Source organism: Cricetulus griseus, chromosome 7, assembly GCF_003668045.3.
Source record: "Cricetulus griseus strain 17A/GY chromosome 7, alternate assembly CriGri-PICRH-1.0, whole genome shotgun sequence".
Classification (NCBI taxonomy): domain Eukaryota; kingdom Metazoa; phylum Chordata; class Mammalia; order Rodentia; family Cricetidae; genus Cricetulus; species Cricetulus griseus.
Window position 1 is genome coordinate 116,586,924 of NC_048600.1, and position 133,711 is coordinate 116,720,634.

The 133,711-nt window shown below is 43.5% G+C and overlaps 4 protein-coding genes across 4 annotated transcripts; 1 reads left to right on the forward strand and 3 right to left on the reverse strand.

The window, feature by feature from the left end:
• Positions 1–7,281: 7,281 nt before the first annotated feature.
• Positions 7,282–75,649, reverse strand: LOC107977695 (leucine-rich repeat-containing protein 37A3-like). The gene is made up of 15 exons (XM_035448157.1): positions 74,726–75,649; positions 71,924–74,290; positions 67,432–71,497; positions 66,486–67,149; positions 63,566–63,637; positions 62,613–62,684; positions 57,813–57,884; positions 56,400–56,480; positions 43,660–43,731; positions 42,293–42,367; positions 25,468–25,586; positions 21,899–23,601; positions 20,987–21,091; positions 16,438–16,484; positions 7,282–7,366 (listed from the first exon to the last, which is right to left on the reverse strand). The coding sequence occupies exons 1-15, from the start codon at positions 75,647–75,649 to the stop codon at positions 7,282–7,284; spliced, it is 10,524 nt and encodes a 3,507-aa protein (XP_035304048.1).
• A 1,836-nt stretch (positions 75,650–77,485) lies between these two features.
• LOC113836883 (translation machinery-associated protein 7) lies at positions 77,486–77,900 on the reverse strand. The gene has a single exon (XM_027427701.2). It carries the CDS (start codon positions 77,861–77,863, stop codon positions 77,669–77,671), a length of 195 nt encoding a protein of 64 aa, XP_027283502.1. The 5' UTR covers positions 77,864–77,900; the 3' UTR covers positions 77,486–77,668.
• An 11,944-nt stretch (positions 77,901–89,844) lies between these two features.
• Positions 89,845–95,862, reverse strand: Lyzl6 (lysozyme like 6). Its single transcript, XM_027427700.2, has 4 exons — positions 95,016–95,862; positions 93,216–93,374; positions 92,114–92,192; positions 89,845–90,169 (listed from the first exon to the last, which is right to left on the reverse strand). Exons 1-4 carry the CDS (start codon positions 95,218–95,220, stop codon positions 90,100–90,102), a joined length of 513 nt encoding a protein of 170 aa, XP_027283501.1. The 5' UTR covers positions 95,221–95,862; the 3' UTR covers positions 89,845–90,099.
• A 12,751-nt stretch (positions 95,863–108,613) lies between these two features.
• On the forward strand, positions 108,614–109,102 carry LOC113836905 (reprimo-like protein). Its single transcript, XM_027427920.2, has one exon. The coding sequence runs from the start codon at positions 108,614–108,616 to the stop codon at positions 108,965–108,967; it is 354 nt and encodes a 117-aa protein (XP_027283721.1). The 3' UTR covers positions 108,968–109,102.
• Positions 109,103–133,711: the final 24,609 nt, after the last annotated feature.

Below are 133,711 nucleotides of genomic sequence, written 5' to 3' on the forward strand. Positions count from 1 at the left end.
GTGAGGGACATTCCCAGATGAACCCACAGAGAGGTAGAAGAACTCCTCTTATTTACCTCCTTGCTGGTAGTAACTAGAAGGTCCCATAAATGTATTTCCCATGGGTGAGGCAAGTGAAAAACAGGCAAAAGCCCCTCTCTGGAAGCCCGTTGGCTTCATGATACCTGGGTGGAGTAGGTGCCTCGGATTGGAGTGATTCTGACTCTGAGGCATCCCAATGATCTTTAAGCCTAGTAATGATATCCTTATGAAAAGTTTCAATCTCCTTAATCATAAAAGATCCCAAGCATGTTAGTGAATCTGTAAATTGCTCTAACTGCTCCTTTACACATTTTTCTAGGTCTTTAATAAGATCATCCTTAGGCAGCATCTGGATGGTATGGAAACTGCCTTCTAGGTATTGGAGTCTAGAGATTCGAGGACATGATTTGCTGATTTTGAGTCCTCAGCAATCGACTGTTTGGACCTATGTAATCTGTCAGCCCTGTACTGTAAATTATCTTCCAAACATTCCAAATCTAGACTCAAATTTGTGATTTGCTACCTTAGATGCTTCAATAATTGATTGAATGGCATTGTCCAATTCTTCAACCCTATCCTGGGTATTTTGCACCTTTGCATCTAGTTTCTGGGTAACAGTGCCTATTTGAGTTTCTAGCTGGCTACAGATATTCTTTAGCTCATCACAGTCTTCTGACAGCCTAGCCTCTAAGGCCTCAGACATGGAGGATCTCTCTGTGTTTATCTTATCATAAATACACTGCATCTCATCTTGGGTAACAGACAGCTCTGTCTTTAGCATATTGGACACAGAGCCAAGCTTATCATTCAATTTCTGTTCCACTTGCTGCCCAATTGTGGTCTGACCTAATCTGTTCTCCAAAACCTCATTGCGTGAAGCTGTTATTTCCTGTAAGTAGGTGGTGAGGTTATCCTTATCCCTGTTCCTGAGTCCTCTGGCTAGTAATATGATTTGTACCATCAAGCTAACTGCCATTACAGCTTATAGGTCGGTAATTGGCAGATTAGCATCCTCCTCAAGCATGGAATTCACGTAATAAGCAAAAACATTACCAGTTTTAGCAAATGATAAATATTCCGCCATAATTTTACCTGATTTCTACTCCAGATGCAGTAACTATCTTTGACCAGTAGGTGGCGTGGGCATTCAGTTACTCGGTGCGGCGTTTGGCAGCGGTCAGTGGCAGCAGTGGAGAGAGGTCACAAAGTGGCTGCGCTTATCTTAGAGAGTATACGGCCTTGCCGTATACTAACATGTTTCAGTTACTGAAACAGCCATAGCTGTAAAGCTGCTGCAGCCAGGGGAAGCCACAGACCCTGTTGAAAGCCGAGACCTACTCCCAAGGCCTACTCGGCTCAAGGGCATATGGCCTCAGTGCTCGGGTAGGTTGCAGTCTGAGCCTGTCTGGTGCCTTCAGCTAGAAACTGCGACAGTAACCGTGGGGGAACGACAGTAACTGTGGGGAGTTCTGTGGAAATCTCCCAGCAGGGCGCTCAGTTCTGAGCAGCTCAGCGGAAGCTGGAATGCGCTTGTGTGGTGCAGCAGGTCAGCTGGGAGTCGGGAGCACCTGTGGAGAGAGGGCACTTTCCCGGTCTAGACCCGCCAACCTGGTGGAACCCACAGGGTGTCCCAAATGGAGCCTCGGTTTCCAGTATCTCATTCTGACACCAGATAAAGTGGGAAATTACCAATACGGAGTCAGATAGAAATTTAAGGGTATTTAATAGGGAAAAGCCTTACTTACAGAGGGACCTAGCCAGTCGGGGTGGCAGCAGTCTGTACAGCAAGCTGGAAGGAGAAACCGAAAATGAAACCCAGCCACCTGAACCTCTCACTCTATGTCACCCTGACCACACCCTTGCAGGAGTGGTCAGGCACACCTTTAGCCAGCCCCTAAGCAGGAGTGCTACAGGTTCCTCTACAAGTGGGTTCCAGAGATCCTTTGTTTGAAGAGAGGCTGCTGCAGGCAGGAGGAAAGGGGGGGGGACCTGGAGATGCAAAGTGGGTCGTCCGTTTGGGTTCTAGGATCTCTGAAAGTTCCCGTGCCCCTGGTGGGAGAGGTTACAGAGAAAGCCTATCCTGCCAGCGAGAGGTGAGAGAGCTTATGGAGAGAGCCTAAAATCAGGTTGGGCATCAAATGTTAGATTTTTGCTTAAATTAGAAAGAAGGAAGGGCACAAGATGAGACATAAGACTAAGAGATATATCAACGATAGTTTATTATATCACGGGAGAGCTAGCGAGAGAGAGATAGAACAGAGCAGGACAGAGAGTAAGAGACGAGACAGAAGGGAAGAGGCAGAGAGCCAAGTGGGAGAAAGTTAGAACTTTTAAAGGGAAGACCGCACATGTGCACTGAGGTTCCCCGCATGCGCAGGGTCCTCAGGCAGGTCTGTAATGTGTGAGGAGTGGTGATGGCGTAGCACATCCCTGTGCATGCCCTCACTGTTGTCAGGGGGTGGGGTCTGTCTCTTAAAGAGGTACGGGCAGGTTAGCATTAATGCCTGAACCTTCCAGTGTTAATGCTTCTATATATAGGAATGCTAAACATTGTAATTTAACAGTCACTCAGGTGATAATGGTTTTAAAGACATAAAGGGTATTTTACTTTTATATTACAGAAAGAAATTAAAGGATTTAAATTATCTTTTTAAGAACAGTTTTTAAAATGTTTAGATTTATAAGGTTATAAGATATTTGTGCTTTTAAAATATTTTTATTGTTAATGTTTGTATTTAAAGAGCTTTAATTGAAAATCATTATTTTTAAAGCTAAACCTGACAGTGTAAAGTTCTAGTTTTATAAGAGTTGCTAAGCTAATATAAGATATTAAGAATACAAGTTAATACAGTTTGTTTTCAGAAGTTAAGCTTGAGCAAGCTGAAAGGTTCAGGCAGATACCTAGGCAGCTTAAAGGGCCTGGTGTTGAGTGGCCACCTCATGGCTACCTCACTCATTATGGGGCTGAGTACGGACTCAGTGCGCATGCAGGAGCTCCCCCTTTTAAACCTGCAGCATTATTCTCTCTCTCTCTCTCTCTCTCTCTCTCTCTCTCTCTCTCTCTCTCTCTCTTTCTCCTCTTCTCTTTTCCTCTGTCCTGCCATGTTCTTCCATTTCTCTCTCTCCCCTCTCGCTCTTCCGCCCTATAATAAACTGGTTAATGTGCTCTCTATAGTCCATGTCCATCTCTTGACTTTCTAATTTAAGCAAAAGAGTAACACAAGCAACTAAAATGTGTACATGTAGCTACTGTTTAAAGAATATAAGGTAAATCTATATGCAATTTAAATTCAACTGTGCTAAGTCTAAAATATTTTACTAAGTTAAAATCAGTTACAGTCAGACTGAAAATTGCTTGTAGCAATACCTGGCCACCTATGTGCTTAAGGCAAGTAACTAAAGACAAATTTTGTTTTCTGAGCTATACTAAACTGACAAACCTCTAATGCTTCAGAAACCTGCAATATGTGTCATTTAAAATGTTAATTTAAAAGTTTATAATATCAGACAGACTTCCAGATCCTGACAGTGACCCAAAGTCTTCAAAGAAGATTACTAGGCACCCTGGTTCCTGCACCTGGATTGTGTCGACTCTGACCAATGAGCAAGATGCTCAGATGCAACACCTACTACCAGGACATGGCTCAGACTGGGGATAAACCTGCTGGACACTGGAAAATTGATTGCATCCCCTTTGCCTAGACAAAAAAAACAAGGTCAGTCTTTTCCATGTCCCTCTTCCACAGAGAGAAAGAAAACTCTCACCTTGTAGGCCTGGCAAAGATGGATGCTGTTCTTTGATACTTCTGCCCAATGCTGATGAAGACTTTGGCATGGCTAACTGTATATATAACTGTAAAAGTATTATAGGGGGAGGAGAGATTAGGAGGGAGGGATGCAGGCAGGTGGGGGAGAGGAAGAGGAGAGAGAACTGGGTATTGCCTGGGCTTTTGAACCCTCAATCCTACCCCCCCCCAGTGACATACTTCGTTCATTCAACGAGGCACCACCCACCTTAATCCTCCCCAAACAGTTCCACCAACTGGGGACCAATTCTACAAATAGCCATTTTCATTCAAATCTTCACATGTATCTTGTTGGGTTCTGGATCACACTCAGGTCACAAGGTTTGCATGGCCACTGCTTTCACACAATGAGCTGCTGGTGAGTGCAATTTTCCACTGATACCATGGATCAGCTCTGTCCTGCCAATTGCCCCCAAGTAACTATACTGAGCCTTAACATTAATTACAAATGCTCTGTCGATAGCTTAGACTTGTTCTTACCTAGCACTTACAACTTATATTAACCCATTTCTACTAATCTGTGTGCTGCCCTGAGGCTCATTTACCTCATATCCATACTTCCTATCCAGCTTGCTTTGCATCTCATGGCATCTTAAGACCCCTCCTGCTTCTTCTTCCCAGTGTTCTCTTAGTCTGGTTCTCCCACTACCCTTATCCTGCTGAACTATAGGCCAGTCAGTTTCTTTATCAAACCAATCACAATGATATATATTCACAGTGTAAAGGAATATTCTATATTTCCCCTTTTTTGTATAAGTAAAAAAGGGAGGTTTTAAATTTAACATAATAAAATTATATACAACAAAAAAGTTATCAAGAAAGAATCACAGTTACAATATCTAGTCCATTTCTATTTGGCAAATCTTGAGAAAATATTCCATAATCTGTCTTATCTTTGTGAGTCTAACGTTTTATTCCTAATTTAACTTTTTATCATAGCCAAGGAAAACTTTAAGTCTAATTATCCAGTCTTCAACTCCATCAAAAACCCCAGAAGGGTGCACTGTTACCTACTGACAGGGGCATATGGCTGCCTGGACAGTTACCCAAAGTACTTCTGTAACATTGGGGCATCCATCTTTGGCCTATGGGCCAAGCATATCTGACAGACATTTTTTGAGAAGTAGGGAATTTTGAAGGACTGTTATACCTTATCTCGGCAAAGTTTGGCAATAGCTTTTTTTTTTTTTTCTTTTTTGGCCTTCTGTTGGTCCAGTTTGGACAGTATACTGTCAGCAACTGAGGCAAGGACAGTTTCTTTGCCCAAATGGCTTTTGCCATAAAGAAAGTAAACTCCATATGCAGTTTCTTCGATGTCATCATCATCTTTGAAGTAGTAAATTGGTGCTACCAGGAGCAGAGGGGTCTATCATGAAAAGCCTTAGGTTATTAAACATATTAAATGGCATATTCTGTAGATCTCTGAAGTGTTTGAAGACCATCTATCTATCTAAATATATGTTTAACCTTGAAAACATACCTAATATGACTACAAGGTTGATTATTATAGATGATTACTAACCTGTATTTTTAATTATACATTACATTTTTAAATGAGTTATATAAGCACAATTTCCCAAACTAGAGAACATACACATAGTATAGCAATAACTTTAAATTTGTATCAATAAACCAAAATACATGCCAATGTAAATTATATTGAAATTAATAGTTGTTTTTGGATTAAAGTAGATTCAATAATCTCGTCATTTTTATATCATATCCCCTTTTCCTTTAGAAAGAGATCTTTAAATTTAAGTCTTTTGTTTAGTCTTATTTTTTTTTAATATGACCATTAACTTGTAACCAACCTTCCTTAAATGATAACCAACATTCATAACCCATCTTTTGGGAATGTGGGAGTCATTCTCTAGACTACTTCCTGTTGTTTGGGGACATTGGTATTTTGTGGGGGAACCTTGGGAAAATCAGTTCTTGGCTGGAGTAGTCTGTGAGGCTGGACCACCTCAGCCAGCAGCCTTGAAGTTGTTCTGGGTGTAGAATTCTGAGGAGACTAACAGAGGTATTTTGTGATGTTGATCATCTGGGCCATCTGTTTTCATTGCTGTCTGGTCTCCTTGTTCTGAAAATACATAAACTTTTAAAGGTAACATACATTTCTGTACTAATACAAATATAGACTGTGTGTTGTACACAAGTTAGCCAAAGATGAGTTTTTGTTTTGTTTGAGCAAGTAAAATATACATTAAGTGTCTTGTAGTTTTTCTAGGTTTATTTCTTTATGTCTGTAGTCAGGATTTTCAGGGGATCTTCCCCAATCAAACCTTATCTATGTCAACCTGGAATGAATCCACAGCCTCTCATTTCCTGTGAAAATAAAAGCATATCCTCTCCTCCCAAAGCAACATACCTTTTAACTTCCATTTTGAAGTTATTTTTTAAAATATATAGGTTGGTTTAATCTATCAGCTTTCATAATCAAATTCTCTTAGCAGCTGTCACTCAGTCACCAACAATCAAAAAATTCAAAGACAATACAGTAACATACAGTATCCAGACTCGCTGTGTATTTTCCATCTTTACATGGCTTTTTAAAAAATATTACTTTACTCCTTTTTAAGGACTTTACTATTTTATACTATATTTTTTCTATGAATGTCTATACCCTTTCAACTTTCTCTCTCAAGCCTTTGTACATTTTTAAACACTCTTGTAATCTGTTTAGAGGTTTCTTTCATCTGACTCGGTCTTCACTGCACATCTGTAACCTTTTGTCTGCACGAGCAAAACTTAACCCTGCCTTGCAGCTTAGCTCATGGCTGGCCTGCTGGTGGCTGGCATGTAGTGGTGGCTAAAGTCCACAGGCAGTGGTCAGGAATGTGACTCTCTACTATGGCCTGTAGGAGAGTAGGAAGCTGAGTTTGGCTCTGTTTTTGTGTTTATAACTTAAAAAAATATTTCTAAGGTCTTATGTAGACGTATGTGTTGGACATCTGGGCACCATTTGTAGGCAGACTTTTCTGTCCTGCCTGCCCACTCCCAAATAACCATACAGAGATTTATTATTAATTATACATGTTCAGCCGATAGCTTAGACTAGTCTTTAACTAGATCTGTAACTTAACCCATTTCTATTCAACTAAGTGCTGCCCCAAGGCTCATTTACCTCCTCTATGTCCTTCCAATCCTGATTGCTCTGTATCTCATGGTGGCTCTGGAGACCCCTCCTGCTGCTTCTTCCCAGCATTTTCAGTCTGGTTCTCCCACTTAAACCCTATCCTGCCTAGCTATAAGCTTATAAGCTTAGAGCTACAGCTTCTTTATTAAACCAATCACAGTGATATATATTCACATAGTGTGGAGGAATATTCCACTTTGAGCCATCTTTACTGGCCCATAATATCAACTGCTGTGCATTGACTTTCATTTATTCACAAAGGCCTTCGACACTCAGGAATCTACAAAAAATAATTTATTAATATATGACAGCAGATCATTCTGAGCCTTCGGCATCCTCAGCTGCTTCACTCTCTTCTGCTTCAGTGGCTGATGTTTTCATCGTTCCTTCCTTGTCCTCCCTGGAAGAAGAGCAATACCAAAGCTTTCAAATTTAGAAATGGGCAAGTTGCCCTTAGCACCTCATTTGAGTCAGACGTTTACCTTGATATATCCTGAATGGTAATTTCCACCTCTGCAGAGGACTCCTTGACATGTTTGTCTTCAGTGTATTCCTTTTTTGTGTCACGTTTGAATATTTTTGTAAGCCACTGTGGCCACCTCAGCCAGGCATATCTTTCCTAGGAAACAGAAAGGGAGACATTAGATATGCTAACCCCCGCCTTCTCCACCCACAACACTGAGTCTCAGGCTTACCTGACTCGGTCTATCCCTGTAGTGTGTTTCACCCCTTGGAAGAAAACACATGCAGAAGACAGTTAGTGACTGTGACATTTTTTTGTGTGTGTCTCTGGGGGACATCTTGGCTCTCCCCTAACAAAAAAATCACCCCAGCACCGGGACTTGAGAACAATTCCATGCATGTTTGGCTTCTGGGAACTTTCCAAGTCTGTTCTAAGGGCCCCCAATGCCTCTGGGGACATCTTTGTATGTGGCTTGTCCTAGAGAATAGCCAAAGTGCCAGCATGACAAGAACCCCACTTACTCCACTGAACAAACTTATCCCTTTGAAGAAGCCACCCTGGGCAGGAGCATTTTGCTCTCCTTCAGAACAACTCTCACATGGAGGCTTGCTGAGGTGAGGAGGGGCCTCTCCTTAAGGGAAGCTGTAGCCACACCTACTTAGGGCAGGCTACAGGTGTTTCTGACCACGCCTGCAAGGGCCCAGGTGGCTGGGCACTTTCGGTTTCATTTTTTGGCTTGCTGTACGCCAGCTGGCTAAGTCGCTCTGTAAGTAAGGCTTTTCCCTATTAAATACCCTTGTATTTCTACCTGACTCCGTATTGGTAATTTCCCACTATATCTGGTTGTCAAGAGTGGGATAATGGAAACCAAGGCTCCATTTGGGACAGCCTGTGGGTTCCACCGGGCTGGCGGCCTATGCCAGGAAAGCGCCCTCTCTCCACAGGTGCTCCCAGCTCCCAGCCGACCCACTGCCCCACACAAGCCCATTCCCGCTGCAGCTGAGCCTCTCTGAACTGTCTGCCTAGCTGGGAGACAGTTTCTAGCTGCGTCCATGGGACTGGCTTGGACTGCGGCCTACCATTGCCCAGAGGCCTCCTGCCTAGAGCTGAGTAGGCCTCGGCTAACAGCAGCAGCTTCCCCTGGCTGGTAAACCCACATCTCTTTCAGTGGTTGTGGCAGCAAGGCCTTATACTCTCTAAGTTAAGCGCAGCCACTTTGTGACCTCTCTCCACTGCTGCCACTGACCGCTGCCAAACGCCGCACCGAGTAACTGAATGCCCACGCCACCTACTGGTCAAAGATAGTTACTGCATCTGGAGTAGAAATCAGGTAAAATTATGGCGGAATATTTATCATTTGCTAAAACTGGTAATGTTTTTGCTTATTACGTGAATTCCATGCTTGAGGAGGATGCTAATCTGCCAATTACCGACCTATAAGCTGTAATGGCAGTTAGCTTGATGGTACAAATCATATTACTAGCCAGAGGACTCAGGAACAGGGATAAGGATAACCTCACCACCTACTTACAGGAAATAACAGCTTCACGCAATGAGGTTTTGGAGAACAGATTAGGTCAGACCACAATTGGGCAGCAAGTGGAACAGAAATTGAATGATAAGCTTGGCTCTGTGTCCAATATGCTAAAGACAGAGCTGTCTGTTACCCAAGATGAGATGCAGTGTATTTATGATAAGATAAACACAGAGAGATCCTCCATGTCTGAGGCCTTAGAGGCTAGGCTGTCAGAAGACTGTGATGAGCTAAAGAATATCTGTAGCCAGCTAGAAACTCAAATAGGCACTGTTACCCAGAAACTAGATGCAAAGGTGCAAAATACCCAGGATAGGGTTGAAGAATTGGACAATGCCATTCAATCAATTATTGAAGCATCTAAGGTAGCAAATCACAAATTTGAGTCTAGATTTGGAATGTTTGGAAGATAATTTACAGTACAGGGCTGACAGATTACATAGGTCCAAACAGTCGATTGCTGAGGACTCAAAATCAGCAAATCATGTCCTTGAATCTCTAGACTCCAATACCTAGAAGGCAGTTTCCATACCATCCAGATGCTGCCTAAGGATGATCTTATTAAAGACCTAGAAAAATGTGTAAAGGAGCAGTTAGAGCAATTTACAGATTCACTAACATGCTTGGGATCTTTTATGATTAAGGAGATTGAAACTTTTCATAAGGATATCATTACTAGGCTTAAAGATCATTGGGATGCCTCAGAGTCAGAATCACTCCAATCCGAGGCACCTACTCCACCCAGGTACCATGACTATTCCTCTAAGGTTGTTACTCGTACACCATTAGTCTACCCAGCTACCATGGTAGAAAAGCCAGCTTCTAAGAAACACCCTCATGGACAGATGGCTTATGAATGGCAACCTATACAGCTGAAGGATCTTAAGAATATTAAAGAATCAGTTGTCTCATATGGTCTCCATAGCCCATATGTAAAACAGCTATTACATTCATGGGCAACCTTTAACACGGTGACCACCCACAGATTGGGAACATTTGGTAGCAGCTATACTTGAGAATTCATGCTAAATCCAGTGGAGGGCATTGTTCAGGGAAGAGGTGAAGTTCCTTGAGCGTCAAGGCATAAAGGAAGATTTTGAAGCGCCCCCCCATAAGATTCTTGGTGAGGGTATTTATGCTAACCCACAGGTTCAGGCTGAATATGACAACCATATACTGTCTCTATGCAGGAAAGCAGCATTAAATGCCTGGGATAAGGTTCGTGAACCAGGAGAATGCCTAGAAGCTTATACCAGAATAGAACAGGGACCTACAAGAACAGTTCCAGGACTTCTTACAAAGGTTAACTAGGGCAGTAGAATTACAGGTAACAGATCCAGAAACAAGGCAATCAATTATATATACAATAGCTTATGAAAATGCAAACCCAATATGCAAAAGAGTACTTTTGCCTTTAAAGATCAGATCAGCTCCGCAGGAAGAATGGGTTTTGTATGCAGCCAACATTTGAGACCATCATGTGCAAGACACTGGAGCTTGGGTAGGAGAAGCCATTTCGAAAGGTTTAAAAAGGCAACAGAAAATTGAAAGTTCTAGAGGTGAGGATGCAAGGGCTTGGGAAGGAGAAGCACCTTACAGAGGTCAACATAGGTACCAAGAGGCTAGAGGTTACTACTACTATGAACCAGAACCTTGGGTAGGAAGAGCCTTTCCCCAGGAGACCACGAAGGCACCCGGAACCTACATGTTTCAGCTGTGGTAGAATGGGACATACTAAGAGAAAATGTAGACAAACGAATTCTAACAATGCCTCTATGGAAGGCCACTGCCTTCTGGATTGTGTAGAAGATGTGATAAGGGCAGGCACTGGACCAATGAATGTAGATCGACCAGGGACATGCAAGGAAACCCGTTAAGGTTGGGAAACCCTGAGGGGGGCCTCAAGAAGGCACCCACCTCGAGAAAGGTCCGGTCATTCCCAGTAGCAGTGGGAGACAATCTCTCACAGGATGAATCGATAGTTCTTTGCCTATTGTGAAAAATGATACTGCTCTAGATGGTAGTTTGAATAGTGATGAAGGATCAAATGTGACTGGACAAAATAAGAAACGCATATTTTGGCAAGCTTCTATTAATGATAAAATACCTCAGTTGAAAGTGAAAATTAATAATAAAGTTATTTATGGCTTACTAGACACTAGGGCAGATGTGACTATTATTACCCCTAAGTCTTGGCCTCAGAAATGGCCTCTTAAAGAGGCAAATGTACAATTTTTAGAAATTGGAACTCTACCTAGAGTTCGACAGAGTGTTAACTCGGTGGTCTGCATTGGACCGGAAGGACAGAAAGGAATACTGAAACCATATGTGGCAGATATAGCTATAAATCTCTGGGGTCATGATCTCTTACAGCAATGGAATACTCAGATTAATATTCCTCCAGTGTCAGATACAAATTATGTACAATCTTAGATAGTAGAAAAGATCTGGTAAGACGCTATGGAAAACGGTTACCAACCATCCATGCTGCACAGAAACTAGGTACAAATGATGGACCTTCAGAGGAGCCAAAGGCCCTGCCATTGAAGTGGCTTACAGATGAACCAGTTTGCGTAGGACAATGGCCTATGACCTCTGAGAAGCTAGAGGCTTTAGAAAAGTTAGTAAGACTCCCCTAGAAGCTGAACATATAGAGGAATCTACCAGCCCTTGGAATTCTCCTGTATTTGTTATCAAAAAAAAAAAGTCAGGTAAGTGGAGAATTGTGACAGACCTGAGAGCCATAATGTAATTCAACCAATTGTCTCTCTGCAACATGGAATGCCATTGCCTTCCTTAATACCTAAAGGATGGCCTTGATCTGAAAGACTGTTTGTTTCACAATACCGTTACAGGAAAATGATAGAGAAAAATTTGCATTTACTGTACCAACTCTTAATAATTCACAGCCAGTTGGGAGGTATCAGTGGAGGGGTTTGCCACAAGGAATGCCAAATAGTCCTACTTTGTGTCAGCACTTTGTACAGCAACCTTTGGAAATAATTTGTAAGAAGTTTTCACAATCTCTTGTTTATCATTACATGGACAACATTCTTTTATCAGATTCTAATAAGGAAACTTGGAACATATGTTTGAAATGGTGAAGGAAGTTCTGCCTCGTTGGGGGCTACAGATTGCCCCAGAAAAGATACAAAGAGGAGATTCTATTAACTATTTAGGTTACAAGATACTTACAAAGAATCAGACCTCAAAAGGTACACATTAGAAGGGATCGTTATCAAACTCTTAATTCTCTTCAGAAATTGTTAGGGCAAATTTCTCAATTACAGACGATTATTGGTGTAGAAGGGCATGACTTAAAGCATTTAAAAATGGCCCTTAAAGGTGATAAGAACCTAAACAGCCCTAAAATATTATCTGCTGAGGCAGAAAAAGAGTTACAATGGGTAGAAAACAGAATATTGGATGCACATGTAGATCGGATAAACCTTAATTTAAACTGTATTCTGGTTATCCTGCCATTCAGAGAATACCCTTCTGGGATTCTGAGGCAGAGGGAAGACACTATATTGGAGTGGATATTTCTGCCACATAAACAGCATAAAAAGTTAAAGACATATATAGAAAAGATTTATGATTTGAAAGGGAAAATTAAGACTTTGTCAACTGACTGGAAAAGATCCAGCAGAAATTATAGTACCTTTAACTAATGAGGAAATTTCCTCCTTGTGGAAGGATAATAAATATTGGCAAATAGCTCTTACTGACTTTAGGGAACAATTAGCAACAACTATCCCAAAACTGACAGAACTAATTTAATAAAAAAAAGACAGTCTAGATTCTTCCACATATTGTAAGACAAACTCCCATTTCTGGAGTTCTTACCTTCTACACTGATGCCAACAAATCAGGTAAGGCTGGTTATAAAGCAGGTGAGGTAAGTAAAGTAGTTCAAAGTCCATATACATCTGTACAGAAGGCAGAATTATGCAATTCTCATGGTACTTATGGATTTTACAGAACCTCTTAATATAGTTACTGATTCTCAATATGCAGAGAGAGTTGTGTTACACATTGAGACTGCAGAATTTGTTCCTGATAATACAGAATTAACCTCATTGCTTTTACAATTACAGGAAACAATCAGAAACAGAAGTAATCCTATATACATTACACAAACCAGATCCCATATGGGTCTGCCAGGCCCACTAGCACAAGGCAATGATGAGATTGATCGTTTATTAATTGGAAGTGTTCTGGAAGCCTCAGAATTTCATAAGAAACATCATGTAAACAGCAAAGGTTTGAAAAAGGACTTCTCCATCACTTGGCAACAAGCCAAGGAGATAGTGAAAAACTGTCCTACTTGTTGCTTTTATAATCAAACTCCATTGCTAGCAGTTTGTAATCCTAAGGGCATTCGGAGAAATGAGGTTTGGCAGATGGATGTCTTTCACTTTGCAGAGTTTGGACATTTGAAATATGTGCCTCATACCATAGACACATTCTCAGGGTTTCACTGGCCTACTGCTCTTAACTCCGAAAAAGCTCATTCTGTTATTACACACCTGCTAGAGGCGATGGCAGTTATGGTTATACCTGCACAAATAAAAACTGACAATGCTCCAGCATATGTCTCCAGAAAATTGGAACAGTTTTTCAAATATTATAACATAAAGCATGTTACTGGTATACCACACAATCCTACGGGACAAGCAGTAGTTGAGAGATCTAACAGGACACTAAAGGAGATGCTCCATAGACAGTCTTGGAAGACAAAACCCCCCAAACATAGGTTGCATAATGCTTTATTAACACTAAATTTTCTTAATGCCAATGAAAAAGGACAAACAGCTGCAGAAAGACACTGGACTACGGAAAAAAAACTGCTGAATTGAATCAGCCGGTATACTCCAAAGATGTACTAACCTCTGTATGGAACCCAGGTCATGTGTTACATTGGGGTAGGGGTTTTGCATTGGTTGCCACAGGAGAAGAAAAACTTTGGATACCATCAAAGTTGATCAAGATTCAATTTGAAAAGGAACAACCTCTCGATGAGGAGAAATGACAGGTATTCTACTAAGGTATATCTCATAAAATAAATAGAAACCTCCCAAAGGAAAGGGAAGTGTTTTGCTTTTATCTTCACAGGAAAACTCATCTCCAGAAGGCAAAGGACACTGCATGGGTAGATACTTAAGAAGAGAAGGTAGCTATAACCATCAAACAAAAGGAACATGCCATATGGTTAACTTTACAGCTGTCTCTCAGAGAACTCTATTTACCTTTTCTAGTCCCTATTCAATTAAACCAATGCTGGATTTAGAGGTGGATTTGGCTTTCCTCATCTAAATTCCAAGCACGTTATTTAACTAAACTTTAGAGTTTCTGTATTGTATTGAGAAGCCAATTGATGTAATACAGAATAAGAGAAGAATTTGGGGATTGCCTTTGTCTTTTCTTGGATCTTTCTTTCAAGGTGTACACCCTCTCATAATTGTTATTCTCCCATGGCTGCCTTTCCCAGCATGCATACATACACAAGCAAACATTTCTCTGCTAACTGTTTATGTTTGAGTCCCACACAGCCAATGAAGACCTGCCTGACGACAATCCCTGGATGCTCTGGAAAAGGAATTGGGCCATACCTCCTAGACTGCACTAGATTCAACTTACTCCGTTTGAACTGACACTCCTGCCAGAGCTTCAGGTACTGGCTTCAATCAAGTTGAGGATTTCAAGTGAGATCTTCAATCAAGCAAATCCCATCTAACATGGACTGGATACAATTCATTTAAGACTTTTACTATACTAACATTTTCTTCCTACAGGACCCCACAAGGATATCATCATCCCATTTCAGCAGGAAGTAACTTGGAGGATGCTACACCCCCTTTTCCCATTGTTGTCATTTAGGATAGTGTATATACCTAGTTAGGGATAGCTTCCTATTTTTATGGTTGGGATTGGAAGGAGGTGTTCAGGCTTGGACACCTCTTTCAGATGACTTCAGGGTTTAGTTAAAATAGACAGTTAGGATGTGACATAAGCAGATTGTTATGTCTTCTTTTATTTCACCTTTATGACTGTTAATTTTGGATAGTTTACACTGTTAAGTTTTAATCCTCTTTTAGACTTAGGGGCTAAGGGGCTGGCTAATGGTGTGCCTGCGAGGGCATGGTCAGGGTGACGTAGAGTGAGAGATTCAGGTGGCTGGGCACTTTCGGTTTCACGGATTTCACCCCGTAGACTGCCTCTGATGATTGAGTTAAAGGTCTCGACTGGCTGGGTATGGAGGATCATACCTATGATTCCTGTACTTGGGAGGCTGAAACAAGCATTTGAGGCCAGTTGGGTGGTGGTGCATACCTTTAATCCCAGCACCTGGGAGGCAGAGGCAGGCAGATCTCTGTGAGTTCAAAGCCAGATTCGGCTACAAAAAAGGCAGCAAAGTACATGACTAGCACCAATGCACACTGTTAGGAGCCGTTACAAGCTGGTGCGTATGTAAGGAGCCCTTACAAGCTGTGAGCATGCGCACTAGGTAACTTTGTAACTTTCCAGCCCTTAGTCTCCTCCCCTCCCGTGACGTCATATGGTCCGATCAGCTGACATCATATGGTCCGACGAGCTTCATCCAGTCAGAGAGTAACAGTCTGAGGCGACGGTTGCCAGCCTATATAAGGAGGGGTTTTTGGGAGTTCAGAGTCTCTGCTCTGTAAGCTGATGCTCTCTCTCTCAAGACGCATTAAAGCTTTACTGCAGAAGGATCCTGAGGAGTGTCCCGTGTCGTTTTTGCTGTCGAGACGGTTAGCGCGGGACATCACACACTGGCTATCTTTTCTGAATTCAAGGACAATTAGGAAACTCAAGAGTGCACTTTCCAGATATATATGCTGTGCAGAATGAAATGAAATATGACCAAAGCCTGAGAACAGTGGAATTAAAAACAAGGGCCCCACCAGGGAGAATGGTTCTCTTTCTGACAGGCCCTAGGCAGTTACCACAGGACCAGACATCTCTTCCATTCTCCTACATGTCCTCATTAGAATTAAGGTAGAGGTTGTCCATATTCTTTCCCAGCTACAGTTTTATGAGGTTTGTGTCACTCAAAGGATAGGCCCAGAAGGTAACCAAAGGGATGAGAAGATGGGTTTTCTTCCTCTATGTAGGAAAGGCTCATGTTCCACTCACAGCACTGCACTCTAACACTGTGGGCTCTCCTGCTTCATCCCCAAAGCATCCAATGCTGGAGTCTCTGGCTGGAGCAGATGGCACCAGCAAATGCTGGTACAGCCTAAACCTATGAATTTCCACCCGTTTTGTTTTAAGGCTTGGTGACACTGGAGGTATGCCTGCTAGTTCCAGGTGCCTCTTTTGGAGCCAGGAAAAACAACAGAGAGGATAATATTCCTTCTGGCAATTTTCTCCCTGTTAGATGAGGGAATTAGGTGAGTTTGAGTTCTCTGCTAACTCTCACATCTTTCTTGGAAGGTTGTCTCATATTTACCTTGAGCACTTTTCTTCATCTCCCTTCTTTGCTCTGTGGGAATAAACCTGTTTGGAGATAAAACATGATTCTGGTTATCACAGTGACCAATGTCTCTAAATCTACTCATTGTTTTTCAACCTAAAGTCTGACCTCGCTGAGCACAGGAACCCACTCTGCTATTCTTTGTCTCTTCACAATAGCGATTTTAAGGTTTCACTTACTACATGGTCCTCACTATTTTAGATAAAATTCAGCAAATAATTCCTAATAAAAATAATTTCTGTTAAAAGTGACACGTATGAATTTTTCTGAGACAAGGTTTCTCTGTTTCACAGTGTTGTCTCTCCTGGAACTAACTCTGTAGAGAAGGGTGGTTTGGAACTCACAGAGATCTGCCTGCCTCTGCTTCCTGAGTGCTGGGATTAATGCTGAGCACCACCATGCCCAGACAGCTAAAACATATATTTTTAACTTCATCAGATTATATACCAAAAGCCTAACCAATGGCATTGTTTGAGAAATCAAGAACAAGAGCAGACTGTCTCTTATACTGCTATAGGGTAACCCTGTCAAGAAAGTCTCAATGCAATAAGGAAAATAAATTGGTGGGGTAAAATATTATTTATGATTTATTAAAGCTTCAAGCTGAAGGTAAGAAAAGCAAAGCAGCCAAGCCACTAACTCTTACCTCTACCTCACGCTGAAAAGGGTTGATCCTGCCTCCACCAGCTCTTACCAAGCTTCAGACTGCTGCCTCTCCTCAATGTGGCTGGAGAATCAATGTCTGATAGTGACTAGTGAAGACCCTGCTCCTGTCTTTTATACCTCTCCAGTGCTGGGATTAAAGGCACGAGATCTGTTTCTGTTTTATACTTCTCCAGTGCTGGATTAAAGGCATGAGCTCTGTTTCTGTTTTGACTGATTCAATCTTGTATATCTTTGGGTGGCCTTGAACTCAGAAAGATTATCTGCCTTTAACTCCTGAGTCCTAGGATAAAAGGTGTGTGCCACAACTGCCTGGCTTCCATGGCTTACTAGTATGGCTGCTTTGCTATTTTGATCTCCAGTGGCTTTAATAAATCATAAACAATATAGCACTACAAATTGGGAAGACATGTTTGGAAGAAAGGGGAAAAACTAGTAATATTTATATTAGAAACAGCAGACAACCAAAAAGTGGAGGACATCAACTAAAATTGAATGAGAAGTAGTTATGAAAAGTCAGTAGGGTGGCAAGTCACAAAATGAAGATATCAGCACAAAAGTACTGTGCTGATCTCAGCACATCAACCCCAGTGGCTTCTCGTGTCCTCAACACAAACTCGAAACTATAAGCACAGCAGCAATGCAGATGTAGAAAGTACCCGAGAGCAGGCTTAGGATATGAGAGCTCTGTGTGACTAGAGTGCCACTACTCTTCTGGTGGAATTAGAAGAAATAACAGGCCAGCCTGTCCGTTTCAAAAACTACAAGAACGACACCAGAGACATGGCCCAGTTGCAACCAAACCTGACTATGTAAGTTCAATCCCTGGGATCCACATGGTAGGAAGGCAAGAACTGACTCCCTCTGACCTTCTCATGTGTGCCCACTACATATCAGATAAACTGTTTTGAGACAGGGTATTATTATGTAGGCCTGGCTGGCCTGGAACTCTCTATATAGATTAGACTAACCTTGCACTCAGAGAGATCTGTTTGTCTCTGCTTCTCAACTAATACTTTTTTTTTTAATTTAAAAAGCCAAGACTGGAGAGAGAGGTCAGCAGTTAAGAGCACAGGCTACTACTCTTCTAGAGAAATTGGGTTTGATTCTCTGCACCCAAAAGGGCATCTCACAACTGTCTCTACCTCCAGTTCAGGAATTCCACACTTCCGTGGGGCCACACATCATTTTGTACACAGACATACATGCAGGCAAAACACCCAAACACACATAAGCACATAGGCATGTACTCACACTTGCAGAATAAAAATAATAAACCTGCCAAAGAATATTGCAAAATTACTAATTTAGGAGGAAAGGGATCCCTGCCTCAACCCTACTTAAAAAAACAAACAAACAAACACATTTTAGAAGAATTAAAAAATAGAAAACTGCTGGGTATGATGGCTCATATGATCCTACCACTAGGGAGGTGAAGGCAGGACGATAAAAGTTGAAACCCAGTTATATATTGAGTTTCAGGCTAACCTGTACTACATGAGATTTTGACTCAAAGAAACAAACAAGAAAAAATATCAAGAGAGAAACATGTACAAATGACAACATAGTGTTAGGAAAGTATCATGATAGATTATTTATGGACTTATTAAAGATTTCCTGAGTATTCAGAAAGCAAAGTCAGCCATAAGCCATGGAATCCAGGTACACATCTTTAATTCCATCAGCCAGAAGCTAGGTGGTGGTGGTACACACCTTAATCCTAGGACTCAGGATTAAGAGGTAGATAGATCTCTGTGAGTCCAAGGACATCCACATCTATACAAGATTGATCCAGCCCTAAAGAGAAACAGCTCACACAAAGATGATCTCAGCACCTGGATCCCAGCATTAGGAAGGTATGTAAGACAGGAGCAATGTCTCAGTATCAGGGATTCATTCTCCAGGCACACTGAGGATAGGAATGCCCCAGCCCTTTTAGAGGTAAGAGCTCTCTGGTAGCTTGGCTGCTTTGCTTCGCTGATCTTCAGGTTGAACCCCAATACCTCCCACCGGGTCATTTATTTATCATGTTATAGGAAAGTGCTAGAAAGTAGTAGCAGCTGGATTCCTTAAGGTGGCAAAGCCTCTATAACAAGAGCATAACTCATACAGAAGGAGACACAGGCTGATAGATGAGTGGCTTTGGCTAGAGACACTTTCTTTTCCCCCTGGGTTGTTTTTACAGGAAATAGATGAACACTTTGGGTGGTTTGCAATGGTTTCCTTGTCCTCTCACATTGCCAATACTTCCTGTTTGTCTCTAAGGAGGTGAAACTGACCAGTGGTGTGAAGGGTCAGTGAAGGCTTCAGGATCAGGGGACCTGGAGCTTTACTCTTGGATTGACCACATAAGTGGCTCTTTCATCCTAGGAGAGGCTCGGGAAGATGTTCCCCGAAGGAGTCAGTGATTAGATCAGACAATGAATGGAGAACTCTGTCCTGTGCTCAGCAGGCACAAGTGCTAACATTCCCAAGGATGCCAAAGGCTTTGCCTATGGATCTGGGACTAGACAGCTCTTTCCCACCACACATCTCCTTGTAAAGCTGCTTCTGTCTTCTCTGTCACCATCTCTTTAAGGTAAAGAGTAGTAAGCTTTCATTACTCGGCCACAAAATAGTTAGGCAGATGTTCTAGTATCATTTATTCATTTCCACCACAGACTAAACTATTAAAGGTGACATCTCAAAGGTTTTAGTGTTAGGAATGGAGCTCATGCTTAGCACGCAGAGGCCATAGATAAGTCCTTGGACCCCAGTCCCTGCATTCAAATGACTGGAGCATTGGTTTGTCCATTGCTTTTCTGTCTGTCACTATTTATTCTGTATTTTTATTTAGATAGCATTTCTTATATTCCTGGCCCAAATTCCCTAAATTGCTAAGAATGACTGAACTCTGGATCACCGTGCTTTTGCTTCCCAAGAGTTCAGACTATGGAAGTGTGCCAAACATCTTTCTCTGCTGCTATTTTAAGTAAGTACTGGATTGTATCATTCCCCATAGTGGAACTAACGGAAAGCTTCACTTCTCTTCTTTGAACACCACTGCTATCTACTACAGGCCAAACACTGGGCATGCTTACTGTTCTTACAGAGCCCATCATCTAAATTGGCAGAAGAAATAATGAAAATGTGAATAAAGGCAAGCACAGGGTGAACTGTACACACAACTAAAGAACAATATAATTACAACCACAGTAGGTGTGCAGGTGCTGTCTATGCAGTGGCCAGAGGACATCTTCCCAGGGGGTTCGGGAACTGACCCCATGTTGATCTCTGCCTTCTAGGCTCAAAATTCCACCATCCTCATTGACAGAGAACTTTCCACTGCCCCCATAGCGTCTCACACCAACACCACCCGTCTGACACCAAATCAGAATGTTACACAATGGCCTGACATTGACGAGTCCTGAACACACGGGGACATTACTTGTAGGCAGAGAGGGTAATGACTCAGGTTTTTAGTTTATAGGTTCTAAATCTATAACATAGACAGGGTATATTATGGGCACATGAATGTGTGGCAGTATTCCTGATGGCCTTGTGCCAGAATGTTAGCCCTAATCCATCTTTTGTTTAGCAGATACCCTTTGTTCCTCTTGTTCCCTTATGGGAATCTTGTCTGAGACTTTCCCAAGGATGCAAAGCCTATGCAAAACTTGGTTTGGGGAAACCTGGAAAACTGTGGTACCTGATGTAACCCTGGGCCAGGGGAAAGTGCTTCAATCCATCAAAACCGGAGACCCCTGTAGCCTTGAAAGACTAAGTTCATTATTAAGGTGTCTCTGAGCCTTCTTTTGATGGACCCGCATGAACCCACACCCACCCCGCCACATCCTCGATATCAATGTACTGTTGTTCTTACCACAACGAGACAGAAAATGATAATCAAAACTGTTACTACTGCAGTTATAGATACTGCCAAGATGACTTTGTCATTGTAGCTGTATCCCGGAACTTCTTTTGCAAGCTGGAATATATAAAATAAACAAAGAGACATTTGTGTGGTTGTTAAATAATAATAAAGTAAAAAGAATGAAAGAAGGTGAAGGATAATTGTTCAAAATTCATTCTTGAGCTGTGCATGGTAACGTATGTATATAATCCAGCAATTGGGAAGTTAAGATAGGAGGACTGCCATGAGTTCAAGGACAACCTAGAATACCAGGTGAGTTCCAGGTTATCCTGGATTACACATTAAGAATTTGACTCGATTAAACTAAGAGATAGGCTTGGTGAGGAGGCACACACTTTTAATTCTAGCACTTTGGAGGCAGAAGCAGATGAATCTCTTTAAGTTCAAGGCCAGCCTGGTCTACACAGCAATTTCCAGGCTAGACATAACTACATAGTAAGACCTTGTCTCAAACAAAACAAAATTCCCCAACAAACCAGTAAACAAAATCAAAACTATGGGCTACAGTATATAGCTTAGTGGTCAAATTCTAGCATATTATATATACAAGGTCCATAATTTGATCCCCAACACTGTAAAACAAAATGACAATAAGAAAAAAAAGCTAATAAAAATTTTCTACTTCAGTAGCATGCAGATCCTAAAAGAACATACCAAATTGAATGTGCTACCTATCTAATGCAGTTATTTTATTTTGTGTTTTAGGTTGGCTTCTGTAAAAAATTTAGAAGCACAGTGGCAATCACTGTCTTGGCTGGGTTAGAGTTATGCAGCCAATACAAGATCTAGAGTGGGAGCCCCTGGTCTTTCTGCTTAAACGACTGAGAAGGCTAGCTCCGCATGTTCCAGCACTGTCCTCACCTCATTTGGTTCCAGGCTCTTGTGTTCACTGTGGGCTTCTGCGCTCTCATTGATGTAGTCCTCAGTTTTCCACTGGTCTGTATCCCAGTCAATCCCGGAAAACCTGAATTCTTGTTGCTCACTGAGAAGCTTCATCAGGAGGCCTGTTCTGGAGATGAGCTTGGCACAGGACAGTTGCACACTTGGGTCAGAGCAGTCCATCTTCAAAGTCTTGATAACGTGAGAAATAAGCTTTCTTACGTCATTGTTGGGGATGAGGGGCTGCAGCTGCTGGTCTAGCTCAAATTCAAAGCGTTCACCCGGCGATATCATCACTGGTTCATGAATTTCTTTGAAATGGACACGTGAGTCAGGCCCCAACACGATGTCTACATGTGGCCCTTTGATTTTCTGAACAGTTGTAATTACCTTGGATGGAGCCTCTACAGCAGGATTCTCAGAGGGTATATTCTCTGATGAAATTTCTCCAGGTGCAATGATGGCTGGTTCGAGGATGTTTTCGTCACTATTATCTGTTATATCCTGGATTTCTTCAAGGGGTTTTTCTGTAGGAGCTTCTAAAGCACTATATGGTTCTGAAAAAGGGTTTTCTATAAAACTTGGGTCTCCTGCAGATGAAAAGCCCCCTTGTGAAGTGGAATTTACCAGGCTCATCAATGCAGAGGACGCTGGACTCTTTGCAATCACCTGGAAATGAGATTTTTTCTTCCTAAGGTTTCCATATCTCTTTTCAGACTGTCTTTTCACATTGGCATTTGCCCTTTCTAAAACAAAAATGGTGTAAGACAAGTCTTTTCGTCTGTCTATAAACTCAGGTAGCGAATTTGTAGTGGGAGCTTTGTCCATCAGGGACCGTTCTGGGGAAGAAGACACTGCCTCCCTGGCTTCCTTTGGGAGCACCTGCTCTGAGTGGAAGGAATTTCCCACTAACTTCCTGGGCTTCTGCAGCAGACTGAGCTGCTGCAGCTCCTTTGTGGGTGGGCTCCCAAGCTGCCCGTCTTTGGCGATGTTCTCCACAGGTGTCTGGATGCTCTGCTTACTCCAGAGGTGCTTGTCACTCATTTCCTTGAAGTGCCTTTTCTGTATGCTTCCTGTCCCCTGGAGCACTCTGTCCATCCTGTGGAGCCCTGTCTCTGCCTTCTCAATCTCTGCAAGACTGTTTGCCTCTGCACGGGCAGGCTCCCATCTCTTTTCAAATATTTCTCGCTTAAATTTCTTACCTAAATTATTAGGCTTCGCTGTATGTACTACAGTTTTCCCTTCCTTTTTAACCTCATCAATTTCTGCATCTAATAAATTTTCTAGAAAATAAAGTTTATTCAATTTATTTTTGTAAGTGAAGTTACCGGACTGGGATTCATTTGTAAGTAAAAGACTTTCTGTATCATTGTGGAAGGAATCCAATGAATTATCTGAATCTTGATCATGAGCAAACAGCAGTTTAATATATGGTAACATTGTTGATATTACATCTTCTAGATTTCCCTCAGAAAAATATGGCAGTATGTAATTTAGTGCATTCATAACATCATTTTCATCACTAAAGTCTATCTCTTCCTCCATAGAGCTAGAGTAATTGTCATTTTCTTTCTCTGAATAGCCCCTCTCTGGTTCAATAATGAGCTCAGTGCTGGTGTTCTCCTTCCGGGTCTGCAACACCTTCATGAATGCTCCTTCTGGGTTCCCTATAGATGCTTCTTCAACTGTCAAAAAGGAAGAGATTGCTTTTAGTCAGAGAATATTTTTAGCCCTCTCTCAGTCCACAGCCATTGTAGTCAAATAAATTAGGGCCAGCAAATGCTGGTGTGCCGTGTGTGTGTGTGTGTGTGTGTGTGTGTGTGTGTGTGTGTGTGTGTGTGTGTGTGTGTGTGTGTGAAACAAACCTAAACCTAAACTTAACCCTGGGAAATGGCAGCAACAGAAAGAGATTGTCACTGGCAAAGTAGCCACCTTCTGGGAACATTGCACAGAGTGCACTCAGGAAGTCTATTCAAGATAGCCAATGGACCAGTAGAGACCTAGGGCCTGAAGACAATGCCAGCCTCTCTGCATGTCCTGACCCGCAGAGAACCTCCTCAGGCTCCTATATCCACACTATCTCGCCTCAGATGTGAAAGGCCCACTAGGCTTCCTCTCTCCATCTTTCCAATGTGCCCTGTGTTGATATGCCCACATCTGACCATGATGGTGGACATCCTTTGAGGGCAGAGATGCTAAGGCAGGTGCCTCTCATCCACCGAGCCACCCAATTTCTTCCAGTAGGCTCTGTTACCATGAATTCTAGCTCCTGCACCCTCTGTGCATTTTCCTGGTTCTTCCCTTATATTTGGGGGAAGGTATATGAGGTATGGTTGAAGACAGTTTAATGTCCTGGGCTTATTCCTATGTACAATTCATTTACAGAGCAATAGCAATTTTTCACTTCATGTCTCATTCTTCCAGCTCCATGTGGGAACACTGCAAAGCTTCTGGTAGTGTGACGGTCAAGTGGACCACTGTGTTTCTTTCCCAGGAGAATTAAGAGGATTGTGGGTGAAGGCCTAAGGGAGTGATGAAAGGAAAAATGTAGGCCTGTAGGCAGCCTAGAATTAGGGAGTGATAACTCAAGCATGAAATGGCAGCAGTTGACACTTCTAATGTGTAAAAGAAGGGAAATGATTACTTGCCATTTCTGGGGAAGAAGAGAATAAGGTAATTGGTTAAAACTTGTTTTAATTAAAAATAAGTGACATCTTATTTACAGAGACAGCCAAATGCTAATTCTATTTATCTTCCCCAGATCAAGGCTAAAGACTTGCATTCAATGTATTTAGATAAGACAACTGTCATATTTTGGAATGAAGTTATTGCTAGCAAACCCAATATATAGAAAAATATTTTAGGGCTAAGCACAAGCTATACCACAGGGTTGTACCCTTGTCTGCTTTTAAAATTAAGGAAAAAATGAGATAGGTTCTCACTAAATTGCCTAGACTAGCCTTGAACTTGGATCATCTTGTTTTAGCCTCCTGAGTAGCTGGGATTACTGCCATGGCCACTACCTACAGTTTAGAAAAACACTTAAAAATCACATGATCTGGTAACAGAAAAGCTTGAGGTTGACAGCAAGTAGAGAGTTGGTCAGTGTGGCATGGATGAGCACTCTGCTCCATTAGCAGAGTGAGGCAGCACTCACTGGTCATACAGAACAGAAGCTCTCAGATTCTAAATAAAAGGGATCCCTTGTAAAATCAGAAGAGAAAACTGAACAAAATCAATCTAGAGATGTCCAGAAGTCAGAGGTTATTTGAGACCTAATGTACATTAACCCAGCTTACACACTACAGTGCACTGTATGCATAACTAATGATTGGAAGCAAGGTGCCAGGCAGACAGCATAGTGCAGAGTGTGTTATCCCTTCCCCATTCACTTCTTTCTCTTGCTCTTTCTGCAAATGGAACAGTTCTATTTTTTCAGCAAAGCAGAAGTTATGGATGAATGAATAAAAATAAGCAATTATTTTTAGTTAATTTTTCATAACTAGTTAAAAATTACGACATAAAATTAAAACATTAGGCAAGAGACTCACGACAATGTGTGGTGTTTGACAGACATCCAGTATGACAATGCAGTTTGACTGACTTGCAGACAACCTCAATATCACTTTTATATTTGCAGAGGCAGCAGGCCATGTGTCTAGGTAAGATTCTATAAATGGAAAAATAGAGAATTGGTTTACTGGGAAAGCCTTACTGAGGTGCAGAAGAGGCAGGTCAAGGCCACCACAGGGTTGTAGAGGAAGGAGTTCTTGAGGCAGGTGACATGGTCAGTTGGGTGGGGACTCAATAATAAATTACTGCTCTCTGATATTGAAAGTAATGACGAAAGAGGACAAAGGTGCTCAAAGAAGGGTGTGTGTCAGGGTGGGTTTGTGACTAAAAAAAAAAAAAAGGTGACAGGAACAGAACTAGGTGACATGAACTGTAGAAGCCTCTCTCTTCAACTCAAGTCTCACTCTGGGTTGGCCATGCACAAGAAGGGCCTGAGCAAGCCTCCAACCTAGGGATAATTTTCTCTATTCTTGTTATTAGAATATAGAGATTATGTGAGGCCTAAAGTAGCCTACTTTCTGGTTAAATGGCAACATGGATCACATTGGCCAAATCTGGATTATTTTTGTGTTCCAATGAATAAGTGCTGTGGTGTAGCTCTTTGGAATGATGTTTGTGTAGCAGTAAAAGGCCCTGGATTTAATCTACACACACACACACACACACACACACACACACACACACACACACACACTCACTCACTCACTCACTCACTTTGGGAGACACAAAGAAAAGGCAAGAACAAAGGAGAGATAATAAATAATAAAATGAAATACAATATAATGTAAAGAGAATCTGAATTCCTAATGATACTTAAAAAGAAAAGCAGGGTAGGTCTTTGAGAAAACAATAGCTAACTGATGTGGAAGACAATTTTGCAACTACCAAGTACTAGTTAGCCCCAACAAGGTTATCAAAAACAGTCAGGTAAAAGATGTTTGAAAGTAGGATCTTTAAGGTCTCAACAGTTCCATTGGTTCATCCTTCTTTCTTCCTTCCCATCTCTTCTCCCTTCTCTTCCTGTGTTTGTTTTTTGAGACAAGATCTCTCCATGTAGCACTGGCTGCCCTGAAACTTGATATATAGATCCTGCTGGCTTCAAACTCATGGAGCTCCACTAGTTCCTGTCTATGAAATGCCACAGCCAGCCACTGGCTATTCTCAAATTACAACATATGAAAATAATTTGAAGACCTTCAACATCCCACTTTACATGTGATCAAACTCAGCAAGCATGACAGGTCACTTGAAGTCCCATCCAAGAAGGCAGTACAGATATTTGACCTGAATTACTCATGAGAAAACAAATCTAGACTGGAATGTTAATTCATGACTCATAAAAAATAGTGAAATATTTTGATTAAAACCCAAAAACATGACAGGCAATACCTGCCATATAGTTGATCTTGAATCAAAACAAAAAGATGTTGTATATTGCCTTTATCTTGTTTAGGTATGTTCCTGTTATCCCTGATCTCTCCAAGAACTTTATCATGAAGGGGTGTTATATTTTGTGGAAGGCTTTTCCAGCATCTAGTGAGAAAATGTGGTTTTTCTTTTTCAGTTTATGTGGTGGATTACATTGATTGATTTTCATAGGTTGAACCATCCCTGCATCTCTGGGATGAAGCCTACTTGATCATAGTGGATGATTTTTCTGATATGTCCTTGGATTCGATTTGCCAGTATTTTATTGAGTATTTTTATATTGATGTTCTTGAGGGAGATTGGTCTGTAGTTCTCTTTCTTAGTTGTGTCTTTGTGTGGTTTGGGTACCAAGGTAGTTGTTGCCTCGAAAAAGAGTTTGGTGATGACTTTTCTGCTTCTATTGTATGGAACAATTTGAGGAATATTGGTATCAGCTCTTCTTTGAATTTCTGGTAGAATTCTGCACTGAAACCATCTGATCCTGGGCTTCTTTTTGTTGGGAGACTTTTGATGATTGCTTCTATTTCATTAAGGGTTATAGGTCTATTTAAATTGCTTATCTGTTCTTGATTTAATTTTGGTAAGTGGTATCTATCCAGAAAATTGCCCATTTCCTTTACATTTTCAACTTTGTGGAGTACAGGTTTTCTTTTCTTTTTTTTTAATGTTTACTTATTTTTTAAAGAGTTTATTTATTATGTATACAGTCCTGGGCCTGCATGCCAGCAGAGGGCACCGGATCTCACTCAAGGTGGTTGTAAGCCACCATCTGGTTGTTGGGAATTGAACTCAGGACCTCTGGAAAAACAGTCAGTGCTCTTAACCGCTAAGCCATCTCTCCCGCCCTGAGTACAGGTTTTCAAAGTATGACTTGTTGATTCTCTGGATTCCTCAGTGTCTGTTGTTATGTCCCCCTTTTCATTTCTAATTTTGTTAATTTGCATGTTCTTTCTCTGCCTTTTGATTAGTTTGGATAAAGGCTTGTCTATCTTGTTGATTTTCTCAAAGAACCAACTGTTTGTTTCACTGATTCATTGTATTGTTTTCTTTGATTCTACTTTACCGATTTCAGCCCTCAGCAAGCCAACAGCCAACAAAAACATCAAAGTAAATGGAGAGAAACTCGATGCTATTCCTCTAAAATCAGGAATAAGACAAGGTTGTCCACTCTCTCCATAGCTTTTCAATATTGTACTTGAACTTCTAGCTAGATCAGTAAGACAACAAAAAAGAGATCAAGGGGATACAAATTGGAAAGGAAGAAATCAAACTTTCACTATTTGCAGATGATATGATAGTTTACATAAGTGACCGAAAAATTCTCCCAGGGAACTCCTACAGCTGATAAACACCTTCAACAAAATGGCAGGATATAAGATTAACTAAAAAAAAATCAGTAGCCCTGCTATATATAGACAATAAAGGCACTGAGTAAGAGATCAGAGAAACATCACCCTTTACAATAGCCACAAACAACATAAAATATCTTGGGGTAACTCTAACCAAACAGGTGAAAGACCTGTATGACAAGAACTTTTTAAAGAAAGAAATGAAAGAATATACCAGAAAATGGAAAGATCTCCCATGCTCTTGGATAGGTAGGATCAACATAGTAAAAATGGCAATCTTACCAAAAGCAATCTACAGATTCAATGCAATCCCCATCAAAATCCCAGAACAATTCTTCACAGACCCTGAAAGACAATACTCAACTTTATATGGAAAAACAAAAGACCCAGGATAGCCAAAACAACCCTGTACAATAAAGGAACTTCTGAAAACATCACCATTCCTGACTTCAAGCTCTTCTATAGAGCTATAGTAATGACAACAGCTTGGTATTGGCACAAAAACAGACAGGTACACCAATGGAATTGAATTGAAAACCCTGATACTAATCCACATACCTATGAACACCTGATTTTTTGACAAAGAAGCTAAAATTATACAATGGAAAAAAAGAAAGCATCTTCAACAACTGGTGCTGGCATAACTGGATGCTGACATCTACAAGATTGCAGATAGATCTAAATCTATTGCCATGCACAAAATTTAAGCCCAAATGGAACAAAGACCTCAACATAAATCCAGCCACACTGAACCTCTTAGAAGAGAAAGTGGGAGGCACCCTTGAGCAAATTGGTACAGGAGACTGCTTCCTGAACATAATGCCAGTTGCACAGACACTGAGATCAGCAACTAATAAATGGGGCCTCCTGAAACTGAGAAGCTTCTTCTGTTAGGCATAGAACACAGTCAATAAGACAAAACGGCAGCCCACAGAATGGGCAAAGATCTTCACCAACCCCACATCTGAAAAAGGGCTGATTTCCAAAATATATAAAGAACTCAAAGAAGTTAGTCACCAAAACACCAAGTAATCCAATAAAAAAAAGTGGGGTACAGAACTAAATTCAGAATTTTCAATAGAGGAATCTAAAATGGCTAAAAGACACTTAAGAAACTGCTTAGCATCAGGGAATGCAAATCAAAACAACTCTGAGATATCATCTTACACCCATCAGAATTGGCTAAAATAAAAAACACCAAAGACCGTTTATGCTGGAGAGGATGTGGAGAAAGGGGAACACTTCTCCATTGCTGGTGGGAGTGCAGACTTGTACAGTCACTTTGGAAATCAGTATGGCGGTTTCTCCAGAAAATGGGAATCAGTCTACCTCAAGATCCAGCAATTCCACTCTTGGGCAGATACCCAAAGGAAGCACATTCACACAACAGGGAAATTTGTTCAACTATGCTCATAGCAGCATTATTTGTAATAGCCAGAGCCTGGAAGCAGCCCAGACACCCCTCAACTGAAGAATGGATAGAGAAAATGTGGTACATTTACACAATGGAGTACTACTCAGTAGAAAAAAAAACATAATGAAATCTTGAAATTCACAGGCAAATGAATGGAACTAGAAGAAACAGTCCTGAGTGAGGTAACCCAGTCACAGAAAGACAAACATGGTATGTACTCACTCATATATGGATTTTAGACATAGGGCAAAGGATTACCAGCCTATAATCCACACCTTCAGAGAAGCTAGGAAGCAAGGAAGACCCTAAGAGAGACATACATGGTCCCTCAAAGAAGAGGAAAGGGACAAGATCTCCTGAGAAAATTGGGAGCATGGGGGGAGGAGGAGGGAGGTAGGAGAAAGAGGAGGGAAGAGGAGGAGGGAGGGAGAACATGAGGGAGCAGGAAGATTGAGCTGGGGGATGAACAGAAGAGAGCAAGAAGAGAGACACCTTAATAGAGGGAGCCACTATAGGTTTAAAGAGAAATCTGGCACTAGGGAAATGTCCAGAGATCCACAAGGATGATCCCAACTAAGAATCTAAGCTATAATGGAGAGCCTACCTTAAATGCCCTTCCATTATAAAGAGATTAATGACTACCTTAAATGCCATCCTAGACCCTTCATCCAGCAGCTGATGGAAACAGAAGCAGAGATCCACAGCTAAGCACTGAGCCAAACTCCTGGAATCCAGTTGCAGAGAGGGAGGAGGGATGAACAAAGGGGTCAAGACCATGCTGGGGAAGCCCACAGAAATAGCTGACCTGAACAAGTGGGAGCTCACAGACCCCAGTCTAACAGCTGGGAAACCAATATAGGACCAAACCAGGCCCCCTGAATATGGGTGTCAGCTAGGAGGAGGCCTGGGCAGTTTATGGGGCCTCTGGCAGTGGAATCAGTATTTATCCCTAGTGCAAGAATGGACTTCAGGAGCCCATTCCCTATGAGGGGTTACTCTGTTAGCCGGGGTGGGGGTGGGGGCGCTAGGCCCTGACCCAAATGACTTGACAGAATTTTATGATTCCCTCATGGAAAGCCTCACCCTCCCTAGGGAATGGATGGGGGGATGGGATGGGGGGAGTCTGTGTTGGGGTATGGGAGGTTGGGAGAGGGAACTGGGATTGTTATGTGAAATAAGATTGTTTCTAACTTAAATACAATTTACAAAATAAATAAATGAAAGGTTAAATACACACACACACACACACACACACACACACACACACGTAAAGCACAGGAAGATTTGGTGGACTTGGTGGAGCCCCGGTTGGGGGCCCCACCCTTCCTGGGGAGTGGTGGGTGGATGGGGTGGGGGGTAGGATGGAGGTGGGGGAGAAGGAATGGGGGTGAGGGGAGGGAGAGGGAGAGGGGAATTACATGTGAAACAAGCCTGTTCCCTAACTTGAATTAATAATAATAAGAATAAAAAGAAAAAAAGGAAAAAAAAAAACGTTTTTAATAAGTACAATAAATCTTAAAGAAATATATATATTAAAAAAAAGAATATTACTGACTTTTGGCCAAAATGGAGTGAAAGGATTTAACCTCTCTCCACTCAAAAACCAATAAAACAAACACTGAAAACAAAACAAAACCAGGGTGCTATTTTGTTTCTGCTTATTTGGGGGGATGGGGGAGCAAAGAGAGTTTCATTTAATGTGGCTATTCTGGAGACAACAAACACTAAAAGAGCCTTGTGATGAGAAGTTCATCTTCAAGGGTTGGTATGAGCTTTAGATCTAGTTGGGGGAGGGGCAGGGGCTAGGCATAACTCAGCAGTCCTGATCAAGGTGTGGTCTGATTGATCACTGTTTCAATTCTAGTACCTCAAGGCAGTCCTTAAGAAGCTATTATTGTTGTCATAGCTTGAGGGGAAAAACTAGTCCTCCTTAGATAAGTTCTACTGTTACCACAATGAAGAACTACTCCATTTGGAAGTAGCCTGTCCTATGCGTTAACTGTTTTAAGGATGGCTGTCCCGTAGGATGACTGTTAACCCTGCAGAAGTCAAGGGTCAGAAGACTCGTACTCTGTGTTCTCACATGTCTGCAGTGATAAAATGCAGTGGTCATGGACTAAAATCTATGAAAATGGGAACTCAATAAACTTTTCTTCTATTTAGTTGTCTTTCTTGGGAATTTTGCCACAGCAACACTGACTGCACACTAACTTACTGCCCTGGAAGACATTCTGGGTTGCCAGGAGGGAAACACAAAGTAACAAATGGTAGACTATTTGATGACAGAAACAGAGTTGAGAAACCAAGAAATTAAAGAGGTTATAGTTCACAGGACAGAGTAAGGTAAGAGGCACACATAGAAAAAAAAAACAGAACCATGAAGCGAGCCATAAAGAACTGAGTACTGCATGTGTTCAGAGAAACTGCTGACAGCCAGGAAAGGAACTGCCAATGGTGTTATAAAGAAAAATAATTTAGCTTGGTATGTGGTTAAGAATTCTGTCTGTTCACACATGCAAATGACCTATTAGACAGAGGCACTCACACATGCCAGGCAGAAGAACTAACAACCAATGGCCACAGGGCACTTAAAATTTGTCTTGCAAATTATAAATCAGCACCTCTAAAGGTTACTTCATATTCCCACCTCACAAATCTTCAAAGATTGATTCAAAATGGTGAAATCCCTTTGAGTAACAATAGCCATACCTGGGAGCATATTTATAGGAATATCAGAATCTATAATGCCCCCCAAACCAAGATTTACAATATTTAGAGTAAAAAACTTACTACGTAAAAAAGGCAAGGTAAGTACACGCCTTTAATCCCAGCATTCTGGTGGCAGAAGCAGGTGGATCTCTGTGAATTTGCAGCCAGTCTGGTCTTTACAGCAAGTTCTAAGACAGCCAGGGATACAAAGGGAGACCATGTGTTGTGGGATATTTTGATCTCACTCTGCACTTCTGAGACTGACAATAAAGTTTACCTTGAATCAGAAGGCTACTAGCTGACTAGAATTAGCCATACAGGTTTAGGAGAACCCAGTACATACAGACAGACACAGGAAGTAGTAGGAGGGGCTTAGTAAGAGGGGCTTAGAAAGATTCTCAGGCCCTTTTTGGATTGAGGAAGGAGAGAGGAAGTTAATGGCGGTTTCTCCGCTGCTTCTCTAATCAATCAGGTTTTAACCCTGTCTGATCCTGAGGAAGTTGCTGCTGTCATTCAGTTGGCCCTGTGTCCTCACATCCCACTATGTAGGTATCTCCTGCACCATCCCCCTGTATCCATTTTTTTTTCAGGCAGCTCATTCAAAAGGTACTCAAAGAAATGAAATTTGGTAAATGGGTATGTTTCATTTTTGTGGAGTTTGAAAAATTAAAGTATGTGCACCATACCATAGATACATATTCAGGATTTCAATGGGTAACTGTTTTAGTTCTTAAAAGGTTGATTCTGTAATCACACATTTACTGGAAGTTATGGCCATTATGGGAATACCTGTACAAATTAAGACTAACAATGCTCCAGCATATGTCTTGAATAAAATGAAGCAGTTTCCTAAATACATTACAACATAAAGCATATTACAAGTATACTACACAACCTTAGAGGAAGAGAAGTTACAGAAAGATCTAATCATACTTTAAAAGATATACTTAATAAAAGGAAAGGGTTAATAAAGACTCTTCCAGAGATGGATTACAGAATGCTTTATTAACTTTAAATTTTTAAAATGCTAATGAGCAAGGAACAATCACTGCAGAGAGATGTAGTGATATATTATTTATGACTTATTAAAGCTTGTCTGAGGACTCAGAAAGCAAAGTCAGCCACAAGCCATAAAAGCCAGGCATACACCTTTAATCCCAGCAGCTAGAACTTAGGAGGTGATGCTACACACCTTTAATCCTAGGACTCGGATTAAGAGGTAGACTGAGCTCTCTGAGTTCAAGGCCACCCAGTGACATACGAAATTGAGTAATATGAAGTCTAAAAGAGTAACAGATCACATGCCTTTAATTCCAGCACTAGAGGGGTATAAAAGATAGAAGCAGGGTCTTCAGTATTCAGTAGGAGGCAGTCGTTCTCCAGCTATACTGAAGATAGGAGCATTCATTCTCCAGCCACACTGAGGAGACGAAGCAGTCTGAGGTTTGGTGAAGAGCTCATGTTTGAATCAGACCTTTCAGCCTGAGCTAGAGGTGAGAGCTAGTGGCTGGCTGCTTTGCTTTTTTATCCACTTCAGCTTGAAGCTTGAACCCCCATATCAGTCTCTGGGTCTTTTATTTTTCATGTTACAGAGAGACATTGGACAGTAGAAAAACACTGCTGAATTAAATCAGCCTGTATACTCTTAGGATGTGTTGACCTCAGAATGGAAACCAGGATATGTGTTATGTTGAGGAAGAGGTTTTGTTTTTCTTTCCACAGGAGAAGAAAAGTCTAAACTAACTTATAAGGCTATAAAATATCTTTTTTTATCAGATACAATCTGCCAAAAACAGAAACTCCTCAAAGTTAAGGTTGGGGAAGGATTTTGTTTTTGTCTTTCCAGAAGAATGAAGGCATCCAAGTAAGTAATCTAAAGACCACTGGACAAACAAGACATCTGAAGAAGGATGGATGAATCATCTAGAGAAAATGTCTCAAGAAAAACAGTAAACTGGCCTAATAGTGTAGAATCTTTCCAACAGGATAAAATTTCATCAGTTTCCCCAAATGCTTGATTCTGCTGTTCTCTATGGACATACAAGGCAAATGGTCTTTTTGTAGTCCCAATTCAATTAAAAACTAAAGCTGGCTTTGGAGTTGGACCATGGCTCTACCCTCTTAATCCAAGCATGCTTGTTAAAGGAAAATCCAAAATCTCTCTCCCTCTCTCATGTCAGAGGAGCTAGCTACCTGTAAAGATAACTCTGCCAGCTGCCCGAGCCCTGCCACCATGTGGGTGCCCAAAATAGCACACAGAGTCTTATGTTATTTACAATGCTGCTGGTCAATGACTAGGATTTCTTACTTGCTAGCTCAGTCTTAATTATCAACCAAAACTACTAATCTATATGTTTTATAAGAACTTATTTTATTGAGGATGCCAGCCGTATTTGTCCTATCTTCCCAGGGATCACATGGCAGCTCCAGAGAAGAGAGGAGGAGGAGGAAGAGGAAGAGGAAGAGAGTGATTTCCTGCTTGTCCCTGCTTATATTCTGAGTCTGCCTGCTGTGTCACTTCCTGCCTGTATCACAAGACTTCTCTTTACTACATTTCCCAGAATTCTCGACTCTAATCCTACCTATCTTGCTCCCCTATTGGCCAACAGTGCTTTATTCAAAAATCAATATGATAAACATACACAGAAGGACCTCCCCCATCAGCTACCTGGTATGTGACAGAAAAAAATTAAGGGACTATTCTATTGTCACCAATCTTGTAATTCTTTTGTTTTAGACTCCTTAAAACTTTTCTTAAGATATAAATATTACATCAAAAAATTTTAAGACATATATGATATTAAAAGTCTCATAGAGCACTAATTCTAGAAATAGGCATCATATAGTTTCCTGTAGGTGATTTCAGGCTTGAGTCTGAAGCAGGTAACTAGGAATTAAGTTTGTGTACTTCACATGTACTTAACTAACTGTGGTCCTTGAACCTCTCAGAGATCTGCTGCACATGACATTTAAAATATTTAAGTTTTCTACAGTGATCCATGACCATTCCTGGCAGTTACCAAACTGCCCAGAACAACTTAAAAACAGTTAGTTAAGATGGTCCAGCCTCGTAGGCTACTCCAGTCAGGACTTGACCACTGTCTCAATTTTCTCAGGATCCCCTAGAGATGCAGTGACTCCCAGACAACAGGAAGTAATTTTAAAAACATGACACTCACATTTCCAAGAGGTGGGGTGGTGGATGATGGTAAATTGGTCATTTGGTGGGTTATGGATGTTTATCATTGTTCGGGTGGGGGGTTGTTTCAAGTTGTTATTGGTCACACTCAGGGAAGAAACTAAGCAAAGGAGATTAGATTCAGGGATCTCATTCTGAAAAGAAAATGGATAATATAGGAATTATAGGATAGGAATATAGGCATGATAGGATAAAAGGGTAGATTATTGAATCTACTTTTAAACTAAAACAGCAAATACTAGTCTTAAATATTTTACATTGGTATGGATTTTTGTATATTGGTACAAATTTAAGGTTATTTTTGTTATATTGTATAAATGTCTCTACTTTTAGGTTATTGTATCTATGTAGCTCATTTAACTATGTAATGTAAATTTCTAGTCGTTGAAAGTTGTTATTACAAACTATTTAGAACAATTAAGAAATACAGGTTACTATCTAGTCATCTAACAATCAAATTTGTTGTCAGGTTAGGTGAAACACAGGCATATTTTAGATAGACAAATGGTCTTCAAACACTTCAGAGATCTACAGAATATGGCATTTAAGATATTTTAATAACATAAGGCTTTTCATGACAGTGAGACATGTCTGCTCCCGGAAGCACCAATTTACTTCAAAAAAGGATGGTGGGTATTGAAGAACCTCCTTATGGTGTTTGCCTTCATTGTGGCAAAGTTAGCCCCTGGGCAAGAAACTGTCCTTGCCTGGACTGCTGAGAGTATGCTGTCCAAATTGGACAAGCAAGACAAAAAAAAAGATTGTCGAATTTTGCCAAGACAAAGTAGGACAGTCCTTCAAAATTCCTGCTTCACAGAAAAATATGTCAGATATTCTGGCCTGTAGGACAAAGATGGATGCCCCAATGTTGCAGAGAAACCTTGAGTGACTGTTCAGCAAGCCAAATATCCCTGTTCTGTAGTTTTGGAAGCTGTTTGCTCTACACTTCATGCTTACTCAGGTAATACTATATCCTTCTTGGGTCTTTGATGTGGCTGAAGACTAGACAGTTATAGTTACAGTTTTTCTTGTTACCAAATTCAGGAACTCACAAAAATGGTATAAAGTATATAAGGTTGAGAGACATAAAAGCTTAATCTTGTTTATGTAAGAAAATGTTTTGAGGTCTAAAAAGATAGTTCTGGGTTGGTAATACAAGTTAGGATAGAAAGTGAATTAGGTAACTTTGGACTCACCAAGATAGGATAGATAATGAATGGAGTATTTTCTCTGATTTTGCCAAATGCAAATGGACTGGACATTGTGAATGTAACTCTTAGCTGATAATCACTCTCATGTATGTAGTTTTACTGTGTTAGCATTAATACCTTCTCTTTTTATTTAGACAAAAAGGGGGGAAATGTTGTGAGATAGTTTGATCATACTCTGACACTCCTGAGACTGCCAATAAAGTTTACCTTGAATCAGAGGGCACAGCTACTAGCTGACCAGAATTAGCCATAGAGGTTTTGGAGGACACAGGTCATATAGAAAGACACAAGAAGTAGCAGGGAAGGGCTTAGAAAGATTCACAGGTCCTTTTTTGATAGGGGAAGGAGAGAGAGGGCTGCTCACTGGTCATTTCTCTGCCACTTCTCTGATCAGGTTTTTACCCTGATATCTGATCCTGAGTTTTATTTAATAATATAATAATGTAAATAATCACTTCAACCCTGTATCAAAAATCTAAACAAGAAATAAAGGAAAAGGAAGGAATAAAAGAAAGTAAATATGAACCACAATGAGAAAAAATAAGTCAAAGCTGACCCAGAACTTATACGGGTGCTAGGATGAGCAAAGACATTAAGTTATTATAAATGCATGTGGCACATGTTCAAAACTCAGACACCAAAAATGGCTACAGAATGAGAATTTTTCTACCCAAGAGAAAAACTGGTTGAACATGCTACCTTGAGTAAATGAGACGGCTGCATGGTGATGACTACAGGGGAGGCAGACCAACAAATGTTATGAAGGCTGAGAAAGAGACTAGAGCAGAAACAAAGAATGTGACAATATGAGAAAGCTTGTCAAAGAAAATGACCTGATCAATATTAATTGGAACAGAGTGTTCAATTAAAGAACCTTTTCCATATTCACTTTGTAATCCCCTACATATTCACTTAAATACCCTACACTCCTTTTAGCAATATAGCAAGTTTGTATTTAGCTTGCCATACTGGAGAAAGAGAAAGAAGTAACCACTATATTGCAGAAAATGGCAGAAAACTGCCAGATGCTGTTCTAGTTTGCTTCTCTAGTGCTGTGATAAATACTGACAACCAAGTTGGAGGAAGAGTTTACTTGACTTACAGATTACAATCCATCATTAAGGGAAACCAAGGAATGAACCTGAAGGCAGAAACTGAAGCAGAACCCATGGAAGAAGGCTTTTTCAACTACTGTTCTTACACAGCCCAGGCTCACCTGCCTAAGGATGGCACCACCCACAGTGGAATGGATCCTGCTACGTCAACTACAAATGTCCTACAGACATGCCCACAGGCCAAATTGATGAAGACAATTCCTCAATTGAGTTTCCCTCCTCAGAGGTATATTGAGTTTTCTGTCAAGTTGAAAAAACCAAATAGCCAGGCAGTGGCAGCACATGCCTTTAATCCCAGCACTTGGGAGGCAGAGGCAGATGGACCCCTGTGAGTTCCAGGTCAGCCCCTGTTTTGTTTTTTCCAGACAGGGTTTCCCTGTGTAGCTTTGGAGCCTGTCCTGGAACTAGCTCTTGTAGACCAGGCTGGTCTCAAACTCACAAAGTTCTGCCCGCCTCTGTCTTCCAGGTGCTGGGATTAAATGCATGCACCACCAACACCCGGCTGAAACTCTATCTTAAAAAACCAAAAAACCAACCTCCCCCCCCCAAAAAAAAACACAACACAAAACAAAAAACCCCAAACAACAACAAAGTAACACAAAACAAAACAACAAAAAATGCCATATGGTGTTACAGAAATAGATATTTTTTTCTAAAACTGCTAGAAAGACTTCATACTATACATGAAATTTTATTAAACATAAATCTAAGTACGTAATTTCTGAAAGAAAGCACAGGAGAAATCTTTTGTGAAGGTTAGATAACAGGCCATTTTTACCCATGTTTTTTATCACTTAAATAGTACATATTATTCTGAATAAACTGAAGCCACTGTGTTCAGTCACGGGTAATGGTGAGCACACAGTGTAAACATGGTCATCCCCAGTGATCAGAGACCATGGCAACATACTGGGGAGCCCAACCCTCATGCTAACCACCACTGGTCATCAAACCTAGGGCTTTAAAAAGAATGGAGGGGATATCTGAGACTTGGCTTGTACACAGGAAGCTAAAAAGTTCCACTCCACTGACCAACATTCCCTGGAAAAGAGGGAGATTTTGGTCCTCTGTGTTTAGTCATACATTCTCCAACAGCAACACATGGTGTGCATCTCACAGAACAGGCTCCTGCCCTGAACAGCTGACAGGAGAAGACAATAGGGTTTATCCCATGCAGATCTTGCTCTACTAGTTGTCACATTCTCCTGTTCAGGTCACCAACAGTTTCATTAGTGATAAGGATGAAGACAGTTCAAAGTCCTCTAGACTTCAATGAATAAATAAACACAAGCATGAATCAAGACACCTTTGACCTTGGAGTTTGTGTACTTCAACCCTAGAAAAACACAAGTCTCTCCCCCCCTCTCTCCTCTCTCCTCTCTCCCTCTTCTCTCTCTCTCTCTCTCTCTCTCTCTCTCTCTCTCTCTCTCTCTCTCTCTCTCTCTCTCTCTCTCTATGTCTCTCTCTCTCTCCTCCTCCCAAGGACTATAAAGAATTTATTCTAGGACAGACAACAAAAGATACTCTCTGAGAACCCTGGATTGAAAAATGCTTTGGGTCAATAATGGTTTTGGGATGTGTCAAAAAAAAAAAAAAAAGACACACTGTAAGGACAGACAATGTGGCCTAACTCTACTGTTCTCTGCTTATGGTCTAATTCCACAGCCAGAGGATGACAGGATGAGAGTCTCTGTCCAGTATTCTCTGCCTCCAGATGCTTTCAGTGGGTCAAAGAAGCGAAGAAATGACTCATGGGGTACTTGATTAGTGAGCAAGTAAAGTCACCCCTCTCTCCTTACACTGTTTTCTTAATCATTTTATTATAACATTTTGTTCCTTTTCTTTTGTCCAGTTAGTTATATACCTGTGATAGTACATGATTTCTGAACATACAAAGGAAAAGGGGCCAGCCTTTTTTTTTACATGCTTTTTGTCACGAAAGGACTGATAAAATAGTTGTGGGTTCAAAGTGCAGCTCTAATAAAAAAGACAGGGTGCTTAAAGCCTAAAATGTCACTTTAATGTAACTGCCACTGTTGTTTCAGGTTCCTGCACTGACTCACTGTCCATATCTTTAGAGGTGGAGAGTGTGAATGTCATGAGTCCTTTTTGGATGTACTGGGATTCTACTGTTGATGCTTTTTTTCTGCTCTGGCTACTGTCTTCTCTGCCTGCAGTGTGCTCCTCTTTGTGTTTGTTCACTATGCTGCTCATCACCTGCATCTTTGGCATCATCAGTCCTGTCTCTTGTCACCTAGTGGCTGCTACAGTGCTGACACTTACGCTCCAGGTCCTTCTCATCTTCCTCAGAAAACCTGCATTTCTCTGTGAGCACATTTCATCTGAAACTGCTTCACAGCCGTAATTCTTCTGGGGAAAGTCTACAGGCATGTGGAAAGAGTGTTGAAGAAGCTGCCACATGGTTCCTGTCAGGCTGGAGAACACATGCACTGTGCATCACCTGACCATGAGCTTGTCTGCTACTTGAATCTTAAGCAGCTTTCACTCAATCTTCAGACACTTCATTTGCAAAGCTGCCACCTGCCTCCTGAGTTTTTCTCCCTAGAACCAGAGAACCATGGGGGGTGGGGAGTGGGGGGAGACCTTGCACCACTTTACCCAAGAGGAAAATGTGGCAGGCAGAGATCATGCCAGGCTGGTAGCCATGGCCTGGTCCTTTGCAGGGCATCCTGAAAAGAAGGAGGGGCAATGCTTGCTGCCACAGCAAACCCTGACTACTTAGTCCCCCTCTGCAATACTTCCAGGCAGGTACCCTCCAGACTATTACTCCCGTGACATTCTTACCCACCTGTGCTGCAGTTCCAACAGTGGGTAACTCACGCAAAGATTTCTTGAGTAAAAAAAAAAAAAAAAAAAAAAAAAAGCACACACTATAGAAGAAACATTGCTAGAGTGCATCACACATAAAAATTTAAAACCAGGTGCTCTTCAGAAGACACTTTATTAGTGAAAACACAAGCCACAACCAGAGAGAAGACACTTCCTAAACACTTATCTGGGAGAAAGGACTTGTATGAAGAGTACGGAAAGAAAACTTAACTCAGCAAGGTGGCTCAGTGGGTATAGGCATTTGCAAAGCTCAGAAGCCACATGGTGAAAGGAGACTTTTGGAAGTTGTCTTTAATCTTCACATGTGTGCCATGGCATGTACTCACCACACACATTCACACACAAAAATACATGTATACAAATAAATATAGAAAAAGAGATCCTTGGTAAGAAACGGTATGGCGGCAAAAGCCTGTAAAGCAGAAAAGACAGAATTCAGGAGGCAAAGGCAGGGGGATAGCAACAAGTTCAAGGGCAACCTAGGCTATATCAAAGAGACCCTATCTCAAAGACTTAGAAACTAAAATCAAAGCTCAACAAGAACAAAAGCATCCAATTCAGATATGGACATAGGTTTAAATACACACCACTAAAACATGTCTGAGTATAACCAGACACTCCATAGCACCTGTTATTAAATAAATGCAAGTTAGATTCCAAGGACACAAACATTACTAGGTATCAGATAGTAGGAAGGCAACTTTTTTGTTGTTGTTGACTGCCTCAAATGTATCCCAGGCTAGCCAGGAGCTCCCTATGTAGCCAAAGATACCTTAACCTTTTTATTCTCCTGCTTCCACTTTGTGAGTGCTGGGGAGGACAGGTAGTCACCACCATGCCTGGTGTATATAGACCAGGGCATCATGCATGGTAGACAAACATTCTACCAACTGAGCTACAACCCTGATCCAGATAAATGCTCTCTCTAAAAAACTGAAAAATAAAGACCAGGTAAATAGAACAATTGCCATACACTGATGATGATATATACTGAAGACCACACCCAGTGAGAGAAGACAGATCCAAACGGCCACACACTATGGGATGTTATTTATGACATGTTCTGGGGAAGGAAAACTATAGGCTCAGAAATAAGAACAGTAATGGATTAAAGGGTGAGAGGAGCAACTGACTGAAAAGGCACATGAGGAGCCTTTGAACTTTTATTACTATATGTGTGACGTGTGTGTTTCAGCACTCATGTGGAGGCAAGAGGACATCTTTGCAAGCTGGCTGTCTCCTTCCACTTCAATGTAGTTTCTAGGAATTCAACTCAGTCACCAGGCTTTCGTAGTGTTATGCACTGAGCCATCTCGCCACCCATGATGGGCCTTTTGGGGGCGATAGAGCTTGCATGGTTAATTACCTAAACTCTGTTAGCTAACTATGCAAACTCATAACACTCTGCACATAATTGCATGAAAACTGTATCTCAATAATTCTAACAAGAAATTAATAAAACAAAAACTAGCATAAAACAAACTTTTAAAAAAGCTAGGTGAAATTATTCTAAGAAAATAAACCTTACAGAAGCTCCAGTTCCAGAGTCATCATGAGGATGTTCTCGAGCGTTGTCAGTTGCACTTGTGTTGTTCCCAGGTCCCTGAAGGAGAAAGCCATATTTCATGAGAACCCATTTTCTTTTTTTCTCCCTTTTTTAAATTTAAATTAGAAACAAGTTTCTTTTACATGCAATCTCAGTTCCTTCCCCCTCCCCTCCTCCCCTGCCCCCCACTGACCCCCCTATCCCAACCCCTTTCTGCTCCCCAGGGAGGGTTAGACCTTCCTTGGGGGATATTCAAAGTCTGTCATATCATTTGAAGCAGGGCCTAGACCCTCCCTAGTGTGTCTAGGCTGAGAGAGTATCCCTCTATGTGGAATGGGCTCCAAAAGAAGGACCCATTTGTTGTTGTTATTTTTTTGTTTTTCGAGACAGGGTTTCGCTGTGTAGCTTTGGAGCCTATTGTGGCACTGGCTCTGGAGACCAGGCTAGCAGGAGGATACATTTTTATCACAAGTGGTTACTTTAACTCTGGCATTCTTATACAACTATCTGTCTTGGGAGTAAGTAAGCCCATCAGAGAAGAAACTTCTACAGAGCTTACTATATCTAAGGTTACTGCTCACACCATACACATAATGAGATGGCACTGAATAGAAACCATCTTCTTACTTCTCATTTTCACACTGAATTTGCCACATAACTACTACTTCATATTTTCTGCTCTTTTTAAAAAATAGCAGACACTTATGCTTCTTTGCTTTCTAAGATCATGATATATTCATCTCTCTTCTTGAGTGCTTTTGTATATATGTGTATCTGTGTGTCTAAGTAGATGCACATAAATGTGTGTGGGTACCTTCCTCCCTCCCTCCCTCCCTCCCTCCCCCCTCTCTCGGCTTAGGGGTCTTGTAGAAGAGAGGGGAAACAGATTATTAAGAGACAGAGGTTATGGATGACTACAAGGCAACAGTGCTTTCCAAACACATCAGGGCACTTGAATATATGAATTCATGACAGCATGTATATATGCAACCTGCATAAACACAAGGCAGACTTTAAAAAGAGGGCAGTGGGCATGAAATGATGCCACTAGCTAAGGGGTTATTGACAACTGATAGCAACTGAAAAAGGAAAAGCCTGCTTTTAAGAGTGTGGCCCCAGATAGGCTGTCCATGCTCCATTGGAAAGCCTCAAACAAAAGTATAAGAATACAAAGTTAGGTGGGTAGGGAAGGGGTGTGGATTTGGGAAGAGTTGGGGAAGGATGAAAATCACCAAAACACAGTGTATGATATTATGAAAGAACTAATAATGATAAAAGTATTCTCTAATGAAAATCAGTAGGAAGGATAGGCATTATCTCATGAACCATAAGATTATCACAATACTTACAGATATTTTAATGCTGGTAACTTAAAAAAGTAGGGATCTTCAACAATTGTGAGAGGATTACGACTGAGAATTCTGAAAAATACAAAGTAATTGAAATTATCAGCATCATCAATATGTGTGAGTCTACTTATGAAGTTTAGATTAATTTCTTTGGCATGCAACTTTTTTAAAAAAATTGCTTTGTGGGCCAACAAGATGGCTCAACAGGTAAAGACACTTGCCACCAAGCCTGACAATTTAGGTTCAATCCACAGGACTTACATGATGGAAGAAAAACACTGACTTCCCCAAGTTGCCCTCTGACCTCTACATACATGTCATGGCAATCACATGCTCTGGCATTCACGTGTCCACATGCAGACACAAAATAAATGAGTAGATGTAATGATAAATCTTTCTGCCAAGCCTCCCGAAATGAACGAGACTCTGGCATGCTAATTAGTTACGCGACCCCTCCTCCCAGCGGTCGGTGTCACCTGTGCCAGCCCCCAAACTGGCGTGGCCAGCATTTCCCCCTACAAGTAGACATTTAAAAAAACATTGTGTTTTACCTATAAACCTCCCCTAGACTCCATAAACATTCATACTTTGGAAGCTATCCACATGTATCAAAAATAAAAGAAAAGACCAGAGGGAGAAAAACAGAAAAAAAAAAAAAGTGAATTGCAAAGAAAAAATGCCAAAGAATTTTTTGGTCAAAAAATCCTACAGCTGAGGAGCTGGAGATATGGTTCAATTGTTAGAAGTGCTGGCTGCTCTTGTAAAAAACCCAGAGTCAGGTTCCAACACTGACACAGTGGTTTACAACCATCCATAACTCCAGTTTCAGGGGATCCAATGCCCTCTTCTGGCTTCTGAGGACATGGTGTGCATGCATGGATGCACATGCAGGCAAAATAGACACAAAAAATAAATAATCTAAATTGTGTTTTAAAAATCTTACAATTACACTAGTAGTAAACCATTTCAATATAGGAAACATTTTAATGTCTCCCACAATCCAATTTTATATTTAGAAATATAAAATAATTTGTGGTTATTTCACTCTGTTAAGGGAGGAAAAGTTTGTGGGATGGGGGCTAGGGGCGGGCAGATTATTTCCCTGGCTTTGGAGCCAAAGAAAAAAGGATGTCAGAAGAGGAACACCCTCACTTGCATTCTCACACACAGTCTGTGTGAGGGTGCCTGCAATCGTTTGTCAGTCTCCTGGTCCATGGATTTCTGAGGACAGGGAACATCACTTATTGTTATTGTCACGATGGTAGATCACAGGCATGACACCAGGAATGGGAAGCTCGGGGCTCATATCTTCAACCTCAGCAAGCAGAGACAACAAACTAGAAATGGTGCAAGTCTTTAAACTCTTAAAGCCCATCATCAGTGACATACTGTTTTAAACAAGGCTCACACCTCCTAAACCTCCTCAAATGGCACCAACTGGGGACCATGTATTCAAATGACTAAGACTATGAGGGAATTCCTTTCAAACTACTACAATGGGTATTTTAAAAAGAGGACATGAAATCAGGAGTGGATCTGGAAAGAGCTGGAGAAGGGGAGGGGTGAGAATTCTACCCTGTGTAGAATTCTCAAAGAAATAATACAAATATTGTATTAAAAATCCATTGTGCTTGTGATCACTGTTTTACATTTGATTCTAACAATGTCTTAAGTGATCAAGATTATAAATGGTCCGTTTACCCATGAGGAAGCCAGGCACACAGAAGCTACATAACTTGTCCTGTTTCTAAGATCATAGTAAGGTCAGAAATTAAAGTCAGTCCTGACATCAAAGCTTATGTTTAACTTATTAGAAGGGATTTCAGAGAGCTGTAATTCAACGTTGATTTTCAGAGGACTTATTATGGAAACTTTAAAATTTCTCTTTTTAGTGTGTATTAATTGTATCAAATAATGAGTCAGAAATAACTTCTTGTTTTGGGGGGCAGAGTCTCATGTAGATCAGGTTAGCCTCAAACTAGAACTCACTATGCAGATCAGAATGGCCTTGAGACTCTACTCTGATCCTCCAGATTTAAATCTCATGTTCTGGGGTTACAGACACAAGCATTGCCATGACTGGCTTAGTGGTTTAAACTTCCCATGCTTATCTGACAATGCCTCTATGAGAGTACAGTTTTCTTGTATTCTTTTCCCTAATACTTAATTAGCCCATTGTCATTGAGACTTTAGGACTTAAAGCCATGATGACATGGTGACGTCAATGAAAACAGTGAGGTAAGGACATCAGAAATCATTCCTCTATAAAACAGTGACTTGTCCAAAAAAATTGACAGTCACCTTTTTCAGAATTCTGGAAATTTAATCAAAGGCTTATCAGACTACAGAATAATTTATTTATTCAGAAAAGCCAACTCAATCTCTGTAATAGTAATGAAAAATGTGTTGTTTCAACTTGCTCTGGATCATTCCTCATTCTCCAGCTCAGTGGTCACAAACAGCACATGGGAGTACAAATTGGTTTACTATGAAAATCAGGGGAAGAATAGAGGAGAGCAAGAAAAGAGATACCATAATAGAGCCATTATAGGTTTAAAGAGAATTCTGGAACTAGGGAAATGTCCAGAGATCTACAAGTCTGACCCCCAACTAACAATCTAAGCAATAGTTGAGAGGCTACCTTAAATGTCCTTCTCCGATAATGATGACTACCTTATATGCCATCCTAGAGCCTTCATCCAGTAGTTGATGGAAGCAGAAGAAGATACCCACAGCTAAACACCGAGCTGTACTCTGGAATCCAGTTGTAGAGAGGGAGAAGTGATGAGCAAAGGGGTCAAGACCAGGCTGGGGAAACCCACAGAAACAGCTGACCTGAATAAGGGGTTGCTCATGAACCCCAGACTGATAGCTGGGAAACCAGCATAGGACTGTTCCAGACCCCCTGAACGAGGATGTCAGTTTGGAGGTCTGGGCAATCTATGGGGCTTCTGGTAGTAGAACAGTATTTATCCCTAGTATACGAATGGACTTTGGGAGCCCATTCCATATAAAGGGATGTCAGCCTAGACACACAGGGGAGGGTCTAGGCCCTGCTCCAAATGATAGGACAGACTCTGAAGATCCCCCATGGAAGGCCTCACCCTCCCTGGGGAGCAGAAAGGGGTTGGAATGGGGGGGGGGCGGGAATCAGGGGAGGAAGGGAGGGAGAGGGAACTGGGAATGACATGTAAAAGAAGCTTGTTTCTAATTTAAAATTGGTCTAATTACAATGATAAAAATATAATAAAAGAAAATCAGTGGGGAGATTCCTCAAAAAAGCTAGAGATAGATCTATTGCATACATTATGCCACTTCTGGGCATAGTCTCAAAGAACTCTTCATCGTGTTACAGAGATACTTGCTATTCCCTGATTATTTCTGCTCTTTTCACAATGGCCAGGAAATACAAACAGCCTAGATGCCCAATCAGTGGATGAATGGATAATGAAAATGTGCTTCATGTATGCAAAAGGCTATTATTCAGTTAAAAATAAAAATGAAATTTCATATAACTGGGTCCAGATTAAATAATCATCCTTAGTGAGGTAACCTAGACCCAGAAAGACACCACTTGTTCTTTATCATATGTGGATGTTAGTTGAATCATTAGATATTTGTGTCTAAATAGGAGCACCCACAGAGGGTAGGAAATTAGTAAAGGACCATGAGGACGGAGGGGTTTCAAAGGAACAGAGATAGAATACAGGTGACGTGAAGGAATAAAGAACAATGCCATAGGAAGGTCTGAGTGGCTTTTAGGATGGAAAGGCAGGGTTGAGGAAGGGGTATGGGGAGGGACACAACACTAAAGACTTTTGAAATGACACATGGAAACTAAAGACACTATAAAAGCTTCCTAAAATATACATTTTCCTAAAATAAATACTCTGAGTTTTCTTCAGAGATGTAGGTCCTGAGAGATCACCAGTGTTCCAGTAGATGGTTCTACATGCATGGCATGCAAACACAGGCATCATCAAGTGGACTCAGTGAGAATTTTATAAAAGAGTATTCAGAGTTGGGAGGGAAAAGTGCTGGGAGTGATAAGGGATGAACTAAGCATGTGGAGGTGGAGCTGAATAAAACATATATGATGACATATTTAAATGGAGTCACTCTATAATGGGAAGACAATGCTTCCTCCAGACAACATATCTATACAATAAAAAGTTCAGCACACCTGATATGGATTACCTCTTTTCAAGTTGTTGGTCAGTGAGGTCCCTTAGAACCCCTTACCAAATATTACAGGCTAGTGCCAATGCTATTGGTTACCCTCTAGAACTTGATCCTAAGACCCTATTCCTGAAGATACAGCATACTTGAGTCATAGGACATGGAGAAATCAAGTGGTTACTTGCCTGAATTACTTGTATATTGCTATGATAAAACCATGACCAAGGAAACTTAGAAAGTATTTAATTTAAGCTTACAGTTTCAGAAGGTTAGAGTCCATTATGAATAAGTACAGGTGTGGTGTAGGAACAGCTGAAAGCTTACATCTTGATCCCCAAGGAGGAGGCAGAGAGCAAGAAAGCATTGAGAATGGCTAGAGTCTGTTGAAACCTCAAAGTGCACTCTAGTGACAAATCTCCAAGAAGGCCACTCCTTCCTAATCCTTCCCAAACAAGTCCACCAATTAGGAACCAAGTATTAAAATATATGGCCCTATGAGGGCTACTGTCATTCAAACTGGAAGCTTCATCTTTACTAGCTAGTTTTTCATAGCTGGAAAATGCTGGAAGGTGCTATGCACACTACTGGAGGAGAAAAGGAATCACTGAAATTACCAAGCTGTGAAATTGAGCAATTATAACATGCCCACTGATACAACAGTGACTGATGGGGGAAGTTCTTCTATCTTATTGATTGTTAAATAAAATACTGTTTGGCCAATGAAACGGCAAGCCAGGCAGGACTAGGAGTCAAAGAGGATTCTTGGAAATGTAGTAAAGAAGTGCTGATCCTGGCAGGAAGTGACATAGCAAGGAGACTCATATTTAAGCGAAGGAGAAACAAGACGGGCCCTCTTTTCCCCTCCGCTCCTGCTCCAGCGGCAAGATGTGATCCACCAACAAGGAGGGACGCCAATAAGGTGTCCGATAAGATAAGTCTTATAAAATATATAGGTTTATTATGATAGTTAAGACAGAGCTAACAGATGAGAATCCTAGTCATTGGCCAAGCAGCTTTGTACCTAATAGAAGTTTCTGTGTATTCCTTTGAGCCCTAACTCAGGCGGGTGGCTGGCGTAAAGCTCACACGTGGCCATGGGGCTCAGGCGGCTTTTGGCAGAAAGATTTATCGTAACAAGTGGCAATAACTTTCTGGTTAGATTTAAAGCCTACTACACAAGGCAGAACTCATCATGTCTGGCATAAATGAGGCCAAAAACCTGTGACTAGCTAAATTCATTGCCTATAGGGGAGACACTAGTACTATTATTCTGGATAAGTGGCAATCACTTTCTGATTAGATTTAAAGCCTACTACACAAGGCAGAACTCATCATGTCTGGCATAAATGAGGCCAAAAACCTGTGATTAGCTAAATTCATTGCCTATAGGGGAGACCCTAGTACTATTATTCTGGATATAATAGTAAACTATTTCCTAAGTTCTTATTTTTATGCCTATAGATTAGTGCATTTCTCAACTCTAATCAGAGAAGCTGCTGCTACTTTTTCTTCTTTTCTTTGCAGTAAATGAGTTATACAAAGACCCCCAAATGGCCTACATGTAAAGAATAAGAGACTACTGTAAATGGGACATCTATACTATACTATACTTCACTTTCTTCCCCAGGGCTTCAGGATCATCATAGAAGAAGGGAAAGAAAGACTAAGAGCTAGAGGGAGTAGATGTCCTCAAGAGAAATAGTATTTGCTAGACATAACAGCACTGTTGCAAGAATGAACTCATAACATCTGGGACTACATGCACAAGACTGGTACAAGATAAAGTAAGCTAAAATCCTAGCATGGAAGGGGGGGGGCTCATGAAGCTCTATGCATATCTGAGGACCTACTGGCAATTAATGGCTTCTGGGAGAGGGAGTGAAGGGACCAGCTCCCCATTTCGGCAGCCATAACAGACGAACACGTGCTTGTCTGACCTTGTCTTAGTCACTAAGGTCAGATGTCTGCCCCTGTCAGCAGTCATAACAGCTGAACACGTGCTTGCCATGATCTTACCTTGGTCACTAAGAGGTCAGATGCCTGCCTCATGGCAAGGAACCAATCAGAAGTTAGCTGGTGGCACTATGCTTTACGGCTCTGGGTGTGCTTTACAGACAAGTGCACAGCAATGGTATGCAGAGCATAACAACCACCCTGGGAGGGCCTATGGGCCCTAACAACCAGTTGATCAATCAACACAGGCAAGCCCTCCAAGCCTGGAGCCACACCAATCCTGAGCCTGTGTGTACCCCTAGACACTCCTCTTACGCTGCCCTACAAGATCTCTATGCAGCCGCTTTGAGCTGTCTTTTCTAGCCATCCGCCATGGCTGACTCCCCTGTGGCTGAAAAAACTAAAATTCATCCCAGAGTGATCCTGTTTCTTTCACAGACCCATGTAAAATCAAATACCTAACACTACAATTGCTGCTTGACAAAGTTCCAGCATTTTTTGACTTTGCAGATCACAATTCTCCAGCAGCCTTTTAATTTTGTTTGTTATGACATTTCTTACTATGTGTTATGGGAGTTCCCTTGCTATCACCCAGACAAACCTGGCCCTAGCCCTTGGGGACTTGGCAGAGTGCTCACTCCTTCACACACGGCAAGGAGTACCCTGTTCTCCACAGGCAGGCACAAAAGGTCCCTTTAAGAGACAAGATTCACCCTCTCTCTCTCTCTCTCTCTCTCTCTCTCTCTGAGGAGGCAGATCTCTCTTTCCTTCTCTCTCTCCTCTCTCCCCAGTCCCCTTACTCCCTTCCTTTTCCCCAATAAACTTCCTACATAAGTTCTACCCAATGGCATGTTTGTCTCTTGCCTGACAAAGGCACCCCTTGCAAAACATAATCATAACATCCCTGAAGCCTCCTCTTTTGGGAAATATCATGGAGGCTCTGGTGAAGCATGAAAATGTATTAAAATGGCAGCCTCTTTTTAAAATTTATTTATTTATTATGTATACAATGATCTGTCTGCATGTGTCTCTGCAAGCTACAAGAGGGCACCAGATCTCATAATGGATGGCTGTGAGCCATCATGTGGTTGCTGGGAATTGAACTCAGGACCTCTCTCTGGAAGAGTAATCAGTGCTCTTAACCTCTGAGCCATCTCTCCAGCCCCAAATGGCAGCCTCTTTAAACAAAATAATTATTTGGAAAAAATCCACGCCACCGTGGAACCACAAAATTGGAAAATCTAAAAGAAATGAATAGTTTTCTTGATAGATACCATTTACCAAAGCTAAATCATGATCAGGTAAACATTTAAATATACCTATAACCTCTAAGGAAATAGAAGCAGTAATTAAAAGTCCCCCAACCAAAAAAGCCCAGGTCCAGATGATTTTAGTGTAGAAATCTACTAGACTTTCAATGAGGAGCTAAGGCCAATACTCAAATTATTACACAAAATAGGAACAGAAGGAACATTACCAATTTCATTTTATGAGGCCACAGTCACCCTGATATCCAAATCACACAAAGATTCATCAAAGAAAGAGGATTACAGACCAATTTACCCCATGAACTTAGATGCAAAAATACTCAGCAAAATACTCAAAAACTGAATCTGAGAACACATGAAAAAGATCATCCACCATGGCCAAGTAGGCTTTATCCCAGAAATGTAGGAACGGTTCAACATGTGAAAATCAGACAATGTAATCCACCATATAAACAAGCGGAAACAAACAAACCACATGATCATCTCATGAAAAAGATGCTGAAAAAGCCTTTGACAAAGTCCAACACCCCTTCATGATAAAAGTCTTTTAGAGATTAGGGATAAAAGTGGCATACCTAAACACAGTAAAGGAAATTTACTGCATGCCTATCGCCAACATCAAATTAAACTTAGAGAAACTCAAAGCAATTCCACTAAAATAAGGAACAAGACAAGGCTGTGCACTCATTCCACATCTATTCAATATAGTACTTGAAGTTCTAGAGGCAGCAGTAAGACAACTAAGGGAGATCAAGGGGATACAAATTGGAAAGGAAAAGTCAAAGTATTGCTATTTGAAGACAATGTGATAGTGTACATAAATGACCCCAAAAACTCTAGCATGGAACTTCTACAGCTGATACACACCTTCAGCAAAGTGTCTGGATACAAGATTAACTTTAAAAAAATCAGTAGCCCTCTTATGTACAAATGACAAATGAACCAAGAAAGAAATCAGGAAAACAACACCCTTTACAATAGCCATAACTAATACAAAATATCTTGAGATAACTCCAAGCAAGTGAAAGACTTACATGCTAAGAATTTCCAGTCTTTGAAGAAAGAAATTGAAGAAGGTATCAGAAGATGGAAAGCTCTCCCGTGCTCATTCATCAGTAGGATCAACATAGTAAAATGGCAATACTACCAAAAGCTATTTACATATTCAATGCAATCCCCATAAAAATTTCAACATAATTCTTCATAGACCTTGAAAGAACAATACTCAACTTCATATAAAAAAAAAAAAACAGGATGCTAAAACAATCCTTGGCAATAAAAAGAACCTCCAGAGGTATTACCATCCCTGATTTTCAAGTACTATCACAAAGCTATAGTAATAAAAATCACATGATATTGGCATAAAAATAGACAGATTGGACAATGGAACTGAATCAAAGACCCAGATGTAAATACACATACTCATGGACACCTGATTTTTTTTAATAAATGAGAAATACACAAAAAGAAAGCATCTTCAACAAATGGTGTTGGTCTAACTGCATGTTGGTATGTAGAAAAATGCAAGTAGATCACCCTGCACAAAACTCAAGTTCAAGTGGATCACAGGCCTCAACATAAATCCAGATAAACTAAACCTAATGGGGGAGAAAGTGGGGAATAGCCTTGAACACATCGGCACAGGAGACAACCTCCTGAACATAACACTGATAACACAGGCACTAAGGTCAACATTCAATAAATCATAAAACTGAAAAACTTTTGTAAGGCAAAGGACACCATTAATATGACAAAAGCAGCAGCCTATAGAATGGGAAAAGATTTTCACCAACTCTACATCCAACAGAGGGAGGGATACATCCAAAATATATAAAGAACTCAAAACTAAATCCTAGACATCAACAAACCAAATATTCCAATTAAAAAATGGAATACATATCTAAACAGAGAACTCTCAAATGGCTAAGAAACACTTAAATGTTCAACATCCTTAGCCATCAGGGAAATGCAAATAAAGATGACTTTGAGATTCCATCTTACACTTACCAGAAGGGCTAAGATCAATAACACAAGTGACAGCTCATGCTGGCAAGGATGTGGATGGGTCAAGGAAAACACTTCTTCATTGCTGATGGGAGTGCAAACTTTTACAACCACTATAAAAATCAATATGGTGAGCCACCATGTGATTGCTGGGAATTGAACTCAGGACCTCTGGAAGAGTAGCCAGTGCTCTTAACCTCTGAACCATTTCTCCTGCCCATGTAATTCAATCTTGTTTATAATTCAAATAAAAAAATTTGAAGTAAAAAAAAATCAATATGGTGGTTCCTCAGAAAATTGGGAATCAATCTACCTTAAGAACGAGCACTCGGGGACATACATTCCAAGGATGTTCCATCCTACCACAAGGACACTTGCTCAACTATGTTCACAAGAGCTTTATTTGCCAGAAACTGGCAACCTAGATGTCCCTCAACCGAAGAATAGATAAAGAAAATGTGGTACATTTATACATGGAGTATTATTCAGCTATTAAAAACAATGACATCATAAAATTTGTAGGCAAATGGATGGAACTAGGAAAAAATATCCTGAGGTAGCCCAGACCCATAAAGACAAATATGGTATGTACTCACTTTTAAGTGGGTATTAGCTGTTAAATAAAGATAATCATGCTACAATCCACAGACCTAGAGAGGCTAAGTAACAAGGGTGACTAGGATGGGGAGAGATGCACAGATGTCTCTGGGAAGGGGGGATAGAATAGATTTTGTGAGTGGACTAGGGTCAAGTGGGGATAGGGACAAGAGGGACCAGGCTGGGGGGTGGGGGAACAAGAAGGATGAAGAGAGTACTCAGAGAGATGACTGGAATTGGGGGACGTTTGGGGGTGATTCAGAAACCTAGTGCAGTGGAAACTCCCTGGAATTGTTGAGAGTGATCCTAACAAAGACTCCTAGTAATGGCAGATATGGAGCCTGAAGCAGACATCTTCTCTAACCAGGCTAGGCTTCCAGAAGTGGGACTGGGACACCTACTCAGACACAAAATCTTCAACTTACAATCTGCCCTGCCTCCAAGATATGCTGGGGTAATGGTGGCACAGAACTTACAGGAGTAGTCAAACAATGACTGGTCCAACTTGAGGCCCACACCACAAGAGGGAGGCCACACTTGATACTGCCTAGATGATCAGAAACCCAGAATAGAACCAAACATGACTGGGAAAAATTCAATGAAATGATTACTAACAATATTCTGCTATACCCATAGATCAGTGCCTAGCCTAATTGTCATCAGAGAGGAGTTATCCAGCAACTTATGGGAGCAGATGAAGAGACCCATAGCCAAACACAGCAAAAACCCCACAGAATGGGGGGGGGCTCGGTGGAGCAAGAGGAGTTGAGGACACCAGGAGAGCAAAGCCTCCAGAGTCAACTAAGCAAGGCTCATAAGGGCCTACAGAGACTGAATAAAAAAACAATGGCCCTGCATGGGTTTGAGTTAGGACCTCTGCATGCACATTATGGTTGTGTAGCTGGTTGTTCTTGTGGGCCTCCTAACAGTGGGAGTGGGGGGTGTCTGTGATTCTTTTCCTGCTCTTGGGTCCCATTTCCTCCTTCTGGGTTGCCTTATCTAGACTTCATATGAGGGTTTGTGCCTAATTTTATTGTAACTTGTTATGCCATCATCAGTTGATACCCTTGAGGCGGGTGAAGGGGAAGAATCAGAAGAGTAAAGGGAGAGTAAACTATGGTCAGGATGTAATGGATGAGAGAATGAGGAAAGAAAAATACAAGAAAATACAAGGAAGAAAAGCAGCAGCAGCAGCAGAAACTTGTGTCCTACCATGGGAAAGATTTCCTGAAGAAAACTACCTTATCTATCACAAAGAGTTGGGTGTTGGATCCTAACAGAGGAGTCCAAATCCCAGTACACATTTGGTGGGTTGTGTTCACTGTTGTCAAACTTTTTTTAAAAAAAAAAAAAAAAAAACAAGTTCTCATTATCCTGTCTAGGTCAGCCTTGAACTCCTGGATTCAAGACATGCTCCTGCCTCAGCATCTGAGCAGCTGGGCCTACAAGCATACTTCACTGGGCCAATCTATGATAGTAACTGAATTCTGAGAGGTACTGTTCCATTCAGATCACGCAATGTGAATATCAATGTCCAATACCAATTAGCTCTGTTCTTTTCATCACCAGGAAACAGACTCCTTTTCTGCAAAGATGGGACACAAACTAGGGCCTCCTGCGTGAGTCTTTCCCACCCGGCCATCCAGGCTCCTCTGCCTGAAAAGCAGACCCTCTGGTTCCTTTCCGCAGACCCTCTGGTTCCTTTCCCCTAGTTAGGAGACAGCAAGTTGTGCTGGAGACAGGAGACTGCTACAAAGAGACATTCCAACCCTTCTTCCAATGGGAACCGACTGGGAATCTGGGTTTCTGACCTGTCAGACAGGTTACAGTCACCCAAAGTCAGATTCAGAGCAGACATTTCTTCTTGAGTTTATGATGCCTTCCTGGTCACTGAATGTCACACTAAGTGGGGTTTTTGCTTTGCTTTTGTGTTTGACACAGGAGTCTACTGTTAGTCCTAGACTGCTTCTGATTTATGATCCTCCTGCCTCTGTCTCCTGAGTGCAACTGTGGGTATTTGGGCATATACCACAATGCCTGACAAACAGAGTTTTAGCTAAACACTAGTAGAATTCACTTCTTGAGGAAGAAAAATATTATATAGAATCAGGATAGAACAACATATTTTCTTTATGAATATTTTCAACCATATAGCTTAATGCAGATGCCATCTTATTCCATGCTGCAAAGTTGCCTCCTGCCCCCAGATAATCCATGACTCCAGAGGCAGATACTTCCTGAAAAATAATGTTCTGGATGATGATGGATAGGAAGGCAAGTCCCAGGGCAAATTTTCAGGAATTTTCTGCTTTACATTTCTGAGGAAGCAACTACCCCTTTTGCTCCCTGGAAGACTTGGTATTAAATCTTTGCTCTCTGGGAACTAACTGTGTGTGGGAGAGGAAATCCGGGTGAAACTCACAAGTGGGTTTCCAAAAGCATCACACATCAGAGCCACAGCCCTGGGGCCCCCTGACCATTCCTAGTGAGTGTTACTTGAGTGGTGTTACTTGTAGTGTCTGTGCTGAAGGTCAGGACTAGGAAAGCAGACCATGTCCTATGATTTACACAAGTCCCCTGGCCTCCTGTGCCTTAGTTTCCTCATTGGAAAAGAATGAATGGACCTTAAGACAAACTATGCACAGTTCACACAGTGTTTACACTCGGCGAATCAATACTTCATTGGGTTTCTAACACACACATAAGTGTTTACATGTGCTTAACTTCTACTTCACTTACAGCTTCTGTAAAAACTGCATTCCATGCCATGCTTGAAATGTTCCATAGCTCAGTTCAGTAAGTAAATTGCACCCAAGGTTCCTAAAATCATTTTAAAAAATTAAAAAGACATAAGCCAAAACAAACAAACAAAAAAAAAACATCTTCAGAACAGTTACCATGTAACAATCCTTCTAAAACACATATAATGAAACATAACCTTTCTCAGAAATGTTTTCTCAATTCACTAAGAAAATCTCATTGTGGATGATATTTGATTATGATTTGCACTTCATATTTACATGTGCAATGCACTAACTACAGTGAATTATAAATAAATTCTTTTTTCAATGATCTTATTTTTCTCTAGAGAGGGTTTCACAACCTCAGTACCACTGAAATTTTGGGATGGACCACTCTGTTATGTAGGTTATCCTTTACACTAAGATGATATTTAGAATAGCTGTGGTGTCTCTGCACTAGATGCCTGTTGCAAATCCACAGTTGCAAAGTGTCACCTGGGTACACAATCACATTCACTAAAAACCAGTGCTGTGTTGTGATTCAAATCTCACTCATTTTTTCCCCACAGACTAAAGGAATGTGGGCTGGTGAGATGGCTCAGTGGGTAAAGATACTTGTCACCAAGACTGAGTTCAAGACCCAGGACTCACATGGTGGAAGGACATAACTCAAGTTCTGTGATCTATATAAGCATGAGAATGTGCACACATCCACATGGCTATACACCAACACCCACTCACACACGGAGGCACACATGAAAAATAATTTGCTGTGTAATTGTGGTTTCTTTCTATTGGGCACAAAATTTGTTTCATTTGTATACTATATAATGGGTTTCACCATGGCAGCTATATTGTGTGTGTGTGTGTGTGTGTGTGTGTTGTATGCATGCATGTATGTATGTATTGTATCTTACTTCTTATCTTTCCTGCCACTCTCCACTGCACTGTCTCCTTTTGTCCCTTTCCTCTCAGCAGAGTCTCACTTTTCCTTTCATGCTACACACACACACACTTAGATTTCAACCGATAGAGAAAAGATGTCATTTTGTATTTCTTTCTCCCATTGTCCTCTCTTATTTTACATCTTCTTAGGCTCCTTTCTTGTCCTCCATAGTCCATCTTCTAATTTTTCATGCTACATATATGTGTATTTACATGTAAGGCTAAGGGTTTTGGATTTAGCTCATTGATAGAGTGCTTGCTTGGTAAGTTCAAGGCATTGGGCTCAGTCTCCATCACTGAAAAAAAAAAAGGCATAAATCTAGCTTCTATAAATGAGAGAAGGCATGTGGTATTTGTTCTTCTATATCTGTCTTATTTCCTACTAGCAAAATTTTAATCATGTAACAGAATAAGTAGCATGGAGGTTATAAAATTCCAAATATGAGGAGCTATATTTGTAACTTACATATACTTCAAAAAAGGTAATGATTCAAATGTCCCTCTTTCAATATAGCGTATTTTATTGCAGGATAAATCCCTAGGAATAGGAAAAGGGAAATATTGCTTTGATTAGCTATTAGATAGCTTATTAGTATGAGTAAACAACAGAATTTAGAATTTATAATATTATTGGTTTTGTCTAAACTCTAAACCTTTGAATTTGTACTGGAACTTTCTAGAGCCCCTAACCCTATCCACATCTATCCTAAACATCTCAACCTTCACGATCTTCATATATAAATATATAGCTATAGATGCTGGTAAATTTCAGAGGTAGTCTTTCCTTAGAGAAGAATATTTAGCGACTTTTGTTTTTTAATCAGGGTCTTTCTATGTAGAATGCAATCCTGTCCCTCAGCCTACTGAGTACTGGCAGCTGGGAGCTTTAAGGGTATGGGATAGGGGATTGGTAGGGGCCAGGGGAGGAGGGAGGGAGAGAGAACTGGGATTGACATGTAAATGAAGCATGTTTCTAATTTAAATAAAAAAGAAAAAAATCTAAAAAAAAAAAAAAAGAAAGAAAGAAAGAAAAGAAGAGAAAAAGAAGACAAAAATCAGGCCTAGTGTGGACTTGCTGATTGGGATGGGGGGGTGCTGTCCTAATGAAGGTCTAGCGAGCTCTGCAGGTGATGCTGAGGAGCCTTTTACAGTGCCATGGCCCCATCATGGCTCCTTGGCTCGGCATTGACATGCAAAGAAGCCCTGCTCTGATCTGCTTTTCCTTTCACATTCTGCAGGTGCTCCTGGCACCCTCAGACTCTTCTGTGCCTTTTCACTCTTGTCATCAGTGTGTAGCACATTCTCCCCAAAGGGTCTATTTGATGATTTCCAGTGATTCTCCAAGGTTTATGCAAATTGAATTGGTGTAGGAACAGCTTCCCTTAACCAAATTCAAGTCTTTTTCCTCTTCTGTACTCTAGACACAATTTATACCTCAGTGACCCCCCCCCCCAAAAATATGTATGTATGGATGTGTACATGTGTCAGAGGACAGTTTTCAGAAATCAGTTTCTATCTTCCACTTTTTTGACTGTTTTCCTGCCACACTGTTTACTGGAGGCCTGCTAGCTGAAAAAAAAAACGCTTCCAGCTCTTGTTTTTGCCCCCACTGTTTCACAGCAGTGCTGGGATGAAAAACACAAACTACTGCATATGTCTTTTTGTTAATGTGAGTTATGAGAACCAAATACGGGTCACTGGGCTTTCCTGGCTAGTGCTTTTATCACTGAGTCCTATCCTCAGGTCTCATTACTTAAAAAACAAACAAACAAACAAACAAAAAAACTATTTTTTATGAGAGAGAGAGGGGAGAGAGAGAGAGAGAGAGAGAGAGAGAGAGAGAGAGAGAGAGAGAGAGAGAATGTGTGTGTGTGTGTGTGTGTGTGTGTGTGTGTGTGTGTGTGTGTGTGTGTGCAGGTGCTCATAGAAGACTAAAAAGAGTATCAGATCCTCTGGAGCTGGAAGTACAGGAGGTTGTGCACTCCCTGATGTTGGTGCTGGGAACAGAACTCTTGTGCTCCTCAAAGCAGCAAGTGCTCTTAACTGCTGAGCCATTTCTCCAGCCCCCTCACACTTTCGAAAATATTTTTTCATCCTTTCTTCTAATCATAAGCTCCTTGAAAGCATACAGTCTAACTCATCTATGTTGCCCACCAAGTTTGAGACTGACACAAATATTTGAGCAAACTCAAATACTTATAAAATAAACACGTAGTTGGCAAGTTCAAGAAAAATGGCTTATTTGGAAGAAATTCAGTTTATTCCTTCATGGCTCAACCCTCTGCATGTCTGCAACATTAAGATTCATGTGCATGAATTGAAGTGCATGAGTTTTGAGAGGGAAGGAACCCTGTCTCAATCATCTCTGGGCCTCCAATAATAGGCACAGTTTTTGGCAAGTTCTATTTTAGCACATTTTTTAAATTGAGGAATATTTAAATAAATGAATGACAAATTATGTTAATATGAAGTAACTATTTACAAAGTAAAATAAATAAGAGAACTATTCTACTCAGTTATTTTTTTATTTTTCTCCAAACATTTTTGTACAGTTTGAGAGTTCAGATGCAAAAGTCCCCAAAAATACCAATATAAAAGTAGGCCCATTATAGGCGTGCGCCACCAACACCCAGCTAAAAGTAGGCCCAGTATAATTGTGACCAGTCTCTAACTGTCTACATTAGAAAAATGTTTCTGATTTGGTTTAAGATGAATCTCGCTATGTAGTCCTGGCTGGTCTCAAACTCAGAGAGATCTGCCTGCCTCTGCCCCTGGAATGCTGCGATTAAAGGTGTGCGCCACCACACCCAGCAGATGGAAGATTTCTAATACGATGTAATGATCTGTATATGCACTTCCCTAATGCTCTTTAATTGGAATTATACCCTATCCATTTTTTTTGACAAGGTATATGGCATTTATTTCATGGAATCAAAGATGGTATCCTTTTGTGATTAAAACATTTTTGGGGGGTAATGGTTTTTATGATTTGTACAATTAGTACAGTAGTTTAAAAAATTAAGAATACAGAGGACCGAGGTTTTCAAATTAAACTTCCTCACTGAATGCTTGACGCTGAAGTATAATTTTGAAACATGGTACTTAAGAACAGCATGTAAAACGGCATTCTAATTAAATGTAAATAAGACAACCCAGTCTTTATTATATGTGCTGTCAGTCTTTATTATACATGCTGAAAGACTAAAATGTCACCTGAGCAGTGAAAACAATGGGATTTTAAGGGTCCTTTTGTTTTCAATACACAATTTTTTTATTTGAATTAGAAACAAGATTGTTCTACATGCCAATCCCAGTTCCCCCTCCCTCCTTCCTCCCCTACCACCACCCCCAACTAAAACCCTACCTATCACATATCCTATCTTCTATTCTTCCCCTACTCAACCTTTCTGCTCCCTCATGACCTCTGCATCCTTCCTCTTCTTCCCTTCTCATTCTTGTAGCTCCTCCCCACTCACCCTATCCATTTTTTAAAATGTCATTTTTTAGCTCGATAAAGATTGAGGATATATACCTTAAGAATGTATAACCTTTACACATAGGGTCAAGGTTAGAAAGCAAGCTTTCACAGTGAACAACATTGTACATGCTTATCTCTAAACAATCAAAATTACTATTGCAAGTATTCCTGTCTTGGCAACAATTTTGTTGAGATTTTTCATTTTTTATAGGGTATCTAGACACTATAGCCCTGGCTAGCCTGGAACTCACTATGTAGACCAGATTGGTCTCAAACTCAAGAGATCTGCCTGCTTCTTCCTCTCCAGTGCTATGGTTCAAGCCATGTGCCACTAGCCCCATCTTTTAATTGTTTGATACATGAATGACAGAGGCACTTCTGGTGTATTTGCTTCAAGTAAACTTTTGTAGGTACTTCCTAACTACTATCTATAGATATTTCAATATCTATTTTCACACGGACATAAAAATTATTACATTAAAAACTGTAATACCAGTCTGTTCTCCTGATGACTTAATCATGCTAATAATATTATTTCTATAATCTAGCACTGAGTTACTTATTTAGTATTTTGGTGTCAATTTAATTCAGGTTAAATTATTATAGGAAACTGTGTATGATGGCACACGCATGCAATCCTAGCACCTGGAAGGTGGCAGTAGGAGGACTGCTGCAAGTTCAAGGTCAGCATGGGATACATATGAAACCTAGGCTCAAAACAGGGTATAGCATGATTGGTAAAGTGAGTGCTTGCTTAGCATGCACAAAATCTTTCATTTTATTCCCAGAATTATTATGAATTGTGTGATAATGCATGCCTGTAATCCTAGCATTTGGGAAGTAGAGGCAAGGGATTCAAGAATTCAAGGGCAGCTTTGGCTATTTAGAGAGTTTGAAGCAAGCCTGAGCTATACGAGACCATATCTCAAAGAGGGGAAAACACTGTCAAAACATTGTGGGTTAATGACCTTCAAATTAATGTAGTTATCTATTTTCTTCTCTTTGATACAACTATTCAAAGCTGACATTAATTTCTTACATCTTACTATGCTGTCTTACACCCTTTTTGTAAAGTCTAAATTAGTAAATGTGTTAGGTTTACAAGTTTACACACAGACTCAGAAACAATGGAGCCAGCTATCATAAATCAAAAACCTCTGAACTGAAGGGCCAAAATGAATCATTTCTCCTTCAAGTTGTTCTCATCAGGTACCCTGTCACATCAACAAAAAAGGCACTGGCATAAGTTCCCTAAAGTGTCAAACCACTCCTAATGGGCTGTAGTAAATGAGAACATGGATCAGACTTATCAAGGTATGACAGACTAGATCCAAATGCAAGCATATACCTTAGAAAACAAGGGTCATGTGAGTTCCAGTAATTGCTCAGACCTTACTAACATTTTCCCCTTGCAAATGGATTTCTTCTATCTAAAGTCTGTCTATATAATTTAAGAAATTTAAAATGTATAGAGAGAGGAATTTTCATGTTAGAGATGGGCTGAGCCCCCCAACAGATTTTGTTGTATCATTTTTTTTTTTTTTGCCTTTAGAGCCAGGGTCTTGCCAAGCAACCCTGGAACTGGTATGAAATCTACCAAGTAGACCATGCAGATCTCCAACATAGCAATCTTCCTGTTTTCTACCTTCTCCATCCTGGGATTATAGTCAAACCCAGTCAATAATTGCACAACTTTATTGCTTGAAGAGATGTTAGTATCTAATTCAAATCCCTTGTTCATCTATAGATAACTCATAACTTACAAATAGATATGCTTAACTAACTTACAAAATCTGGAGGGATAGCAGGCCTTCAAATGAGTCCTTATGTAATTCAGTCAGCTGATTTTCACTGAGAATTCTGGAAGATTAAAAGGTTATCTGGATCAAAAATCATCAAACAGATGGAGACCATCCAGTGGTGAAATGGGATGAAGAAATATATGCTGTCATATGCTATTGCCTAGAGAATAAATTGTTGTCAGTTCTTTTGGGAGCAGTTAATATTTCATATATGCAATGGTCTCAACCCTAAAGATTATATTTCTAGGTATAGAAACAATTGTCTGAGGTACACAGGATGTTTAATTTAGTTCTATATGAAATATTACACAGAGCTGGAAATGAATAGCATGAGCCTCTACATATGGGAAAGGGAACTTTAAATATCATCAAGTGAAACCATCAAGTTACCAAATGTTTGCAATTATGTAAAAGTGATCAGCAACACTCCTATTTTTCTACATGCAAATATGTCTGGAAGAATATATACCAAATTTAGAGTAGCAGTTACCCCAGATCTGAGGAATTATGGCACACGGAAGGTTTCACGATTCCTTTTAATTTATAACCATTAAAAATGTTATCATAGATGAATTCTATACTGGAAAACAAATTTGTCTTTCAGTGAAAACCAACAACATTTAAATGAAAATTTTTGCCTACACTAATAAGGTTCCAACTCAGGACCTCATACACTAGACAAGAGCACTAACACACACACCCCAGTTCTCACGCAACTTACCAGAGAAATTCAATTAGTACCAATTTATTTATTTAGAGCCATTAAAATTCCCTATATCCACCCTAAACATTGCATGTCTAGCTATCTATTATACAAAAGTTCACTGGGATGAACAGAGGAAATATCTCTCCTCAGACATACTTACCTCAAAATCTGAACAAAAGTGGGCCTTAGTGTAGTATTATATATAACATTTGGAGAGAATATACACTACTCACAGTTTCTCAGTCCAACGGTATGCTTTCCATACATTTTTGTCAATGTAAGAAATATCATTTCCTTGGAAATTCCTGTGAAAAAACAGTTCATACACTTGAGTAAATAGGAAAAGAATAAGCAGTAAAAATCATCACACCTTCATGGAGGTGTTCAATGTAGAACGAAGGAGACCACCATCTTCTAATTCCCAGCTCTATCAGTTTCCAAGGGAGCACAGTTAGCAATGCAGGGCTGCTAATGCAAGGTAAGACCTTTCCTTGCAAGTTGAAGTTCTAATATGACCTGCCTCTTGGTTAGAAAAATGCTAGTTAATTACTAAGTATTTTTCTCAAAAATAATTGTGTTTAAATTATAAATCAACAAATCAATAAAAAATAGTGATTAATAATTCAACAGGAAAAATAGGCAAATTTTTATCACCATGAGAAAATAAGAAACTCTGCTATAGGTAACACTAAAACTTTGCCTGAGGGCTGTCTGTTGAAGCATTCACTGGTGTTAGAAAGATGAGGAAATCAGAATTAGTCAAAGTGATGTGCTGGTGTGGAAATAGTTCCTGGTCATGCCACTTAGAGAAAAAGCACAAAAACCACTGTGAAAGTTTTACCTGGTCTGGGAAAACACAAATGAAACTGAAGGAAGGACACACAGCAAATGCGAGTGGAGTTTATTTTGGTTGCTGGGGACCAGAAGAAGAGTGTCCAGCTACATGGAATGACTTTTCTAGACTATTCTATGAACACTGTGTCTTTGGATTCCATGTCGCTTGTGTAAATGTGGAGGCCCAAGTCTGATGTGACTTGGGGTCATCTTCAGTTATTCTCCTACTTCACTGAGGCAGGCAGAGTCCTTCAGTCCAGCCTAGAGCTCACTGGTATGGGAGGCTTGCTAGCCAGATGGCTCTGGAGAATGCTTTTGACTTCCAAGGCTGCAATTACAGGTAGACTGTCACACCAATCTGTCATTCACATGGATTCTGAGGATCTGAACTCCAGTCCTCACACTTGCAATTGGAGCACTTTAACAGCTGAGTAACCTCCCCAGGTGTCCCAACCCTTCACCCTATTTTGCAGCGCTAGTAATGGAATCCAGGGCATTCTGTGTGACAGTCAAATATTCTACCACTGAGCTGTATTCCTAGCCCTCTGGCGATTCTGAGACAGGATCTTACTAAGTATAGTCCAGGCTAGCCTTGAACTTGTGATTCTCATTCTTTAGTTCCCAAATACTAGGATTATGTGGCACATGCTTAAAAGAACCTGTTTAATACCTAATTTATGTTCAGTTTCAACTCTGTGGCTCACTTTGAGCATTTACCTTTAGTTCTGCTCGTGCTTCTCAGTGAAGACGTTCTTGCTCAGTTTCAACATACTTTTTCTTGTGGTAGGGAAGAAAGAAATCCACTCACTTGATAATGGACAACTCTAATCAATTCCAAGCTGTTCACCAATAAGGAAAACGCCTAAAACTGAACTCACCACCCTCAAGCTACACTCCTACCTGACTGCTGAGTCCATCTGCTAAACTGTTATTCTCATCTTCATCCAGGATAGAAATTGTGGGCCCATTTTTTTTTTTGAAACACTCTATCTAATCCCCAACTTTGTTTGAGAAGCAGTCTCACCATGTAGCCCTGGCTGGTGTGGAACTCACTCTGGAGACCAGGCTGGCCTCAAATTTACAGAGGCCTCTGTAAATCCACCTGCCTCTGCCTCTCAGGTTCTTGGATTAAAGATGTGCTCCACCACGTCCAGTATCAGGCACTAAATCCTATATTCTTCCCACTCCCGTAATAGCCACAGTGGTGAATCTCTTGCTCACTTTATTCATAGATTTTGCTAGATTTTTTCTATATGGCCACAAAGAATTACACTTCCTCTCTGGATTACTCTACACAGTGTGTTAAAATGAGCCTATATATGAGTGTTAAGACATATGCCTATATTTGTCATTTGAGAGGCTGAGGCAGGATGATCATTAACTCAAGGTCAGTCTTATATAGCAAGGTTCTGCCCTCCTGTTTTAATACTTTTTCAATACTTCTTAGAAATTTATAATGGTTCTCTATATCACACTGTGACTTTCAAACCACTAGAGTTGATATTCAAAGTATTTCATATCTCTTATTGCTTTCTAGCCCCATCTTTGCTGGTAGACTAGTCTACTAAATCATTATTCTTGTAGCTATGCTTTTGCCTATGCTGTAATACCTATTTTTACTTTAAGAATTATACATTCTTTGAGCCAAAGGTAAAGTTTTAATGTAGCATTTCCCCATTTCCCATCTATTATTTCGTGTTCCAGAGAAAATTCCATACATATATGGCTCCCATGCTTCTCAGTCCTGAGTAGGCACGCAATACATGAAAAACATAGAAAACTAAGAACAAGAATGAGCTCTGGACATAACTGAGATTGAAAAGCTGGCATTCATGTATGCTAAGAACTAAGATAAGTATTCCATGTAGTCAACTAAACCTCACAACAGTCCTATGAAACAGTAGCCACTATACTTCCTGTTTTATAGACGAGGAAGTTAATTCGCAGCTAAATACTTTACCTAGGGTTGCAGAGCTTGGGTCAAACCTAAGGAGTCCAGCTCCAGAATCTACTCAAATCACTCTAAGTGTCTTCACTGATGAGATAAATTATAAAGAGGGTGGAATGAAACAGAAGAACCAAAGTTGAGCAATGATATGATGGGGCTAAATAAAAATGAATACAGGAAAAGAAGAAGGGTTGTCATAAATAAAAGGGACCCTGAAGAAGGAAGCTGAAGACAAAGAAAAGTTGACAAGCCAAGGTAAGAGCAGAAAGTCTAGCAATGGGAATTAGGGTGACAAGAAAGGCCCAGGAAGGCTCTGAAGAAAAGGTGCTATGTCAGGTAGAATGTAAAACAGAAATAAAGGTGAGTCTTACAAGATAGCAAAAGTGTCATTGTAGGTGTCCGGCCTTGGCACAGGCACTTGGTGGAGTCTCCGCATTGGGCTGAGATGAATACACAACAGTGTCTCATTTTCACACAAGCAGAAGTCACATATGTTGGTGTACATGTAGGCATTTTGTTCCGTAGTTAAATCTTTTTCTGTATTAGAATTTTCAGAATATGGAGTTATGGTAAGTTCCGTTTTCAAAAGTTGAACTGTGACTTCAGCTGGGCTTGGATACTGATTCTCAACTAGATCTGGATGTGGAAGCGTCATTTCAGGGCAATCTGGAGCCGGAGCTATAGTTGCTGGGACTTCAGAACCTGCAACCTCTGGAGGAACAAAGACTCCACAGTGTGCAGCCTCTAGAGAAGCAGCTATAGTTATTGGGGCTTCAGACTGTGCAGACTCTGGATAAGATGTAGCCTCTGGGACTTCAGAATGCTCAGTCTCTATAGCTGATGAACTTGAATATTGAGTATCAATATTAACTGAAGATACAACTGTTATCTCATGATGTTCTAGAGAGTGACGTACAGTTTCCATAGGAATCTCTGAAGTCAGAACTGGGCTGTCCATCATATGGGCAGAACGTTTAGCCATTGTATTAGGTCGCCGAGTTATGGAAAATTCTGAGTGTAAATATTGAGTTGTGACTTGAGAAAGTCCACTCACTATCTTAGGTATTTCAGTTACAGCATGCTCTACACCAAGATGGTGAACTGAGACCTCAGGTGACATTGTATGCTGAGTTTGATGATGACTTGGAATTTCACCTTTAATATCATAAAACACTGGAGTTTTGGTAACAAGCTCCTCATGTGGCTGTGCAAGCTTTTTCGGAGTTTCAAAGAGTCCTTCAGGTTGCTGAGTTATGGTAACTTCCAAATCTAAAGGATGAACCATGATTTCAGCTGTGTTTGGATGCTGAGTGTGACCCTGTGTCACTTGAGAATGCATTGGAAGACGAACTGTTGTCTCACTGAGAGTTGTAGGATGATAAGCTTCTCTAGTAGGCTCTGAAGTTATAGTGAGCTCCACGTCTAAGGGCTGATACCGTGTTGTTAGATACTCATCTTGCCTCTGAATTGGAGCTGGAACCATGCCCTTCTCATATTCTAGAGTTTGAGCTACAACCTTTTTAGGTGATTTTCTAAACTCATCTGGGCTCAGCGGCACATTGTGACCTGAACTATGAGCTGTAGTCTGCTCTGGAATTGGAAAATAGAGAGTCCCTGTAGGAGGCTGAGAAGATACAGTAAGTTCCTCATCCAGAGACTGAAATGAGATCCTGGGTAGTGTTGGATACTCAGTTTGACCCCGAACTGGTATTGGAACTGTCACCTCTCGAAATTCTGGGGCCTGAGCTACATCCTCTTTAGGTGGTTTGATGATATGAGTTGTACTCAATTTCATACTTTGAGAAAGTTCTCCATCATTAATATTTTGATAAGTTACCGTAAGTTCTTGATGCAAACGTTGAATGGTGACTTCAGTCATATGGGCATGCTTATTATCGACAGGCTCTGGATATATTGCCAGAGGGTACTCTGGAGTAGGAACTATAGTCTCCTCTGGAATTGTACGATGGTGAGACTCTGGAGTAGACTCTGAAGTTATGGTGAGTTCCAGATCCAAGGGCTGAGATGTGACACTGGGTGAAACTGGATACTCGGCTCGATCCTGACCTGGTGTTGGAACTGTCAACTCCTGATAAACTGGGGCTAAAGCTTCAACCTCTTTAGGTGGTTCTATAGTTTGAGTTGTGGTCTCTTGCATGTTTTGAGAAAATTCTCCCTCAGCAGTAAGTTGTGGAGCTACAGTAAGTTCCAGATCCAAAGGGTGAACTGTGACTTCAGTTGGGTTTGTATGCTGAGTGTGAACCTGTTCTGGATGTATCACTGGAGGATGCTTTTCAGTCTTCTTGTGGGTTATAGGGTGCTGAGTCTCTCTAGTAGGTTCTGAATTTATGGTGAGTTCGAGGTCCAAGGGTTGAAATGAGACATGGGACAAGGTTGGATACCCAGCTTTATCTTGAGTTGGTGCTGGAACTGTTACCTCCTGATGTAGTTGGGCTGGAACAACAACCTCTTCAGGTGGTTCTGTAATCTGAGTTGTGCTCTCTTGCATACTTTGAGAATGTTCTCCCTCAGCAGTAAGTTGAGGAGTTATGGAAAGTTCCAGATCCAGAGGTTGAACTGTGGCTTCAGTTGGGTTTGGAGGCACAGTGTGAGCATGCTCTGCATGTATCACCAGAGGGTGTCTTGGAATTGTAGGATGGTGAGGCTCTCTGGTAGGCTCTGAAGTTATGGTGAGTTCTAGATCCAAAGGCTGAGATGAGGCAACATGTGTTGTTGGATACTCAGCTTGATCCTGACCTGGTGTTGGAACTGTCACCTCCTGATATTCTGGGGCTGGAGCTACAACCTCTTCAGGTGGTTGGGTAATCTGAGTTGTGCTCTCTTGCATATTATGAGAAAGTTTTGTAAGTTGAGGAGTTATGGAAAGTTCCAGATCCAGAGGTTGAACTGTGGCTTCAGTTGGGTTTGGAGGCACAGTGTTACCATGTTCTGAATTTATCACTAGAGGGTGCTCTGGAATTGTAGGATGGTGAGGCTCTCTGGTAGGCTCTGAAGTTATGGTGAGTTCCAGATCCAAAGGCTGGGATGAGGCAACATGTGTTGTTGGATACTCAGTTTGATCCTGACCTGGTGTTGGAACTGTCACCTCCTGATATAGTTGGGCTGGAGCTACAACCTCTTCAGGTGGTTCTGTAATCTGAGTTGTGGCCTCCTGCACAGTCTGGGAAAGTTCTCCCTCAGCAGTAAGTTGAGGAGTTATGGTAAGTTCCAGATCCAGAGGTTGAACTGTGGCTTCAGTTGGGTTTGGAGGCACAGTGTTACCATGTTCTGAATTTATCACTAGAGGGTGCTCTGGAATTGTAGGATGGTGAGGCTCTCTGGTAGGCTCTGAAGTTATGGTGAGTTCCAGATCCAAAGGCTGAGATGAGGCAACATGTGTTGTTGGATACTCAGTTTGATCCTGACGTGGTGTGGGAACTGTCACCTCCTGATATAGTTGGGCTGGAACAACCACCTCTTCAGGTGGTTCTGTAATCTGAGTTGTGCTCTCTTGCATACTTTGAGAATGTTCTCCCTCAGCAGTAAGTTGAGGAGTTATGGAAAGTTCCAGATCCAGAGGTTGAACTGTGGCTTCAGTTGGGTTTGGAGAGACAGTGTTACCATGTTCTGAATTTATCACTAGAGGGTGCTCTGGAATTGTAGGATGGTGAGGCTCTCTGGTAGGCTCTGAAGTTATGGTGAGTTCCAGATCCAAAGGCTGGGATGAGGCAACATGTGTTGTTGGATACTCAGTTTGATCCTGACGTGGTGTTGGAACTGTCACCTCCTGATATAGTTGGGCTGGAGCTACCACCTCTTCAGGTGGTTGGGTACTCTGAGTTGTGCTCTCTTGCATATTATGAGAAAGTTTTTCACCAATAGTAAGTTGAGGAGTTATGGTAAGCTCCAGATCCAGAGGTTGAACTGTGGCTTCAGTTGGGTTTGGAGGCACAGTGTTACCATGTTCTGAATGTATCACTAGAGGGTGCTCTGGAATTGTAGGATGGTGAGGCTCTCTGGTAGGCTCTGAAGTTATGGTGAGTTCCAGATCAAAAGGCTGAGATGAGGCAACATGTGTTGTTGGATACTCAGTTTGATCCTGACCTGGTGTTCGAACTGTCACCTCCTGATATAGTTGGGCTGGAGCTACAACCTCTTCAGGTGGTTCTGTAATCTGAGTTGTGGCCTCCTGCACAGTCTGGGAAAGTTCTCCCTCAGCAGTAAGTTGAGGAGTTATGGTAAGTTCCAGATCCAGAGGTTGAACTGTGGCTTCAGTTGGGTTTGGATGCTGAGTGTGAACATGCTCTGTATGTATCTCCACTTTGTGCTTTGGAGGATGCTCTGGAATTGTAGGATGGTGAGGCTCTCTGGTAGGCTCTGAAGTTATGGTGAGTTCCAGATCCAAAGGCCGAGATGAGGCAACAGCTTGATCCTGAGTTGGTGCTGGAACTGTCACCAATTGGTGGTCTGGGGCTTGAGTTACAACCTTTTTAGGTGGTTCTATAATTTGAGTTGTGGTCTCTGGAATAGTTTGAGAAAATTCTCCAGTAGTAGGATGATGAGTTCTGGTAAGTTCCATATCCAAAGATTGAATTGTGCTTTTAGTTGAGCTTGGATGCTGAGCATGAACATGCTCTGGATGTATCACCACTGGGTGCGTTGGAGGATGAACTATTACAGTCTGCGTTGGAATTGCAGGTTGGTGAGTCTCTCTAGTAGGTTCTGAAGTTATGGTGAGTTCTAGATCCAAAGGCTGAGATGAGGCAACATGTGTTGTTGGATACTCAGCTTGATCCTGACCTGGTGTTGGAACTGTCACCTCCTGATATTCTGGGGCTGGAGCTACAACCTCTTCAGGTGGTTCTGTAATCTGAGTTGTGATCTCATGCATACTTTGAGAATGTTCTCCCTCAGTAGTAAGATGAGGAGTTATGGTAAGTTCCTGATCCAAAGATTGAACTGTGGCTTCAGCTGGGTTTGGATGCTGAGTGTGAACATGCTCTGGATGTATCTCCACTTCGTGCTTTGGAGGATGCTCTGGAATTGTAGGATGGTGAGGCTCTCTGGTAGACTCTGAAGTTATGATGAGTTCCAGATCCAAAGGCTGAGATGATACATGTGTTGTTGGATACTCAGTTTGATCCTGACCTGGTGTTGGAACTGTCACCTCCTGATATAGTTGGGCTGGAGCTACAACCTCTTCAGGTGGTTCTGTAATCTGAGTTGTGATCTCATGCATATTGTGAGAAAGTTCTCCAACAGCAGTAGGTTCAGGAGTTATGGCAAGTTCCAGATCCAAAGGCTGAACTGTGGCTTCAGTTGGGTTAGGATGCTGAGTGTGAACATGGTCTGAATGTATCTCCACTTTGTGCTTTGGAGGATGCTTTACAATTGTAGGATGGTGAGGCTCTCTGGTAGGCTCTGAAGTTGTAGGCGGTTCCAGATCCAAAGGCTGAACTATAGCTTCAGTTGGGTTTAGATGCTGAGTGTGAACATGCTCTGGATGTATCACCACTGGGTGCTTTGGAGGATGTTTTGGAATTGTAGGATGGTGCTGCTCTCTGGTAAGCTCTGAAGTTATGGTCGGTTCCATGTCTAAGGGTTGAGATGAGACAGTGTTTAAAGTTAGATACTCAGCTTGATATTGATCTGGTGTTGGAACTATTGCCTCCTGATAAATTGGCTCTAAAGCTACAACCTCATGAGGTGGTTCTGTAATCTGAGTTATGCTCTCATGCAGACTTTGAGGATATTCTTCCTCGGTAGTAGATTGTGGAATTATGGTAAGTTCCAGATCCAAAGGTTGAACTGTAATTTCAGTTTGTGGGGAGGTTGTAGGATGGTAAGGCTGTCTGGTAGGCTCTGAAGTTATGGTGAGTTCTGGGTCTAAGGGCTGTCTAGTGGCTGATGTTGGATAATCAGTTTGATCCAGAGTTGATATTGGAATTGTCATCTCATGATATTCTGGACCTTGAGCTACAACCTCTTCAAGTGGTTCCATCATCTGATTTGTGGTCTCCTGCATATTTTCAGAAAGTTTCTCCTTAAAAGAAGTTTGTAGATCGATGGCAAGTTCCAAATCCAAAGGTTGAACTGTGGTTGTAGTTGGGTTTGGATGGTGAGACTCAATATGGTATGGATGTGGATCTTTCCCTTGAAAATGTGGATTTACAGTTCTCTTTGGTAGTATATGCTTAGCCTCTGCAAGTTCTGACATTACAGTAACTTCTAGGTCCAAAGGCTTATATGAACCATTGAGGGATAGTGTATACTCAACTTGATCCTGATCTGACCTTAGAGCTGTCATCTTGTGTGTTTGGCCGTGAGTTACAATATTTTTCAGTGGCTTTGGAGGGTTATGTGGAATCACTTTATGGGTTAGTGAAATTTCTCCTTTTCTATGGGGTTTTAAATCATGTGCTGCAGTGGACTTCAGCATTAGAAATGGTTTCAGATTCTCATGGAGGTCTGTGGGATGAGACAGGGTCATTTGTTGATGTAGAGAAGGTCTTACTCCTATACTGTGAGCTGGAGGCAGTTCTGAGGCTTCCTGCTGAGTTGAAGAAAGGTGCACCTTTTTAGAGTGGTGTGTTGTGTGATCTATGGCCTCTTGGAAGGCTGGAGATTCAGTTTCAGAGAAATATGGAGGCTGTGATAAGGCATTAGTCTGGATTTGTGAGAAGTTACCCTGCTCAGTGGAATCTATAGGCCGAAGTAGGTCCTCCTCTGGAAATAGAACTGATCCATCTTCCAGAGAGATCTCTGGAGTTATGGTAAGTTCTAGGTCCACATGCTTAACGGTGGTTTTATGTGATTTGGGATGTGCAGTTCTGAGTATTTCCTCTAGATCTGCAAGTGAAAACTTATTTGTCATTGAAGGCCAAGGTGAGCTCCCCTGCTGACTTGCAGAAGGTTCCTCAAGAAGTGTTTCCTCTTTTGGTATGGTTGGATGCATAGTGTGGGCATAGTGTGACACTGGAGGATGAACTTGACCATGACTCAGGGATGGAACTGTTACCCCATCGTGACCTGGAGGCTGAGATACCTCTTCATTAGGCAGCTCTAGAATCTGTTCTGGGGTCTCTTCCTGGGCTGGTAAGGGTTCTCCTTCCTCAGGGATCTGTAACACCCCAGCTGTGTCTTCTTGCTGGCTTAGAGGTTTATTATAGAGAATAGGTTCTGGGGATTGAGATAGAACACCCTGTTGATTTGATAGTTCAACCTCTTCAGAAGATGCTGTAGGCTCATGGTACACAGGAGAAGTTCCCATCTCAGCTAAAGGTTTTTCTGTTACGGTAATCTCCGTATCAGGAGGTTGACCAGTCACATATGACAAACTAGACTGCTGACCTGGGGGCAAAACTGTCGCTTCATGAGGCTCTGAAAACTGAACTGCTTGTTCCTGCTCAGTTGAAGAAGGTTTAAACTCTTCAGCATACTCTAAAGCTTGAGTTGGTACCTCCAGCTGGCTTTGAAATTGACTCTCCCCAGGAGGCTCAGAAGCTTGAGCTGGAGGCTCCTCCTCATTGAGAACGGGTTCCATCTCATCAGTAGACTCCAAAGGATGCACTGGGAACTCCTGCTGGGCCAGAGAAGGTTCCATCTCCTTGGTAAGCTCTGAAGTTGTGTTACTACCGACAGGTCTAACTGTAACATATGGCAAGTGATAATGGTGCTCTTCATTCTGAGTTGGCTGGGCTGTCACTTGTGGAGTTTCAACTATATTCTCAATAGCAGACTCTGCAGCTTGAAGTGGAGCCTCTTGCTCGATTGGAAGGACCTCTGAAGGCTCAACTGAGGCTTCTGGCTGGTTTTTAGAACCTGATCCTACCTCATCGGGAGACTCAGTAAGTTGAACTGGCTGCTCTAGTTCACTGGGAGAAGACTCGTCCTCCAGAATAGGGCCTGTGGGCCCTACATCCTCTGCTTCCTCTTGAGGCTGAAGTGGAGATCCCAGATCAGTTCCAGAAGATTCAATCTCCTCAGGGTACTCAGGAGGTTCAGCTGGCTGCTGCTGCTGGCTGGGAAAAGGCTCAGCTCCAACAAGAGGGCTTGGAGTCTGAGCTGGAGTCTCTTCTTCATATGGAGATGACTCAATCTCCATTCTAGACTGAGAAGTTATTTTAAATTCCGTATCTGCAGGCTTACCTGTAATAGTGGGTAAAGTATAATAATGGAGAAATTGATCTTGACTGGGATTTTGAAGTGTGGTTAGTTGAGTTTCAACTACATTCTGCATAGAGGATTCTGGAACTGGAACTGTTCCCTCTTGCTCACCTAGAGGACTGATTTCTTCAGGGAGCTTTGTAGGTAGAGCCGGAGCTTCTAGCTGGCTACCAGAATTTTCAAGGTCTTCAGGAAGCTCTAAAATCCCACCTGGGGCCTCTTGTTGGGTTGATAAAGGTTCCAACAACTCAGGACTCTCTGAGAACTGGGCTAGGACCTGTTGCTGGCTCAGAGTAGCTTGTACCTCTTTATCTGCCTCTGAAGTTACTGTCTGAAGATCTATAGGATTCACTGTGACATTTGGCAAGTTTGAGTGCTGAGCTTCACTTCTATCTGGAGGTGGGCCATTTATGTCAGGATGCACTGACGGCTCCTCAGAAGAAAATTGATGGTGAGCTGAGTCTTCTTTTTGAATTAAAGGTTCATTTTCCTCAGAGGGCTGTGGGTAATAATCTTGAGCTTCCTGGAGATTCTGTGGATTTTCAACTTGTGTCTCCAACTGGTCAGGTTCCTGGGAATTCTGTGGATTTTCAATTAGTGTCTCCGACTGGTCAGGTTCCACCTGTCCTAGGAGCTCTGGAGCTTCACCTGAATTTCCCTGGGGTTGTGGGGGAAGGTTGTAAGAATAAGCTTCATTCATATTCAGATCTTCGTAATAATCATCCTTGATTTGATTCTGAAGTTGAGGATTTCCAACAACCACCTTAGCAAGTTTCCTGTGCCGAGCTAGATCTTTCTTCAACTCCTGGGGTGAAACAATGAACTTTGTTGCTTTTGAACTCTGGCTGTTTAGTGGTGGAACAAGCATTTCATATAACTGGTTATCTGCAGCCTCAGCTAGACTGACAGTACTTTTGAACCGTGAAGGCAGAATGGGAGCCTGAATTTGATCCCCATTTAGCATTAAAATATTCCCTGGCTGCTTCTCAGCTGGTATCATCTTGTTGGTCAGATCCTGATGTGAAACAGCGAGCTTCCCAGGCTCTGAGTTCGGCCCCCGAGAAGTACTCAAGTCCTGGAACGGAAGTAAACTGTCAGTCAACTCCTCAAGTGGAGCCAACATCTCTGTGGAAGTAGAGGACCCCAGATACTCAGTGCCTGCTGTGTCTGTCCTGGGTGCTGGAGTATGTGGGGATTTAGGTGGATGATCAGAGGGGTGCCAAGACCAGAGCTTGGTTGGCACCCAGGGCTCTGAAGTCAACTGGACTGGGTTTCCAGTGAACTCTGGAATGGGAACAGCCAGGGCCAGCAGCCACAAAAGTTGCCACGTGAAGACAAGCCTTCGTGCGCCAAAGTGCAGTAGAGACATGACATGCAGTAGGGACGCAATCCACAGTGTTGCCCCACACTCGTGGGAAACTGAATGAAAGCCCCCTGAGCTCAGGGAACCTTGGCAACGAGGCCTGCCACGCCCCGCCCTTTATTTATGACAGCTGACCTTTGTTCCAAACCATTACTAGGCAGAGTCCCAGTTGGATTCTGCTAGCTCTCTTGTCTGTAATCTTTTCCCCTTTTGGACTGTTTTTCAACTTTGTTGTAGAAAACTCTAAAAGCCAAATTTAAAAGTTATCTTGGACTATTTGTGCCCTGTTTCTTCCTCTGTAGCTTCTTTCTAATGTCCAGAATAGACTGACTGATGAAATAACCATCAAGTGATGTCTGTTGTTAGGACTTTTAAGATAATCTTTAATTATAATAATAAAGTCACACATTTTATTATTATTGTATGCTGGGTGTGGCACATGCCTCAACATGCATGCAGAAGTCAAAGGACAGTGTATAGAGTTGATTCTCTCCTTCCACCTTTAAGAGGCTTCCAGGGTTGGAACTCTGGTCACCAGGCTTGCATTGTGAGGTGGCAAGTACCTTTATTCACTAAGCTATCTTCAGGCCATAATTATAAACTTCATAGTACAATACCATCTTTCTTAAAGTTTTACCTCTCACAGACCTTTTTAACTTAGACCTTCCGTAATGTGCTTAACCTTTCTATGTTTGTCCTCAATTTTAATGTACATTTTGGAACACTGCTTACTTTAGGACAAAAGTGCCACCTACAATCCTTTCTCATCTGAAAGCATTCTTTCTCTTTAACCTTCTTTATCAAAGTGCATTTCATATCTATCCCCTTTATATCTCTTCCTCACTTGGTTGTTATGCTTTCTTTACAAATTTAAAAACATTTTATGTCATATTTCATACTGATACCCATGGATAAGTAGGATGCTTATAAACTAGCAGCTTTCAGTAATGCTCTGAGATACACAGCTTTGCAACTATGTACCAAAATCAAACAAAAGTCCATCTCAATCAGAAACAGAGGACCTGGGCTACTCTGAAAGGGTGTAGCTAACAGACTCAATGAGATCCTGTTGTCTTACACAGATGAATAAAAATTATTAAGGGACTTCATGGTTCATGTTATCTGAAAAGAGAATTACTAACTATTCTAATTACTTGCATCTTTTGGGGTGGGAGGGGAACTGACCCCACAATCCATAAAAGTATCAATGCCCTTTCTGCTCTGTCTCAGTGACAACCTAGAGGTTATACTATCCCACTGCTTTTCCTTAACCTAGGAAAATGGAATGACACATTCTTTATGAAGAGACTGACCGCTAGACTTTCCTCAGATAATTCCTGGTCAGGACATAAACATCTGTCTGCTGACATCTCAATGTGCACAGAGGTCCACTACACCCAGACTGGAAGAACTGGGGAAGTTATTCACTAGAATTTCCTTTCTGAGTCTTTACAGCCTCAAGAACATCACAAAAACACAGTTGCTTAAACCTGCAACCTGTTGAAAACACAAATGGTCTCTTCAAGTAAAGAAAAAACATTTACTTAAATACAAAGGTAAGTTCCATGTACAAACTTAGCAGCAGCTCAGCAGCTGTAACCCTACTTGTGCTTCCATCTGCATCACTGATTTTCTTTTGGTATAATAAATAATTCAGCAAATATACTCTTGGTATAATATATACTCAATAGTATGAAATGACTAGAACCTCCCACTATTCTTTTTAATTATTCCATCACTTGAATTCCTTCTTTTCATTTTTCTGTTTACCACATTCTTTTTTTTTATTCATTTTACTTGTTTATTTTTTTACAAAAGTTTATTACAATGTACACTAGGCTCCAAGATAACACTTCATTCTAGCTGCAGGTGGCAAAGATGTCATAGTAGGGAATCCAGATGTTTAACAGGCTCCAGGATAACACTTCATCCTAGCTGTAGGTGGCAAAGATGTTATGGCAGGGTATCCAGATGTTTAAATAGGGATGGAGGAGGGTCACCATCATAGAGGATAAGAGGAACAGCTTACTTTTTGCCAGATTTCTTAATTCCACCTGTGGCCAGGGGTCCCTTCCCCGCGGCCTTGGCTTTTAGCTCCTCGAGTTTCTTCTGCTCCTCTTTTTGTTTTTGCTTGAAAGCTTTATCCTCCTCGTCCATCTCCTTGGCCTGCTTCTTGGGCTGTTTCAGGGGCTTCTTTTTGACACCTTCGCGGCCAGACATGGCGCCCACTGACGGCCCCTTCCCAGACCCTGATCCTAAGCCCGTTTACCACATTCTTAATATATAACCTTCTGTATGTAACTATCAGTAATTTTGTTTCACAGTTCAAGAGAGCTTAATTCTAAACTCAAAATAAATGGGACCTCCTGAAACTAAGAAGTTTCTGTAAGGCAAAGGACACAGTCAACAAGACAAAACGGCAGCCCACAGAATGAGAAAATCTTCACCAACCCCACATCTGACAGAGGGCTGATTTCCAAATTTAAAGAACTCAAGAAGCTAGTCACCAAAACACCAAATAATCCAATTTAAAAAGTGGGGTATAGAACTAAACAGAGAATTCTCAATAGAGGAATCTTAAATGGCTGAAAGACACGAGAAATTGCTCAACATCCTTAGCCATCAGGGAAATGCAAATCAAAACAACTCTGAGATACCATCTTACACCCATCAGAATTGGCTAAAATAAAAAACACCAATGACAGTTTATGCTGGAAAGGATGTGGACTAAGGGGAACACTTCTCCATTGCTGGTGGGAGTGCAGACTTGTACAGTCACTTTGGAAATCAGTATGGCGGTTTCTCCAGAAAATGGGAATCAGTCTACCTCAAGATCCAGCAATTCCACTCTTAGGCAGATACCCAAAGGATGCACATTCACAACACAAGGACATCAGTTCAACTATGTTCATAGCAGCATTATTTGTAATAGCCAGAACCTGGAAGCAACCCAGATACCCCTCAACTGAAGAATGGATAAAGAAAATGTGGTACATTTACACAATGGAGTACTACTCAGCGGGAAAAAAGAAAAACAAAACAAACAAAAAAACAACAATGAAATCTCAAACTTTGCAGGCAAATGGATGGAACTAGAAGAAACCATCCTGAGTGAGGTAACCCAGTCACAGAAAGACAAACATGGTATGTACTCACTCATATATGAATTTTAGGCATAGGGCAAAGGATTACCAGCCTATAATCCACACCTTCAGAGAAGCTAGGAAGCAAGGAAGACCCTAAGAGAGACATACATGGTCCCCCAAAGAAGGGGAAAGGGACAAGATATCCTGAGAAAATTGGGAGCATGGGGGGAGGAGGAGGGAGGTAGGAGAAAGAGGAGGGAAGAGGAGGAGGGAGGGAGAACATGAGGGAGCAGGAAGATTGAGCTGGGGGATGAACAGAAGAGAGCAAGAAGAGAGACACCTTAATAGAGGGAGCCACTATAGGTTTAAAGAGAAATCTGGCACTAGAGAAATGTCCAGAGATCCACAAAGGATGACTCCAACTAAGAATCTAAGCAATAGTGGAGAGGCTGCCTTAAATGTCCTTCCCCTATAAGATTGATGACCACCTGAAATGCCATCCTAAAGCCTTCATCCAGGATGAAGCAGAAGCAGGGACCCACAGCTAAGCACTGAGCCGAACTCCTGGAATCCAGTTGCAGAGAGGGAGGAGGGATGAACAAAGGGGTCAAGACCATGCTGGGGAAACCCACAGAAACAACTGTCCTGAACAAGGGGGAGCTCATGGACCCCACTTGGACAGCTGGGGAACCAGCAAGGACTGAACCAAGCCTCCTGAACGTGGATGTCAGTTAGAGGCCTGGGCAGTCTATGGGGCCTCTGGCAGTGGAACCAGTATTTATCCCTAATGTATGAATGAAATTTGGGAGCCTATTCCCTATGGAAGGATACTCTTTTAGCCTAGATACACAGGGGAGGGCCTATGTCCTGCTCCAAATGGTATGACAGAATTTGATGATCCCCCATCCAAGGTCTCACCCTCTCTGGGGAGTGGATGGATGTGGGATAGGGGATCGGTGGGCGGCATGGGACGATGGGAAGGAGAGAGAACTAGAATTGATATGTAAAACAAGATCATTTCTAAATTAAATAAAAATATTAAAAAGTCAAGATAATGAAAATAGCTGTCTTAAAGTAAGTATCTAACAAGACTCGATAAATCTTTTTTTTTAATAAATCTTCATGTCTGACAGCAATACAAGGGGAACCTGAGCCATTATTAAAGACAATGAAAACTGTCCTAGGTCCAGCCAAATAGATGATTTTAAAATGCTTGTAATAATAACTGTTTTATGTTTAAAAAACAAAAGTGCCAGCCATAATTCTTAGACCATTATCCTAGTGAGGAGAGGCAGACATAACACAGGGTCTGGCTACCTGGCTCTACTGGAGGTACATTCTGGTATGACTCATTGTCACTACCCCAATCTATTCCAGAAGTTCCTTGTGCCAGTTTCGGGATCTAAGCCAGGTCTATGGCATGAATCTCACACACTCACAGGTTTCTAATTGGCAGATGGAAGCTGTACTTCCTGCAGAGTCTTGCCTCCTATGGATCAAGGCTTGAACCACACACTGAGGAAAGGTGTGTGGTGGAAATGATAATGGTGGTCTATGCTACTCCATCACTAACAACCTTGCTTTTGATTGAGAACCCCCCCTAGCCCTAGAACCATAGAGTCTGAGAAAAAAGAAAAAAAAACAAAACAAAACCAAAAAACCCTTGGAATCTATTGGAATACCTTTTCTACATTTGATTTATTCACTGCTTAAGCCATTCCTCATGCAAAGAAGAGAATGTTTGGCTGGGCAGTGGCAGCATACACCTTTAATCCCAGCACTTGGAAGGCAGAGGAAGGCAGATCTCTGAGTTTGAGGCCAGCCTGGTCTACAGAGTGAGTTCCAGAACAGCAAGGGCTACACAGAGAAACCCTGTCTCAAAAAACCAAAACAGAAAAAAAAAAGTAATTCACAGAAGAGTTTATGGAAATATTCAGATAATGATTTGCCAAGGTAACTGAAGACTCTAAGACATTCAGACTTGGGCAAGTATTTTAGCATAAAAGCAAGTCCTTAACCAAGAACTAGAGAAACATGATTTCCTCATTCTCCCAAAGCCTGTGGGCAGGTAGGTCAGCTCCCACACTGGGAATTTGACAGTTCTGTCAAGTATATGCTTAACAAAAACTTGCCACTGAAAAGGGAGTTTGAGAAATTAATAATAATGCATCCACCCATACACTGAGACCAGAACTTCCAGCTCACACACCACAGGCTCAGGGGTTTCTGCATTCATGGGACATCAGCACCACTTGTGCGGCACAGGAGAACTAAAGCTCATGAAGCTGTTAGAGATTTGAGTTAAAGTCCATTCTAAAAGAGTGTGAACCAAAAAAGGAGAAAGACCTGTACAGTAAGAACTTTGAGTCTTTAAAGAAAGAAATTAAAGAATATACCAGAAAATAGAAAGATCTCCCACGCTCTTGGATAGGTAGGATCAACATAGTAAAAATGGCAATCTTGCCAAAAGCAATCTACAGATTCAATGCAATTCCCAACAAAACCCCAACACAATCCTTCACAGACCTTGAAAGAACAATATTCAACTTCATATGGAAAAACAAAATACCCAGGATAGCCAAAACAACCCAGTACAATAAAGGAACTTCCGGAGGCATCACCATCCCTGACGTCAAGCTTTATTATAGAGCCATAGCCCTGAAAACAGCTTGGTTTTGGCACAAAAATAGACAGGTTGACCAATGGAATCTAATTGAAAACCCTGATATTAACCCATACACGTATGGACACCTGATTTTTGACAAAGAAGCTAAAGTTATACAATGGAAAAAAAGAAAATCATCTTCAACAAATGGTGTTGGCATAACTGGATTTGGACATGTAGAAGATTGCAATTAGATCCATATCTATTGCCATGCACTAAACTTAAGTCCAAATGGATCAAAGACCCCAACATAAATTCAGCCACACTGAACCTCCAAGAAGAGAAGGTAGGGGCACCCTTGAACAAATTGGTACAGGAGACCACTTTCTGAACATAACACCGTAGCGCAAACATTGAGATCGACAATTAATAAATGGGACCTCCTGAAACTGGGAAGCTTCTGTAAAGCAAAGGACACTGTCAGCAAGACAAAACGACAGCCCACAGAATGGGAAAAGATATTCACCAACTCCACATCTGACAGAGGGCTGATCGCCAAAATATACAATGAACTCAAGAAGCTAGTCACCAAAACACCAAACAATGTAATTAAAAGTTGGGGTGCAGAACTTAATAGAGAATTCTCAACAGATGAATCCAAAATGGCTGAAAGACACTTGAGAAAGTGCTCAACATCCTTAGCTATCAGGGAAATGCAACTCAAAACCACTCTGAGATACCATCTTACCCCTGTCAGAATGGCTAAAATCAGTAACACCAATGACAATCTATGCTGGAGAGGATGTGGAGAAAGAGGAACTCTCCTCCACTGCTGGTAGGAGTGCAAACTTGCACAACCACTTTGGAAATCAGTAAGGCGGTTTCTCAGGAAAATGGGAATCAGTCAAGATCCAGCAATCCCTCTATTGGGCATATACCCAAAGAATGTACACTCATACATAATAAGGATATATGTTCAACTATGTTTATAGCAGCATTATTTGTAATAGCCAGAACCTGGAAACAACCTAGATGCCCCTCAACTGAAGAATAGAGAAAATGTGGTACATTTACACAATGGAATACTACTCATCCGAAAAAACAATGGAATCTTAAAATTTGCAGGCAAATGGATGGAACTAGAAAAAACCATCCTCAGTGAGGTAACCCAATCACAAAAAGATAAACATGGTATGTACTCACTCATTTTTGATTTTTAGACATAGAGCGAAGGATCACTAGTCTACAATCTACACTGCCAGAGAAGAAGGAGGACCCCAGGAGAAGATTGCATAGTCCCTGGAAGAAGAGGATGGGGACAAGAACCCCTGACCAAATTGGAGCCCGGGGACAGGGAGAGGAAGGAGAGCCTTCATCCAGTTGCTATTCGAAGCAGAAACAGACACCCAAAGCTAAGCCCTGAACCATACTACTGGAATTCAGTTGTGGAGAAGGAGAAGGGATGAGCAAAGGAGCCAAGATGGGGCTGGAAAGACCTGCAGAAACCATGGACCTGACCTACTGATAGAATGGAGACCCTAGTCATAAATCTGGGGAAATAGCATTGGACCAAACCAAGCCCTCTGAATGTAGGTAACAGCTAGGAGGCCAAAACAGTCTATGGGCCCTCTAACAGCAGAGCCAATCTTTATCCCTAGAGCACAAATGGACTTTGGGAGCCCATTCCCTATGGAGGGATACTATTGTAGCCCAGATACAGCAAGGAGGGCCTAGGCCCTCCCCCAAACAATACAACAGACTTTGAAGGTTCTTGGTGGAGAGCCTCACTATCCCTGGGAAAGGGTGGGGGGTAGGGTTGGGTTAGGTTGAGTGGGGAACATGGGAGGTCGAGGGAATTGGGGGGTGGATATGTAAACATGAGTAGTAATTAAAGAATTAAAAAAAAGAGTGTGCATGCGTATGTTACTGACCCTAAAATCCAGAGCCTCACACATTAGGCAAGCTCTATACCATTGTGCCACATCCACAGAACACACAGTTTTAATGAAAACAGATAAAAATAAACTTCAACAATTCCAGCTAAAAGTGAAATATCCTATAGTTTCAAAATCAATTAAGATTTGCAAAGGAACTACTAGATGTTGGCATTTTTATTACATACTACCCAAACAGCAGAGACAATTATGGACTATCAAAGTGATTAAGGTGATTAACTGTAGGTGGTTGACCAATTCAGATCTATCTACGTACCTTCAACAGCAGCTGTCCTCTCACATGTCCTCCACATAATCCAGTTCAATCCTGTTATCTAAAGTCTAGGATTATAATGTTGAGGATATGGTCAATTAAAGTCTACAAAGCTTTTTTTCATGACCTTGTTTGACCATCAATGGAAACTCAAGTAGTAATTTGCCAGTTCTTGGCATTGTGAGCCATTTAGGACAAGGGCCTGGTGTTAAGATAAATCTTTCCGCCATAAGCCGCCGAGCCCCACCGCCACGTGTGCACTTTACGCCAGCCGCCCGCCCGAGTTTAGAGCCCAAATGAATGCACAGAGAGACTTGTATTAGGTTCAATGCTGCTTGGCCAATGACTAGGATTCTCATCTGTTAGCTCAGTCTCAATTATCATAAATCTATATATTTTATAAGACTTATCGGACACCTTACTGGCATCGCTCCTTGCTGGTGGATCATATTGCTCTGCTGGAGGAAGAGTGGAGGGGAAAAAGGGGACAGGCCTGGTGTCACACGGCCTTATGTCTGGTGCCAAGACAAACCTAGTCATAAGAGACTTACAATGTCATAACCTACCAGAGATTTCATTTTGGATATACCTGAAATGCAATGCTCACTTTACAGAGTAGATGTGAAGAACATTTTAATTTGTTGTTGTCATAGTACTTTCCTACATCATTTCCAGGAAACCCTTCAGAGAAGCCTGGGATTGCGAGTGAGCAAAGAAATGCTTCAGTCTTCACACCTAGCAGTTGCTGCTTCAGAATATGATCCAAAATGCAGAGGAGACACAACTGCCACTCCCCCTCCAAATTACTGATCCATTCAAAGGAAGAAATACACCTATCTCTATGAATTTTATAAGCAACTAAAACTACGAGAGGCTCGTCTGCATTAATACACTTTTGTAAGAATACAAATTCTTCCTAATGTTAACTCTAAATACTTTACAAGTCACTGTGGATTTTTCTTTTTCTTTTGTGAGACAAGGTCTGGATGCTCTTCTTAGCCCCAGGACAATGCTGAACTTTTGACCCTCCTATCTCCAACTCGAGTGTTGGAGTTAGAGATATGTACCATTATTCCCACCTTTGATTTTTTTTAATGTGGTGCTAGAAACAGAACCCAGTGCTTCATGCTAGGTAAGCACTCACTCTATCAACTACACTAATTTCCAGCCTTATGGTACAGTAATGGTACACCACTAATTCTTTCAAGATGTCTACTTCAATTTTGAAAAGTGTTATATTGTTTTCCATTGCTGTGAAGAGACACCATGACCCTGGCAACTCTTATAAAGAAAACATTTAGTTGAGGGGGCTGGCTTCCAGTTTCAGAGATTCAGTCCATTATCATCATGACAGGGAGCATGGCAGTGTGCAGGCAGATGCGGTGGTGATTACATCTTGGCTTGCAAGTAATAGGATGTTGACTGAGACATTAGGTGGTATCCTGAGCATGGGACATCTCAAAGGTCACCCCTACAATGATACACTCCTCCAACAAGGCTATACTCACTCCAACAAAATCACACCTCCTAATAGCGCCACTTCCTATGAGGTTATGGGGGGCAATTACATTCAAACTATCACATATATATTCCTAAAAGTTGAACAATACAAAATAAGTCAAAGCTTTATTAGTAACTGCAAGATCTGCTTATGCATCTTAGTTCTCTGTCACATGCCCTTCAGCTAATAAGCACCTAATGAGCACTAAAAATGCCAATGTTTTGTTCTTTTCTTATCCCAGAACCAAGCACAGTCCACACCATCTAATAGAGGATTGATAGCATGTCAGTTGAATGAATGAATAAATGACTTAAAAATGAAGTTGCTCTCTCTGAGATCTAAAACTGCTTGTTAGAAAGCTGAAATGCCTAATACTTCAAGGGAGACTGGCTATGTGGTGAGTCACACTGAGGCTTTTCTGGACAAGCAGGAAGCACAGAGCTGTTACTTTGGGTAAGCTTACCATAGTTGTCACTGAGAACATCAAGAGAAAATGAAATAAAAATTTCTCTTAAGGTGCTTTATACCCTTCCTTGATTTTATTTTAAAACATTATTATCTTTTCTATATTTATAAAAGGTGTGTGTCAGGGGGAACAAGGCAGGAACTACGTGTATGACACCAAAGCTAAAAGAATATTTAAACTGGTAACAAGGCAGGAAGGCAAGTAATAGTAACCGAAGGCTCTGCAGTAAGTATGACTTCTCTTATTCAATGATGGGCTTGACTTGTATAATTCTTAAAATCTAAGATTTATGAAATAGTCCCAGTTTCCAAAAAGCAGGAAAAACTCACTACTGTTTTGTAAGTTCTCCAGTGACATCTATACTACATAAATGCCTGAACCTGGTCACAGGTTAGAAACAGACCACAATTAAATAAACAATGCCTGACAGACGATCTCTTCAGTCAGTAGAAGCGGATGATCAAAGACGGAAGACGGTGTTGAACAATATACAGAAGCAGAGACGGTGTAACAAGGATCCCTACTGATGTAAAGTTCTCAGATTCAATAAACATCGATGAGGAAAGCTACATGGGCAAAAGCAGGCAGCAAGGACAGATCAAGTGGCCAATCATTCATTGAAATAAATGGTCCTGGAAAAGGATGGGTGTTTGAATTGGGAGACATAGTGACACGCGGCCCTGAAGCAGGCTCTGAGAAATTAAATCGGTTGCCATGCTGACATGGAAGAGGGTTTCTACAACACATTAAAGGAGCCTACTTCCTGGGAAGTGAAGGGTTACAACTGACAAGTTTGTCAAACTCACCCATCTTACATCTGCAGAAAAGCAACAAAAGCTAATCTGTGATTTCTTAGATTTAAAGGCAACAGAAACTGATGTGGAATATTCTACATGAGTACACTTGGGTTTGACCTCTTTACTACGCCAGTCTATAGATAGATAGATAGATAGACAGACAGACAGACAGACAGACAGATCATCCGGAAGCTCTGTGTGAACCAGAGAGCCGCACAAACCACAGCTCACGGCTGAACTCGAACTTCACTCCAGCTCCGGCCTTTGTACCCACCTTCACCGGCCATGTCTGAAGAGGAGGCGTCGGGTCGCATGCCTTTGGGGAAGTCTGCGCGTCCCTCGCCCAGTCACACTTGGTGATGGTGTAGAAACCGGGGCCCACTGCAGCGCTCGGGAAGACACGGGTTATATACAGAAGACCAAACAGGGGGGAACGCTGTGAACGGAGAATGCCGTGGGAGCCAACCATGTGGGCGCTGCTCTCCCACCCCAGCTCCCACGAGTCCCCACCCTTCTCCACTGGAGGCACTCCTCCCTGCACCGACAGAGGCTTCCTCTGAGGGGGTCACGGGGGCGGGGTGAGTGCGGGTGGCCGGGGGCGCCCCGCTGGCTCACTGCCCACCGGGTCCTCTAGGACCGTGTCCGAAGCTATTACCTGTAGCCGAAGCTCCAAGCTGGAGGAACCCGGACTCTCCAGGCGCCCGAGGTGGCCTCGTCCATCCTCCCGCTCAGCGCAGCCCCTCACACGCCAGGCCTCGACCAGAACTCAAGTTTCCACTCAACGCTTTCGGGCTCTAGGTGCGACCCCCTACTTCCTACCCTCATTGCGCCTGCGCCAGCAACGCCGGGCCGTCGCCTGTGCACGTGCAAGGGGCGTGGCCCGCCGCGTGCCAGCCTCCTCCTCACCCTTCTCACCGGGCTGCCCTCTGTTGTGTAATCCTCAGCTACAGCCGCCCCAACTTCAGCTAAGCTAGAGTTGACTCCACTGCTCTAACCCAAGCGTATTTTTAAGGGTAGACACACAGGATCCAGCTGGCTGCATCTTCTCTTCCGGAAGAGACTAAAATAATAGTAGGTAGTTGTCACTGTTGAACTGGTGGGAAGTGACTTCTAAAGATGGGGGATCCTTCGGGGTTGACTTTAAGGAGTTTTAAACGTGCAGAACTCATCCACCAGGCGTCCGGCGTGAAATCTTTCAAGACATGTGTCCCCTGCTTGTCCCGGCGTTTCTGGTGGTGTGTGTATGTGGAGTTTGGAGGGTGTGAGAAGCCTGAGAAGTTAACTGAGAAGTAAATTGGAAAAGAGATCAGAATGGACCCAAATAAATACTGGAGCTGACGGCGTCTAAGAAAGGTGTTCCAGGAGAGTGGAATATAGTACACTTCGTTTCATAAAATTAAAAACTTACATTGTCTGACAGAAGGTGAGGCCCAACCCTCACAATTCTAGGTTTCAGAGGACAAAAGGACTCTGTAGGACATGTGAGTTCTAAACGACAGCCCTTAGATCCATGCTGGTCTGTGATGGCGTTTTCACCTGCCCTCAACAAAATAACAAAAGGACAGGAATTGTGTTTTAATGCCTGTGCAGCATACATACCTGTTGGCCACGGAAGCCAGAAGATGGTGTTGGATCCCCTGGAACTAGTTACAGGCAGTTGTGAGCCTCCATGGGGGTGCTGGGAATTTAGCCTGCGTCCTCTAGTATTCTTAACCACTGAGCCATCACTTCAGCCCTGACAATATAAGTTTTTAATTTTATAAAATTATTTATATTCTTCTCTCCTGCATGTATGACTTCCATAAAATTTTTTGAGGTTCATTTGTGCAATGTTTTATTTTTATTTTTATTCTTCAAGTTAAATGCTATTTTTACTTTTTTTACCTTTTAGTGAAAATCGATTTTTTTCTCATATATCTTGATTATGATTCTCCTCCCTCTATTTCTACAAGTTCCTTCTCACATCCCCTCCCATCCATGTATACCTCCTTTCTGTCTCTCATTAGAAAGCAAACAGCTTCCAAGAGAAAATATTAATAAAATATAACATAATAAAATAACATAATAAGATGAAGTGAAGACCAACACATTGGAATTGGAAAAAAACAAACAGAATGAAAGAGCCCAAGAGAAGACCTAGGAAATAGAAACCCACTTGTTTGCACACTCCAGAGTCCAAAATAAATACTAAATGACTTCCATAAAAATTTGATGCTAAAAATTATTTTTTTAAAAATGCTGAGACTAGTCATAATATTCTTACCGAAGTATTTTAATCAAGTTTGAGTTTGTGATTAATCTTTATCAACTTGACTAGATTTAGCATCGCCATGGAAACACACCATTGGGTGTGTCTGGGAAGGTATTTCCAGGAAAGTTCTAACTGTGGAAGGTGGGTGGGCTTAGTTTCTGGACCAATCAAGAAGGAAAACGTGAGTTAGCTGAGAATCCACTGAGTATCTTCCGGCTTTCTAACTGAAGATGTCATGTGATCAACTGTCTCATTTTCCTGCTCACAAGTCAACCATGATGGACTGGTCCCTCCAACTGTGAGCCAAAATATTAAAAATAAAAAATAAAACCCTTGGCTTTCCAGGTATTTTGGCAAAGCAGCAAGACAAGTATCTAATATGGGGCCCTTCTGGTCTAGTTACTGATCTGACTTCCTACTTGCTTGTGAAATGCAGAAGTCGGGAAGCTAGTGAATAATCAGATCGTTTGTAAATGCAGTTAGGCTAGTGGTAGAGGAATAAGTGGCCCATGTTAGCACTCCAGTTAAGTCAAACACTGATAGTGGCTGTGTGCAGGACATTACCCCAACTGTCCCTTTTTTGCCTTTGTCTTGTCTTTAAGCAAATTATACTCCATATGTGCTCCTGCCAAACCCATCAGATTCTATCCAGAAAAGCTGTGTGTGTGTGTGTGTGTGTGTGTGTGTGTGTGTGTGTGTGTGTGTATTGTGTGTGCACCCACATGCCATGACACAGGTGTGTAAGGCAGGACAATTTCCAGGAGTCAGTTTTCTCCTACCATTTAGATTCCTGGGATTGAACTCTGGTCATCGGACTAGGCAGCAAGCATTCTTGCCTGCTGAGCCATTTTGCTAGTTTTCTTCTACTTTTTAGTAGTATTTTGTTCTTTAATCATCTAAATTCTCGTTCGATCTCTCCACAAAACTGGCACCTGTTAACATATCTTTATCCTAGTATGATTTTCTCCATTTTGATACCAGACCCTCAGCACCACTGGCTACCTATGTCTGAATCTTTTATTAACATTTAAAAATAGTTGTCTGGGTGTAATTACTAATAGCTTGGTATTGTTTCTAGCCAGTGAGTATAGATTTTTAATAAGCATTTTATCACCCACTATAATGTTTGTGGCTATCTCTCCTTCACCAACTTAATTATGAATACCTAAAGAGCAGCAGATATATTTGTCTTCCATTTTCTCATGCCTAGAACACTCTTAAAGCGGTGGGTACTCAAATGTAAGTGGAATTAATAACTAAACACATTCTTTACACAGTGTGCTTTAATTCGTTTTTAAAAATAATTGTATTTATTTGGCATCTTCTTGGTTTGCAAATGATAGCTAAGAACAAAGGAACTGTGCCTGGATGAACACAAGCAGGAAACCTCAGTGAGACGTTTTCCCCTGGAACTCTGGTCAGTTTTACTTGTGAGTGGGAAGAGAGGAAAGTATGACGTGCAGGCAAGAAGATGAAATAGTGAAGAATCTCCAAGTAGAACAGGGGTCCTAGAGTGACTCTCCCGTGCGTCTGCGCTCTGGTTCATCCCGGATGGCATCCTGTCATCCAATAGGAGAGTGGCCGTCCTGAACAGTGCAACCTCCATAATGCCCTGTGGAGTAAAAAGAGAAGGTTTTTGCTCTTTGCTTAATTGCTGCTTCTCCACACACCTAGCCTAGTTACTGGAGAGTCCTCCCTCCTTGTAACACCCAAGTCCCCTTCATTTTTTAGCTGGACTGTCCTTTTTGATTCCTCTTTGGGGTTCCCTCACCCCTGGGGCTTGCCTTCTTCCCTCATTTATAAGTATCCACCTTTTTAATTCCTCATTACCCTTTGAAGGTGGGTGTCACTATTCTGTAGGATTTAGAGTTAATTAAAACAAAACCTAGTTGCAATCTTTGAACCTCCCCTTCAAAGAGGACCAGCCCTAATAATCATTACTTCCTGGATCTTGTTTTGAGCGTGAAACACTCATATTCTTTACATTCTTACTAATTCCTGTATATGATGCATTTGTATTAGTTTTATGTCCAGTTTGAAGCACTGAAAAGACTAAGTGATCCCCTATGCATTCAGCATCCCCTATGCATTCAGCTTTGAGGAACTGAAAACTTTAGGGTATCTGTGCCGCTAAGGAGGCCCCCCCTTTTTATTAACAAGAAATGTTGTTTATTATGAGAGGGGCCCCTGGAGGAAACACAACTGTATTACAGCTTTGCTATACTTTCAGCCAGTTGGATGGATCAAGGGAGGAAAATACTGGTTCTCAATGAATCAATTAGAGTCGCTATCTCAGGAACTTTGACGAGGACTTGAGTAGCCAGTCCACTTAGGACTTAAAGTTATAGACTTGGGATGCTGTACTCTGTCTTGTGGATTGGGGACCAGAGGATGCTGGTCTGCAGAGAATGGTGACTTGAATGTGAGGTGGAAGCAGAAGTGGCCATGGGAAGCCTCTGTCTATTTTCCAGTCTCTCTTGAGGTTGCAACCTTCTCCTTGACACCCAGCTGTATGCCTTGAGTGGGCTCAGTAGGAGACCTTCTCTCAAAATAAATTTCTGGGCTAGAGAATAGTTCACAGCATAAGACCAGAGTTGAAATTCCCTCCAAACCCACATTAGTGCCAGATGGACTTGTCTGCCTCGAATTCCAGTGTTCAGAAGGCTGGGAAAGGGATTCCTGGTGCAAAGTGGTTAGCCAGACTAGCCAAACCTGAACTCTGAGGACAATTCAGAGACTTTGCCTTAATTAATAAGGTGAGGAGAGATTGAGGAAGACTTCTGCCATCAACATCAGGCCTCCACACACATGTATGCAGAGGTGCACAGCACACACATACAGGAACTAAAAATAAGTAACAAAGTATCTAAATATATGAACAAATAAGTTTCCCTCTCCTAGCTCAAGCTGCTTTGTCTTAGTACAATCAAAATTGACTGCAGGGCAGTGGTGGCACACACCTTTAATTCCAGCACTCCGGAGGGGAGGTAGAGGCAGGCAGATCTCTGTGAGTTCCAGGACAGCCTGGTCTACAAAGCAAGTTCCAGAACAACCAGAGCTGTTTCGAGAAACCCTGCCTCAAAAAACCAAATAATAATAATAATAATAATAATAATAATAATAATAATAATAAATTAAAAAGTTATTAATACAATGTCAGAGAAAAAAACCAAACCCAGGTGTTATGACAAAGAGTGTTAAGATCATCCACTATCCTGTCTTTTTCCTTTTAAATTTTTGAGATTTTTATTTTTATTTTGTATGTAAGAGTGTTTGCCTGGGTGTATGGCTGTGTACCACATGCCTGCATTGACAGCAGAGGCCAGCAGAGGGCATTGGTTTCCCTAGCATTGGAGTTGCGATGGTTGTGATCTGGCCTATAGGCCCTCTGAAAGAGCAGCCCGCAGTATTAACCACTGAGCAATCTCTTCAGCTCCATATTTTTCTAAACCTCTGTACAGGATTGACCACAAGTCCCTAGCCACTGCCCCTTGCTCTGTCATATGCTCTTTCTTGAGGCTGTGCCCACAGACTCAATCCCACCCATCCCCCTCACCAGTTCTTCATCCCTCCTGATCCAGACACAATCTTTTTCGCACAGTGGATAGATGTAATGAGGTTGGGACTCAGCAGTTCTGAAAAGAAAGAGGAGGTCACCTATGATGTGCACAAAGGCTAATTCCAAAGACCAGACAGATAAAGGACTTGTCAACCCAGGGCCTGAGCACTTCCAGATTAGGCTAAGCCTCCATCCTAGGGACACATTTAGATACCCCTACAGTGCTGCCAGAGATAGGAAGTGAGGCCAGGAAGAGATTTGAGCCTGTCCACTGCTATTCCTCTAGCCAGGGTAGGCAATGGCTCACCCAAAGTTTTCAGGATTTCTGGGGTAAAAGGGGGTGTGAAAACAGACAACACACAGACCAAGAAAAAGTCCTGTTTATGGGAGTCTGTAGGTGAGAAGCCCAAGGATGTTAGGGTAGGAAGGAGTCACCGTCCTTGTCAAGCCTCCTGGATTAGCTTTGAGGCAAGAAATTTGTACCTGGCCTTTGATATGGCCATTATCCTGGGTATAAGTGAATGGTTATACCTGAGCATCCAAGGACACAAGTCACATTCTTTGCAAGACTTCCTCCCTCCCTCTCCTCTCCCCTCCCTCCTTTCTTCCCTCTCTTTTTCCCTCCCTCCTTCCCTTCTTTCCATCCCTTGCTCAGACAGTGTCTCACTGAATGGCCCCAGGCCAACCTTGGATTTCTGGGCTTCCTGCCTCCGCCTCCCACGTACTAATGACAATGTAACTGGCTCCATTCTCAGAGCCTGAATTTACTCATTTGGGAATCAGGGATCATAGACAGTTTCTACTGTGTGGAAGGGTGGATAAAATGAGCTATGCATATGATAATGCTCAATATATAACATGTTGTTAATCAGTGTGGCTGTAATGCCACTCCCAGCCATTAAGAGTCTGTGGATACCCCTCAAGGGACCCTGCAGACCTTGTGCAAGGATGGGGCATTAAGACTGTGGGTCTATTCCTCTGCTCAGCCAAGGGATTCCTTGCTCTTTGTATCATTCCTAGAAGGACATGCCTAGGCTGTGCCTGTAAGTAGAGCCTGGTCTCCTCTCTCACCCTCCCACCCTAGGGCTCCCAGCCAGACCTTGACAGTCTATGTGGCAGAAGTTCTCTGAGTGACTCTGATAGTCGTTGCACCAGTAATGGCTGTTGATCTGGAAGATCCCATAGTCGAAGCTGCCATCTACATTCTCGGTCACCTTTGAGATATTGAAGTTGCTTTCCACAAAAGCCAGGCACAGCCCTTGGAAAAGAGAAGAAGCTCGGGCTTTAGGAGGGATGCAAACTGAGTGGGAAGGAGTTGACTGAAAAGGGGGGGGGGGGGGGCGGGAGGCAAGGAATCAGGAGAAAGAACGAGGCCCAAGAGGCTAGATAGTCCTGAAGAGCTAGAAATACCCACAGGCTTCATTCCATTTCCCTATCCGTGTGTGTAGCCATCCCCCCATCTTTCCACCCACTTAGGTTTTCTGCACTTGCTGACTACCTACTGTGTGCCAGGAGCTATACACAGCCCAATAGACTGGTATTGACTTCATGTACAGATAGAACAAAAGTGTGAGCTTAAACACACACATACACACACACACACACCAGGTTATGTGGAGAAAGTGTCACAAGGTAGGCATGCACAAATTTTGGGTGTAAAGGAGAGATCCCTTCCATGCAGAATCATGGATGAAGCCTTGCACTGGCTGTTCATTTGGCCTGGAATGCCTGTCTTCAAGACATTTGGTCATTTCGTTCAGTGTCACTTCTTCAGAATCCACTGACCTCCTCATTTAAATGGTTACTTTGTGCATGTGTTTATTTTTAACTTTAAGTGTGTGTGTGTGTGTGTGTGTGTGTGTGTGAGAGAGAGAGAGAGAGAGAGAGAGAGAGAGAGAGAGAGAGAGAGAGAGAGGGAGAGGCAGACAGGCAGGCAGAGGCAGAGAGAGATGAGAGAGAGAGAGAAGAAGAGAGAGAGGCGAGAGGCAGGCAGACAGGCAGGCAGAGGCAGAGAGGCAGAGAGAAAATGAGAATGCATGGTGGAGTCAGAAGACAACTTTAAGAGTCAGTTCTCCCCTTCTCCCTGTTGGGTCAGGACCTTTCTTGCCTCTGCAGCTGCATTGTGGACTCCAGGCTAACTGGCCTGTGAGCTTCAAGCTGCTTTCCCTTTCTCTGCCATTCATTTCACCATAGAGTGCTGGGATTATAGGTGTGGACAAAAAGATTCATGTTTAATGATGTGTGTGAGCACATGTGTGTCTGTCTGTGTGTATGTGACTTCAGAGTACCCATGAGGCCAGTGGTGTCAAGTCCCCTGGAGATGGAGTTGCAGGTGGTCGTGAGCTGTTTGACATGGGTGCTAGGACTCAGACTCAGGTCTTCTGGAGGGGCAGAACATACTCTTAACTGCTGACCCATTTCTCCATCTCCCACTTAGAAAAATGTTGGTTTTAGGGATCAAACTCAATTGTCAGGCTTATAAAGGATGCGTTTTTTCCTGCTGAGTCTCCTGCTGACTGCTTAAGTCATTTTTGTCTGTTCGTTGGAGACAAGAACCCTCTTGCTTTTGACTCTGGGAATCATAGGCCTACATCATATACTCAATGCATTTGTCACCACCAGTCAATACTTTACATCTGTGTGTGTGCTTGTTGCTGCTCTTGGCCTCCTAGAATGTGATCACTGTGAGGGAAAGGATTTGATTTACACATCTAAAACAGTGGTGCATAATAAGTGCTCGGTTAATAGTCGTTGATTTAAATTGGCATGTTGGAAAAGGCTTCTTGGTGGGGGGGAGACGGTTTTGTGAACTTGACTTTGAAAAGACAAATGGCAAAGAAAGGAGCTGAGTAAGAAAACTAGAGGAGGGGTGGAGAGGAGCTGAGACAGTGGCACTCACAGTCGGGGAGGGAGTAGCCCTCAAACCCATCCAAGTTCTCCTCATGCAGTATCTTGGCCAAGGCACAGCGACTGATGGTGTCTCCACCATTCACCACCAGGAGGCAACTTGCCATGCAGATAAACAGCACCCTCATCATCACCAAAAGGGACAAGGAGCCTGCCAGTCTCTGAGAGCCTGGGAAATCTGGAGAGAGAAACCACATTTTCCTGCTCAGTCAATGCTCAAGGCCTGGTGAGTTTCAGTGTCCCACCCCAATCTCACGTCACAGCCCAAGCCTATCCTGGAACTCACTGTGTAACCAGGCTGGCCTTCAGCCATCCTCCTGCCTCTGCTTCCAGAACCTTAGTGTCACAGGCAAGAGCTACCACACTCAGCTCATTTTTTACTCATATTTTTGGTCACAGAAAATCCAAACACAAAAGGAGAGAGTAATCTCGTGATCCTCCATATCCATTGCCCAGATTCAACAGCTCAAAATCAAGACCACTCTGCCTTCCTCTGCAGGTCCTCCTGTAACTGAGTATTGAGTAGTTAAGCACAGACGGCACTTGGGTGCCAGGATGGCAAGTGAGGGTGGCAAAGGAGAGTAGAGCAGATTATGCTTCACCAGCATTTGTGGTGTGTATTCAGAGGAAGGACTGGAACACAGCAGTGCCAATCTCCCCCAACCCATACTCTAGACACATGAGACCTGACTTTCACCGCTGCAGACCATGCCTGGTGGAATTCCTGGTGGGCTACTTGTAGGTTCTATTGGTTTGTTTCTGTTCAAGATTCGTATGAGAAAGCAAGTAAAAGTGGTCTTGTTCTAGAAATAACCTACACTTTAATTCTCTCTCTCTCTCTCTCTCTCTCTCTCTCTCTCTCTCTCTCTCTCTCTCTCTGTGTGTGTGTGTGTGTGTGTGTTTGAAGATTAAGGACTCTGAATTCCTACCCACTGCCAGCTATCAAGGCTGGGCTGCTTGTGACTTTTAACAACATACTTCTCTGTACCCCATGTGCAAAATGAAGATTTATTTATTAATACCTACTCAATCAGAATGATGTAATGATTAAGATAAATAATAAACATCCAAGACGTTGTTTTGCATTCCTTACAAAGGGGAACCAGGACTCCTAGGAGTGTGGCAGATTTCTGGGCTACAATAGGAACATGGCGTGGATAAGAACTACCATGGGCACCTAGTCCGAGATGGTGGAAGCTGGAGAAATATCAGGACTTGTGTCCATGGTCTTGGTCCTCCCCATATTGCTTAGCAAAACCCAGACAGTGTTTTGACCGTGCAACTAAAATTAGCACTGTCAGGGAGGGACAAAGGGCACTCTGTACCTCTAGATACAGAAACTCTTATGAGGTGTTCTGGTCAAGGATGGGAAGCCTGAGTCTAATCATGAAGAAATGAAGGAGGGAATATCTGTGAAATAACTGGGTTCTCTCCTTCAAAGTGCTCATTCCATGAGAGTACATGGGGACTGGTCCCATAATAGGAAACGTGTCTTTCCCTTTAAACCAGGTGTATGATACTGAGGGCAAAGGCCAGGATCCCTCCACCTTCCCCTCAGCATCTGCAGAGGCAAGATGGCTTTTCTGGTGTCCTCACTTGGCTCCTAGTCTCTTTTTCTGTCTGTCTTTGCCACACAGCATGCACTCAGGACATTCTTTGGTTGTTCTCACTGCCCCCACTCTATTGTTGGAAATAGAGCAAATGGCCCTGTCTAATTAGGACTTCAGGTAAATAGCAAACCCCTGCTTAACTGATGGATGCGTCATGCAGTACTCCCCCTTCTGACTCAGAATGTCCCTCAGAGATAGGTTTCTCAGAGCATGGGTTGCTGAAAGGTCTGCTTTGGCCCATTAACCCCCCCCCAGGAATTCCCCTCAGGGTGACAATGGTCCCAGTATGTGACCCTATCCAGATTCCAAGTACCTCTCTGGTCCTAGCTCTCAGCCAGCCCAGGGCCTCCTGGGAGGATCTACAGGACAAGGTGGTTTGTGGAAAGAGCTTCCTCTTCCTCACCAAGCACTCTCCAGTCCCATCTGGCCAATGGTTCTCCTTCCACCCAGCCTTCTGGAACCCTGGTTCTGTGATGTCATCACTCCCATAAATATGCTGGTTTGAACTGTGCAAACTGTCCAAGCTTTAGGTAGAAATGGCAGCTAGGTCTGGAAGGCAAGGTGCCCCATGTAAGGCAGACCAGCAGGCAAAACCCTGCTACCTATCTTCCTTTCTGGAAACAGGACCACCTTGGCTTCCTAGAAGAAGCTGCCAGTCACAGGTCCCTGCTCCTGTGCTTCTGGGGTGTGTGTCCATGTTTGTATTCTGAATTGGAATTCTGCAGAGCTATGGAGCTTTGCATAGGACCCAGAGCCTGCTTTGAATTTGTGTAAGCACAGCCCCTATGAGGCACTAAGGCTTTGTGAAAAGTCTGTGAAGTCCGGGCCAGGATGCAGTTCCAGAGGCAACCCTCCAGGGACCCTCATGTACCTTCCTTTTGCTATCTGGGGCTCAGTAGCATCCCTTCTTCCATAAACAAATTGGAGCTGTGTTTCTGTTGTGTGCTCACAAAGAAGACCTACTTGTTATAACATGGCAATACTTCAAATGGGCTCTGAAGGAATATTTATAAATTACTGTCATTAAACAAAATACATTTTGTGGAAAGGAGATCATGGGTCAGGCATGATTAAGAAACAGCATAATTTAGAAGTCAGGAAACAATATGCTCACCATCTCCAAGCTCATACTTGCTATGCTAACCAGCAGCCACTAGAGGACAGAAGCAGCCCGTGTCCAAGGTTTCACAGTTTATGTTTCCAGGAGTGCCTTCCTTTAGATGTCCTAGCGCCCCCACAGCTGGCGGCTACCATTCTCGTTATTCTTGGTACAGCTTTGGATTCCAGCTTTGGTCTCTGGTTCTGATTCTACCTTGCTGGTCCATCAGCAGCAGGAGACCTCCCTGTATCCCGACTCGAGCAAGGGTAGCCACAATTTTTGGTTTGTAGAGCAGGCGATAGCATCAGAAACTTGTGATTCTCAGGGTGTCTTTAGAGAAATCTCCCATTCACTTTGCCTGGAGCCCCATGATTAGGAAGCAGAGTGATTTATAGGGCCAGTTGCTGCAGCATCACAGGCTTAGCTAGCCTGGTTAGCACATGGTAAATGGGACACTGGGATGAATGACTCGATAAAGGAGAAGGGAAAGAGCAGAGTTAATGCAGACAGAGGGAGTGAGGATGGAGTACCCATGGGATAAGGCAGAGGAGACTTCCTAGGAGAACAGACATTGACCCCGAGTGAGCCCTGCTAGCAGGGATGCAATGCTCAGCACCACCAGAGGGGCATCCATTTATCTTCAGAGTGCTAAGAATGAGCTTCAGAAAAGCTCAGTATCAGGCCCAAAAGGATAGGAGGCTGGTAGGAGGCAGCCTAAAGCCTAACTGGGTTTGACATGAACATGTGGGCTAATCTGCTTCTCATGATGAACAGAATTGTCTTTATCTTTTTATCTTTTTTTGAGGCAAGAACTCCTGTAACCCAAGCTAGCCCCAGGTTCTTTCTGCCTTTGCTCCCAAGTGCTGATGGGCTTACCATTGAGCACCACTGTCCAGCGCGACAGGTTGCTATATGAAGTAGCCATATCACATGTTGCAAATCTGTGAGGTGGCTTAATATGTTTTCATTTTCTGTTCATTGATAGTTGCGTCTAGATACCTAATCAGATGAAGGTTTAAACTTTTGTCAAGTCTAGCTGTCTCCCCAAAGGTATTTTCCTAGTTTATTTCTGTTGCTGTGGTTAAAATAACCTGACAACAAACAATTTAGGAGAGAAGAACTTGTTTTAGCTTGCAATTCCGGGTTACAGTCAAGTCACTACTGGGATGTCACCGTTGCAATTCCAGGGTTACAGCCCATTGCTACTAGGAAGTCACCATGAAAAGAGCTTGAGACAGCTGGTCACATCACATCCCAGTTAATCATGCATGCTGTCTCATTGCCTTCTTGTTATCAGCTTGGTTTCTCCACACTTAACCAGTTCAGAATCCCTTGCCTAAGGAATAGCACTGCCCACACTGGGCAGGCTCTTCCCTTATCAGTTGACTTGATTAAGACAACCCCCAACAGACATGACCATGAGGCAATCCAAAGCAGACAATCTCTTGCTGAGACTCCCTTCCTAGATGATTCTAGGTTATATTAGCAATTACAGGTAACTATCACAAGCATATAATGTCTTCCTTTAGCGACACTGGTGTTACTCTTTTGTTTAGAAAGAAGAAAAGAGAAATGCTGAGACATGAGACATGTTGACTATAAGTTTATTATAAGGCCCGGCAGAGTAGGGAGACTAAGAAGAGGAACAGGGATAAATGGCTGACCGCCATGGCCGGTCGCCATAGAGAGGCAGAGAGAGCACGCATAGGTAAGACAGAGTAGAGAGGAAGCAGAGAGCGTAAATGGGCAGGGATCTGTCTTTTTAAAGGGGTCCTCTGCACTTGCGTGCAGACTCAGTTCCCATGGCACCTTGGGCTGACCAGGGTACTGCCTGTTCCACCAGGTGATAGGGGCAGGCCAACATAATGCCTGAACCTTTCAACTGGTATGTATGGTTGGTGTTCAATGTTACTTCAAGAAATACATGCTCTTAACAGCTGAGCTTCTCTCCAACCCAGTTCCCGTTTTTTAATATTCTTATGGAACACGAGGTAGCAACCAGTTTTTAAATAAAGGCCTATGTAGTATTATTTTAGCCCTTGCAGTCCATAAGGTCTCTGTGGGAGCTATGATTCTGTCACCATGGCACAAAAGCAGCCATAGATAATGCATTCGTGAGTGAGTCTCTGATGCAGTAAACTTCCCCTTTGCAAAAACAGGTGGTGGCTAGGTGAGGCCCAGCAGCTCATCGCTGATCTGTCGTATAAACAACAATGTGTGGTGTGGCTCCTTTGAAACTAACCCTTGTAGTATTAAGCAATCACTTTCTTGTGATAGTGGTTTTAAGTCATTTTCAGAAGCAGGATCATTTTTCAAATGAAACATTATAAAATTCATCTAGCCAAGAGCTGGAGAGATGACTCAGCAATTAAGAGCACTAGCTGCTCTTACAGAGGACCCAGGTTCACTTCTCAGCACCCACAGGGCCACTAACAACCAGCAGTAACTCCAGTTCCAAAGAGTCCATCGTCGCCCACTTCTGGCCTCCATGGGTATTGCATGCAAAGGACCTGGATCTTTGAAATCTTAACTATAGCCGTTAGGATCGTGAAGTGAGTGTACCAAGACAACCAGTCCCAGGAACAAGCATTTCTCAGACTTGCCCCCTTACTTTACTTTCTCAGTTGTCTCATAGGTAATAAGAAGTCATATGTCTCGTTTGTGGAAAATGTGAATTCCTGATTCATCTGTGGTTACCTAGCAGACAAGTACAGGTCTCAGGTGAATGGATCCCTGCACCTGAACAGTTCAGGATTAGCCCAGGCACTATCGTGGGCCCTTTGTTTCTGGGAAAGAAAAACATGCATCATTGGCAGCTCCCACTGTAACTGGTTGCAGTGGAGAAGAGAAATTCCTCAAGACAGTGGGTGGTGTTTTAGGCAGACAAAGCAAGTATCCCCATTTTCCCCAGGCCATGCTTTCTTGACAAGACTGAGTACACACTTAGCCAGAACTAGCCCCCTAGCCTATGCCACAAAAACTTGCTTGATGTTCAGAATTCAAACACTTTCCCTGAACTACTGAATGTGAAATCACTTCCTGTCTTTACGGGTCCTGATACAAATGATGAGAGATACTACATGCCTGGTCCTTCCTTGGGACAGCATCTGACCACCATCCTGTTACCTTGGAGACTCAGTGCTGAGCCCTCGGATGTGCTCATGAAGCCCAGAATGGTTTGCCATGCTTAAGCCAGAGTTGGCATCTCTAAGCCACGTGGGAGACCAACTGAAGCTTCCCTTCCTGTGTTCCATTAGCCTGTGGCATTGGCCTCTCCTCTGGCCCAACATACAATGTCTGCCCCTAGCTATCATTTTTAACCAGCTTGTCCTTACCAAGTTTCTCTATCATCCCCTCTGGCATGGGCTCCTTGTGGCAGGGACTGTCCTGCACACAATGGTTTCCCAGAGGTGGCACCCCTTTTTACTGTTTTGAGACAAGGTACCATATATCCCAAGTGAGTCTCAAATTTCACAGGTAGTAGAGAGAGCATGACCTTGAACTTCTGATCCTCCTGCCTCTATTTCCCCAATTCTGGAATCACAGGCCTGCAACACCATGCTTGGTTTATAACGTGCTTAAGGTCAAGCCCAGGGCCTTATGCAAGTGTTCTACCAGCTGAGCTATATCCCAAAGCCCTTGCTTTTGTTTTCGTGAGACAAAGCCTCAATCTGTAGCCCAGGCTTTACTGGAACCTTTGGGAGTCACCTGCCTGAGCCTGCTGGCCCACCCCTCCCCATTGCTGGTACTACAGATGTGAGCCACCATGCCTAGTTTAGGAGTCCCTAGGAACCTCTTTAAGGTTCCACCATCTCCTAGTGCCACCACACCAGGAACAAAGTTGTCAACACATGGGTCCTTTGGGGACGTTCCAACCCTATTCAAACTTCAGCAACCATAAAGCAACCCTGATTTTCCCTCCAGCTGTCTGCACTGGCAAATATCCCCCAAGGGTCCACGTTAACAGGGAACCACAGGCTCCTCAAGCCCTGTCATTAAGGCTGGCATCTTTCTCCATTCCCTGTTGTACTGGCTGGTGGGGAGGCTGGTGCACAAATGGGCAGCCCAGAAGGAGCCTTCTCCCGCTCGCTTTTCCTTCCTCCAGGCTTATTCTTTCTGCTTGGGAAGCCAGATGCTTTGCAGTTTAATTACATGCTGCAGTTGGAAGTACAGAATGTCAGCGCTGGAAAGGAAGGACCTCGTTACAGATAATAGCTACCAGCGTTTATTGAGCATTTACTCTGTGCCAGGTGCTGTGCCGGGCCTGTTTCCAGGCATGGCCTTATTTAACTTTCGAAGCATCATCTTTGTTCTTCACAAAGAAACTGAAGCTTAAGAGAAGCTTGAGAGTATTTCCCAAAGTGTTCTAGGTGGTATTCTGTAGCAAATACCACAAAATATCAGTTGATATGGGGGGGGGGTGTCCCATTGTCAAATGTCGCATCCCGAATCCCCCATGAGGAGCTCCCAAAGCTTACCACATGCTTACGGCCCAGAAAAGTCTTGCCGGAAAGAAACCTGTTTGGGTCCGTGTCGCTTGTGTACAGAACCACTGCCCCTGAGAGGACAGCTTGAAGACCACAGAAAATGACCAACCGCTTCACCTCCAGATGGGGTCATAAAGCTCGGGCACTTTGGGGACAGACCAGACAAAGGCCTTGGGCTTCATGCTTCTCCAAACACAGAGCACAGGAAAGCAGACAGCAGCTTGCCTGGTCCACTGATCTATTTTTGTAAGGAAAGTTTTAGTGAATATTCTCTCTCTCTCTCTCTCTCTCTCTCTCTCTCTCTCTCTCTCTCTCTCTCTGTGTGTGTGTGTGTGTGTGTGTTTGTGTGTGTGTGTGTGTGTGTGTGTGTGTGTGTGTGTGTGTCTGTGTGTGTGTGTGTGTGTGTCTGTGTGTGTGTGTGTGTGTGTGTGTGTGTGTGTGTGTGTGTGTGTGTGTGTGTGTGTGTGTGTGTGTGTGTCTGTGTGTGTTTGTGTGTGTGTGTGTCTGTGTGCGCACTCGTGTGTGTGCTCAAGTCCATGTAGAGGACAGGGATCAACCTGAGGGCTTGTTCCTTAGGCACTATCCACCCCCACTTTTTTGAGATAGGGTCTTCGCTTGTGGGAGCCCACCAAGTAGGCTAGCCTATGTGGTCAGGGAGTCTCAGGGGTCCTCCTGTCTCTGCCTCCCGAGCTCTGGTTTTTACAAGTTTGTGCCAATATGTCCCCACCTTTTTAAAAGGATCAAACTCAGGTCCTCATGCTTGCAAGGCAAGCACTTTGCTAAGCTGTCTCCTCAGCTTCCTTGGTTAATGGACGAACCAACCAAAACCCCACAGGTTTTGGAGGATTGACTTGTCCAAAATCACACAGTCAACCAGGAGCCCAGCAGAAGCACATTCTGGATCTCTACGACTCTAATATTCTCTAAAACATGAACTAACTGGTCATAGGGTTTCACCTGTTATCCTGAACCCAGGAAGCTGAGGCAGGAGCATCTTGACTTCCATGTTAGCCAGGACACTATAGCAAGACCTTGTCTCCGTCAGTCAAGCCTGAATCAAACAGGTGGAAGAGAGTGAGGTGTAAAGCCCCTGATGCCTGGGACAAATGTATCAGCTCTCCATTGTGCAACGCTGATGTTGGCACTGCCCCTTTCCATAGCTATAGAAGTCACTCCCAGGCCCTTCTCCCACCCACTCAGGTAAGGCCACGGTGACTCATACTGTCTGAGGGCCTCCCTCTGCCCTCTACCCACTTACCACAGCAGAATAGGGCTGGCACCCCAGTGGCATCATCATGTAAACAAGGGGTGAACTAAGTAACTAGTGTTTAATTCTGTACCCAATGCAGTAAAAATGTCATTGGCTTCCTTCCCGTCTGCCAACTGGAAACGTGAGACCATTTGGGCAGGAACTGGGCAGAAGGCAAATTTTCCTGCTGCAGGAAGAGCTTGCTAAGATAATGAATCACGTCAGTAGGAACCAAGGAGGGCTGCTTGCAGTGCTTCACAATACACTCCACTCAAGGGCTCTTGGCCTCTCTGAAGTGCACCATCTTTCCACAGTCAACTGTTTACATTTTTAAGGAGGAGAGAAGGTATAGTTGGATATGCAAATTAGCTTGGTCTCACCTCTGTTAGAGTAACCCACAAGTGCACAAAACACTATATTTATCCTGTTTACAGTGTAGACAGTTTCTAATATCTGTTCACGAGGACATTTTAGTCCCCAGGGTTTGGCTAGCAAGCAGCACTAATAAGGGAAGTTTTTATTAACCTTTTTGTCTGAGAGAGGAGCATTTCTTGCCAACCCTGATGGCCCACACATGCCAGAGGGCTAAAGGTTGACTGAAACAGCTGCAGGGACAGGACATTACAGCCTCTGGGTGGCCCCTGGCAATTCCTCTTGGGGACCAGATTGTCCACATGGCCCTTCCAGATCTGAGAGATGCAGACTGTGGCTGAGGCACAGGGTAAAAATAGTCCCACGTGGGTGGCAGCTGGGCCCAGAGGCACCTGCTTCCTTCTCTGTGGAGCATGGTGGCAACCCAGGTAACAAATAGCTCCTGAGTTCCTGAGGCCCTACCCTACACCTTGGACTTCCTATCTTTCCTTCACAGCAAAATACACTTATATGTACCCACACAGATCTACCACACCTGTCTACCCACACAGATCTACCACACCTGTCTATCTCACACAGATCTACCACACCTGTCTACTCCACACAGATCTACCACACCTGTCTATCTCACACAGATTTACCACACCTGTCTATCTCACACAGATCTACCACACCTGTCTATCTCACACAGATCTACCACACCTGTCTACCCACACAGATCTACCACACCTGTCTACCCACACAGATCTACCACACCTGTCTACCCACACAGATCTACCACACCTGTCTATCCACACAGATCTACCACACCTGTCTATCCACACAGATCTACCACACCTGTCTATCTCACACAGATTTACCACACCTGTCTATCTCACACAGATCTACCACACCTGTCTACCCACACAGATCTACCACACCTGTCTACTCCACACAGATCTACCACACCTGTCTACCCACACAGATCTACCACACCTGTCTACTCCACACAGATCTACCACACCTGTCTATCCACACAGATCTACCACACCTGTCTATCTCACACAGATCTACCACACCTGTCTATCCACACAGATCTACCACACCTGTCTACCCACACAGATCTACCACACCTGTCTATCTCACACAGATCTACCACACCTGTCTACCCACACAGATCTAACACACCTGTCTATCCACAAAGGTCTAACACACCTGTCTATCTCACACAGATTTACCACACCTGTCTATCCACATAGGTCTACCACACCTGTCTATCCACACAGATCTACCACACCTGTCTACCCACACAGATCTACCACACCTGTCTATCTCACATAGATCTACCACACCTGTCTACCCACACAGATCTACCACACCTGTCTATCCACACAGATCTACCACACCTGTCTATCTCACACAGATCTACCACACCTGTCTACTCCACACAGGTCTACCACACCTGTCTACCCACACAGATCTATCACATCTGCCTATCCTCAGACATCAAGTGATGCAGAGTGTGGACTTGTAAAATTTGTGGGTTTGTATACTGTCTGTGCCACACTGCTGGCCATGACTTCACAAGATTTTTCTTCAACTGTCCATGAGGTAAGGACTTCTTTCCCCAAGGCCTGCTGTGAAAGCTGAACAACAGTGAGAGTTGCTGATGTGTTTCATTTTGCAGCCTTAGTTTTTTTTTTTCCTTCTCCCTCCTACCAGTTGTTCACATTCTAGCACATTCTCCAAGTTTGGCCCTGAGGAATGTCAAATAGCCCCATAGAAAGGTCAATGAGAGGGACTGAGGTTCCCTTCTGCCAACAGCCAGGTGAGGGAGTCTGGTAGTTTGCATGAGAATCCCCCCCCAGGCCCATAGGGAGTGACACTATTAGAAGGTGTGGCCTTGTTGGAGGAAGTGTGTCACTGGGGGTGGGCTTTGAGGTTTTGGAGGCTCAAGCCAGGCCCAGTGGCTCACTCTCTCTTCCTGCTGCCTGCTGGTCCAGATGTAGAACTTTCAGCTACTTCTCCAGCACCATGTGCCACCATGTTTCCTGCCATGATGACAGTGGACTAAACCTCTGAACTGTAAGCCACCCCAATTAAATGTTTTCTTTTTTAAGAGTTGCTGAGGTCATGGTGTCTCTTCACAGCAACAGAAACCCTAACTTAGATGGAGAGATCTGGGAAGCTAGTCCTCTGCCCTCAGTCTAACTTTCAGATGGCCTTAGCCACAACCTGGAGTGCCATCTTGTAAGGGACTCTATGCCAGAGCCACCCTGTCCAGCCACTTCAGACCCCTGTCCCTTGTGTACTGTGGGCCAATCAGTGTCTGCTCCATGTGGAGCGATTTGTGATGCAGTTACTGATCAGGAATGCCTTGGCCTGTCAGGATTCCTACAAAAATTAAGAGTTCAGAGGCCTGGAAGATGGCTCAGACTGTAAAGTGCTTGTCACACAAGCACAAGGACTTGAATTGGATTCCCAGCACCTGTGTGAAAAAGCAGTGCCCATGTAATTCCAGTGCTGACCAGGGGGAGACAGGAGGGTCTCTGGAGCTTGCAGGCCAGATCCCCTGGCTGAATCGGTGAGCTCCAGATGCAGTGACCCTGTTTCAAAAATAAAAAAGAAGGGACTGGAGCTATAGCTCCATGATAGAATGCTTGCCTTACATGTGTTCAATCACACTAAGTTCAACCTGTAGTCTGGGGGTGGAGGAGAGATGGAGAAATTGGTGAGAAATGGTTGAGGGATACGCCAAACATTTACACACACACACACACACACACACACACACACACACACACACACACACACAGAGGTGGCGGGGGGGGGGGTAGATGGATGGATGGATGGATGGGTGGGTGGATGGATAAAAATTAAGGGTTCATACACAAACTGTGAACAACCTTGCCAGGATTCACGGTTCCAGACAGGTAGTAAGCAATGGCCTGTATTCAGGTCAGGCAGGACCCCTATCCCTGAACTGGAGGAGCCTGAGAGCCCCCATCTACACGGTGACCAAACTTAATGTGAAAATAAAACCAGTAGCCAGGAAGCCAAACAAAGCCCCTGTGGCAAGCAGGCCTGAGCTTGACCGGATGCTGACAGCTTCCCTAATTTTGTTCCTAAATCCTAAAGGATATGGTAGGGGAGCAATATGTCTCTCAAATCTAAGTCCACTATGACCTCTTCTGCTGAGCCCACTTAAAATTTTCCTGTGTCAGCCCCGCACCTCACCCCCACCCCAGGGCTTTCTTTCCTCCACTGGGAAGTTTCCTGCCCTGACTGCCTTCAGTGTAACTCTTGTCCCAGTGAGACCCCAGTGAATAGGCCAGGCTTGTCCTCAGTCAGGTGACCTTAGTTCACGTCCACAACCCCAAACTCTCCTTTCCCCTTCACACTCCAGGTCAAGGGCAAACATCTCTGGTCCCTCCTTCCACACTAAGTTATCCAGAGAAATCTACCCAGGGATGGTGGGAGGCGGTAGGGGCGGGCAGGAATAACTGAAAGCTTATGGAACAGGACATTGGCCCATGTATGCTGATCATGCTCACTGGAACAAAGCATTGCCCTGAAAGGTCCCCACTCTCTTCCTACTCCCACCCTTTGTATCAGACAGCTGGATTTGAGCTGAATGGAGTCAAGGACATGGGCTCCAAGTCCAGGTTAAGCTGTCGTCAAACCAGAAGAATGAGCAAAGGATATAATCAAGCATTTCTCGGAAGAAATCCTGCTGCCAAACACATAGCACAGACTGTCTGGGCCAGATCCTCTCAGTACAAAACAGCATGTACATTACAGTAGGCAAGACACTGCATTCCCATTTGCAGTACGGAACACAAATAGAGACAACCCGGAAGAGTTTGTGCCTAGGTTAATAATAATTGACCCACCCCAGACTGAAGGATTTTATAGTTTTAGAGGGTTTTCCCTCACTCTTGCTAAATCATGCTTTCTAAGTCGTCTACAGTAACTGTTTCTATTAAACAAATAAATAAAAATTACCCCAAATGACTTAATTTTAATGAATATATTAAATAGGAGTGGTGTGTGGGGTCAGACAAATAGGAGGCCAAGAGCTCTCCTGGCTATGACAGCCTTCAGCCAGGGGAAAAGCTGAGAGGGCCCAGCTGGGATAGTGTAGCATGGCTTGGCCACCCAGAACCAAGCCTGGTGGAGTGTGCAACGCTGAGGGCCACAGCTACCCTCCCCCCCCCCCCCGCTCCCCGAGTGTGCACCTTAAATAGAGTAGAGAAAGACTCCAGACCACCTCTGGAGCCACAGTTCCCGGGAGGAACCGGCATCTTGGGGCGGTTTTCTAAGCAGCTGCCCAGAGTGAGTCAAGGTTACTTAGCCCTAGGGCGGGAGCTGCCTGGACGTTCTGACCCTTGCCAGCCAGCTTTGCGCAGGCTGCATGCTGGAAGGGATTCATGTCCCCGCAGTTTGGGCTCCGCGAGTGGGTTGCGGCAGGGAGGGGTAGGGCGGGGCGGAGCTCGGTGGTTGCCAGGGGCGGGGCAGCACGGCTGGCGTGGATCTCCGTGGGCGACTGCCACGCACTGTTTGTTGGCTCTCTCCAGCTCGCGGGCTGCCTGTTGCTCTCTGCTCCCGGACGCTCGTTTCCCGCCGGGAAGGTAGGCGGTCCGAGAGTGCCAGAGCGTGGGCCGCCTCCCGCCTTCCTCTCCTCCCTGCATAAGGGTGATCGAGGGGCCCCCCGGGCGTCCCCCGACAGCGCGGACGCTGCCAGCTCCCGGCGCGCCCTGGACTGCGCGCCCAGACTGCGGGCGCTGCGCCGCGATGAACGCGAGCTTCCTGAACCACAGCGGCTTGGAAGAGGCGGGTGGTGACGCCCGGGCCGCCCTGGGAAACCGCAGCCACGGGCTGGGCACGTGGCTAGACTGCTGCCCCGGGGGCGCACCGCTGACCGCCAGCGACGGGGTCCCGGCGGGGCTGGAGCCGGACGAACGCAGCCTGTGGGTGTCACGCGTGGCGCAGATCGCCGTACTCTGTGTGCTATCGCTCACCGTGGTCTTCGGTGTTTTCTTCCTGGGCTGCAACCTGCTCATCAAGTCCGAGAGCATGATCAACTTTCTGATGCAGGAGCGCAGGCCCTCCAAGGACGTGGGCGCCGCCATCCTGGGACTGTACTGAGCTCCGGCCGCCTTCGCCAGCGTCGCAGCGAGGAAGGGACCGCAGAGCCTCTTCCTCAAGGCTTTAGCCACCTCCTGCGGTCAGCGACGTGGCTTGCAAGGCTCCGACCTGGACATCGCGGAACTCGGCGGCGGTGCGAGAAGGGACTGTCACCCCGGACTCTCTGCTGTGTGCGCTCCAGCGAGGGCCAGGGGCTCAGGTTTCCTCACAGGTTTTTTACAAAGAGAAGTTCGGGTCAGGGTGGCAGGTAGGGGAGAGGGAGACGGCAATGCGGGGTTGAGGTCACTCGCGTGGGGATTTCGGAAGTGTTGGTGGGGGCCGGTTCCAAGGAGGGCGGGGGAAGATTCTCTTAAAATTTTGCAGCTGATCTCGCATTGCATCTGAAAATAAATTTTGTAATAAAACCATAGCCGTCGGGTTTCCTTATACATTCCAATTGTTCCTAGTGCTCGTGTGTGTGTGTGTGTGTGTGTGTGTGTGTGTGAGAGAGAGAGAGAGAGAGAGAGAGAGAGAGAGAGAGAGAGAGAGAGAGAGAGAGAGGGGTAGGGGAAGCGAGGGAGAGGAACATGTCCTACTTCTGGCCCCAGTTTGGTCGACTTAAGGAGCTGTGCAGCAGACAGCTCTGGAGTTCCTTGGGCTCTCAGAACAAAGCGAAAGAAAAAGGAATTGTTTCTTGTTGGTTTGGCTTCCCTCCCTAACCCCCTTCCCACAACTGTTTTCTTCTACTACAGTGAAGAGGCAGGTCCTTTGGGGCAGCCAGACAGTTGGTGAGATTAATTAAATCGCTGGAAATTTTAGTCTTCTTCATAAAGTGGAAATGGAAAAAGAAAGTGAATAGAATCCCAAAGGGGGAGGGCTGAGAATAAAATAAATATATCAGATAAATTAATTTGGGCAAATAGGGGCTGGATCTAGTAAAAATTCCAGGCTGAGCCCAGAAGCCCGGTTCAAGGGCTTGTTCTGCCCCACCCTTTTAGGTGGTAGACGGATGGACTTAAACAAGCCCCTTAAATGGACTGTGAATGCCATTTCTTCCAACACTCCACCCTGCCATTAAGAAATGCATCCTCCGCTCTCCTGACCTGAAACCCAGTTCTGGAGGGGACTTGGTGCTTACAGGCCAGAAGGAAGGGAAGGGGGCCATTTGCAGCAGGCCTTTGCTCTGAGGGACAACTGGGCCCAGGCCACCTCAGGGAGAAAGCCTTTTGACCTACAGGTACCCTCTTAGACAGTTCAGGCATATAGTACTTGGGGAGGTTTCTAGGGAAAAGAGCTCAGGCGAATAGAGAAGATGGCTGAAGCCTTCCCTGGCTTTAGAATGGGAAGCAGGAGGGACCTTCTCTCTTTGGCAACAGTTGGGGCGAGGAGGAGGAGGCGGGGAGTTTCTTAACAACAGCAACAAAAGGCAAGTGATTGAGTCTGAAGGATGCAGACTCTTCCTGGCTCCCACACAGTTCTGTGGAGTCATAGATAGGGAGATATGTTCCTTCCACCATCCTGCCATTCACTCACATATCTGGGGATTCATCCATGGGATGGACAGGCCAGTGAGGCCAGGTATCACGGAGCCCTTGTGAAATATCTATGAGACACCGCCCCCCCCCAGCATGGAATGAATATTGGGATGTTGGTGATTAGCATTATCTGTGGTGACCTATCTGATTGATGGGGAGGGGCTTGGAACAGCTGGGACACTGTGATTCTGGACTCTTGGCCTGAGTTAGCACAGGTGCCTAGAGTCTGAGCCACCTAGTGGCCAGGAGAATGCCACTCAGATGACTGCAAAGAGTGCTCTTTAACTCCCCCAAAAGAGGGAAATGGGAGGTTGGAGAAGAATAAGGATTTCAGATGTGTGCCCGGCCAGGTTCTCATGAACACTGAGAACTTCCTGCAGCAAAATGGTCTGCTACTGAAGTGATAAGAGGGAAGTGGTTCAAGAGTTCAGTAAAACTGCCGACAAGGAAAGTAGCCCAGGCAGGCCTCGAACTCAAGATCCTCATGCCTTAGTCTCATGTGTGCCAGATTTGCATGCATGCAACAACACTCCAGGCTTACCATGGATGTTTGGCTGCCCATGCCACAATGTTCAAGCATGCATTCATTCATAGGCAAATGTGCATGGGAGCTTGCTCACACATGCAGGTACATGCAAAGGCCAAGCTCAAGGAAAAATAAAAAACAACAGGCAGGCACAGGCTCTGGGAGAGGGAAAGAGGAACAGTCACATTGTAACCATTCTTATTCCTACCGCCCAGAAAGGGGGAGGGTGGGTTATTGACTAAATTGCCTTATGTAACCCTCAGACAAGAGGATGAAGGCTTATGTGAAGGAGAAACCAGTGAGGCACGGTGCTCCAGGAGAAAAGCAACTCAAGATCAGAATCTTGAACCTTGGAACTTTGGGAAAAAGCTCTTCCTCTGTCCCCAACCCCCAATTCCTGCAGCAAGAATTCGCCCCTGTATGAGGCTGGCTCGTGATTCAGAGGCCAAATCTCAGAGGTTCCCAGATTCAGCAAGGAGAAATGCAGGATCCTTGTTTGGGAAATCCTCACTGTTCTGTCTCCCTGCTCTGTGACTTCAAAGAAGTAGCTCAACCTTTCTGTGCCTCAGTTTCCTCCTCCGCACAATAGGAGTGGTAGGACTCAGAGCTCCTGTGACATGCGTGTGATGTGGCCAGCACAGGGTCTAGCACTTGAGGGACAGCCAATAGAGAAAACTGCCAGCATCACCATTAGCTTTATTTAATGTATGAACTCCTTCCCCAGTGAAGGGCTTTCTGAAATGAGAGCCCTGAACAGAAAAATAATAACAATTCATATCCATGCCACATTTTGCTGTTTTCAAAGTACATTCATAAGCAGGATGGGAACCAGGGATCACTTTGTTAAGTCCCTAATTTGTGAAGCACTGATTTCCTAGCCTACTAAGAAAGGCTTCATTAACACTCCCATTGTACAGATGAGGAAATTAAGGCCCAGAGAAGCTGCCCGAGTCACACAGTAGGACCTTGCTAAGTAAGAGACACCCTCTCAGTTGCTGTTTTGGGAAATGAAACTGACATTTGATTTAACGGACTTTCCCATGTTCATGCTCTCAACTAACATCAACAGCAAATCTGTGGATCAGGTCTGGGCCAGGGATCTGCAAGGGTCCAGTCCCAGCATGCCATCCCTGAAGCACCAACACCAGTCCTGGCATAGGGCAGCTGAAACTCAATCATGTCTTCTATGCCCTGTCTGTCCTCTGACCCTGGAGCAGGGGACAGTTGGGCGCCCTAATACCCACAACTCCACCCCCTCCCTACTTGCCTGTCCAGATTCCCACAGAAGAGCGCACAGCTGTGGTCAAGCCCCGCCCTCCACTGATCCAGGCACCACATCAGATGAGCAGTAGCCTGGGGTGACAGAGTTGCTTTCAGAAGGAAAGAAAGGAGCAAAAAAGCCCAGTGTCTGTCACCAGTAGCCTCGCTGCCCCAACTGACGGTTCTTGGCTGAGCAGAACTGGGCTATGGGGGCGGGGGAGGAAGCCACCACCTTTTGCTCCAAGCTGCCATTCAGCCGAGGGCTCCAGCAACTGGAACCCTCATCCTGGGATCCTTTTCTGTGCCCTCTTCTCTTGTCCTGACCCGGAGCCAGGATCCAAGTAGGAACATCTTCCTGTCCTAGCTAGAGCAGGAAGCAAGACCAGGAGAGAAAAGGGAAGGGGTGGGGAGAGGATATGAGGGGGAGCTGAGAGAAGAGATGGGATGGAGAGGGAGGCAAAGAGGAGAGAAACATTTTAAAGTGTCAGTGCATCTCTGCCCTGATCCAGACAAGGTTCAAGGACAGCAGAGGATGTAGTCAGTCCAGGTGGCGTTGAAACACTGAACCTCAAGAGCCACGCAGCCACGCAGCCACGCAGCCACACTAGGTCCTTGAATGTCAGCTCAGACTATTACGTACAATCTATGGAGGTCACACTCAGTATGGTTTTCCTTGTAAAATTGCTCAATTAGGAATTTAAACATTTACAGCAGCAGTAGCAACAACAACAACAACAACAAAAAGAGCAAAAAGTTGTCCCAGTCCTTCAGCCAGGAAGAATCACCACGGATGCTTTGCTATGATTCCTTTTGTAAGTTTAAGATCAAAACAGCAAAAGTTGGGCTTTTTAATTTAAAAAAATGTTCTTTTAGGATATATGCCATTTTGAACATGATTTGAACAGTTCAGAATGTGCGACTGTTTTCACTTAGCAATACCAGTGATAGGTTCCTGTTGGGAGCCAACATCATATGCACCATCGTTTGTCATTGTGTACCCATCACCCTTTAACTAACCAATCCCCCAGAGTTGGGTGTCACTCCATTTCCGGATGAGTGGAAAGGTTCCAGCTGTGCCCCACCCCACCTTGCAGATGGACTTTGATGAGAAAGCTTAGCTGATGACTCATGGTAGCTAGAGTGATCTTGTCCCAGCTTCTCTCCCATCACTCTCTTGGGAAGAGCCTTCATGCTCCCGGATGGAATCTGCAGTCACTCACCGAATCCCACTTATGAGCCAAACTTTTAAAACAACTCACATTTAACGTTCGAAGCAACCTTAGATGTTATCATTCACAGATGAGACCATGCATGCTAAAAAAAAAAAAAAAAAGAATGAAACCCCAGGTTTGGTCAGGCAGTGGCAGAGCTGGGATCTGGTGTTTTCATTTTGGCCTCCACACGCTGTGTCTTTTTCTCCACTGCATCTATATAACTGCCTACCACTGGTGACCCGCACAGGGTGAGAGTAGAGGGGTGCAATGGGAGAAAGCTGGAGCCAGAGGCGCACAGAGAGCTTGGGGAAAACAGCAAGCTCTCTCTTACCATGGGAAAGGAGGCTGATCATGTGTTCTAGAATTCAGAGATTTAGGTCAGGCCTGGAAATGCCCACAGAATGGCACCCCTCTTTCTGCTTTCCGGGCACTCATCTGCAAGCCTTTCATTACTAGTTCCCATAAAAAATTCCACTTAAGCACTCCCCCCTGCCCCCCAGGCATGCTGCTTCTTGTAGGATGGAATTGTCAGAAGGCAGCTGTGGCTATCAGGACAGAGCTTGGACACAGCTCCTCTATAGCTGTCCAAGTAGCTCTGCTCCTTTGCAGGGTGCCACTGAGGCTGCTAACATAATGCTTCCATCATGAAATAGAGGCCACCGAGGCACAGGGACAGAAGAAAGAGGAAACAGCACTTGGATAGTGGGCACCTCCTTTCTGGACACTCACCACGTAGCCTGCTAGCCCCAGGATTGCCTCAAAGTGGGGTGCAGTGGTAAAGGCAGCAGGAGGGACACCTGAGAGGTGGCAGGCAGGGGCCCCAGGCTTCTCCCTCCTTATGTAGCACATCTCCCAAGCACTGGCTACCCCAAGCCTTTGTTATGAGCAGGGCACTAGTAAGGAGGGACACAGGAAAGAGGAATCTTTATGCCCATGTGTGAATTTATGGTGCACTAAAGCCAGGGCAGTTTTTAATAGAGATGAAATGGTGGAGCTGCCTAAAAGAGCACTGGGGACCTTTCTCTATGTCCTGAGTCCTGCCCACCTTCAAAAGTGCCGTGTTGTTCTCTTGGCTTGCAGATTTGAATAATTAAAGACTCCACTTCAAAAGCAAATGTGATTTTGCATTAATTTGGGGAGTGGTATATGTATAGGCATTCGCATGTATACACACCAGCGGGTGAAGAACTCTAATGAATTGCCATGGAGATAAAACTTGGGATGGGGTTGCCATAGTAACGGAAATGTTTCTGAAAGGCCACATCACCTTGGCAAAGTAGGAAGCTCCTGTCAAGAATTTGCAGTTAGAAGCCAAATCACAGACCTTCCCATCAGGGCCGGGTGCTCTTTCCGTTTCTCTTATTTCTCCTTTTTTCTTATCTCCTGTTTCTCCTGATCATTCCCAAGAGCATGAGGTTTTATATATATATATTTTAATTGGGAGACTTTGATTCAAATTCTGGCTCAGTCACTGAGGAGTCTGGTGTGTGGGAACCTTGAAGAGGTGAAAGACAGTAGGCCCTTGTTGACTTAATGTGCGACCCTGGACAAGTTGTGTCTCTCCCTTCCTGAGTTTCCTCTCATGCAAAATATGAGGCCAGACTCACGGATTCTTGTATTATTCCAGTGGTCCGCCTGAGGACCCAGTCTCCCACCTCCTTCCTGCTCCTAGGCAGCTGGACCGTTGAGCTGTCCATGGTTCTGAAGTCATGCATGCGAACACCAGGCCCAGCTCTGTTCTTACCAGACTGATCACGGTGATCTCAGCGCTCTTAGAGCCTGCTTGGTGGGCTCAGACATCTCCGTCAGAGGCTGAGACCTTATGGGGCCTCGGTGTTCAGAGAACCATACAGGAGGGATCTGGTGATGTGTTCTACTGTGCGATCTCTCTCAGGAGCCATTTCCTTCCTTATCTGTGAAAACTTGGGTGACAGTTCAGAAGATTGTCTGGGCTATGGAGAGAGGAGAACCCCCCAAACTCAGTCCTTCCCCACTACATGAAGCTTAGCTTTTCCACTGGTAACAGTGAACAGAGATGAAGACACACTCCCTGCCAGGGACTCACTGCAACTGAAAGGAAATTGAGGCAGCATCCACATGTCCTCAAACAACAGCCGAGCACTGGTTTGTGTTTGTTATGAAATGGGTCAAAACCACAATAGCCCAACTATGTTCCCACCTAATTACCTGGCCATCTTTCTATAATCTACTTCCCTCCTCTGGAATACAAGATCGGGGGAAAGGAAAGGAAAGGAAAGAAAGAAAGAAAGAAAGAAAGAAAGAAAGAAAGGGGCCACCAAAGAGGAGCTCACACTGGATGACATAGGGATTTGCTCTGGGACACCATGTGTTTTCCACCTGATTGTCCCCATCTCGATATATAATGCCATGGGTGGGAATGTGGAGCCCACAATCAAGAAACCTTTGACTCAAGCCCACTTCTCTATCCTGAGTAGCCGTGTGACATTTTTCCTGAGTCCTCATTTGGAAAATGAAAATTACAGTTACACATATTTCAAGTGTTGTTGGAAGATTAAATGGGGGAACCTTTAGCAAGTCCGGAGTCTGGCCACATTGAAAGTAACTGTTTGGTTCCCTTTAGCTGTGCTACAAACTAGCCCCTAGGCTTTAAAGTGATGGTGCTATGGGCCAGGTGGGCACTCTTGATGCAGTGGGTGCCAGGGGTAACTGAGTTATCCAAAGGTGACACACTGGCTCCAGTATCTGCACATTGGTGGGGACAGTTAGGAGAGTGAGCTTGTCAGGGATGATGGGCTTCTCTCTCTGTTGCTCAGTTTCATGAAATTGCCTCCTCCAGGCTTCACAGGAGGAGAGCTGCACTTAGGACAGGGCAGATTTCTTCACCAAAAGCAGAAGTTTCTGAACCTTCAGAAATGGCACATTGTAGCAGGCTTTCTTTTGGGCTACCAATCAGCTCCCAAATCATGACACAGAGACTTACTATTAGCAATGAATTTTGGCCTTGCCTTATGCTTGTCCCACTAGCTCTTATGACTTAAATTGACCTGTTTCTCTCATCTACATTTTGCCTTGGGGATTTTTACCTTTCTTTCATTCTGTATGTCTTATCTTCCTGCTTGTTCTGTGTCTGCCTGGCCTCAGGCACCTCCCTCTCATTTTCCCTCATTCTCTCCTTTTTTCTTCCCCAAGCTTAGATTCCTCCTCCTACTTATTCTCTCTGCCTTCCAGTCCTGCCCATCCCTCTACTGCCTACCTCCTGGCTATTCAGCTTTTTATTAGACCAATCAGGTACCTTAGGCAGGCAAACACATCTTTTCCTAATTAAACCCATGCAGCATAAACAAATGTAACATGAGTTTATACAGTTAAAGGAATATTCCACAACATAAACAAATGTGACACATCTTTGCCCAGTTGAAGTAACATTCCACAACAGCACACAATTGGCATCTTTTCTCCTCTGCCACAGCTTATGCATTAAAAACAAGTCACCACTCGAGTCCAAATCCAAATGGACGGAAAAGACACAAGGACAGGAGCACCAGGAAGCATGGTTCTCTATGAGTATCTTTTGAAATCAGCTCTTATGTGGATTAACAAATATTTTTATTACTAGAATTTGAGGGAGGTTCCAGTCCTTTATCCCTTTTTAGAAATGGTTTTGGAGGTTGGAAACATGGCTCACTGGATATGGTACTTGTTGTACAAACTTAAGGACCGTAGCTGAGACCTTTAGCACCCACACAGAAGCTGGAGGCAGGGGTACTGTGGCCCACTTGTGATCCTAGCACTCTGGAAGCAGAAATGGATCTCCAGGGCGAGCCAGCTAGTTAGATTGGTAAAACCAGCAGATTCTGCATCCAAGTGAAGAGACCCTTGCCTTGGGAAATGAAGAGGAGAGTCATCATTGGAGACACATGATGCCAACCTTTGGCTTCCACATGCAAAACATACAGATATACCCACACACACATAAAGAAATCTGGATTTGCTGACTGAAGAAATTCAAATTCATGTGATGATCACTTTAGCTACCATCCTAGGCTGTATTTCCCCCTTATCACCCTGCAGGCTTAGCAATGGGCTTTGTGTATCATCGGCATTAATACAAGCTGCACTTTCCTGGGGTACATTAATGTTTCTAGGCCAGCTTTGCTTTTCTTTGTGTGTATTCCCTTCAGGCCATTCCCCTTGAAAATTTCCCACATCCTCCATTTTAGTACATAGCACATAGCTGGATGTTATTAAAATATAATGTTTTTATTTGTGTTTTGTGAATTCTCCTTACTTGTGATAGTGAATATATTTGGATTCATCTCTACCATTTTATTTTAGTGAGATTTTTTTTTAAAAAAACTCTCATTTTATTTGCTTTTCTTCTTTTTCTTATGCCTTCTATTGGCTTGGAAATTAAGCAACTTTATGCTGATTCTTTTAGCTGTTACCTTTCAAGTTTTGACAGCATCATTGTTAGAAAAGTCTAAAGTTAGTATCTCCCTTCATTCTGGAAAAATGGGACTATAGATGATGTGTGTGTGTGTGTGTGTGTGTGTGTGTGTGTGTGTGTGTGTGTGTGGTATTATATATAATATCATTTGGAAGCAAGGACTCATATAACACAGGGTAGCCTCAAACTCACTATATAGCCCAAGATGACCATAATAAAATGTTTAAATTCTGATTAGTTCCTCCATAGATAAAATTGTGTTTATCACTGCTTTGTTTTATTTTTGAGACATATTTTTAAACTACGTAGACCAGGCTGGTCTCTAACATGTCACCCTCCTATCCAACCTCAGCCTCTGAAATGCTGGGATTACGGTTGATTATCACTGTGTCTGGCTATCATGTTATTTTTGTCTCATTTTATCCCCCAGCTTTTTTTTTTTAAATCTGTCTCCAAAGTATTCACGATGAATATATCTTCTGAGTTCTATTTTAAATATACAGTAAAATTAACTTTTGGGTATTTGCTGGCTAGTCTTACGCCAACTTGACACAAGCTGGAGTCATTTGAAAGGAGGGAACCTTGATTGAAAAAAAAAAAAAAGAGCTTCCATAAGGTTGGCCTTTCCATAAGCCTGTACAGCATTTTCTTAATTAGTGATTGGTGGGGGGAGGACCCAGACAATTGTGGGTGGTGCCACCCCTGTGCTGGTGGTCTTGAGTTCTATAAGAAAGCAGGCTGAGCAAGCTACGATGAGCAAGTCAGTATGCAGCAACCCTTCATGGCCTCTACATTCGTTTCTGGATCCAGGTTCCTGCCCCGTTTTGGCTCCTGTCCTGACTTCCTTCAATGATGAACAGTGATGTGGAAGTGTCAGCCAAATAAACCCTTTTCTCTTGAACTTGATTTTGGCCGTGGTGTTTTATCACGGCGATAGAAACCCTGACTAGGACAGGGTGTGTGGCATTATGGATTTTGACAAATGCTTAGAGTACATGGACAGACTTCCTAGGGCAGCCTCTTTGTAGTCCAACCTTCCATTATTCCCTTGACCTCTGATGACTTCAGATCTGTTCTCTATCCCTACGGTTTATCTTTTTCTGAATGTTACATAATGGAATCACACAATTCATTCTGGTTTCTCACACTTAGCTTAATGCACCCAATGTTATTTCATCTGTCAGTAGCTCATTTCTCTTTCATTGCAAAATAGGTACTATTCCCTCAGATGGATTATTAAACCACAGGTTTGGTTTGGTTTGGTTAAGACATGGTCTCATTATGTTGCCAAGACTACTCAAGTGAATGTTTGCCTCAGCTTTCTGAGTGATGGGAGCACGGGTACATGCCACCATGCTGAGCCGTATCCTAAGTTTTAAATTTTGAATTCTTATTTTTGTCTATAGTTGATGTATATTTGGGTTGTATCCAGTTTGGGGAGACTGAATAAATCCAACATAAATATTCATGTGTAGATGTTTATGCATGTATGGATAAAATTTTCATTTCTCTTGGGCAAATACCTACAGGGCGGTTTGCTGGGTCATATGTAAGCTTAAGCTTGACTATATGAAAAATTGCAGACTATTTTCCATGGTGACCGTTTGACACAATGGCATTCTCAGAAGTAGTGAGAGGTGTTTGGGTTGCTGTGTACCTCCTTGCCCCACCCCCCAACCATATTGCCAGTGCTTGTGTTTGTTTTGTGTGTGTGTGGTGGTACCACATGGTGGACTAAACATGTCTTTAACTAGCGAATGGTAGTGTTGCCCGTCTTTTTCTCCTTTCTAAAGTTGAGATGTTTTTCTTCACAGCGTTGAGTCTGAGAGTTCTTGGATGCAGGTCATCATTAGTAGTGAGGGGGGCATGGACACATCAAGGTGTCCAATGTGAGATCTGAGAACAACTTCCAGCTGTCAGCTCTCTCCTTGTATCCAATTGAGGCGGGCTCTCTCTTACTGTTTCTGCTGTGTTGAATACTCCAAGCCCACTTGCCTGGATACTTCTGGGTGATTTTCCTCTCTCCATCTCCCATCTCTCTGCAGAAGTGTTGGGATCACCAATGCATACAATTGTATCTGGATTTGATTTTTTTTAAAATGTGCATTCTGGGGATCAAGCTGAGTCCTCAGGTTTGCCTGGTGTTTTTACCCACAGTCATCTTGTCAATCTCTGGACACGGGTCTTTCCATCTATATACGACTTTGGAAGATGTGTTCTGGTGATCCATCTTTGAGTTTGGTCAGCAGGAGGAGTCTGTCCTGGGAGGCTGACCACTTCTAGATATCCTGATCCAACTGGATTTCTCAACCTTTCAATTGAAGGCAAACATGGCCTGTGGTAGCCACTCTGAAGTCTACTCCAAGAAGTCTCACCTAAGGGCTTAGCCACCTTTCCTCAGATGGCCTCTCTTGTACCTGCCTCTTCCTACTCAGAAGAGAAAGGAAGAAAGTCGGCTGTTGAGCCTGGGAAGAATGGTTATGCAGATGGGAGGGAGACAATAAGAAAAGGAGAGGGGGATGATTTGAATTGGAGAGAGGGATTCTGAGAGTAGAAAGCGTGCTGTAACTTAGCCCCTTCTCACCATATGCCAGGTATTGCTGGCCAGGGGACTCAGCATGGACCATCACGGGTGCTTCATACTGTGAAGGACAGCTTCATGGCTGAGACACTTACAGTATTTCTAAGTATCTAAGAGCAGTTTTCTTCCCAAAACCTTCCAACTGCTTGTTAGACACAGTGGAGCGTCTTTCTGCTTTTTTTTTTTTTTTCTTGTGCCCTGAATGAAGATTTAGACAAACAAAACCCCTCTCCTTTCTCCAGAGACACTAAAACAAACTGAACTCTAGCATCAGAAGAATAGTGGCTCCCAACCACCACCAGGCATAGAAAACCCAAAGACTGTGTGTAGGGTCCAGCAAGGGCTACAAAGGAAAACAGAATGCTTTTCCTTTTTGAGCCAAACTTCTTTAAAAAAAAAAAAAACTAAAATAAACATCGGAGGCTGCACATAACCACCTGCCTATGAGCTTACTCTGCCAGCCTAACCATCTGTCCACGGGTAGGAAGCATATGACAATCCAGCCACTCAGCCACCCTCCCTCCACCTGGCTCAGTCTCCCTGGTTCCTCTCTGGACACACTTGAGGTTCCCGCCACCTTCCTTACACCGATTCTTGCCCACCTGGCTCTGCCTGGTGAAGGCAGCCTTGGGTGTGGCTCATCTTGTCAAGCTGCTTCAGTTCAGCTGTACAGATGCTATGTGTCTTCACCAAGTTCTACTTTTAATATAAAAATAAAAACAAAACAAAACAAAAAAAAAACCAAATATGTCCTGTCTCTTGCTAGTCATCCAACTCTATAACAGATCTTGGAATCAGGTCACACACCTAACTGTGGGAGAATCTGCGGGTCATACAGGGAGTTTTGGAGATAGAGCAGAGCTGGCTAGAATTCAGTTCTCCCCCAATCTCATTTGGTGTGAGCCTTTAATAGGCTACACTCGGTTTCCAGGCAGACTCAAATTGGCCAAGGTCTTTAAGGTCCCAGGAAGTCGGGTTCCATCCTCAACCTACCCCAACACCTCTAGAGGACAAGGTGGGTCGTGGGAGTAGGTCCTGGAAGGGATTCCCTACACCTAGTCTACTGTTGCTGGAGTGTTCCTCTTGTAGGCCCTGGAGTCGCTCATCCTTTGCTGATCCCTGCTTTTGGCTTAGGCAGGCTCTGGGATGCCTTGAGTCCTGCCACCAGCCCAGCCTTCCTTCCATTTAAGAGTAAAAGAAAGCCATTCTCCAAGCCCCCGCCCCCGTATCTTCTTCACTAGCTCCTGCTGTTGCGACTGTCAGGAGTGGAGTTTTGGGTAATTGTTGCTATGGAGATCCTGTCTTGAATTATTGTGCAAATCTTTCTCCTTATTTGGTATGGGACATGGATGCCTGGAAAATGTGGAGGCTGAAAACTCTTCTCGGTTCTCCCTTGTTCTCCAGCTTGCTTAACCTGGGCCAAAGCCTCAGGACACCCTGATCCCAATGCTTATCTCCTCTAAGCCTCTTGGTTGGTTAGTGGCAATGGAAAGAGCCCTGGGTAGCTGAAGTGCCTGCTCTCTGTGGGTCACGGATGAGACATCCCAAAGGAAATAACCCTTGGTAAAACTGTCTCCTGGGTGATCAGCCCCTCCCCGCCTTCTGGCCACCTTTCTTTAAGGGAACAAAGCCTGTGTTGTATAAAAGTTGAGTTGTCCAATTGAACCCCGATTCCTCCTGTTTCCATAGGCACACCCCATACTGGATGTCTGCTGTGTTACTTGGATGAGTGGCTTGCCTGTGTCCCCACGTGCTCTTCCTCCCACGTACAGATGTCTGGATCATTAGCACTATTTTTATCAAGTGACTCTCATGTCAAAGGTCTGGCCCATCTCCCCAATGATTTTTGTACTAAATACAGACTTGAACTGTACTCAGCAGCACACACACACACACACACACACACACACACACACACACGAACGCACGCACGCAGGCACATACACACACATACAAGACAGCCCCTGTATCCTCTGGGACTCAGTCCTTATTCCCTTTGCTTTCAATCCTTGGTGGCTCAGAAAAGCTCCTGCTCACTCATGCCTGATGGGCACCCTGGCTCTCCCCACACTTGCTACCTTTGTGTAGGCTACCTTCTCTTCTTAGAGGGCTTTCCTTGACTCTGAAAACTCTTCACCTTCTGGAAGACCCTCTGTTAAGCGTTCTTCCTCCACAGCACTCACTGTGCAACTGCTGTTGAAAATATCTGAGTCTTCTGGAAATGGACAGGGGACAAAAACAAGCTGCACCTTCTCCCACTGGCTGATGGGAATACAGGGTATTCCTATCCAACAGAAGTCATAGGCCACAAACACACAAGGGCCTCCTCTTCTCTCTCTCTCTCTCTCTCTCTCTCTCTCTCTCTCTCTCTTTCTCTCTCTGCAAGTTTCCCCATGACTTACACACACACACACACACACACACACACACACACACACAGACACACACACACACACACACACACACACACTAAACAAAAGTGTAAAAAACAAACAAAAGTAATGTTGGTTGTTTTTTTTTTTTAAGGAATTCTGGCCACATGTAGAGAGGGGATTTTTGCATATATTGCTATCTAGGAGGGGACAGGACCTGCATTTAATATTGCAGGAGTCACTGGATAGTGAATACTGACTTATAAATAGTCCTTATGGGCTACTGATCATTTTTATCTAAAGGAGAAAATGGCCCAGGATGCTAATTGCTCACTCCTTCCCTTTCTTCCTATTCTCTCTCTGCAGGCTTGTAGTTCAGACTCCATGTTTTCTTATCTTGGCACAAGCCAGGGACAGATGATTCTAGAATGTCTCACCTTGCCTTCCATGAATAGAGGCAGTATCTGGACCCCAATCTAATGGGGGAGCCTTACCACAGGAAGTGCCTAGTCTGAAGGCACTGACACCTCAAATGCCCTTGTCTGGAGAGATCTTCACCCATTGGTGGGTAGGATTGCAAGGAAGACGCACGCAGTGCCCAAATGGCAACTAGGTATGACTGGGTTAAACTTTGAAAAGGAGTGAGTCATCACTGGGGATGTGGCTCAGTAGAGGAGTACCTGCTTAGGGTGTGTGAGTTCCTGGGCTAGGTCCAGCAGCACAAGGAGAAAGTCACATCAGAGCAATCACAGAGACAGGATGGTGGAGGCAGATGTGATGTGGCCAGCTTCCCAGAGGTGTGAGTGCTGAAGGAAGGGTTTGGTGACAGGAAGTCTGGCCCCTGCACTGCTTCAGAGATGTTCGTGGCCCAAGACCTACACAGATGATTGGAGAGTTTGTTCTTTTATTGGTTCAGTTTATATAGAAGAGTCTTTCAAACCTGATTTTTATTGAGAATTTGATGAGCTCAGTCACTTGAAGACACATTTGTGGCCTGTTACATCTTAGCATCTTATTGCATGGATTATCTCAGAGTGAGTGCAGAGGGCAGAGACTAGCAAACACGTGGTTTGTGGAGGTTTTCATTCAAGCCTCTTTCAGTGAAACTCAGTGCAAGCCTGCTGAGGCAGGGACAGGAGATACCGTCTTTCCATGCTGGGAAAGCACAAGCACTCATCAAGGCTTGATGCAAGGGTGTGGCTGATGCTGTCCCTGAGTGTGCACACACGCACACACACACCACTCTGGCTCCACTAAAGTCCTTGGGGAGCTTCATTATCAGGGAGCCTCTTGCATGACTGTGATAAAACCATTCAGGTTGGGATGTCATGCATCTTAAGGGCATCAGCTAAGGTTAGGGTAAAAGAGGCCACGATAACTGAGTCTGTTATCATGTGTCTCTCTCAGCAACTTCTGTCCATATTTTATTGACCAGAACTAAGTGGCATGACAATTCTTAGCTGCAAGCATCTCCAAATGTTTTTGTTAAGTATGCCGGGGAGAATCGATAGCTGTCAGAGAGCCAACGGTGTCCACAGGAATACCAGAAGAAACTCTAATTGGCTCTCCATGTTCGTGTAGTCATCTTTAAACCAACCTCTATGACCTTTCAATTGACTGGCCAGAATCTTATCGTTGGAGGAGGCAACTCTAGCTGGCCTATGAAATAGGATTTCCGTAAGAAAGAGACAATGCCACCAGCAGAAGATCAGGACTTGTACGCTGGACAGATAAATAACATATGCTCAGTAGAAGAATTTTTCAGCAGAGAAAGAAAACATACCAAAAAATAACTTCAGGAAATAAATAGCGACAGGGATCTCCCCCCCTCTCCCTGGAACAATATACCATAAGGCAAGTCATGTTACAGGGACTAAATATAGTCACTGTGAGAAGACAGAGGAGAAATTATTTAGACAGGAAGACTTCTGGTGGGTGGGAATTTGGAGCTGGGTTGTGAAAGATGTGGTATGTACAGAGGAAGGGCAGAGAGGTATCAACAATGCACAGGGGTCAGAAATAGGGTTATCTGGAGGAGAGAGGGGTGGTGGCCTCTGAGCATCCCCACATGGGGGATATTTCTCTTTTCTGAAGGTATCAGAGGCTTTCTCTTCCCACTGATCTGTGACTGGCCTCACACTAGCCCTTGTTAACACTCCTATGGCTGGGGACATTTAGCAGGGGACAGAGAAGATCTCTTATGCTGAACTCCAGAAAAAAGGAGGGACATGGCTGTAACATGGAGCCCATAGAGTCCCTGAGAACGAGTTCCTAATCCAATTAAGAAGCAGTCATGTGGACGTTTTTCAAGGGCTAGCCAGTTACCAGGCACCTCCCAGGAGACTCTATCTGGCCGCTTGACAGTTCACTGCTAAACCTGGGCTCTGGAACTGTAGGCTGGTAAGGCAGCTGGGCGAGAAGCCCAGGCTTAGACAGCTGGGGTGGGAATCTTTTAAGGATGAACAGGATGGGTAAGGATCTTGCTGTTGTCATGGAAACCAAGTCTGGATAGATGAGACATGGCCCAATGGGTAACTGTGGAGAGAATATCACCCACTACTAGGCTTCACTGTGGGCGGCCAGCAGGCACCCCCAGAGTCTGCTGTTCCGGCCAGCTTAGGGGTTGTGTCCATCTCTGACTGCCTCTTAGGGACATGTCAGTCTGGCCATGTGAGAGCTTAGATCAGTCTCTGAGGGGGTCTGGAGAGATGCTTTGAAACCTGAAAAACCTTTGGCATGGTTGGCTCCTGCTTCCCTGAGTTATGGTCAGCAGGATACCATACAGAGCCAGGATGTAGGAACTGCAGCCAGGACCAGGGTCCCAGGCTAAGACTAGAATGGGATGTCCAAAGCCATAGGATAAAGTGGTAGGAGCCATGAATGCCAAATATGTAGTCTCCTCTCTGCTTCCATCTCTGTCACCTCTAGCTGGCTGGGTGGCCCTTGACACCCTGTCTTCCCCTGGAGGAGTCTCCTTTCAATCATGCTGTTCCTGTTCTTAGACTTAGGACTGGACAGTTTTGGTCTCATCAGCCTTGGGTCTCAGCTTTGTGAACCATCCCCACCACAGCACAGAGTCCTCTCAATGTGTCAGGCCTGGGTTCTTTTCGGGCCAGATGCTGGAGCAGCCCCTTCCCACTTGTCTTTGCAGAGCTCAGGGCATCTGTATTCACACAGGGAGGCTCCTCAAGCTCACAGCTAGCCCTTACTGCCTGTGGAGATGGGCCTAATAATCGGCCTGCTGCAATTACACTTCCATTTTCAATAGGCGCTATTTTAATTGGGCCTTTCCCTGGGACAGGCATGAAGGAAAAAGCAATTTGTAGCACAGGCTTTTGGCTCTGGCACTGAGCACACACTTAGCAGTTTCAATTTCTCTGTACTCCCTCTCCTTAATTCCCTCTCCTCTCCTTTCCCCTTCTGGCCCTGTTGCTCACCCACCCTCAACATTTCTCCAAGCAGTGGCCGCCTACTCACCCTACAAAGAGCAGCAGAAAGCATGGACTATAGTCCAGGAGGAAGAAGAACCAGTCCAAAAGTCCTGCAAGGGGGTGCAGGGCATGGATAGGAAAGACAAGTGGCTGGGATGGGGGGGCATGCCAGTTCCTGTGGATTCTCAGAGATATTGGAAAGGCAACAGCTGAAATAGAGGACCTGTAGTAAGAAAGTGAGGGTCTGGAGAGGCGGCTTAGTGGTTAAGGGCACTTGCTGCTCTTCTAGAAGGCCAGAGTTGGGTTCCCAGCAGCCACACAGCAATGTCTATAACTACAGCACTAGGGGATCTGATGCTCTTTTCAGGCTTCTGAAGGCACCTGAATCCCCCCACCCACCTCTCTCTCTCTCTCTCTCTCTCTCTCTCTCTCTCTCTCTCACACACACACACACACACACACACACACACACACACTTTTCTTTCAATTTTTAAAAAAGGAGATATCTAGCTTGTCTTTGTCTCATGAGTGCTCCAGGAGGCCTTCTGACAGCCTTCCAGAATATATATATATATATATATATATATATATATATATATTCTCTCTCCCTCACTCATTTTCTGTACAAGTGTTTTCCTTGCATGTATTTCTGTCCCACATGTGTGCCTGATGCCTTCAGAGGCCCTAGGATGGGATGGAGGTACAGACAGTTGTGAGTCATGATGTGGGTGCTAGGAATTGAACCTGGGTCCTCTTTTTTTTTATGTTCTTGGTTTTGTTCACTTTATGTTTCTGAAATAGGCTCTTGTTGTGCCCAAATTCTGAACCCCAAAAATCACCAACAGGCCCATTTTGGTGGAAAAGCAAAGAGTCTTTCATTGCAGTTGTTTAATGAGCTAACCCCATTAGCTCGGGCCTTTCATCCACCCACCATGGCAGATGGCTGGGGAAAGACCCCTGGGTCCTCTTAATAGCTGCTCTTACCTGTGGAGTCATCTCTCCAGCCCCTAATTTCCTCTTCAACATCTGCGGCTTACTTCAGTTTCAATTAATGTACATTGAGTGCCTGATGTGTGGAGGCATGGGAAATGGAGGAGACAGAATCAAGAGCCTGCTCTCAGGCACCCTCCTACGGAACAGCACACCTCTCTCTGCATTCAACTCAAAGCCCAAGTGCCTGCTGCAGCGTTTCAGCAATTCCCAGAGTACACCAGTCCACTCAGCTCTTCCTCTTAGGCTTCCTGGGCCAAGGCTCAGGGATTGAGCTAGAGCCTTCCCCCAGTGTCCCAGAGTGAGTGGAGGTTAGTTCTGCCACACCGCTAAGTGCCCTGTAACTAGGGTGAGGGAGCTTGTGAACTGTATCAGTGTCAACTACTTATGTGTGTGGGCATAACGGGGGGAGTGTGGCCTACCTGAATCCCCAGAGACAGATGTTCCCATGTGCATCCATCCCATACCATCTGATCTTCCTAATGAGATAGTAGTAGTTGGGGCTTGACCTCCACACTTAAACAGGTATGGCAGAATCATTACCTGCAAAGTCTAAGGCCTGTTTGTGAAAGGTACAGGTTTTGTTGGCTCTTGCCCTTGGGATGCCCACTCTTGGAGCTCTGGGCCCTGCTGTGAGGAAGCCAGGCCACATGGAGAAGTGTGCTAGGTGGCCAGCTCCAGGCCAAGTTTCAGCAGACATCAAGCACCACTTATCTGGAGAACATTCAGGAGTCTTTCTTGTTGGGATCTTCCCAACTGAGGTTCCGGATGTCATAGAACAGTGACACACTATACTAACCATGCCTTGTTCCAAATCCTGATCCTTAGGAACTGTGAGGTGTGGCTTGTAGTAGTTTATCCTTCTTGCACTCCGAAGCCAAGCCCTGTAGCTGGCACTCAGTGGGTGCTTTTTAGCAATCATGGAATGAATGGTTGAAGTCCAGCAAATAGAATTAATCTTGACTGTCAACCTGAATCTCCTAGGAGACAAAGCTTCGAGTATGTCTATGAGGGTGTCAACATGAATGTGGGGTACCAGTCCCAGAAGAGACCGAATAAAGGAGAAAGTGAGCTGTGCATCCTGACTGCCAACAGTGTGATCAGTCACCTCCCTCTCTGGCTGCCATGCCTTCCCCACCATAAGGAACTGAACCCTACATTCACTGTGAGCTGGAGCAAATGATTCTCTCCTTAGGTTGCTTTGCCAAGGATCTTGTCGTGGCAAGGAAAAAAAAAATGATACATACATCAGGTGATGATTCCAGTCTGGCCTTTCCATTATGGGTCATCTTTCCTTTATTCTCTCTCTAGAGATCCACTGCTCACAGGGCAACCCAAGCTGGCCTCAATAATGTCACCGAGTCTTAAACCAACCAACCCCATAAGCTTTCCCAGACACACCAGTTCCTACTGCTGAAGATGCTTGAATTGGCTTTTCTAGTATTACCAGGTCAGCCTCAGATTCACAAGCCTTGACATTAAAAAAATTATCATTCTTGTTTTGGTTGCAATGTGTACATATGTGCGCGCGCGCGTGCACACACACACACATACACATACACACACACACACACACACACACACACACACACACACACACCAGAGCATGTGTGACAGAGGACAACTTTGTAGTTGGTTTTCTCCTTCTACCTTTATGGGCTTGAACATGGATCACCAGGCTAGGATGTTGAGTGCATTACCTACTGAGCCATCTTGATGCCCCTGCTTCAAAAAATTGTGTGTCCTCTCTGTCCTGTAGGACATCACTAACACCTACACCCACACACACATGAAGGCGCTGAGAATGAGTGTGGACTGATAATGACAAAGTGGGCACTTGAATGCAGTTCTTCCAATGCCAAACTTACATAATGCTAGTTAACAATAGGAAAGTTTGACTGGTTGTCTGAACATAAGCCCTGGCTGCAGACACCCCATGTCAGAGGCATTACTGAGCCCATTAAGGTAAGAGGAGCGAGACATGGGAGAGAGAGGGTGTGACCTGCTCAAGTTCACACAATAAAGGGAAGAGCTGATCTTCCCAATCACATAATGCAAATTCTTCTGCCTTCTTACAAAATCATTTCCATTGAGTACGCTCCCAAACACAGTTGTGTGAGCCATCCTTGGAAGTGCTGTTGTTACCCCTGTTATATAGACAGGAAACAGATTCAACAGATGAAACCCAAGGTTGGGGTTGCTAACAAGCGCTAAAGTTAGGAACCAAAGTTATTCCTGCCACCACCACCATACCATGTAGAACCTCAAAAGATCATGTCCAAGGTCAATGACGGTCAGAGTCCTCAAACAGAGCAAAGCTTGTCCACACCTGACACCACCAAGTTTTTCTACTAGGTCTCACCAGTGTCAGCATCATGAGGGTGCTCCCATAGCTGAAGGCAGTGCCAGCTCCTACTGGTTCCCCATGTCTCAGACCAGCTGGTGACGTCACTAGGTTGGAGATGGGGAGAGTAGGCTACTGGGTGTTCCTGAGATGTGCAGAGCCCTAGTACACTCACTCCTGAACTTGAAATTCAGGCATTAGTTAGGCCCTTCCCCAGCTTTTTTAGTTTCCAGAATGACGTGGTTACCTCCATCTGCATCTACTCCCAGCCTTTGTCTCCCTCCCCAGCTTCCCTCCCTACTCTTTGCTTAGTCCCCCCTAAACCCAACCCACTGAACAGTAAGCCCACTTCTCCTATGAGCTTAGGTCCCTGAGTCAGTCGTTAGCCCACTGTAGTACCCTCTCCAAGGAGCCTACCTGCTTACTCCTGACTCTCGGGATCTATGACCTCTGCCCCATGTGTCTGGCATCTAATTGCTGCCCTGTGATAGCTAGTTATCAAGTTGGCCTTCTTTTTGCGATTGTTCTCTTGGCAGGCCAGGCTGGTTACACTTATGGCCCTTCCACCTCTGCCTCCCAAGTGCTGAGATTCCAAGTATGCCTTACCACTGACAGCTTTAACTTACTTACTGGGTTTTATGAGGATGAATGTATTGTGTGGGGGCGTGTGCACTGAAGCCAGGAGAGGGCATTAGATCCCCTGACCTGGAGCTACAGAGGGTTGTGAGGACCAAAGTGGGTTCAAGAGCAGCAAGTTCTCTTTACTGAGGAGCCAACTCTTTATTTTTATTATTATTATTATTTATACAACATTCTGCTTCCATGTATATCTGCACACCAGAAGAGGACACCAGATCTTATTACAGATGGCTGTGAGCCACCATGAGGTTGCTGGGAATTGAACTCAGGACCTCTGGAAGAACAGCTGGTGCTCTTAACCGCTGAGCCATCTCTCCAGCCCCGAGGCACCAACTCTTCAGCTCCTTAAGTGGACTTTATGTTAACAGGTGGCAATGCTGGGTTTGTGCTATTTTCCTCCCTTCGTTGCATTTCCCAGGCACCCACATCTTTAACCGAGTGAAGGTAAGAATGGCCATAACACTCATCCAAGAGGTGGCCACAACTCCCATTCCCCATTTTGGGACTGCCAGCTGAGGGTCCCTAGACCCTGGTAAAAGAAATGGTCCCTTGTACTAAATTGCTATGGACATGGACACTGGGTGCACACTCCACTTCATCTCTAAGGCCTTATATCCCCAAGGTCACATCTGCAGAGGTCTTGGGCCCCTGTGATCTCTCTGCCCTCCGGCAGAGGTCCCTACTCCTTGCCTCTCACCTGTGTCTCCACATGTCCTGGAAACAGAAAACCGCTCTTAACAGAAATGTGGGAAGGCTCCGGGGTGGGCTCTGCCCATGGGGCACCTGTTGCCATGTTGGAAACGAGAGAGGAATCAACTCCTTCCTGCATAGCCCATGCTTTTAACACCCACCACACATTCAGCTCTGCTTTGAGCTTCTCTGCCTCTGAAGGGCAACCACTTCTTTATGGTGGGCATCTAAGCTAGCTCCAGGTAGCCATGTTGTGATGGGCATCACCCCTCCCAGCAGCTGTCTCACTGCCTCCTACGGCCAAAGGGCAGTTAGAGCTTATTAACGCCACAGGTCACCTTGTCCCTCTCTCAACCCTTTGGCTCTCCCTCTCCCCCCAAAACCCAGTCATTGCCATTATCTCCCTGTCTCTGGAAAGCCCCTCCTGGTCAATGTCCCACTGAGACAGCTATTCAGAGCCATGGTCCCTCAGGTTAGTTTCCTTTTCCTCTGGCTGTTATGGATGAGCAGGGTGAATCTCTGAAGCTAAACAGGATTAGCAGGGTATCACAGCTGGAAGGCACTGTGAGCCTTCCCAGGTTCTGCCCCACACCAGTAGTGCAAAGCCTCTTGGGGCTGATCCCTTAAACCCAGACTTTTAAAAACCTCCAGGAAGTAGCCAAGGCTGAGAAGCACTACTTTAGTGACAAGCACTGAGCTTGTCACTATGGTGCTCTCTCCTCTTCCCCCCTGGACTAGAGTGACCTTAGCAACTCTCCAGCAGACTTGTCATTAGCAGCCGGGAGGAGGGGCTCTAAGACACCACTGTAGGAAGGATGAGCCAGCATCAGCTCTCACTCAGGCACTCTGAATAGGTCATCACTGTCTGCGTGGGCTTATCTGTGATGACCAACCACTATATACTAGGAACAGGAAAGGCTGTGCCTGCAGACCTTTTTACTTCCTGAATTCTCTCCTGCCTGGTTGGCACATTGTTTTTTTCATTGTGTGGCCGCGCTTTTCTCCCCCTTACTTTATCCGTTGCTGGTGCTGAAGGCCTATGAACATGTGGGCACAGCAGAAGTGTGCATGGTTTTTGTTTTGTTTTGCTTTGTTTGCTTCTGGGTGTGGCCACAGCAGCTTCTCAGAACACCGAGCTCTAAATGGTCTGGACTGGCCTGAGACGCCTCCTGCAGGCCACTAACTTGATAGCCCATGACCACGTGACCATCTTCTGTATAGGTGACCACCCGGAGTGAGGAACAATTACCATTTCCCATACAGCAGACATGGTGTGCCCAGAAGCCCAGCAGGCAGGGAGCATGGAGCCCTGAGCCAGGTGCGGAGTGAGAGAAGGGTTAAGAAGTGTACTGAAGAAACAGGGAGGGGCTAGCCTCTCACCCTGAAGTAATTTACTCAGAAACAGAGTGGCATCAGTTAATGACGACACACTGGCCAAGGACCATTTTAGGTTCTTCCTGCTGGTCTAATGTAGTGGAACCAATGGAGACAGAGTGAAGCCCATGGGGGACCATCTAGTCTTGGAATGACATTCCTATCTACAGTTGAAGACAGACACACCCACATGTGATGGTCATCTGGGCAATACGCAATGTCCAGTCTGCATCCACACCAACAAACTAGTCAAAGTAAAATGCCTCCACACAGCTATTCCTAAAAGCTCCCAGAGGATCATGAGGTGGAGAGCCAACTGCTGGAACACACGAATGAGGTGGGGAAGCATGCTGCAACACGGGCTCTGCTGCATTGGATGGGGCAAGCCCTGCCAGATCCCCAAGCCTCCTCCCCTCCTGCTTCCGTGTTCCCTTATGTGCCATATGAGGTGAAAGAGCAGAGGGAAGTAACGACACTTTGAGAAATGTTTTCCATGCCTGTTTGTAGCATGTCAGAGTGCTGAGGGAAGGACTGAGGGAATGGAGTCTTGAAACTTGGTCATCTTTTATCAGACTCCTAGAGTTCTAAAGCAGCCCAGAGCTACTGCTCTGCAGAGACATTAGCACCCTAAAGGAACCAGACCAAAATTGTTCATTGCACCAAGCAAGAGTCTCTGGACAGACCAGCCATGGGTGGAGAATTGTCACCCCCTAGTGGCAAGCTGTGGGTATGACACCACCTTGCTTTTGGACTTTTCATGCAAATTCTTCTCCCTTTCAGTTTAGAACTAGAATTAGCCATATATGGCCTAGTATGACATTCTTCACTAGATGCTAGCAGGTTGCCTTGCCACCTGTTCCTAGCAGAGTATCTTCAGGGGATGCAAGAGGCAGGTTGATAGAGTTGGGACTATAGCTACATAAAGAACCAGCTTCCCTGGAAAACCACTAAGACAGCCCATTGTCTGCACAGCCTGCAGGCATAACACAAGATCTAACCCTGAGGGTTGGGAAGACTGAGGGTGAAGAACAGTTTGCCTCACCTACACAAAAAGCTATGAGGAAGCTGGCAGTACAGAAGGTCTGGTCTTGGCCTGAGGACAAGTGACACCTCATCCTATTCAGGTCACATGCTTCTCTGCTGAGTTTTTCTGATTTGGCATGCCTCTGCTTTCATTCGTTTGTGGTCCTGACTTTGTATTTCTGTTTTATCTATTTCCTTTTATGTGTGTGGGTATTTGCCTGTGTGTATTTCTGTGCTCCACATCTGACTTGACCTGTAGATAAGTCAGAAAGCGGCTTTGGAACCCCTGGAACTATAGTTAAGATGGTTGTGAGCCACCATATGGGTGCTGGGAATCAAACTCAGGTCCTCTTAACT

What these genes read in the sequence shown, in the direction of transcription:
- LOC107977695 (XM_035448157.1), bottom strand. Translation starts at nt 75,649, where the DNA reads ATGTCTCTACTGCACTTTGGCGCACGAAGGCTTGTCTTCACGTGGCAA. An exon ending in AAGACTCAGCTCACCATCAA is followed by an intron (nt 74,291 to 74,725) that starts TTTTCTTCTGAG and finishes GATCAATTTCTC; the next exon opens with CATTATTATACTTTACCCAC. An exon ending in TTACCAGCATTAAAATATCT is followed by an intron (nt 42,368 to 43,659) that starts GTAAGTATTGTG and finishes TTTCTCCTTCAG; the next exon opens with GGACCTGGGAACAACACAAG.
- LOC113836883 (XM_027427701.2), bottom strand. Translation starts at nt 77,863, where the DNA reads ATGTCTGGCCGCGAAGGTGTCAAAAAGAAGCCCCTGAAACAGCCCAAG.
- Lyzl6 (XM_027427700.2), bottom strand. Translation starts at nt 95,220, where the DNA reads ATGTGGTTTCTCTCTCCAGATTTCCCAGGCTCTCAGAGACTGGCAGGC. An exon ending in GGGCTACTCCCTCCCCGACT is followed by an intron (nt 93,375 to 95,015) that starts GTGAGTGCCACT and finishes CTCTTTTCCAAG; the next exon opens with GGCTGTGCCTGGCTTTTGTG. An exon ending in CTGCCACATAGACTGTCAAG is followed by an intron (nt 92,193 to 93,215) that starts GTCTGGCTGGGA and finishes CTTTCTTTTCAG; the next exon opens with AACTGCTGAGTCCCAACCTC.
- LOC113836905 (XM_027427920.2), top strand. Translation starts at nt 108,614, where the DNA reads ATGAACGCGAGCTTCCTGAACCACAGCGGCTTGGAAGAGGCGGGTGGT.